Source organism: Anguilla anguilla, chromosome 19 (assembly GCF_013347855.1).
Source record: "Anguilla anguilla isolate fAngAng1 chromosome 19, fAngAng1.pri, whole genome shotgun sequence".
Classification (NCBI taxonomy): Eukaryota; Metazoa; Chordata; class Actinopteri; order Anguilliformes; family Anguillidae; genus Anguilla; species Anguilla anguilla.
In genome coordinates, this window is record NC_049219.1 from 2,129,892 (window position 1) to 2,274,070 (window position 144,179).

At 43.4% G+C, this 144,179-nt stretch overlaps 2 protein-coding genes and 2 long non-coding RNA genes across 5 annotated transcripts in view; 3 read left to right on the forward strand and 1 right to left on the reverse strand.

Moving 5' to 3' along the window:
* Positions 1–21,157, forward strand: part of LOC118218891 — a 217,111-nt gene extending 195,954 nt beyond the window's left edge. The window contains exons 18-19 of the mRNA XM_035401618.1: positions 19,496–19,602; positions 20,905–21,157. Of these exons, the coding sequence (XP_035257509.1) occupies positions 19,496–19,602; positions 20,905–21,142 (345 nt within the window). The 3' untranslated portion in view covers positions 21,143–21,157. The remainder of the gene's footprint in view (positions 1–19,495; positions 19,603–20,904) is intronic.
* A 12,731-nt stretch (positions 21,158–33,888) lies between these two features.
* On the forward strand, positions 33,889–93,536 carry LOC118219203 (NACHT, LRR and PYD domains-containing protein 3-like; the record flags this gene model as incomplete). Its single annotated transcript, XM_035402197.1, has 15 exons — positions 33,889–34,053; positions 39,168–39,309; positions 39,988–40,098; positions 40,791–40,901; positions 41,826–41,936; positions 42,281–42,391; positions 42,627–42,693; positions 61,693–61,756; positions 62,335–63,812; positions 63,852–64,159; positions 68,567–68,740; positions 69,844–70,006; positions 77,888–78,084; positions 87,253–87,426; positions 93,410–93,536. Coding segments are annotated over exons 2-15 (3,255 nt in total), but the record flags the coding sequence as incomplete, so codon positions are not given.
* Positions 93,537–118,115: 24,579 nt separating this feature from the next.
* Positions 118,116–120,653, reverse strand: LOC118218966. Its single transcript, XR_004763610.1, has 3 exons — positions 120,582–120,653; positions 118,587–118,654; positions 118,116–118,229 (listed from the first exon to the last, which is right to left on the reverse strand). It is a non-coding gene; the product is annotated as an uncharacterized LOC118218966 (long non-coding RNA).
* LOC118218955 lies at positions 120,643–126,695 on the forward strand. 2 transcript variants are annotated; one of them, XR_004763597.1, is made up of 4 exons: positions 120,643–120,782; positions 121,713–121,800; positions 126,395–126,536; positions 126,636–126,695. It is a non-coding gene; the product is annotated as an uncharacterized LOC118218955 (long non-coding RNA). The 2 variants fall into 2 exon arrangements; XR_004763598.1 differs by lacking the exon at positions 121,713–121,800.
* The last annotated feature ends 17,484 nt before the right edge of the window (positions 126,696–144,179 follow it).

Sequence of the window (144,179 nt, forward strand, 5' to 3'; positions counted from 1 at the left end):
ATTTCTCATTTTTTGAGTTGGGTGAACATATGGATGTTAAACAAACAAACTCAATAATATATGCTAAGGCTGCATTCACACCAGATCAGGCAATGCAGGAAAAACGGCAGTCCTCCCATTCATTTGAATCGGGGTGGTGCACTTAGGCTGCGGGGTGGGGACCGCATTGGGTGCCGAAAAAAAACGTAGCGGCCTGGGGGAAGAAGTAGAACCAGAATCAACTTTTGCCATAACGCAACCCGACGTCACGCTGCGGTGGCCAGTCACGCAAGTTGTTTAAATTACCATGTAGCATTCCGCTGTTTACTGAGCAACTGTCAGATGAATTACTGATGGAATTAATTTCCTAAGACTTGATTTTATGATCGTCATCATGATTTGACGGTGCCGGGTAATGGGACAAGTACCAAAACAATAATTACTGGCTAAATATTAATTCTGAACTTCAGAATTAAGCTGTATAAAAAAAGATTCGCTATTTAGCAGTTCTTGCTAGTTTATTGTACCTAGCACTATGGAGTTCATGGACCAAACAATGATACTCTCCTAGGTGTGTCCTCGCTTGGTTTATTTTGTGTACCCAGCTTCGACGTCTGGCTTGCAATCTACGCTGCAAAATAACGATAGCAAGAGGCTTCCTTCGGTTTGTTTCCATTTGTTTGAGTTAGCAGACAGGAAATGGAGGGGGGGAGGTCAAAGTTCACAACATGACATCATGCAAATGGGCCATGTAATGACACACCCACACCTCCGCACAACCCTGCGGGAAGGTGCCGCATTGCCTGATCTGGTGTGAATGCAGCCTAAGTCTGACTGGATGACTAAAACTTTTTTAGGACTGTTTACTGGAGTTTGGCTTGTCTTCACACCCCCACTGCCTGACAATAGCCAGGTGCTGATACGGAATGCGGATGTGCGAATGTGTCGGTCTCTCCTCTGGCAGGCTATTTAGCAACCGAACCTTCAAACACCAAACATTATAAATATAAAGTATATTCACACTGTAGGATACAGTGCTATTGAGGATAAATTGAAAATAAGTTTGCACAAGCCAGTATATTTGAGCAAAAAGGATTTTAATGGCATTGAAACAGCAACAACCACAGACAGCGGGATGAAATTTGCTCCAATGAAATTACAAAGGGCTACAAACAGCAGCTCAAACACACGTCAGAGGAGAGGGCGAGACATTCGCACCTGACCGTCACCAAAACCTGCATTAAAATCATTGCACACTTTGACCTCTGTCAGTAAAAACCGTTTAATAATTAATACCTGTTTTTATTCAGCCTATCATGGTGTCAGGTTTCACGTTCCCCTCGCTTGCTTGTAGCTGGTGTCTCTTGTCTGAGCACGTCTTTGCTGCTCTCTCTCAAAGATGCCTCGAAAGAAATAATTTTTCCCCACATGAAAATGTTAAACAATAATTGTTTATTTGAATAATTCAGTCATTTCAATAATTGTCCATTTCCCTATTTCGTAAACGAGGAACTAGATGCTGACAGGAGAGACACAACTACGAGCAATTTGCCAATGTAAAACAATTAATTTTGCATTAAAAACTAACACAAAACCCAATAGCAAAAGCCTACTATACAGACTAATCTGGTGTGTGCTTATAATAAATGCATGTGATAAATGCTGTTTCTTTTCCATGAATCATTCGAAATAGGATTGCATTGTGCGTATACATTCCTCAAATGATGACTGTAGCAGCAGGGAACAAAAATATAATTACCGTGTTATATTTATGCCTTGCATTTATACCGACTCTCATATACATCCTAAGTGACACTAATGTGTATGATGTTAGACTCTGTTCAAAACCCTGACTATTGTTAAGTTTCACAGTCTGACCACAAAGTTTGTTGAATTACCATCTATATACATACATTTCACTCCAATACACACAAAAATGTTATGGGTAACAAGAATGTTCCTGTTTTCAGCTTGTCTTTAAAATGTATTTTTCGTACCAATTTTCATGCTTCCATCCACCACGTGACATTTTGTTCACTTAATTCTCCCTGCTAAATAGCCATTGTTATTAGTATCTTGTGCTTTCTACATTATGTGCATTATGGGCAGCACTGTTATCCATAGCCACTTCCGAGTACTGTACATTTGCACAGTAGATTCGTATGAGAACCTTTAGATTCATGTGAGCACCAGTAGATTCATATGAGCACCTTTAGATTCATATGAGCAGCAGTAGATTTGTAAGAGAACCTTTAGATTCATATGAGCACCAGGAGATTCGTAAGAGAGCCTTTAGATTCATATGTGCACCAGCAGGTATACATGTGCACCATTAGATTCATATGAGCACCAGTGGATTTGTAAGAGAACCTTTAGATTTGTAAGAGAACCTTTATATTCATATGAGCACCATTAGATTCATATGAGCACCAGTAGATTTATAAGAGAACCTTTAGATTCATATGAGCACCAGTAGATTCGTAAGAGAGCCTTTAGATTCAAATGTGAACCAGCAGATTCAGATGTGCACCAGCAGGTATATGTGAGCACCAATAGATTCATGTAAGAAACCCCTCAGATACTCCAAACGGCATGTGGAGGTCACCAACTGTAAGAAACCCGTCCGCAAACCAAACAGTGGAAGTATCTGAGTGGTGAAGGAACGTGTGTAGTCTTGCTGGAATGGGATTAATTTCATGTAATCTTGATTATCTGACTCCAAAATAGTGTTTTCACCTTTCCTCTGGTGCTAACAGTAATGCATGGCCAGAGGAAACTGCTTTCCACCAGTAGTGTGGCTCTATACTGATCGCTGTCTAAAACTTGGTAGAGGCAGACATGTCTCTGGCTTGTGTAGCCTGCATAAATACAATTGAGTATGAACTGTTACAACACTAGTGTATAGGCCAGTAACTACGAGGTGCTGATATCCTCAGTTCTATGTGTATGTTAGGACCTTAAACTGCTAGGTGTACAGTGGTAAGAGTCAACGAAGAATGGCAGGTTAAAATGAATGCAGTTTATTGTTCTGTGTGTCCAGTAATAATAACGATATACAATGGTGCAAAATGTGAGTGGTGAAATAGCTATACACATTTGCATATGCGCAGGAGACGAGTTTTGACGAGTCTCCCTGAACCATTGCACCTTTCCCCATATATACAAAAAGATACAAAACACCAAGTCATGAAATAAAAACACAATCCGCACCAAACAGTACAGATCAATGATCCTGCTTGTGCTATCTCTGTAAGCTTATCACACCGGGTTAACCTTGGTATCTGGCTGGCCACTGACCCATTTGTATCAAGATCTTTAGTCAGCACCCCACCACCAAAGACACCAACTTGTTTCCCATGTTATCAGGTTTCTACTGTAACGATACAAAACTTGATCACATTATATTATGGAGAACCTAAGGTTCACATAATGCTGATCCAGTAGGGTATTTTGCTACTGAGCACTGTATCTATCTAATTTGCTGACTCCCTTCTTTTGGAGGTCTGATAAGTAGCTCACTTCTGTGAACTGCCCTATTGCCATATGAGCACCAGCAGGTTCATTAGCATTGTGCAATTACTGTAGCCGAACATGCAGAGGCTCATGGGTTAGCCTGTTTGTGTGAATGATCACATTGTAAAGCTTGGCTGTGCTGGTGCGTGCTCAGAGTGCCGTGTTAAGTTCCCTGTGTGAATGCCCAGATCCTGACGTGCCCAGGAACTTCAGGGTGACCGCTTGGGACAGCAGCAGCGTGACCGTGGGATGGGACTGCCCCCCGAGCGACCCCGCCTCGGGCCTCACCGCCTTCCTGCTCACGGTCTTCCACGTGGACGGCTCTGGCCACGTCCTGGAGGAGAGGAGCTTCAGACACACGCTGGGCAGCCCGGTGTTCACCGTGGGCAGCTTGCCTCCCTGTAGCAGGGTGCAGCTGGGGCTTCAGGTGGTGTGCCAGTCTATGGGCCAGTCCCGCCTCAGCAGGATGGTCCTCAGCGATGGAAACTCTGGTATAGCTACAGAGCGCCTGTGTCTGGCACCCACTGCATATGACCAAAAGTATCTGGACACCCCTTGTTCTGGGACTGTTCTTCATGGTTTGGGCTAGGCCCAGTGACGGCAAATCTTAATGCTACAGCATACAATCACATTCTGGATGATTCTATGCTTTCCCAACGGTTTGAGAATGGTGTGGATGAACTTGACTGGCCTGCACATAAACCTGACTGCAAGTCCATCCAACACCTTTGGGATTGGAAAGCCAACTGTGAGCCAGACCTAATGGCCCAATCAGTGCAAATCCCTGCAGCAGTGCTCCGATATCTTGAATAGGGCCTTCCCAGAAGAGTGGAAGTTGTTATAGCAACAAAGGGTGGGCCAACTCCATATTAACATAAATTATTTTGGATAAAATGTTGAATGTCAGGTGTCCACATACTTTTGGCCATGTATTGGTTGTGTGGTGTACAGTACAGTTCAGGCCAAAAGTATTAGGCCATCTGCGGGTTTAAAAAATAATAATTTTTAGAAAAAAACTTTAGGTACGGCGGAATTCAGTTAATTTATGGACATTTATTGAATAACAAACCAAAGTATAGACATTTTCAATTTCTACCTACAATAACACAACAATGAGTTTTACTTAAAACAACTTAAAACACAACTTTTCTCAAAATAACCTCCTTTGGCTTTAATTACAGTTAAAGAAATTATTGGAGGTCTATCTAATCTTTTTGGAGGCAGAGGAGTAAAATTGTTAAATTGACTGAAATCTCATTGATGCGTTTTTTTTAAACCACAGGTAGCCTAATACCATTTAGCTTGTAGTGTAAGTGAATTTGGCACTAAAGTTATAAGAAATATGGCAAAGGAGGAGCAAGTTAGGCTTAGATTTGCAGAGCCAAGTAAATGTGCTGTATATACTGTATGTATATATGTATGTGTGTATATATATATATATATATATATATATATATATATATATATATATGCCTTTTACCAAACTTTCTTGGTCCAGTATTGATGGTGCTTGGCCCACTGGAGTCTTTTCTTGTTAATAGTGTGCAGCAAGGGCTTTTTTGCAGATACACAACATTTTAGGCCAGCAGATCATAGCCACTGTTTCACTGGAAAAACTGGTGTCTCTGTTGTTGCATTGAGCTTTTCCTGTAGTTGTGGTGCAGTTTTACTTTGCTATTAACTTTGACAGTTTATTTTGCTATTTCTTGGTCTTCTGGTAAAATAGCTGCCCATCAGCTGGACCCTGCCGTGCATGTACTGAACACTGCACCTGGAAATCTTAAGCTTCTTTGCAATTTCTTACTGGGAATAACCTTTTTTGCCACTATGTTTACTTGGCCTGCACATCTAAGCCTAACTCCTCCTCCTTTGCCTGCCAGTGAGATGAGCAGGAAACCACGTCAGGGCAGCATTCTCAATGCCCACCCAGTCTGTAAGGCGGTCAATTAAACCATAACAACCATATCAAAGACAGCACTGAGATCTATAAAACCAGTACTGAGCAAGCACCGTTATCTGCGTTTTAATGGAAATTGTTAGTTACTTTGTGAAGAGCCGTTTTGGTATTATGCATTGCGTGAAAGTCAGCTTGGAATTTTGTAAATAGATTATTAGTAATTATAAAAGTCAATAACTGCTTTGACAACACCTTTTCAAATACCTTCTAAAGAAATGGAAACTTTTAGATTGGCCTGTAATTGTTTAGGACAGTGGAATCTAGATTAGGTTTCTTCAAAAGAGGCTGAACAATGGACCTCTGATATTAACCGAATTCGGAACTCTGATATTAACAGTCTTATTGACAAAGAAAGGCAAAATTTTCACACAACAGATGACTTCAGATTGCATTTTGATTACGGATTGACAATGCTATCGATGGTATTGAAAAGGACTCTTGGGTTGTGGCTATTTTCAGATATCAGATTGGAGAATTACTTTGGTCTCGCATCTTACCTGTAGTATTAAAATTTTAGCATAAGATCCTTCTAAAGACTGTCATGAACTTGACGCTCAGCCTTTCTACAATCCCTTTTTAAGGGGTGTATATAATTATTGATCCAGGAGGTATTCCTAGAGTAAGATTTAGGGCTATTTTCTGGAATCAGTGTTGCATGGGCGCAGTCAACGATGTGACATGGTGTACTGGGTGCGGCTTGTGACTGTTGGTATTTTTGGGACCAGAGACGAGCAGTGCACAGTGTAAAGTGCATAACACACCTGCCAACACAGCGGGTTATATTGAATATACTATCAGTGGGTGTGGTGCAGCTACATTATTGGCCAGTTTTAATTTCCTATTAAACCTGTAGCTGGCTAACTTAAATGATCTGTGGTACAACTGATAAATTATGACAACAGTATCTTGATGTTTTATTAAACAAAATTAAACCGAAGAAGATCATACAATACCAGTGATCCTCGTTCACTAAAGTAAAATCTCTCTGTGAAGCAAGCCTATCTCCACACGGCAAGGCTGCCACATATGCCTATAGAATATATACATTACATTACATTACATTACATTACAGGCATTTGGCAGACGCTCTTATCCAGAGCGACGTACAACAAAGTGTATAACCATAACCAGGAACAAGTATGACGAAACCCCTAGAGAGAAGTACCGGTCCAAGTACAGGGAACAACCGCATAGTTCAACTTGGACCCTGGTGGTTAAACTGATTAACACTAACAACGAGAACGGCAACAACGCAATCTATGGAAAAATAAAAATAAATAAAAATACAAGTAGTCGTTAAGACTGGCGCATCAACTAAGTCACCTATTAAACAGCTGCCTAGTTACACCCCTAAGTTTAGTCATTTACAGGGGGGGAAGGGAGGGATGGGGAGAGGTGCAGCCTGAAGAGGTGGGTCTTCAGTCGTCGTTTGAAATTGTTCACAGTCTCAGCTGTTCTGACCTCCACAGGGAGGTCATTCCACCATCGTGGGGCCAGAACAGACAGGAGACGTGTTCTGGAAGTGCAGGTGCGAAGAGGGGGAGGTGCTAGGCGTCCTGAGGTAGCAGAACGGAGGGATCTGGCTGGCATGTAGGGTTTGAAAATCTTGTGAAGGTATGCTGGGGCTGATCCCTTGACTGCCTGGTATGCTAGAACCAATGTTTTGAATTTGATGCGAGCTATAACAGGCAGCCAGTGGAGGGTAGTGAGCAGGGGAGTTACGTGGGAGTGTCTGGGGAGGTTGAAGACCAGACGAGCCGCAGCATTCTGGATGAGCTGCAGGGGTCTGGTGGCAGATGCCGGTAGTCCAGCCAGAAGAGAGTTGCAGTAGTCCAGGCGGGATAGAACCATTGCTTGGACCAGGAGCTGGGTTGAGTAGGTGGTGAGAAAGGGGCGGATTCTGCGGATGTTATATAGGAAAAATCTGCATGCCCGGGTTACTGCTGCAATGTTGTTGGAGAGGGACAGCCTGTTGTCCATCATCACTCCGAGATTCTTGGCGCAGGGTGATGAGGTCACTACGGTGTCCCCTAAGGAAATGGAAAAGTCGAGGAGGGGAGAGGATAGAGCAGGAATAAAGATTAGCTCCGTCTTTCCCGGGTTGAGCTTCAGGTGGTGATTGTCCATCCAGCTCTGTATGTCCCTCAGGCAAGCGGAGATGCGGGCAGGGACCTGTGTGTCCGATGGGGAGAAGGAGAGAAAGAGTTGCGTGTCGTCGGCATAGGAATGATAGGACAGGCCATGGGCAGATATTACAGGGCCAAGGGATCTGGTGTACATTATATATCTACCTATAGAATGCTTAAATGTCTGGTCCAGAGACTGGGTAACCCGGCATGGGAAGATGCAGATACCACAGCACATTCGGCACTTACTGAGTAAATAATGCCGGAGCGAACAGATTAAAGAAAAAGACGCCTTTACACTACAATCCCGCAGTTAGTCTTAATACACTTTAAAAACTGCAGTTAGATGTATGGTGCAGTCCTACATTGATGCATTCTTTTATCTAGCCGCAAGGCAGAGGCTAGTGGAAAAAACCTCTATGGTTTTCCTGTCAACTTAATGTACTTGTAGGTTTCTTGGATTTTTCACTAGATGTTGCATTACATTACATTACAGGCGTTTAGCAGACGCTCTTATCCAGAGCAACTTACACAACTTTTTACATAGCATTTTACATTGTATCCATTTATACAGCTGGATATATATACTGAAGCAATGCAGGTTAAGTACCTTGCTCAAGGGTATAACGGCAGTGTCCTTACCCGGGAATCGAACCGGCGACCTTTCGGTTACAAGCCCAATTCCTTACCCACTGTGCCACACTCCGTCCTATCTATCAGTGCTGGCTCCTTACCAAGCTCCTGCCAAAGGAAATCACGTGATTTTGTTAAGTGTGTCCCTGGCTCATGACCTGGCACATGATGGAATGTGCTGGATTAAGAGTTTGTGTGTCAATCTCTCCTCTAATTTTTAACAGTGAATCGACTTCATCACTTCCAACACATCTAACAGGGGAATGCTAATATTGCCTTAGATATTACTGTTTGAAAGCTTTGCCTGATGAAAGAGTTTTGTTTATTTTTTTGTCCCCTAGCAAACTCTGAAATCATAAACCTACACCAGTCCTCCTTTGGTTCCCACAACTATACGGTGAGCTGGTCTGTGCAGAACATCTCCTCCATCTCCAGCTTTAAGGTGTACCACCAGGGGGAGCTCCAGAGCTCCACGCTGCTCACCTGGCACACGGTGACAAGCCTGCTTCCCTGCCACCAGTACAGCTGCAGGGTGGAAGCCCTGTGTGGGGACAGCACGGTCATGAGCGTTAGCACCATCCAGACAAAAACAGGTGGGCCAATAGCGTTGGGGGGCGGGGCTGTATGTATTGGGGAGGGGCCTGGCTGTGTGGGGAAGGGGCCTGTCTGTTTGGGGGAGAAGCCTGGCTGTGTGGGAGAGAGGCCTAGCTGTGTTGGGGAGGGGCCTGGCTGTGTGGGGGAGGGGACTGATTGTTTGGGGGAGAGGCCTTGCTGTTTTGGGGAGAGGTTGGGCTGTGTGGGGGAGAGGCCTGGCTGTGTGGGGGAGGGACCTGACCGTGAGGGGGAGAGGTCTGTTAAAAAATGGGCTACAGTCAACTATGAAAAGGATGATAATCTAAATCCAGTGATTTGATGGGTGATAATTATGGTCCAGCTGACTTCCTCTGCTTTACCAGTTCAGAGGTGCAAATGACAGATAGTGGTGTGACAGATAACCAGACCACATCAGTAGGTTGAATGGGTGGAAAACCTACACTTGTGGGTGAATGAACTTCCGTGGTGGACTTAATTATCTATTGATCAAACACTTGTCGACTCTTATTGGAGAGATATGTCAAATTGTCAGTCTCACAGAAGAACAGAAGAATTGTCTATTTCAAACTCATTAATGCTTGTCTCAAATATTTTTGGAATTTGGCGCAATGTATGTTTAAATAATGTAAAATGTTTATTGCTCATGAACTGTTCTAGATGAAAACTGAACATTTTGTTGAACTTGCTCTTTTTCTCCATTTCTCCAAATTTTATTGTTGGTAAACTGCAGGTTGGAAAAATATTTTGGTCTTTCCACGTGCCCTTTGTCTTCGGTGACGCACCGTCATATTCCACCCCACACCGTTCTGCGCCCTTTAGCAACCAACTCCAAGCTTGCGTTAGGCCAGGATAAGCCCAAAGTCATTTAGGAAGGAGCTCTGGTGAAGTGTTGGGGAGGCCCTGATGAATGTTTGCTGGTTTGCTCTGCCCACAGGCCCTGGTGAAGTGTTGGATCTCCGATTTAGACAGAAGGACTCGATAGCCCTGTGGAGCGGCAGGTCTGGGGTGGGCGTGGCCTTCTTGTACCGCCTCTCTGAGAGGGGCGGCCCAAGCGTCCGGAAGGGGAGGCTGGCAGGCCCCCCCCGCCTCTGCCGGGCCTGAGGCCTGGCTCCCCGTATGACCTGGAGGTGGTGCCAGAGTGCGAGGGTGGCGAGCGTGGAGCTCCAGCTGTGCTCTACTTCATCCCAGAGGAAGTCCCTGGCAGTGCCCCCAACGATGCCCCTGGAGACATCGTGCTACCCAGAGTTGTTGACTCTGCAGACCAAACAACAGATCGCCTCGGTCAGTGTTAAAGCAGGCTGGTTCTGACTCGGTCAGTGTTAATGCAGGCTGGTACTGACTCGGTCAGTGTTAAAGCAGGCTGGTACTGACAGACCTCCTCAGTCAGTGTTAAAGCAGGCTGGTACTGACAGACCTCCTCAGTCAGTGTTAAAGCAGGCTGCTACTGACAGAACGCCTCTTTGTTTTGAAGTTGGCCTGAATTATCTTATTAAAGGCTTACGTATGTGGTTGCATGCACAGGTGCAAAGATTTGACATTTATTCATAACCACGGACTCTGGTCAGGCCCACGGTAGGTCTGTGTCCTGAAGGCTGGTAACATGGGCTGGTTGCAGAAAGCTTTCATTCAGACACATTTTTACATCAGTGTTTGTGCCCCTAACCCCCCAACTGTAGGACTGCAGGTTCACCTCCCCAGCCATGAAATGTTCCTTGTTGTGCCATGGACAATGCCGCCATCGCTGGAGGATCCGAGGGCAGAAGCTCGAGTCCTGCTGGAGGGCCTTATTAAAAGCAAGGTGGGTCCTGTTCCCGGGTCCTAGCAGTCATTGCCGCTTATCCCACCGTTCTGTTTATAGCGTTTCGTAGTACATGTTTTCACAGCATTATTTTAGTTGAACTTTTATCACCTTCAATAAAATTGAAAACAGTCACTTTGATAATCACTGCTGGTGTTTTTACAAAGCTCACATTAAGATTTGATCAGGCTAAAGTTTGCCTAAAATCCTGAAATGGACGGGCCCTTGTGCACCCCTGCTGTGGTTTGTACGAGCGAGACTGTCCTCCTCTCACTTCTTCACTTGGGACAGGCCTCTGTTAGTCACCTGGGCACCTGCAGTCAGCCTGTGCCAACTGTGCACGATGGACCAGCTTTACAATTTTCTTTTTGGTTTCCATTTCCTTTTTACCAGCTGCAGAACTTACTGAGTAAGTTCTGGCCAAAAGCAGAGGTGCAGCTGATCTCGTTTGAAGACAGCGAGAGGAAAACAAAAACCAAGATCACTTTTGAAAGCTTTGATGTTTCCAGCCAGGATGGGGTAGTGATCCTCTGCCCTGAGGAGCAGCTGCAGCATATTATCTCTCTCGGCCACACCCACATCACCGTCACAGACGACAGCATCTACTGGGACGGTAGGTGTGAGACATGCTGGGGGATTTGTGTGTGATGGGTAGCTGACAGAGGAATATTGGCTGTTCTGTTCCCAGTGAAATAAAACCCTTGAGACTGTGCGTGTGTGTGTGTGCGTGTGGACTGGTGGACTTGGTCCACAGGGGTGGTGTGATGTGCCTAGTGCAGCCCCCCTGAGCTAGCGTAGCTGCATGCTTGTCTGCTTGCTTGCTTCTCGCTCCCAGGCACTGCCGCTGACTAACTCAACTGAGTTTTGGAAAAGCAGAGTGCGTAAGTCTCTCCTTGTCAGTACATAGCCGCTCCATCACCCAGACCTCTACTGTCCCTTCTCGTTGGTAACAGTGTGCTTTGCAGCCTCGGGCCAAACAGCAGGGGGTCTCGGAGTTGCAGTGGACCACAGAGGTAAGCAGCACAGTCCCACGTCCTGACTGCCACCATCCACTGCCCCAATGCCCAGTGGGTGCACTTGCACGTGCTATGGCTACGGGAGTAAACCCCTAATGATAAATCTGTGGAGAAAACCTGCATTAGGCAGTCACCAACAGACCGGTGTTCTGGTAGTCTTCTGCAACTCCCCTCTACAGAAGGTCGTCATGAGCTCTTCATGCCACTGGAAAACATAGGGTGGATCCAAGACAGTGAGGGTAGAGACTGCGCACAACTACCTTCACTCTAATCTATTAATTGCGCAAGCCTGCTCCAAATACCCTACCCCATTCCCACCCCCTAAGTCCTGCGGCGATGGGGAAGGGCGGTGGATACAGGTCAGGATGTGACTGGGAGTATCTAGTCTAACCCTGCGCGCAGGCGGCGTGGGAAAGATGGTCGCCGAGGCTCGGGATGGAACAGCGTGCCTCTCCGGCAGCTCCTCATGTGACTGAGCAGCCCCGCCCTGCTCACCCTGAGAGGGAAGGGCTTAGAAAATGTGGCCTATAAAAGGCCTGTTCCTCTTCAACCCGGGCAGCCTACCGCAGCTGCCGGGTCATCCCTCATCCGGTCGAAAATTAACAAAAATAAAAACACCACATAAAAATCACAATTGCGACCTGGAATGACCGAACTCTTCTGGATGTACATGATGATTCCTGTCTTTCCCCGAAGAAGAACAGCGCTGGTTGCGCACGAGCTGAAGAGGTACAACATCGACATTGTGGCCCTCAGCGAAACCCGCTTCCATGGCGAGGACTCTATAACAGAGATGGGAGAAGGCTGCACTATCTTCTGGAAGGGGTTTCCGGAAGGTTCTCGTCGCCTCCATAGTGTAGGTTTTGCTGTGAGGACAAGCCTACTTCAGAAGATCCCAGAATCCCCAGTTGGAATCAGTGAAAGACTGATGACCTGGCGGATTCCCCTCACAGACAATCGTTATGCCACCCTCATCATATGCCCCAACACTGGTTGCTGACCCTGAGTGCAAGGAACTCTTCTATGCCTCCCTGCACTCCGCCATAAATAAAACAGCATCCACTGACAAGCTCATTCTCCTAGGCGATTTTAACGCAAGAGTGGGCTCTGACAGTGGATTATGGAAGGATGTGCTCGGACAGCACGGTGTTGGCAAGCTTAATGACAACGGTCTTCGCCTCCTTACTCTCTGCTCTGAGCATCAACTGGTCATTACAAACACCTTGTTCCAACTCAAGAACAAATTCAAGACCTCCTGGCAACACCCCCGCTCTAAACACTGGCATTTCCTGGACTACACCATTGTCCGCCAAGCTGACAGGAAGGAGGTGTGAGTCACCAGGGCCATGCGTGGAGCCAACTGTTGGACAGACCATCGCTTGATCAGAGCCAAACTCAACCTGGAAATCCGCCCTCAACCGAGGAAAACACCCCCATGCAGGAAGCTCAACTGTGATGCACTGAAGTTCATGCACTCAATCAACCAGCTCAGGGAACAGATTGCAAACCAACTGTCTCCGATCCCCGAAACACCAGCAGATCCCAACATCAGCTCTACCTGGAGCACCCTACGTACTACTCTCTGACCTCCCCTGCCTGCCCCCTGTCAACCATTTGGACTCCCAGCCCCCCCCCCCCCCCCCAGTTTCTCAGAGGTACACAAAGCCACTATGGGCCTCAAGAACCACAAGAGCCCGGACCTTGACGGAATCCCGGCAGAAATACTAAAACATGGGGGATACCTCCTTACCCGCAGAATACACCAACTGATCACTGCCATCTGGTCATCTGAAGTCATCCTGCAAGATTGGAAGGATGCTAACATCATCACAATCTTTAAGCGCAAGGGTGACAAAGCAGACTGTGGTAACAGCAGAGGTATCTCCCTCCTATCAGTGGCCGGGAAGGTGCTAGCACGGATCATGCTACTCTGCCTAGCAACCCATGTAACTGAAGACATCTGCCCGAATCCCAGTGTGGCTTTAGGCATGATTGAAGCACTGCGGACATGATCTTTGTTGCTAGTCAGGTACAGGAAAAAAGCAGAGAACACTGCAAAGACTTGTAACTAGCGTTTATTGATCTGTCCAAGGCCTTCAACACTGTAAACCGGGAATTGCTGTGGGAAGTACTCGGGAAGCTGGGGGTTCCACCAAAGTTCAGAAACATTGTACGGCAGCTCCATGACAGGATGCAAGCCTGTGTGAGCATCGGTGGTCAACAATCCCCAATCCCCTGTGGATGTGGGGGTAAAGCAAGGGTGTGTTCTAGCCCCAACTATTTTCAACATGTTCCTTTCCACCATCACCCTGCTGTCTCACAAATCCCTGGATCCCACAGATGGGGTACAGATACAGTACAGACTAGATGGAAATCTTTTTAATATCCGGTGACTTCAAGCCTTCACCAAAACCACCACCCAACACATAATGGAGCTACAGTACGATGATGACTGTGCTCTCCTCGCCCACTCACCAGAATCCCTACAGCGTGCATTAAATGTGGTTGCTTCCATATACAGCGCCATTAGTCTCCAGATCAACATCAGGAAAACGCAGATAGTCGTGCAAGAGTCCATCCCCCAACCACATGCACCTACCTTCACCCTTGATAGTCATCCTCTTGCCATCGTCCCACATTTCACCTACCTCGGTAGTATTCTGTCCCCCTCCTGCAACATTGACGACAACGACACCCAGGTTCATATTAGTCTGGCCTCTGCTGCCTTCGGCAGGCTCAAGTCCAAGGTCTTCCAGAACAGGAACCTAACCATCTCCACTAAAGTAGCTGTGTACAAGGCAGTTTGCCTCTCCACACTGCTTTATGCTTTGGAAACCTGGACCCCCTGCCAGAGGCACATACGAACTCTAGAGGCCTTCCACATCCGCTGCCTCCAAAGGATCCTGGGTGTGTCCTGGGAAGACAGGGTGCCCTATGTGGCAATCCACGACCAGACTCATACACCCAGCATTGCCATGTTCTTTGCGCAAAGACATCTGCTTTCGGTCGGGCATGTGATCCGCATGCCTGCCCACCGGCTACCTAGACAGATCCTCTATGGCCAGCTCTTGGATGGTCATAGGTCTGCTGGGGGCCAAAAAACCCGTTACAAGGATCACCTAAAAACCCTCCTGAAGAAGTGCAACATCAAACCACCAGTACTAGAGTCCCTGGCTGCTGATCGCCACACCTGGAGCTCCACCTGCCACCAGGGAATCACTCTCCTTCAGGAGCAGGCTACAGAGAGGAGAATGCAGCGGCGTGCACAGAGGCACCAACGTGCTGCAGGGCCCCCCCTTTCCTGTGCCGTATACCCCTGCCCCTCATGTGGCACGACTTGCGGATCACGCATTGGCCTGCACAGCTACATGGCTATGCACAGGCGTAATACACCCCAATAAACCCCCAACAAATGAATTTGGAGCAACGTCACCATTGTCATCGATGGACTACCATAAGTGCGTGTGTGCATGTGTGTTCGCGCATGCACGTGTGTGCACATGTTCGTGCATGCATGCTTGTGCGCATTCATGCATACATGCATTTGTGTGTGTGTTTGTGGATGTGTGTGTGTAAGTGTTGGTGGCAGTGCAGTATAACATTTTGCTCCAAGGCTGTTGGTTCAAGGTTGTAGAGTGTCTGTGAAATGCCTTAAATGTAAATGAGAGACAGATGGACAGATAGACAGACAGCTCATGCGATGCAACATTGTTTTAGGGCGGGCACGGTGGCATAGTGGTTAGCACTGTCGCCTCACAGCAAGTGGTTAGCGCTGTCGCCTCACACCAAGGAAGGTCGTGGGTTTGAATCTGGGGTCTTTCTGTGCGGAGTTTGCATGTTCTCCCCATGTTCGCGTGGGTTTACTCCGGGTGCTCCATGTTTCCTCCCACACTCAAAGACATGCATGTTAGGTGCGCTCCTGCAGGTGCCCTTGACCAAGGCCTCAGAACTGGAGTTGGTCCCCAGGCGCAGCACAGAGAGGCAGCTGCCCACTGATCCCAAGTAACTAAGGATGGGTCAAATGCAGAGGAAAAATTACCCCATGGGGTTCAATAAAGTATATCATCTTCTATATAATGGTGACGAACTCCTAAACACTGCTGCCATATAACAATCCAGTCATGCTGAGGAGGCTCAACTGGTTTCTCCTGAGGAGGGAGTCATTGCCACATTGAGGGGAATGCAGGGTATCCCAGGCTCAGTAAAAACTGTGGGAGACGAGGTCTTATCTCACCTCATGACAGTGAGTCTGGTGTCCAGAGGCTATAGCAACGCCCAGCATTCACATACTGTGTTCTCTGTGTGACTGAGTGGAGCAGCAGTAGGGGTGGATGGTATGACGATATTAGATTGTGAACGACTAAAATGTCTCCATGATCTGCCTTTCCAGAGAGATCAGGAGTATCAAGCTACACTGGAACTGCACATTCTATCAGTTGCTCTGCCCTTAGGTTTTGTTTCCTTGAAGGGCAATATTTTCTTAAATAGCGATATTAGTTTGATTGCACTGTTCATTAACTTGCAAAATAGTCTTAAAAACCAGCATGAAAAAGAATCGTGATCATATCATGATCGTGATCATTCCTGAAAAGAATTGTGATATGATATTTTTGCCATATCGCCCACCCCTAAGCAGCAGTGTACTTGTGTTCTCTGTGTGACTGAGTGGAGCAGCAGTATACTGTGTACTTGTGTTCTCTGTGTGACTGAGTGGAGCAGCAGCATACTGTGTACTTGTGTTCTCTGTGTGACTGACAGTATACTGTGTAACCCACAGACCCAGATGAGTGTGACTCCCCCGCCCTGAACAAGTGCAGCTCCAACTCCGTCTGCATCAACACCCTGGACTCCTTCACCTGCGTGTGTGAGCCGGGGTACTACAGCCTGAGCCCCATCCTCTGCCCTGCCTGCCACGGTATACACGCACACACACACAAACACACACACTCACACACACGCACATGAACTCACACACATACACACACACCATTATACTCTCATACAGAGTATAATGGTGTGTGTGTGAGACTAATGCTGCTCTTACACACACACACACACGCACGCACACACACACATAGCCTAGCATTTCATGCACTTTTGTAAGTAATGAACCAAAGGCTAATCAAAACTATGCCTACATAATGCGACTAAAGAACTTCATGTCTTAACAGAGAAGGGGATGTTCACGCTATGCCTGAAGGACCATGTATCTGGGGGCATCTCCAAGCCTTTCCTCATCCACTACTTTGGCGGGAATATGACTGTTGTCCTCAATGATGGTCGCTGCTCCATCAACGAGACAGACAAGTTTTATTATTACAGGATAACTGGCGCCCCCTCCCAGTGTGGAGGCCAAACGCTTGTGAGTACCGGCACCAGATCCAGGTCATGTACACAGCTGGTGCATTCTGGGAATGCACACCATCACAGAACTGATTCACTAAACCTGGCATAGCAAGCTGCAAATGCTACTGCTTCTTCCTCCCTTCAGACAATGCTAACACCCTTTACTCTAGCAGACCTCTCCATTCAGCACCCCTCACTACCTCTACCTGTCCCATCTCTCCATTCATCACCCCTCACTACCTCTACCTGTCCCATCTCTCCATTCAGCCCCCCTCACTACCTCTACCTGTCCCATCTCTCATTCAGCACCCCTCATTACCTCTACCTGTCCCATCTCTCCATTCAGCACCCCTCACTAACTCTACCTGTCCCATCTCTCCATTCAGCACCCCTCACTACCTCTACCTGTCCCATCTCTCATTTAGCACCCCTCACTACCTCTACCTGTCCCATCTCTCCATTCAGCACCCCTCACTACCTCTACCTGTCCCATCTCTCCATTTAGCACCCCTCACTACCTCTACCTGTCCCATCTCTCCATTCAGCACCCCTCATTACCTCTACCTGTCCCATCTCTCCATTCAGCACCCCTCACTAACTCTACCTGTCCCATCTCTCCATTTAGCACCCCCCACTACCTCTACCTGTCCCATCTCTCCATTCAGCACCCCTCACTACCTCTACCTGTCCCATCTCTCATTCAGCACCCCTCACTACCTCTACCTGTCCCATCTCTCCATTCAGCACCCCTCACTACCTCTACCTGTCTCATCTCTCCATTCAGCACCCCTCACTACCTCTACCTGTCCCATCTCTCATTTAGCACCCCTCACTACCTCTACCTGTCCCATCCCTCCATTCAGCACCCCTCACTACCTCTACCTGTCCCATCTCTCCATTTAGCACCCCTCACTACCTCTACCTGTCCCATCTCTCCATTTAGCACCCCTCACTAGCTCTACCTGTCCCATCTCTCATTTAACACCCCCTCACTACCTTTGCCTGTCCCAAGGTCCTCACTGAGTACCCTTCCAGCTTAGCAGTGTGTAACACATCACACTGGGTATTATGAGTGTGTAATGCCTTGTGCGTGTAACACATCACACTGGGTATTATGAGTGTGTAATGCCTTGTGTGTAACACATCACACTGGGTATTATGATTGTGTAATGCCTTGTGCGTGTAACACATCACACTGGGTATTATGAGTGTGTAATGCCTTGGGTGTGTAACATCACACTGGGTATTATGAGTGTGTAATGCCTTGGGTGGGTAACACATCACACTGGGTATTATGAGTGTGTAATGCTTTGTGTGTGTAACACATCACACTGGGTATTATGAGTGTGTAATGCCTTGTGTGTGTAACACATCACACTGGGTATTATGAGTGTGTAATGCCTTGGGTGTGTAACACGCTTTCTGCTCATTTAGATTAACAGGACGCATGTGGAGTTGAGGAACGCGCTGACTGTGACGCTCAGCAGCAGGAGATCCATCACACGGAGGGACCTGAAGGTGCTGTGGACCTGTGCCTACCCGCTGCTCCAGAGTAAGAGTAAGAGGGACCCAGCCTCCTCATCCTCAGGCTGGGCTTTGAGTAAGAGGGACCCAGCCGCCTCATCCTCAGGCTGGGCTTTGAGTAAGAGGGACCCAGCCGCCTCATCCTCAGGCTGGGCTTTGAGTAAGAGGGACCCAGTCGCCTCATCCTCAGGCTGGGCTTTGAGTAAGAGGGACCCAGCCGCCTCATTCTCAGGCTGGGCTTTGAGTAAGAGGGACCCAGCCGCCTCCTCCTCAGGCTGGGCTTTGAGTAAGAGGGCTGATAACGATGGGTGTGTTTGAGACAGGTCAGCCAGCAGCCTGGCCTGAGAGCTTCCTGCGTTCACTGCCAGGGATGTGACAGGCCTCATCTGAGCCCCAATCTGTCAGGACACACCCCTTTACTGACCCTGCATGTGTTTACATTACACAATATTAATAAAACCTTGGGTATGCACTTATTGTTGCTTTGGATAAAAGCGTCTGCCAAATAAATGTGATGTCATGTAATGTTACTATCATTGATAAACAGTCAATACATGAATGGATAGACCTCAATTTAAAAAGACCATATAATACATGTTCACACTAAAACCATTATCATTGCATAAGCCAACCATTTTGAGTGTTCAATATGTGGTGACCAAATAACAGGTATTTTTCAGTCATTCTTCTCAGTTCAATATTTATTTTTATTATCTAGATATTTATATTGCTCACAGTTTTTCTGATGCACGCAATTCAGTCCTTTCACTTTATCTAGTTTTCTCAGTGAGTTCTCATAGGCTCTTTTTTGAAGAATGGGAACAAACCCACCTCACACTAGTTCCTCCACTTCTACTTTCTGCGTGCTGCATAATTTATATATTAAATCTTCCGTTAGCACAAGGTTTATAGATCTTGAATGTTAGAGAATGTGGAGAATATTTCAGCAATCATCCTACACGTTTGTTCGCATGCTGGTTAAACATTCCCCCTGTATGTATCTGTACAGAACTGCTCTCCCAGGCAAAACCAGAAGGTGAGAAGATCTACCGGACAAACTCACAGCTATTCTTTCAGCAGGACCCATCTCTGCAGCAAAGAGGAAACTGACAAACTGTGAGTGGAATGCTATTGACAAATGGAGTATACTGCTGTGTGTGTGTGTGAGAGAGAGAGAGTGTGAGTGTAGTGTGTGTGTGTGTGACAGTGAGTGTGTGTGTGAGAGAGAGAGAGAGAGAGAGAGAGTGTGTGTGTGTGTGTGTTTATGAGAATGTATGTGTGTGTGAGTGTGTGAGAGAGAGTGTGTTTGTGAGTGTGTGTGTGTGAGTGAGTGTTTGTGTGTGTGTGTGTGTGTGTGTGCGTCAGTGTGTGAGTTAATGCATGATTGTGTGAGTTAATGCGTGACTGAGCGTGTGTGTGTGAGTTTCTGAGTGACTGTGAGCGTGTCTGTGTGCGTGAGTGTGTGAGTTAATGCATAATTGTGTGAGTTAATGAGTGACTGTGAGTGTGTGTGTGAGTGAGTGACTGACTGTGAGTGCATACGTGTGCATATTGTAGTTTATTATTATTGTTTCCACTACAAAAGCAGAAGTAGTGGTTCTAGTAAAAGGAGTAATATTTAAAATTCACAATTTGGTTACTTGGAATATGTTTTCAAATAGCATCACGTGGCTAGTTACAGCTATGGTTAAATCAGATGTGACTGATGGGCTGCATGCCTCAACTTGCATACAAAAAGAGAAGGGTTTGTTCTGTTTATTTAAAATAGAATAAGTAGTTAAGGGCTAGTTTGAATAGGTGGGCTTTCAGATATTTGCATTAAACAGCCAAATAATGAATGACTGAATGAATCATTGCATTTATATAGCACTTTTCCACATGGGCGCAGTCAGGGATTTTCAGCCCCATGAAAATAAATCATTTTGGGCGGGGTGGGGGGGGGGTCTGGTAGATTCTAGGTTGTGATTGATTGTTGTTTAGACTGTTCTAGACTGAATTAGAATGTGTGTTGTGATTGATTGTTGTTTAGACTGTTCTAGACTGAATTAGAATGTGTCGTGTGACTGATTGTTGTTTAGACTGTTCTAGACTGAATTAGAATGTGTGTTGTGATTGATTGTTGTTTAGACTGTTCTAGACTGAATTAGAATGTGTCGTGTGACTGATTGTTGTTTAGACTGTTCTAGACTGAATTAGAATGTGGTTTGTGATAGATTGTTCTTAAGGTTCTGCCAGACTGAATTAGAATATATTGTGTGCTTGTAGTAGAATGAACTAGAATGTGTTGTGTGATTGTAGTAGAATGAATTAGAATGTGTTGTGTGATTGTAGTAGAATGAATTATAATGTGCTGTGTGATTGTAGTAGAATGGATTAGAATGTGCTGTGTTGATTGGTTGCTTTTCTCACTCCTTGCAGGGCCTGGAGCCCAGATCATGCTATCAGTGGCCGGGGGATTGATTGGCCTCTTTTTTCTGACAGCACTGGGTGTGCGTGCAGCACACACTATAACACAGCACAACCCCAGACATCAATAAAATGTGTATACCTGCACTGTTTAGTCCGTCCTCTCTGTGCTACTGTACAAACAGTACTGTGTTCATATCCTCTCTGTGTAACTGTGTACAGAGAGCACTGTGTTCTTATTCCCTTGTAACTGTGTACAAACAGGCACTGTTTCAAATATTGCAATCTAGAGTTAAGGAGGGCATCTGATTTTGGTGTCCTCCCCTCTGACTGACTCTCTGGTTGTGTTCCAACCTTTATGCTCTGTAACTTTGGCAGTGCGCCACCATGACATAGCTGTTCAATGCGTGAAATTTTTTGGTGAAATTTGTCCGTGGTTTTGCAGAAGATATTGTAGCCAATTAAGTGAACGTGCAGATGGTACATCATAATGCAGTGTATACGTTCGGTGAACGCTGGGTAGATGTGGTTGTTGATAAGTAATAGACTAATATTTGTGAGCAAAATAGCACAGTTCAGAAACTTGCTTCCGGTGGGACTTGAACCAGAGACCCTGTGATCCATAGACCATGACATTGACCACTCAGCCTTTAAGGGACGAGCTGTTGAGATTGGAAATGTTTTAGAGTAAAAAGATGTGTCTATTTTGCGTGTGTATTTGAGATTTTGATTGGATCGTGTAGGTGAAGGATTAGCTGGTGTTGGTAAAATGTCCAATGGGGAGACATTTTGTGGGCTAGGTCGGCAGGGAGGAGGAGGAGGAGGAGAAAACACAAATCCCCTTAGTTTGGGGCTTTATTGTGTGGACATTTGAAGTTGTTTATGAATTCTGTCTGTTGAAATGGGGTCAGAATGTACAGAAATGAATGGGTGATGGGCTGAGTGTCTATGGCTGTTGTGGTTATTTTTGTGGGGAACCCTGAAAAGTGCCAAACTCTCAGTGGTGTATAGGTATGGGGCATGCTGCCCCGCCAAGGTGTAACTTGGCGGGACGGCACACCTGCCATCCCAATGAAGAAAGAAAAATAAAAATGTAGCTAGTTATAGGTTATTTCTAGGACATTTTATTTTCTTACAGTGTGAGCAAGGTTATTTGATTAGCTATAAATGACAGAAAATGGTTCAATCCAGATAGCCAGTTACAAAGGATCATTCAGATAAATTAAAGGCATAAAAACTGCTGCATTAATATATTAAACTCACATAAAACAAGCTATTTATAATGCCAAAGAAAATACACTTAAAGGTTAAAAATATATTTACCTTGTTGCTCCTGGTGTAAATTAAGAACAGTTCCTCAGATTAGATCGTCTACCGTAATTTAAACCGGTGAACGTTAGTTGGCTACCTTGTTTGAAGCTGATTTAACTAAGGTAACACTGTAAAAATTATTACTTTACATTTGGTAACGTTACCATACTTATCCATAGCTTGTCGTAACTTTTTCCCAGTTATGATTCAGTTAAATTAGCGGTTATCTTTACCTACCGACGCAGGAAAATAAAACAGCGATTTACCTCATTCAATATTTGCGCCTCTCAGCCCGAGAGACTCGAGCAAGCGATTGGTCTTGGTAGACATACGCGCTCTGATTGGCTATCCCCTTCAATTCATTGGTAGATTCTTGGTAGCGAATGGGGATTTGATTGGATCTCTCTACCAACAATTACAGAGACTCACGGCTTCCTCGGGGTGCCTTTAGAACTGACCTATTTTTGGCCGGACTGCAACAGCGGGGCCAGCCCTACAAACACAAATGTCTGTGACTGACTGACTGACTGATTGATAAAGTTACATCGCCCATGTCTGTGACGTCGGCCGATTCGGTCCACTAGGTTTTGACCTGGTCTTGTTATACGGTCTATCGGTGGCACCCATTTGAGTTATGTGTACTCTAATTGAGCTCATTTTTTCTGGAAAATATACACTCAATTCAACTTTTTTCTGAAGTTATAATTACTACTACTACTAATAATAATAATAGTAGTAGTAATCTTAAAAATAATTTGTTTTTAATGACATTTAACGTGATATACATTTGATGGTGGGCCTACCATAATGTGAAGGCATTCAAAACCTGACATCCTTTTATAAAACCAATTAAAGAAATCACCACTAGATGGAGCCACATGCTCAATAGTCACTGAAGTCAGCATTCAGATTATGGCTAATGTTTCTCAGTTGACAGTTGCTTTTGCAATCAAATGTCTTCATCTGCATATGAATTGGTTCAAGTAGCTTAATAGCAATCTTATCTTACTGTAAAATATTGTCTCACAGTTATGTCAAGTTATATATTTCTACTTTCAAAAATGAAACTGGAACTCACTCCGATATAAGAGAGCCATCAGGCACCAGCCATGCCTAATACCAGCTGATCTGGCTGCTCCAGCTGTCTGTGTCACACTGGGCTGCCTGTGTAGCATCCCTGCATATTGTATACTCCTGTGCTATTACTACTGTGATATTTGCAATGTTTCTAACTTTCTATTGTCTGCATCTGTGATGCCCTTTAACATAACACAGTGCTGCAATCCACATTTCTCTACAGGGACAATAAAGTCAAGTCAAGTTCAGTAGAGATGGCTTATAGGAAATCCACTGTATTTTCCATGTGCAAGTAATTTCTGTTAAAGGTCACAAGTATTTATCTATAACCTTATATATGTATAGGAAAAACTAGTTTTAAGTGCATCAAGTTAAGGCCATTTTAGAAAGTGCCATGCGATTTCTGAAAACATTTTAAGAACATTATACATACTCTCCACACTGGAAAACATCTTGTGCATGTAGAGGCATTGTTATGGGCTCTGTTGTGGAGTTTCATGATTTTCCTCCAGGATCAGCGCGTCTCACTCTGCAAGTCTGCTAGATGACTTGCTATATGTGAGAAGGAATCTGAATAAGATCATCTAGAAATTGTGTATATGAAAATAAGCTCCATATTATAATTGTGGGTGTTACAATGGTCATGTGCGGTCACTCTGCACAACAGAACTGAACAATGCCTTTAGCATCAGGTTTCTGGGGAGGTTTCTGCCTGCTCGTAGGATAAAAAGTCAGATTATTAAAATATGAATAAAATCCAACCGGTCTATGAATGAAGACCACACAGCACCGAGTGCCCCCGAAAGTACAGGAACCATAGATAAACCCTTCAGACGTGGCCTTAAAACCATTTGAGCATAGATTTTGTACATGAGATGTGATGCACAAGTCAGCATGTGCCTGTTTACTCTGTACATTCAGATCAACCAGCCTGAGTCCATGTTCAGAGCAGGAACACTGTAATGTGCGTGTGCTTACAAACCGATATGAATCATCACTCCTAAGAGACAAGCAGGATGGCCGTCACGGTTCACAGTCTTTTTGTTTCTATTTTTTCCTTTTTGGGCTGCCAGTTGGCAGCACTTCTCAGTTTTTGTATTTCTGTTCATTCCCTCATTGGTTTCCCATGTTAATTGTGTTATTGTTTTCCATTAATTGTCTCGTTATTTAATCATTGTCCCCACCTGCCTCTCGTTATCCCTTCCCTCTCGTTTGATTATGTATTGAGTTCACCTGTGTCTTTTCTATTTACGTTATTTGTCCTCTTGACTCAGGAGCTGGTTCCTTGTGTTCGTTTCTGAATGCATGTATTCTGCCCGCTTCGGTCCTGCTTGTGCGTTGTGTGTTTCTGACTTTGTTTCTGCCTGTGTTTCTGTTTGTGTTTCTGCCTGCATTCCTGCTTGTGCGTATTTTGTCCTGCCTGTGTTCTGCCCTGCCTGTGTTCTGTTTTTTTTTTTTTTTTTTGGTTCTTAAGAATCTTTTTGTGTTTATGGTTTTGCCCCCAAGGCCTTTTGTTTGTTCCCTGTTTGTTATTTAGTAAAGTCTTCATTTGAATTTCCCTTTTGGAGTCTCCCGTGTTTTTTTTACTCTGCGCCTGGGTCCAACCCCGCGAATCCCTGACAATGGCTGTAGGATGGTGTTAACTATGCTCCTGTTGTCTGTCATCCACGTTAGCCAGGGGGAATCCCCTGGAAACTGCCAACAACTCCGAGAAACCTCCTTGAAACCGATGTCAGATCAGAGAGTCGCAGGCAAGCAAATTCATTACAAACTGCAAATTTATTCAATCAATTACTCATTCAATTATCTGGTCGGGACCACAAGCCGGACATGTACAAATCATTTAAGAAACGGAACCTTATTTGTTCGCGGTGTCTGTGTGTGCACTGAGTCGAGGAAGGATTACTACTCTACAGGATTCCAAAGAAAAACTGCCACGTTATGGGGTAATAATGGGGGGAAACAATATTTACGACAACGTTATCACTGTCTTTGTTGTCTCCAATCATGAAATTCAACCACCTAAGCTACTGCTGTAAACAACCCAAACTCCAACTAACAGTTCTACTGCTGTACTTCCTCCGTCACCAGCCAGCCCGTCTGCCTAAGCGAACGCTTTTTAAAACACCCAGGCTCACTGTCAAGGTAATCAGCACATCGTTAAACAATTAAACATTTAAAGAGCGGTGCTGATTAGCAACCTCAGCTGTGGCGCAGAGTCCGAGAGCCGCCCCGCCCACTCTCTCTCTGCAGCCAACGCACAAACCACGCCCCCCCCCACCACATACCCCCACCGCCCGACTTAGGCCGGGGAGCCATCCGGCCGATGACCGACCCCCCCCCCCCCTCCTTTCGGGGCGAGAAAAGAAGTCCGCCACCACCATCTGCGCTCCCGGCCTATGAACCACCTTGAAATTAAAGGGCTGCAGAGCCAGATACCAACGGGTGATTCGCTCGTTGGCATCCTTCATGCGGTGGAGCCACTGGAGGGGAGCGTGGTCCGAACAGAGGGTGAATGGGTGACCGACCGCCCACCGGATGGCGAGGCACTCCTTTTCAATTGTGCTGTACCTCGCCTCCCGCTGTGATAATTTCCGGCTGATGTACAGCACCGGGCGATCGACTCCATCCACCTGCTGGGTCAAAACGGCCCCCAGCCCTCTGTCCGAGGCATCGGTCTGCAGGGTAAAGAGAGAAATTAGGGGTGTATGGAGTTCTGCTCGCAGGTCCATAACGTATTGTACCTCACTTTTACTGGGGCTTGGACCGTCCTCCCAGCTTTCTTTAACTAGGTCCAATATTCCCCGAGGCTTTCTACCGAATAATAACTCAAAGGGAGAAAATCCCGTGGAGGCCTGGGGAACCTCCCGCACTGCAAATAATAGAGGGACTACCCATATATCCCAATTTCGGCTATCGTCGTGAACGAACTTCCGAATCATGGACTTCAAAGTTCTATTAAACCGTTCAACGAGCCCGTCCGTTTGGGGATGGTACACGCTGGTTCTGATAGGCCGGACGCCCAATAAGCCGTACAGCTCGTTTAGTGTGCGTGACATAAACGAAGTGCCCCGGTCAGTTAGAATCTCTTTCGGGATTCCGACGCGGGAGATAATCTGAAACAGAGCCTGTGCAACACGTTTAGCTGAAATATTGCGCAACGGCATTGCTTCGGGATACCGGGTCGCATAATCCACTAAGACCAATACGAAACGGTATCCCTGGGTGCTCCGTTCAAATGGGCCGATGAGGTCCATAGCGACTCTATCAAACGGGACCTCTATTAAGGGTAGGGGGCGCAACGGCGCTTTTGGGGTGGCTGGGGCGTTCACTAATTGACATTCAGGACAGGACGCACACCACCGGCGTACGTCCGCCCAAATGCCCGGCCAATAAAACCGAGCCATTATACAGTGTAGTGTCTTATCATACCCTAAGTGTCCCGCCATGGGGTTGTAATAAGCCGCCTGGAAAACCATTTCCCGGCAGCTTTTTGGTACCAACAATTGGGTCGTTTCTTCACCGGTCTGAGCGTCACGACACACTCGATACAACCTGTCCCTAATGATAGAAAAATAAGGGTGAGAGAGTACTGCGTCGGGGCGCACCTGCTGACCATCAATGCGCATCACTTGGTCATAGGCAAAGCGTAAGGTGTCGTCCCGAGACTGCTCGAGTGGGAAATCCTCCATGGGGTGGAACACCGGGACCCGGGGAGTCTCAACCTGAGACTCACCTGGGTCTGCCCCCCCCCTCGGCCGTGTCGGACAGACGTCACACGTCCCTATCAGTCGTGGTCACACCCCAAACAGGTTCCCAGAAATCTTTCGAAACCCCGCCCAATCAGTGCCCAAAATTAGGGGGTGCGAGAGCCGGGAGCTAACCGCAGCCTTCAGAATATGCGTTTTTCCCTGGTAACGAATTTCCACGGGTACTACAGGATACTCGTGCACATCCCCATGCACACACCGAACGGAAACCCAGGACGCCTTTACCAATGCCTCGGATCGAACCAGGCTTTGTTGTATCATGGACTGCATAGCCCCCGAGTCCAACAGCGCCCGGTGTTCACTCCCTTGCACCCTTACCGGGATGCAGTACGCTCCCTCTGGATCGGGAGCGGAAGTGGGCGGTCCGACCACCCGGACCAGCTGCCCCACTTCCATGATCAGACAGTCGCGGTGCAGATGACCCGGCTGCCCGCACCGCCAACACCCCGGTCCGAGCGCCTGAGGAGCCCTCAGTGAGGCGGAGCCCCCCGCCACTGAGCCTGGGTCTGTAGAGGGAAAATGAGGTTGAGGGAGGGGAGAGGTCGAGGCACGGGGAAGAGGAGAAGGGCCAGCACGAAGAGGGGGTCTCCTCCGGGGAGCCGGTTCCGGCCGCTCTTGCTGCTGGGAGCCAGGGTAAAGCGCCAGGTGGTCCTCCGCCAGCGTGACTGCCCCGTCTAAATTGGTTGGTCGATGGCACCGAACCCAGTTGGCCGTCCCTTCCGGCAGCCCCTCCACGAACCGCTCCAGGACGACCTGCTCGACGACCCCCCCGTGGACCGGATTTCCGGCTGTAGCCAACGCCGGGCCATGTCGGTCAGGCGTTGCGCGTAGGCGAAGGGCCGGTCTCCCGCCCTCAAGTTTGCCTCCCGGAACCGGCGCCTCTGATCCTCCGGGCTGCAGCCCAGCCGGTCCAGAACCGCCCTCTTGACGGAGTTGTAATCGGCCCGGGCGCCGGGAGGCAGCCCATGCGCCGCCTGTTGAGCATCGCCAGTTAAGAGGGGCAGGAGACGTACCACCCACTCCACCAAGGGCCACTGGCACGCCTCCGCTGCCACCTCAAAACTTTCTGTGAACGCCTGGACATCATCCTCGGCGGTCATTTTTGTGGAGCTGGATCCGGAGTTGGGGACGGGACTGGTGGTCCCGGGAGCTGGCTTCGCCGGCGGCGGCCAGCTGTCACAGCGCCTGCGTCTGGAGGGAGGCTTGTGCACACAGCGCCTCCATCTGCTCAGCGTGCACCGCTGCCTGCCTTTCCTGCATCTGAGCCATCCCCTCTAGCATCCGCGCCAGCGCTACGAGAGGCTGTGCTACCTCTCCCCGGTTCAGGTTAGGATCCATCCCGGACTCTACTTCGCGTGGCTGGTGGGCTGAACCGTTTCTGCTTTCTTCTCTCGATACCAGACTCTCCTCCCCGTACGGGCCACCACTGTGGCAAGGTGAGTGCCACCGCTCGCGTATAGAGAGAGAGAGAGAGAGACGAGTTCGAAGTAATCACTTCTTTTTTATTTGTAGCCGAACACACGGCTTTTCGTTCACCCAGTTACATGGGGTTTTTACAATACAATCGCCGTACTGCCGTACTTCCTCCGTCACCAGCCTCGGCGAACGCCTTTTAAAACACCCAGGCTCACTGTCAAGGTAATCAGCACATCGTTAAACAATTAAACATTTAAAGAGCGGTGCTGATTAGCAACCTCTAACAGCTGTGGCGCAGAGTCCGAGAGCCGCCCCGCCCACTCTCTCTCTGCAGCCAACGCACAAACCACGCCCCCCCACCACATCTATATATACAGTTTAACTTGTAGGCTACAGTTGAGGCCAAAAGTTTACATGCACCTCGGCTAAAGACATTCAAACTCAATTTTTCACAACTCCACACATTTCATGTTACCATGCATTTCCTGTGTTAAGTCAATTAGGGTATCTGCTTTATTTCCATAAGAGGTCATTTCAAAATAATCGCTAAGAGACATTTATTTCAGCTTGTATGTACTATATCAAATTTTCAGTGGGTCAAAAGTTTACATGCACTTTGTTAGTATTTGGTGGCACTGCCTTTTAATTGCTTAACTTGAATCAAACACTTGGGGTAAGCTTCCACAGGCTTCTCACAATACTTTGCCAGAATTTTTGCTCATTCCCCCTGCCAGAACTGGTGTAACTCAGTCAGGTTTGTGGGCCTCCTTGCTCGGACACGCTTTTTCAGTGCAGTCCACAAATTTTCTATGGGATTCAGGTCAGGGCTTTGTGATGGCCACTCCAATACTTTCACTTTGTTGTCTTTAAGCCATTTTGTTACAACCTTGGAGGTATGCTTAGGATCATTGTCCTGCTGGAAGACCAAGTTCTGACCAAGTTTTAACTTTCTAGCTGATGTCTTGAGGTCTTGCTTCAGTATTTCTAGTTCATTCTGGATTTTTTATGCCGGCCTTGGAGTAGGGGCTTCTTCCTTGTACAGCAGCCTTTCAGGCCATGGCAATGTAGGATTCTCTTAATGGTGGATATAGATACTTTGGTACCTGATGCTTCCAACTTCTTCACCAGTTCCTTTGTTGTTGTCTTGGGGTTCAGTTGAACCTTTCTGACCAAAGTTTGTTTAGCCCTGGGAGTTAATTTATGCCTCCTTCCTGAACTCTGCAGTGTCTGTGTGGGCCCAAGATTTTTATATTTGTATACAATTGTTTGTACAGATGTTCGTGTTACCTTCAGTTGTTTGGAAATTGCTCCTGAGGAGGAACCAGACTTGTAGAGGTCCACAATTTTTTGGCAGAGTTGCTTGGATTTCCCCATCGTATCATGGGCAAAAAGGCAGTGGCTCTAAAAGTAGGCCCTTAAATACAGCCACATGTGCCAATTAACTCCCAGTTAACTCCTAATTATGACAAAAGTTACGGTAAAAAGTAATTGCATCAATTTCTGGAATCTTCCAGACTGTTTAAAAACACACTAAACTAGGTGTATGTAAACTGGAATTTTGAAATTTGACCCACTGGAATTCTGATATAGTGAATTAAAGCTGAAATAAATATGTCTCTAATCGATTGTTTTAAAATTACCTCTGATGTGAACAAAGCAGATGCCTTAATTGACTTGCCAAACTAAATGTATGGCAACACGAAATGTGCAGAGTTATGAAAGACTGAGTTTGAATATCTTTAGCCTAGGTGTATGTAAGCTTTTGGCCTCAACTGTATGTATGTGTACACATGTCTCTCTCCAGATTTCATTATGGTACATACATTTATATGCATTATTATTATTATTATTATTATTATTATTATCAGTTACTCATAGAAAACACAGTACATAATGAAATATCTCAACAAGAACACCTTTTCAATGTACAAAAATGCCAAGATACTCACCCATACAAAGCACTGTCTATAAGCCTATAATTAAAACTTGCAAAATCTAGGCCTTTAAAAGTATTGACATCAATACTTTTGATATAAAAAAGGGGTGGGGCGGTGAATAAATAAATACATATAATAATGGAAAATATTTTGGCCTATTACAACATTTTTTAATCTTACAAAACTATCCAGACATGTTTGCCCAATTAATGTACTGTATGGCTGTGGGTTGCATAAAGTTTAGACAATAGTACCATTTATTTAACAATGTAAAAATCATATTTGTGAATCATAATAACAATAATAATAATATTTTTATTCCAAACAGCATCCAAAGCACTGGATTCAGACAATTGTTCAAACATAGTGTCGCCATTTTCACAATTTCAGGTGTAACAACTGCATAGCTCAATTTCCGTGATTGGCGTTTCACTTTCATGTAACACATAAACTTTGAATGACAACGTTCTCAAAATAGAATGAGACCATCTAACGGCTCATGATATTAACTCTCCATCAACACCAAACATGACTTTACTGCATATTAGATTGGCTATATAGTTTAGACAAAGACCGTGAAACAAAGTCCTGGTCCCAAAAACATTTAAATGTGCCAGGAATCTGCTAAGATAACAAGAACCTGCTGGAAAGAGACCTCGCCAATTTAAGGTGGAGCGGAATTTTCGAGTCGGGAGCTGCGAATCGGGAGCCAACTTCAGCGTCGTAATCACTGACGATCAATTGCCATTTTCAAATAAATTGTGTAAATTAACAGATTACACAAATACCACAACTTTTGTTTTCGCGCATAATTTATGCACCGACATAGCCTACTATTCACCTCCAGGACCGACAACAAAAACAGATATGCCGTCTCAGAAACGTCAAAACCATCTTGATACATCTACGCCTTTGGATCATGCTTTTGATTGGATAATATACGTGACTCACCGAATCATTGACCAATAGAAACATGCTTTTGATCCGTCCATTTTGCTTTTGACACGTCCCGTCTCCAGATACTCCCGACTCGAGAAAGAGACTGTGGGTCAGATCTCATATTTCAGGCCTGAAATGCAAATAAAATAAAATAAAATGTCTTGTGGCGCATTTTGAATAAAATGAAGTGGAACTGGTAAGAGCAGGTATCCTGGAAAGTCAGCTCTCGTTAGTTTTTTTATATTTTATTTAAATACTTCACAAACAAACACATATGATGAGTATAGAAGGGGCAAATAACCTTAAAAATTGTCAACAACAAAAATAAGAGAGAGAAAAGAAACAGTTGATTCGGGAAGGGACAAGAAAATGTACAGACAAAATACCAAAAATTACACATAAACTGTATATATAATATATATATATAAACAAAAGCACGTGCTTGTTATTTCTTATTATTTTGTAATACGAAATAATAAAAATTACTTACCTCACACATTAGCATGTTACATAGGGCCATCATTCAGGATGTTAATGGGTCAGTGACTGGCAGGGAGACTGGTGGAGCGTTAAATAATTAATTAATTTAATTTGCTTTCTGTAGTAGGCTATTTGTCTTGAGATGGTTTGTTATAATCAAAAAGGCTTATTTCTGTGTTCAGCCTACAGATATTGGAGAACTCTAAGTCCCAACATCAATATAATTCACAAGTTGTTGAATAGGCCTGATATATGTACAGTAAGCACCATAATTCATTGGACAGTGACACATTTTTTTATTTTGGTTTGAAAGGATACAATGACAATGAGGTTGAAGTGCAGACTGTCAGCTTTAATTAGAGGCTATTTTCATACATATCGGATGAACCGTTTAGAAATTATAGAACCTTTTGCACATAGTCCCCCCCATTTTCAGGCATCAAAAAATATTGGACAGTTTAGCATAATGTAGAATAAAGTAATCATTTTTAATATTTGGTCGCATATCCTTTGCATGCATGACTGCTTGAAGTCTGCGATGCACAGACATCACCAGACGATGGGTATCTTCCCTGGTGATGCTCTGCCAGGCCCGTACTGCAGCCATCTTCAGTTCCTGTTTGTTTCGGGGACTTTTTGCCTTCAGTCTCCTCTTCAGCATGTAAAATGCATGTTCAGTTGGATTCAGATCCGGTGATTGACTCGGCCAGTCAAGGATTTTCCACTTTTTGGCCATCAAAAACCCCTTCGTTGCTCTAGCAGTATGTTTCGGTCATTGTCTTGCCGCAAGGTGAAGTGCCGTCCAATGAGTTTGGAGGCATTTGGTTTGATCTGAGCAGGCAAAATATTTCTGTAGACTTCATAATTCATTGTTCTACTTCTGTCTGCAGTCACATCATCGATGAAGACAAGTGAGCCTGTTCCACTGGCAGCCATACAGGCCCAAGCCATAACACCCCCTCCACCATGTTTCACAGATGAGGTGGTATGCTTTGGATCATGGGCATTTCCTTTTTGTCTCCACACTTTCCTCTTTCCATCACTCTGGTACATGTTAATCTTTGTCTCATCTGTCCACAAGACTTTGTTCCAGAACTCTTGGGGCTTTTTTAGGTGCTTTTTAGCAAACTGTAATCTCGCCTTTCTGTTCTTCAGGCTTATCAGTGGTTTGCATCTAGTAGTGTACCCTCTGTAGTCCTGCTGGTGTAGTCTTCTACGTATGGTAGACTTTGACATATCTACACCTGCATCAAGGAGAGTGTTTTTGATCTGTTGGGCTGTTGTCAGGCGGGTTTTCTTCACCATAGAGAGTATTCTCCGGTCATCCACTACAATGGTCTTCCTCAGTCTACCGGGTCTTTTGACATAATTGAATTCACCAGTTGTTTTTTTTCTTGTTAATGATGAACCAAACTGTTGACTTGGGCATGCCCAGGGTTTTTGCAATGTTCCTGATTGATTGATTTTCATTTCTGAGCCTTATGACGGCCAGCTTATTTTGCATCGACACTGCTGTCTTCCTCATGTTGTCACACCCCAACAACAATCTCCAAAGGCAATTGCAAAGTCTAGAATCAAGACTAGGCATCAACAGCTCTCTTCTGCATTCACTAACGACACAAATTAATACACCTGCCTAACGAAACACATCTGTGAAGCCAATTCAACAAATACTTGTAGTACCTTAAAATGGGGGGACCATGTACACAAGGTTCTGTCATTTCTAAACGGTTCATCCGATATGCCCTCAAATTAAAGCTGACACACTGCACTTCAACCGCATTGTCATTGTATCCTTTCAAACTCAAAGTGCTAGAGTACAGAACCAAAATAACAAAAAATGTGTCACTGTCCAATGAATTATGGTGCTCACTGTATGTGCTAAAATTTGGCAAAGATCTACATGGATGAAATATTTGTTTGTTCTGCATAACTTTGCATAATTAAATACCGTGACTGATGCAGCTAATACATTATACCTGCAGATTCCCATTCCTCACCGCAGGCCTTTATCTTCAGCTTCTCTTACCTCAGTTCCACTCCACAACAGATGACTCCACCCAATCGAACATTCAGTTGAGCAGGTAAACAGGTAAGTAAGGAAATATCCAAAACAGAAACGGAAGCTTAACGGCCATTTTAAAAACGGAGGAGAAAGGAATCCTAGGAAAGAAGGAATAAAATGAAATGTAAAAAACGGAGTAAACAGTCTGTTGTGGAGTGGAACTGAGGTAAGAGAAGCTGAAGGTAAAGGGCTGCGGGGAGGAATGGGAATCTGCAGGTATAATCGCATTAACCCGCGTAATTCAGAAAAACGGATAACTGGCAATAAAATAGCGAGTTTAATGCGTAGCCTAACAAGCTAAGAGCTCATACGGAATCCAAACATACCCTTTAGACCAGAAAGTAATTTAAAAATAACCTTTAAAAGAAAGTTAGCCTAGTGAGACGGACGTCACAGGACTTGTCGCTTGTTGTTGACATTTTTACACTTACTGCACTATAAACCCTGATTTTGTTTTAAATTAAACAATTAAGGGGTTGTTACTTTTTTCATGTTTTAGAGGGAATCATTCCCATTAGCCTACTAAAATTAAGTGGTTTGCAATATTGAGGAAAAATATACAGTGGAGTGATTATGTTAGGCAGAGATTACTCTAGGCCTATATGATATCATTTTACTCATAGTCGGACACTCTCCAGAACCCGGACACGCTTCTTTGCGGCGTTGGTCCCGTCCTTTTTATTGAAAATTTCGAAAAGATGTGGGGGTTGGAAGTAGCCTAGGTGTCCGGTATTTATGGTAATTAAACTACCTTTGTGTGAAATTCCATGTCCATCCAAACATATATGAACATATTACGACGACTTTAATAAACATTACCCTGTTCGAGTGAATAAAATGGGGCAATTCGGCATTGGATGACGATCTCGCTACAGTTTACTGTCTACTCTCGCAGGCTTTGACTGGGTGTGTCCGTCTATCTTTGACTAGGCTAACCGACGGAGGTCTTCTAGTTTTCCCACTAGGAAAAAAATAAGGTTAGCTGACCTTACAATTCCTATACGTATGTGTTTGTGACAAGTTGTCTGTTGTTGTCTGTTGTCAGTTGCTGTGTTTCAAGCTGCTTGTATATCGGGTGAACGGACAAGGAAGATAGCAGGCACCTATTACGCGAAAAAGCGTCCACCCACAGGTAAGCGGACGAAAAGGCTGCGTCCGAATCAAGTGGCCAAAACCGGACTTCGTTTTTGAAGCTCATTTCCTTGGTCTTGTTGTTCCTGGTTGCTCACTAGCGCCACTACGGTTGGCTGCAGTATAGGTGTTTTCATATCCGGTTTCCATGTAAGTCTACGGTACAAATGCGGTCAAAATACAAAGTCAATAATTTTTTCTCATGAGAACAAATAGTCACAATATATGTATTTTATTCGTCTTATGACTGTCCATGGGTCGATTTAATGATTTACTGTGTCATTTGGGCACTGTTATAATATTTGTTGTGGACCAATGAGGTACAGTTTGCATCACTTCCTGATTACTGCGTAGGACTAAGCTACAGTAGGGGCTACAGTCTGTGGTCACTGGGGTGGGAGGTCGTGTAGGTCAAGATTTGGCTGATGTCGGTAAAATGTCCAATGGGGAGACATGTTGTTAGTGGGATAGGCGGCAGGAAAAATAAGAATGAGAAGAAGAAGAAGAAGAAAGAGAAGAAGAAGGAGAACACACAAAATCCCCTTAGTTTGGGGCTTTATTGTGTGGACATGTGAAGTTTTTTATGAAATCTGTCTGTTGAAATGGGGTCAGAATGTACAGAATTTAATGTTTTTAAGGGCTGAGTGTCTGTGGCTGTTGTGGTTATTTCTGTGGGGAACCCTGAAAAGTGGCAAACTCTCGGTGCTGTATAGGTATGGGGCATGCCCCCGCCAAGGCGTAACTTGGCGGGATGGCATACCTGCCATCCCAATGTTCCGAAGATTGATGGACTACTAAAAGCCCATCTTAGATACTTCGCCCCTTGCGTTCTTACAGTGTTGTTTCATGCAGGCTATATAAACGTGGACAACCCGGTGAAAAATATTACTTCATTACCAGGGTTGGAATTGAATTAAAAAAGGAATGTAGGCTACCAGTCACAAAAGTGAAACGAAATGGTTGTTACATTGAGAATGGTTGCTCACGCTCATCCTCCTGTCCACTCATATTTATCGACATGAATCCCAATGAGTATGATTGTATGAAAATAATTCATTAAATTTAATGCAAGATAGGCATACCATGTTAGGCCTACAAATTTACTACTGTACATATCATCATTCATAAGTTTCAAACATGTGGAATTAAAAACATAATCTAGCTAAAAATGTTTCATTTCCCTTTTTCTTGAAAGATAGACTTCTGTGTTATGGTTAATATGCTGATTGTGATCTGATTATAAGCCTATGCATATAATAGCTTAAGAACCACCACACAACTCAGTCATGTTGATCGTTTGTTTTCGTGAACTGCCGAATTGTGCTTCTCTTTAAATGTTGCTGCCGTAAGGAATTGTGGGACGGCATTATCTCCTTTCCTTTCGTAAAGGATGGTCCAGTGTGCCCTATGCTAAAGGAGATAAGATAGAAAGCATTGAAGCACCTTTTCTTAGCATTTAGAGAATTCGAACAGCTCTTATCATGGCTGCCACTTAGATACTTCCGGGTTGTTTCACTCAGTTAGGAAGCTTCCTAAGCAAAAAAGACTATTTGGACGAAACCCATGTCTTTTTTGCTTAGGAAGGTTCCTAACTGAGTTCCTAACTCCTTCACATGTTTCCTTAACCTCATGACATTTTCCATCAAGGTAAAGGAAAAGTGGTTAGGAAAAGACAGGACGTCATTTTTTTGACTATGCGGACGCAGCCATAGACTTTTTTGCTTAGGAAGGTTCCTAACTGAGTGAAATGACCCGGAAGTATCTAAGTGGCAGCCATGATAAGAGCTGTTCAAATTATCTAAAATGGCTTGCCATATTTTGGCTAGTAATATCTTAGATTCAGTTATGCAAAAAGATCATTTAGATATTGTCAGGATTCTGCCTTTTTCTGTTTCTGTTTTTTCCTTTTCTGGGCCACCAGATGGCGGTACTTCAGTTTGTATTTCAGTTTGCTCCCTCTTTAGTTACCCCTGTGTTAATTGTATTATTGTTTTCAATTATTCTATCATTGTTTTTTTTGTGTCTCATTATCCCTCCCTGCTCTGGTTTGATTTTGCTTTGAGTTCACCGGTGTCTTGTTATCTTTGTGGCTATTTAAGTTCTCTGTTTTCCTGACTTGGGTGCTGGTTCTTTGTGTTTCTGCCTGAGAGTATCTGCCGCATTGTCTGGCCTTGTTTTTCTTACCTGTTTTCTGTTACCTGTATGAGAGTAAAATCTTTGATTGGATTTGCCTTTTTGGAGTTCCTGGTGTTTTCCCCACTCTCCGTTTGGGTCCTGGTCCCCCGTTACCTGACATATCTTAAATCGCGAGGAATTAAAAATCTTTAACTGAAATTATGACTAAGTCAGAACTAATGTGGAGATATCTCTAATTTGAGTTATGACTAGACATAATTGAAATGGTGATACAGTATCTGGAATTCACGTTTTGGATAGTCAAAACTGAATTGTAGATATCTTAATTGGAGGTCCCATACAACTGAATGGCGAAAGTAACTTCAATCTTACTAGCAAAATGTAATTCGAGATTAAGTTTTTTGATGAGTGAAAATTCAGTTAGAGATCTTAAATGAGCTCTTTGACTAGTCATAAATCAGTTACAGATACCTGTAATGTGAATCTGGTCAGGCTATTAAATGTTTGCGACACAGCTCCTTAATTAGCACTAACCAGGCACAGAAAACAAACTAAGATTGGGGGAACTGGCGCCCTCTAGTGTGACGGTTGGATTCAGGTAGAGTTGTTGTTTCCCAAAAATATATTAAAATAATTGGCACCCCTAAAGATTCTTCTGAATAAAATAAAATCAAATGAAATCTACATCAATATTAAGAGAAACTCTTGTGGCCTTCTATGGCTTCCTGTTTCACTGGAGGATTAAACTGAGAACCTGCTTGTGAAACCCATTTTTCATCTTTGCCGCAGAGAAAGACAAAGAATTGACAAACGAAATGAAAATGGTTGCTGACCTTTGAAAATCAGGCAATGGATCAAAAAATAAACTGAAGATGCTAGTTACTACTGTGAGGGCAATAATGAAGAAGTTTAAAACTGCTGGAGCGCAGCATGGTGGTGTGTATGGAGGTTGCATATTCTCATCCCATGTCTGCATGGGTTTCCTCCCACAGTCCAAAGACATGCAGGTTAAGGTAATTGGAGGCACTAAATTGCTTGAATGTATGAGTGTGTAAGTGCATGGTGTGTGTGCCCTGTGATGGACTGGTGACCTGTTCCGGGTTTTTTCCTGCCTCTTGCCCAATGCATGCTGGGAGAGGCTCCAACCCCCCTCACAACCATGTCCAGGAATATGATGTAGGATGGATTTAGGGATGCATATACTGAAAAGAAAAATACGGTGGTGGATCTTTAATGTTATGGGGCTACTTTGCTCACACTGGTCCTGGGGCCCTTGTTAAGGAAAGCAGCATCGTGAACTCTACCCAAGTACCAGGACAATTTAGCCCTAAACCTGACTACCTCTGCCAGCAGACTGAAACTAGTGGATCTTTCAGCAAGACAATGACCCCAAATTCACGTTAAAATCCACAAATAAAAAGGTTAATGATGCAGAAGCATCATTGTGCAATGGCTACAACAGTCTAAAGACTGCTGAAACTCCCTGAAAACCTGTAAATCAATTGAACAGCACGGCCCATAAGCATGAATCAACAAAGGCATCAGGATCTGGAAAGATTGTGGGTGGAGAAAGAGTCTAAGATCCCTCCCAATGTGTTCTCTGGTCTTATAAGATGTTCTGTAAAAAGACTCAGTGCCATTATCCCTGTGAGGGGAGGGTGCACACAGTACCAAATACAGGGGTGCCAATAAGTGTGATGCACAATTTTGTAAAATTGTTGTATCATCTGAGAAATGTGTCATTTTGGTAGTTTCCATTATATCATTAAATATATTCCATATGTTGGACAATGAAAATATATCTCAGCACTGGTAATCTTTATGATCAATGGTCTTAGTAATTGTTATCATGGGTGCAGAATATTTTGGAGGGAATTGTATTACTGTACAAGTATATGGCTCAGTCAAATTCCAGATTTGTCCCTGTCTGTTCTATGAGATTTGATGTATGTGTGTGTCTGTGTGTATTATTATGTATGTGCGTTATCATGTTCTTCTTGTGTATATTTACAGGTCTGCCGATTTGGGTCAGAACCCACTTGTGAATCTGATCTGGTGTGTTCAGGTGTCCTGAGACAGGGGGCGCTGTTTCAAAAATGAGTTCCTCAGAGGAGACCGAGACTAACGATGGAACCCACTGCCCTGCGAGGAAGAGGTAAAAATGCATGAATCAGAGAGTCAATGTGCTGTGAGTTAGAGCTGTAGTTAGACTGTGAGTTTAACTGGAAGCTCTGTCTCCATGTGCTGTGAGTTAGAGCTGCAGTAATAGGATGAGTTTAACTGGAAGCTCTGTCTCCATGTGCTGTGAGTTAGAGCTGCAGTTAGACTGTGAGTTTAACTGGAAGCTCTGTCTCCATGTGCTGTGAGTTAGAGCTGCAGTAATAGGATGAGTTTAACTGGAAGCTCTGTCTCCATGTGCTGTGAGTTAGAGCTGCAGTTAGACTGTGAGTTTAACTGGAAGCTCTGTCTCCATGTGCTGTGAGTTAGAGCTGCAGTAATAGGATGAGTTTAACTGGAAGCTCTGTCTCCATGTGCTGTGAGTTAGAGCTGCAGTAAGAGGATGAGTTTAACTGGAAGCTCTGTTTCCATGTGCTGTGAGTTAGAGCTGCAGTAAGAGGATGAGCTTTACTGGAAGCTCTGTCTCCATGTGCTGTGAGTTAGAGCTGCAGTAAGAGGATGAGTTTAACTGGAAGCTCTGTCTCCTTGTGCTGTTAGTTAGAGCTGCAGTAAGAGGATGAGTTTAACTGGATGCTCTGTCTCCATGTGCTGTGAGTTAGAGCTGCAGTAAGAAGATGAGTTTAACTGGAAGCTCTGTTTCCATGTTTGTTCACAGGGTTCGGGTAGAGAGGACAGGGTCACCTGTACCCAGCTGTCTGTCTGTGAAGAGTGATCATTCAATGGATCGTCCAATCCACTTCAGAGGACAGTTCACAGGTGATCGAAGGTAATGAAACAAGTTCATATTGACACTACGGTTGAATTGAACTTAAATTTAATTGCCAACTTTCAGGTGTAGTGGGGTGCATGATAGGACATTCAGGTCAAGATGGGTGTATTAGATCATTTTAAAGTGTCACAACGTATTTTATATCACATTTGGATGTGCTGTGAGTTAGATCTGCTGTAAGAGGATGAGTTTAACAGGAAGATCGGTCTCCTTGTGCTGTGAGTTAGAGCTGCAGTAAGAGGATGAGTTTAACTGGATGCTCTGTCTCCATTTGCTGTGAATTAGACCTGCAGTAAGAGGATGAGTTTCACTGGAAGCTCTGTCTCCATGTGCTGTGAGTTAGAGCTGCAGTAAGAGGGTGAATTTAACTGGAAGCTCTGTCTCCATGTGCTGTGAGTTAGAGCTGCAGTAAGAGGATGAGTTTAACTGGAAGCTCTGTTTCCATGTGCTGTGAGTTAGAGCTGCAGTAAGAGGATGAGTTTTACTGGAAGCTCTGTCTCCATGTGCTGTGAGTTAGAGCTGCAGTAAGAGGATGAGTTTAACTGGAAGCTCTGTCTCCTTGTGCTGTTAGTTAGAGCTGCAGTAAGAGGATGAGTTTAACTGGATGCTCTGTCTCCATGTGCTGTGAGTTAGAGCTGCAGTAAGAAGATGAGTTTAACTGGAAGCTCTGTTTCCATGTTTGTTCACAGGGTTCGGGTAGAGAGGACAGGGTCACCTGTACCCAGCTGTCTGTCTGTGAAGAGTGATCATTCAATGGATCGTCCAATCCACTTCAGAGGACAGTTCACAGGTGATCGAAGGTAATGAAACAAGTTCATATTGACACTACGGTTGAATTGAACTTAAATTTAATTGCCAACTTTCAGGTGTAGTGGGGTGCATGATAGGACATTCAGGTCAAGATGGGTGTATTAAATCATTTTAAAGTGTCACAACGTATTTTATATCACATTCGGATGTGCTGTGAGTTAGATCTGCTGTAAGAGGATGAGTTTAACAGGAAGATCGGTCTCCTTGTGCTGTGAGTTAGAGCTGCAGTAAGAAGATGAGTTTAACTGGAAGCTCTGTCTCCATGTGCTGTGAGTTAGAGCTGCAGTAAGAGGATGAGTTTAACTGGATGCTCTGTCTCCATTTGCTGTGAATTAGACCTGCAGTAAGAGGATGAGTTTAACTGGAAGCTCTGTCTCCATGTGCTGTGAGTTAGAGCTGCAGTAAAAGGGTGAATTTAACTGGAAGCTCTGTCTCCATGTGCTGTGAGTTAGAGCTGCAGTAAGAGGATGAGTTTAACTGGAATCTCTGTCTCCATGTGCTGTGAGTTAGAGCTGCAGTAAGAGGAAGAGTTTAACTGGAAGCTCTGTCTCCATGTGCTGTGAGTTAGAGCTGCAGTAAGAGGATGAGTTTAACTGGAAGCTCTGTCTCCATGTGCTGTGAGTTAGAGCTGCAGTAAGAGGATGAGTTTAACTGGAAGCTCTGTCTCCATGTGCTGTGAGTTAGAGCTGCAGTCAGAAGATGAGTTTAACTGGAAGCTCTGTCTCCATGTGCTGTGAATTAGAGCTGCAGTAAGAGGATGAGTTTAACTAGAAGCTCTGTCTCCATGTGCTGTGAGTTAGAGCTGCAGTAAGAAGATGAGTTTAACTGGAAGCTCTGTCTCCATGTGCTGTGAGTTAGAGCTGCAGTAAGAAGATGAGTTTAACTGGAAGCTCTGTTTCCATGTTTGTTCACAGGGTTCGGGTAGAGAGGACAGGGTCACCTGTACCCAGCTGTCTGTCTGTGAAGAGTGATCATTCAATGGATCGTCCAATCCACTTCAGAGGACAGTTCACAGGTGATCGAAGGTAATGAAACAAGTTCATATTGACACTACGGTTGAATTGAACTTAAATTTAATTGCCAACTTTCAGGTGTAGTGGGGTGCATGATAGGACATTCAGGTCAAGATGGGTGTATTAAATCATTTTAAAGTGTCATGACATATTTTATATCACATTCGGATGTGCTGTGAGTTAGAGCTGCAGGAAGAGGATAAGTTTAACTGGAAGCTCTGTCTCCATGTGCTGTGAGTTAGAGCTGCAGGAAGAGGATGAGTTTAACTGGAATCTCTGTCTCCATGTGCTGTGAGTTAGAGCTGCAGTAAGAGGGTGAGTTTAACTGGAAGCTCTGTTTCCATGTTTGTTCGCAGGGCTCAGGTAGAGAGGACCGGGTCACCTGTACCCAGCTGTCTGTCTATGAAGAGCGATCATTCAATGGATCGTCCAATCTACCTCAGAGGAGAGTTCACAGGTGATCAAAGGTAATGAAACAAGTTCATATTGACACTACAGTTGAATAAAACTTAAATTTAATTGCCAACTTTCAGGTGTAGTGGGGTGCATGATAGGACATTCAGGTCAACATGGGTGTATTAAATCATTTTAAAGTGTCATGACGTGTTTTATATCACATTCGGTTGTGCTGTGAGTTAGAACTGCAGTAAGAGGGTGAGTTTAACTGGAAGCTTTGTCTCACCTTTGATGATTTGTTCACAGGATCCACTGCTCACAGGTGTCCAACCATATTGTAGAGAGGAGTTCAGAGAAACTGTTCTCACAACAGGTATTTTTTCTATTTTTTTTATTTTAATATTCGCTTGTGTGATTGTCTTGTAGTGTACATTGCATTTCCTTTGAATATGATCGCATGACAAAAAATGAATTAGTACCCTTTTATTGACAAGATTGAATATGTAATCAGGTTTTATCATTTTGTATGCTACCTGGTCCTCCTGGGCTCACAGAAAGACCCAAATTCTTTTTTAGGACCCAAACACAATGTCATAGTAAGACTCCAAACAGATTGTTTGAAGAACGCAGTTTATAGTCAGACTTTTCCAAATGTATTGCACTGAGAGACTGATTTATTCTAAAGGAACTCTTGATTTATCACAAGTAGTGTCTCTACAAAACCACACAACAAAATATCCAGTGTTAATTCAACTCTCAAAGTGTTTATTCAACTTTTAACAGATAATGTTTCATCCCACTCTGCAATGTGGGACCAAATGTTATCTGTCAAGAGTTGAATTAACACTGGACATTATACTGTGCATTCGATCAATCAATCAATCAATCGTCCTTCTTTTTTATATATATATATATCAGTGGTGGCTGGTGACTCAAAAAATTGGGGAGGACAGGAAGATCACCAACCCACGGCGTCATGTTAATTTACACTAGTCTACTTATCTCTACTTTCTTATGTTCCAGTTATGTTATGTTATTATGTTCAAATGTAACAATAATCCAACTAGCAACCTAATGCAAACTTACTATACAACTAAGGTAAGTAATGCATCCAAAGTTTATCCCCATCTTCCATAAGGAACAAATATCATATTATCATTCATACAACAGCTTGGCTGAATACTCGATTGTGATTGGTCCAAGGGTGGGCATTATATCTCAGTAAAGGGACACCTCGGCCTTTTAACAGTTCTAAAAGCAATTGTGGGAGGGAGAAAGCGGGCCCCGGCCTGGGCCAGAAACGCCGAGGTCGCTCTCCTCCACACTGTTGAATGCTTCTTCAAAAGATGCACACTTCTCAGAGTCTGATGCAACTGGGTTTATTGTTAGTAAATCAAAGATTACATAAAATAACCCGGGCTGATCTGCGCAGTTCAGTACAATTATCAATCACTCATAAGTAAAGACAATACATCAGATCATTCTCCAAGCATTCCCAAAACACACACCATGTGCGCGCACACACACCCACTCCGACTCCCCTCGGGCCAACTGCCTCTTATATCCATTTTCTAACTCCTCCTGTTGTGTAGCTTAAATCTAGTACTTCCCATTTAATTTTGTTAATTACGTAATGTTATTGACATCATTATTTTTATCTGACACCCAATTCTCAGACACCATTGTTTATCAGCCCCTCCCTAGTGCTCGTCTCCCGCCTGTCTCACCCTCCCCCTTCTATCATAAGTCACATATTCTGATAACACATTTTCCAAAAAAGGCAGAAGCTTCCGTTAGTTTCACAAAGGCGCCTTTATACAGCTTAGTCAGCAGGGCAGAAATTATGTGTGTATTACGTGTTTGTTCTTATTGTATCTATTTAGTATGAAGCGTTCCCCTGCTGCCGGTTCCCCATACAATAGGCTTGTGTTTTTTGAGTACATTTGTATTTATTTCCCACATTTTGGTTGCCTAGGTCGACTTTGGTCCACCTGTATCTTTCTTCCTTTGCTAGCCGGATGATACGTTAGGGGGGAGACAGCTGGTGCTCATTGATACACTCCTTTCCCATATACACTGGGCCTGTGCTCTCTAACTACATATCTTTCCTCATACAATGGGCTTGTGTTTTTTAGTACATCTAAATTTATTTCCCACATTCCCCCCTTTGGAACTTCTAAGTTCCATATCTATTGTGATTACTTGTAAAATAAGCAGTGCAGACAACTTGGTGCAGGAACATAACTAAATGCGGACTAAATTGACCAATACATAGCTTTAACATCAATGCAGAGACTGCGGAGCACCATATGTGCCGCCCCCTACATGACAGCCCGTGAGAGTAGCCCTTGTGGCACACTCCATGTTTGGTCTGATCACATTCATCTATCACCCTCCTGCATCAGGATTCTTGCGTTTTCCAGCATTTTACTTAATATGACTCTGGTACATGTGTTAGTGTTTATACTTGGTAGCTTTCCCTAAGATCTGTTGTCAGACTCCGTCCGGCCTGACAGCAAAACACTGTCTCAGGCCTTAGCGATCATCAAAAGATGACTGTCACCTGGAGGGAGACCTAACAGCAGAGCAAGACATTGGTGGTAAACATCCCCTCCCCAATTGGCTGGGAGTGGGTAAAAGCCACTCAATGCCTCTGTCCCTTACCGTTCTTGTCATTTCACTTTCCCTTCTTTCTGGAACTGTTAGTGATGGTTATATATTTATATAAATGCATATGTTCAATAACCATACAATTAGCATGTGTATTCTTTGTCTACTGGAGTGTATTCAGTCCTCACTGCTTTGTTGAGAAATAAACAATTCAACAGACTCCTTATACGGCCTTTCTGTTGCTTCATGTATACCACCAGTAAACCGATTTACCCAGCTGTCGTCCTGTCAGACACACCCCTGCATCCACCGTCAGACTCCCATAGCAATGCTGCGTGCTTTTTGGGTAAGCCCCCTTCACCGCCCTTAAGGTGTTCTTGGACGTGTATTGTGTGGCCCCCGCCCACACGGATACCGCTGCTGATGCTGGTGGATAGAAGTCTTTCTGTGCCGCCTGGGGTGCCTAGACAACATCAGTGGGGCAAAGCGTGGTTAGTGTTTTCACAACAAAATTCAGTGAGCCCTGATCCTCCCCTCTAACACATATTTTACATACATACTGCGTGCTCAAGCCTGAATATACTTGTAATAAGATCAGCCACGGGTTACATGTGCTTATAATTACACAATTATATAAAATGGTCACATAGATCTTTTTATCATGATTCTGGTCGGTTTTCTTCTTGATCAGTCAGTTCATATGTGCTCAGTTATGTTGATATCTTGATTGCAGTTCCCCGTTTGTTTCCCTTTTTCTGCGGCCTGGTCATCTACTTCGTCCAGTTTAGCTCTTTGCGAGCTGTAGTCTGGCACTTTGTATACTGAGGAGAGGTTACTAGCACATCACTCAGATACTTTTGCTATTGGTGTGTTCTTGTGTCATCTTGTGAAGTGTTTGGTCAAAGCATGTTTCTTCAACCCAGGTGCTTTACATACCGTAGAGGGTCATCACTGTGGAGAGGTTGCTAGCACATTCGATGCACAGTGACTGGAGTTTCTTTTATTCTTCATCGGGCAGGCCATCCCCCTCGTCCCCGGGACCTATGCCCCAGATCTCTCTGGCATAGGCGTCCCAGAACTGGGGATCCCTGACCACGCGAGCGGCTTGTGGGTGGTGGTCCCAACACTCCCATCCGGCACCTGCTCTCACTCCCCATTCGCACAGTGGGTTTCCAAACGGACAGTCCAAGGGTCCACCTCTGGCGTTCACCGGGTTTCCTTGTTGATCGCAATACTCGTTCGGTCCTGTTTGAAAGACAATTACAACAAAACATCCCCCTTCCCCTGTACCATATTGAATCTCATGCAGTGGTTCTTCCCCCCTCGGTGACAGTTCCTCCTCCACCATAGGTCCTTCTTCAGCTACCAGTTCAGGGAGGAGGGCTTCCGAGTCTGGTTCAGTAACCAGTGGGAATTGTCCAGTCACTGCAGCTATCATTCTCTTGACCATAGACTGTATCAGAGGAATCACACAGCATGTAGCAAACAACAACATCAACAGTACTGTCCCCATGACCACCCCTATCTTTACCAAAGCCGTTTTCCATGATGGCATGTTAAGCCAGTCCCACCATGACCCTTCTCTGGATTCCCCCCTTGTGTTTTTTACATGTTCATTTCTTAAATTTTCCAATGCCTCTAATGCAGTTGTTATATTACCCCCTTTTCCTGTGTGCATTGGAATGACTGTACAGCATTCGTCCCCAATACTCTCACACACCCCCTGCTCCTCAGCTAACATTGTATCAAGTATTAGCCTATTTTGTACTGTCATGAGTGAGGTGGCGTGCAGCTGTTCTGATATCCCTTGCAGAGCTGCTACAGTGTGATTAATGAATCTCTGCTGGTTGTACCATAAATAGTTGATCCATTCAACGTTTCTTTTTATCTGTACCCAGGGTAAAAACGCTATAAGATTATCAGAGGAGTCTAATCCTAGTATTCTATGGCTCCTTGGCATATTTACAGGTATTCCGGCCCAATTCACGCTCACCTCACTGTCTTCAACCCACTCTTTCACTCCTCTTTTCATTCTCCTTGTTGGATCTCGTGGCTTCATTACGGTCAATCGCCCCGTCAAACCTACCGGAGCGCATATACCCTTCCAACCTTGTTTCAAAGTGGCTCTAAGCTTTGTACCATTACCGCAGTACCAATATACGTCTGCTAATGGGCGAGTTCCCCCTGTAAAGTCTGGCACAGTGATTACAGCCTGCAGTATCGCTCCTGTGGCATCCACCTGCCGGGATACGTATCCATAGCTGTCAACTACCTCTCGGCATTTGATTGGTGCCACATCCGATGTTGTGCAGCCCCGATTAGATTTCCAGTCCCACTTACCACAGTTGACTTGTGGGTCTGCTGCATATCTGTACCGGAGAGTAGGTCCGCTGGGTCCCATTTGTGGGATAAGGTTCTGAGCTACACAAATTGGGAACTCAATCCCCTCGTTTACTATAGCTGGTGGTACCATTTCTGCCATTGTCTCGTCTACAGGGATAAGAATGTCTCGACATTTGCTTATGTTCATCCACCGCGTTCCACTCGCGGTACGCACATAGCCATCAGTCATTGTGTCGCTGTTCAGTATTGGCACCGCTGGTTTGCGTTTCCCATCTATTTCAAGCGGCTCGGGTTTTAGGTGCTTTGGTCCTTTTGCCATGTAGTACAGCAGACATTCCAAGTGGTATATTTGAGTTTCTGTTCCTTTGCATTCCCTTTGTGTAAATGGTAGTGGTTTCACGTGGGGTGTTCTTTTTGTACCGCGGTTGTAGCATGTGATGCATGTTTCCTCAGTTACTTCCCTTGCAGAATATTCCATCCATTGGTAAAACATGTTGGACTGTCTTAATGGTGTGTGGTGTGTTTCCATCATTAATGGTAGGTCTGCCTGTATGTCATTTAGCCCTTTTCCCTTTGCGGTTTTACTGATGTCTTGTTTGATGGATGTAGCGGCTATTACCGGGCATATTAACAACAGCCACAGGGGCCTTATTACTACTGCTCTCCACGCCCTCTTCCCTTGCTTTTGCCTTTCTCTACGCTTCACCACCCCCTGAGGGTTCCCTGCTCTCTGAAGGTGCACCTTCCTCATCCTGCCTTTCCTCAGAGGGTCCTTGTCCTGCTTCCCCATCTACTTCCTCCTCTATTCCCCGTAAGTCCCCCCTTACCTCGTCTAATGTGCGCTCTGGCCCTTGTGCCCTACAGCAATGGTTAAGGTGGAACCACACAGTTTTACCTTCAACCTTAAGTGCAGTAGGAGTTGCCAAGACAACTTTGAATGGTCCTTCACGCCTAGGTTCACTCCACTTTCTTTTGAATGTTTTGATATACACCCAGTCTCCTGGGCGTATCTTTCTCAGATCCTTGGCGATGTCGCTCGTTCTTTCTTCGGTGGCACCTTTTACCTGTTGGAAAATGGTCTTGTGTATTACAGTTAGATGCTGTACATAGCTTGACAATTCTTTCTCAAGCTGTTCCAGTGCCGGCCCATTGTATGGGCCACGAAGGTACGGCACTGGCATGGGTCTTCCTGTTAGCATTTCATGCGGGGTTAGATGCGTGCTTCTGTTAGTCTGCATTCTCATGCTCATTAGTGCCAGTGGTAGTGCGTCCACCCAGTTGATTGTGCTATCTGCACATATCTTGGCGATTTTTGCTTTTAGGCTGCCGTTTGCTCTTTCCACCATTCCTTGCGACTGCGGGTGATATACACACCCAAATCTTTGTCTGACTCCCAACATTTTCATTATGACTTTTATCATTTCAGCTACAAAATGTGGTCCATTGTCTGAGCTAATCTTATCTGGGATCCCAAATCTAGGAAACACTTCCTTGCACAGAAATTTTGCTACTGATTTAGCATCTGGGCTACTTGTGGGTGCTGCTTCTACCCATCTACTGAATCTATCCACCACCACTAGCAAGTACCTTTTATTTTGGACCCGTTCAATCATGTCCACGTAATCTATCATTAAGTGTCTGAATGGTCCATCAGGTGGTGGGATATGCCCTATTGGCACTGAAAATGCTTTCCTGTTATTGTATGTCGCGCAAACTTCGCAATCATTGAGTGCCTGGTCTACCATTGTTGCCAAATAAGGTGACCACCAGGCATTCTGAATACGTTTGACCACTTCCCCCCTTGCGCAATGGTCTTGACCATGCGCATCTTTGATCAATGTTCGGACCACGGATATAGGAGCTACAAAATGTCCTGCTGGCCCTCGCCACAGCCCTCTGTGTGGGCCGTCCTTTGTTTTCACTGCCCCCCTTTTTACCCATGTAGTTATTTCATATACACTCGCTTTGTCTTGCGCCTCAATGAGGGAGAGCACGTTCCCTGTAGGGGCCGGGTCTTCTGCTATCAGTGCTCCCATGGGGGTAGGCCCCACTGCTGCACGGCGTGCTACCTCGTCTGCCAGATTGTTTCCCTGTGCTATTAGAGTGTTTGTTTTCTGATGCGCTGGGCATTTTATGATGGCTAACGCTGCAGGAAGCTTCATGGCTTCCAGCAGATTGGAGATTGCTTCTCCGTGCCCCCATAGATCAATAACTGTGTACCATCGTGTGTCGGGTGGTATGTTGGACAACAGCGTGTGTGGGTCTGGAACTACAGGTACTTCCGCGTCCACTATGGCATTAATGGCCTTTAAATCATGTTTACATATTTGTGACCTTCTCAGACACCTGTAGCAAGCTTCTTATCTCCCTTTTGTACCCAAAAATTGTTGCAGTTGAAACTTGGCGGGACGCCCAGAACTTTATATATCTGACTCCCTTAGCTCATCCACATATCTTCCTCCTCGAAGATTTCTCATTCCCAGTATCTTTCAATTTTGCACAATTAACTCCTCTGAAGTGCGCTCAACTTTTACGGATGTTTATACTTAATTTAGTCATTTCACCTGACCACGTGGACTACAGAAGATTTTTTTTTTTTTTTTTTTTTTCTGACAAAATATCAAGGATTGCGTGAGGCACGACAAGGTCCACATCTAGTGTTCCTATCAGTGGCAGCGCTTGCCTTACAGCATCCGTAGCCCCGTCTACTACCTGTAAGCATCCAGCCTGGATGAAAAATAGGCAACCAGCCGCTGCCGGTCCCCGTGCTTCTGTGTGAGCACCACAGACATATGCCCCCCCCAAACCATGAGTGAACAAAGTGAACGGCCACACAGTTTTTGCTTCAAAGTGGCGAATGCCACCTCACCGTTCGACATCCACTCAATTGCATCATGGGGCCCTCCTGCCCCTTGCAATAAATCATTCAGTGGTTATACAATTTTAAAGTAATTTGAAATATGCAACCAACAAAAGTTAAATAATCTCATAATTCTATGTACCCCCAAATGGTGTTTGGGCGATTGCACATGCTTATTGCCTCAGTGTAGTCAGCAGCCAGTTTTTTATTCCCCTGTGAAATTAAATATCCCAAATATACAACTTCCTCTGTGCAATTTGTGCTTTGTGAGGATTACACTTTACCCCTCTGTGGCCAAATGCTGCAGGAGTATCCCCAGGTCCTGCATGTGAGTCTCCTTGTCAGGAGATGAGATAAGCAAATCATCAACATATTGGATCCCCTCAGATTCTAGCCCTGGGCATCGAGCCAACACATCAGCCACTGCTCGATTAAACAACATGTGTAAGTTATGGAATCCTTGTCTTAGTTCTGTATTATTTTCACCCACAGTGAAGGTAAACCAAAACTGGCTGTTCAGGTGCACTGGAACAGAGAAAAAAAAAAAATTGGACACATCCAAAACCAAACAATTCAGCACTGCCTTCTCCTGACACTGCTGCATGACCTGCTGTATTGCAGCCTCATAGCTCATCACAATATGCATTACAGCATATTTCTCTTTTAACATACTGTGCAATGTTTAAACTGCATTAGTGTGGGCACAACATGAACTAATCTGTAGATTGGTTGATCACTGCACAGTCACCCTACACTACTCTCTACATGTATAATTTGAGATTCAGTTTCAATCAGGCTAAAACAGTTTACAGACGCAGGCGCGCGTGTTCGAACACTTCTAGCATCAGCCACACCCATACAGTCCACACCACTCATATTTACACAATGCTGTTCTCTAAGACACTGACACTCGTCCCACAATGTACAAAAGTTATTTTGTTTCCATAAAATGCAAATATATTAAGATGCTGATTAATTTTTGACAGCAGTTCATAAACATAATCTATTTTAGAATCTCAATTATTGTAGACATATTTTCTTCATTTAAAGAGAAACATATGATGGCGCCTTATTTTTATTCGGGAACCACTGCTTACACCACTGTAAACAGAACTATTTAATGTTGTTCATCTAATTTCAACAGTTATTACTCTTTCTTAACTGTCCCTGTAATTTATATTTAGCTTTTCTATTGTATCTAAGGTGTTTATTTTCTATCTGTGCGCCCCACAAATGCTTTGCAATACCAAAACGCCTCTCTTTAGTAATAAAATTACTCGCTATTTACTGGCTAAAATATTCTTATTTTTGGTTCTCATAAATGTCTGGTTTCAACTGTTCCAGCAGGCTATATGAATCGAATTGGGCGCTGTCTGGCGCAACGGCCAAATCCTTTACACATAATACACTGATCATTTTGTATTTTCAACTGTGTTGTTGCGTTTGCGGCGGCAACTCTGTGTCAACATACGCGGCTGCTACTTCTACCCCGTCAGCCTTTTTCTCTACGACTAACTTTAGGTGTTTTCTTACACCTAACATTACACGTTGCCTTTTATCCAACTCTCGCTGCTGGTCATGCATTATTTTCTCTAAACTTGCCATTTACCTCTTCAAACATGTTGCTCGCACCCACATCTCATCTCCATTTTTAACTTCCTCATTTACACTCTGTTGTAGCCTTTCGGCATCACGTTGCCACGCATCTCTCCTGGTGTCACTCAGCTTTGCTTCCTCATAGAATTATTTTGCTCGACCGAAAAGTAGCCTGACATTCCAGTCCTAATGATAAAACCACAAGCTTTGAATACCCGCGGCTTTTGCTTTTCAGTCACTCTTCTCACGGGGAAGGCCCTGTCCTTTTCAGTTAAACATTCACTGACACTATTAGCTATGAACTCCTTCACTTCTTTCAATTCTTTCAGTTACTATGATTATAGTTCTATAATATAAAACAATACTTATCACACAATTAAAATATTTATGTCTCTAAAATATAAAACAATATTTATTCTGGGCCCACAAGACTAAAAACGTCACACTTTGTGTGTCCTAAACCCATGTGTTTCTATGTCCCCATATGACAGTTATTGATGCAAATTACAACAACCTTTTGAGTTGATTTTCTTCACAATGTATGCTGTGTCCACTAACACAATCCTGTGTAAGTTTGCACTGCGTATTGCGTTCCACTGTTCTTTGTCTACAGTAAACACACAAAGTCTGTTCAATCTACGCGTCTCATATGCCCACTTTTCAGTTAAAATCCCCTCATTGCTGCAGTCAGAATCATCACTAAAATTTAAACACACAAAATGTTTTTCGAAAATTGCTCTGTTTGCTCTTTCGGATAATGAGTGAATCAGCATGATCAACACTTCAGCTAGTAATCTTAGATAGGATCAATTCTGATCCTTTGTGGCCACAACACTTTATTTAAATTTTTCAGGATTACTATATATATATATATATTGCGCCTCTTACACACTGTCAGACCAGTCTTGACTGTATCGGGGTTGATCGTACGCTTCAAAAATTTTGTAGCCTAGATAACAAAGCAATCATAAAGATTTCATACATTTCCCGCCGCTTTTTCAAAACATGAATATGTGTATATATATGAATTATATATATATATATATATATATATATGTGTGTGTGTGTGTGTGATTATAAAAGCAAAGCAATTGGCAGAACAATGGCGAGAGTGATAAGGCCCAGCAGGCACAGGCCGATCTCAAGGCCGCACCCCAATTTCCACAAAGGATTGTGCATTTTTGTTATGCTAGCGTGGTTAAATAATATTATTTATGTTCTAGCACATATACTCATATACGTGAAGCCTTCAGTAATATGGCCTACTTCCCCTTGTAAGGAACAGCCGTTGTGTTCCTGAACTTTAAACCTTCACACCAATACCTTTATTACACATTCCTTTTTTTCCAGTGCTGTTGAACTGGTGGGGCCCCTGTTCATATTAACACCCTGTGCAAATTAAATTGTTAGGTCACCTTTGCGCACAAGACAATACACAAGACAACACGTAAGACTGACAAAGCGCTTAAGACTCACAAAACTCACTTCTCATTCACACCAGCGCCGGCGCATTCACACATTTCTGGCCAGGGTCACCGTCCCGTAGGCTTTTCAGTGACCTACTTTAATTGCTGGTCCTCAGCAATTTTTTTTTTTTTTTTTTTTGCTCTAACACCTGCTAGTAACAGTAATTGCTGGTCCTCAGCAATTTTTCTGCTCTAACACCTGCCAGCAACAGTTTCCCCTTTCAATTGCTGGTCCTCAGCAACTTTTCTGCTCTAACACCTGCTAGTAACAGTAATTGCTGGTCCTCAGCAATTTTTCTGCTCTAACACCTGCCAGTAACAGTTTCCCCTTTCAATTGCTGGTCCTCAGCAACTTTTCTGCTCTAACACCTGCTAGTAACAGCAATTGCTGGTCCTCAGCAATTTTTCTGCTCTAACACCTGCCAGTAACAGTTTCCTCTTTCAATTGCTGGTCCTCAGCAACTTTTCTGCTCTAACACCTGCTAGTAACAGTAATTGCTGGTCCTCAGCAATTTTTCTGCTCTAACACCTGCCAGTAACAGTTTCCTCTTTCAATTGCTGGTCCTCAGCAACTTTTCTGCTCTAACACCTGCCAGTAACAGTAATTGCTGGTCCTCAGCAATTTTTCTGCTCTAACACCTGCCAGTAACAGTTTCCCCTTTCAACTGCTGGTCCTCAGCAACTTTTCTGCTCTAACACCTGCTAGTAACAGTAATTGCTGGTCCTCAGCAATTTTTCTGCTCTAACACCTGCCAGTAACAGTTTCCCCTTTCAATTGCTGGTCCTCAGCAACTTTTCTGCTCTAACACCTGCTAGTAACAGCAATTGCTGGTCCTCAGCAATTTTTCTGCTCTAACACCTGCCAGTAACAGTTTCCCCTTTCAATTGCTGGTCCTCAGCAACTTTTCTGCTCTAACACCTGCTAGTAACAGTGATTGCTGGTCCTCAGCAATTTTTCTGCTCTAACACCTGCCAGTAACAGTTTCCCCTTTCAATTGCTGGTCCTCAGCAACTTTTCTGCTCTAACACCTGCTAGTAACAGTAATTGCTGGTCCTCAGCAATTTTTCTGCTCCAACACCTGCCAGTAACAGTTTCCTCTTTCAATTGCTGGTCCTCAGCAACTTTCTGCTCTAACACCTGCTAGTAACAGTAATTGCTGGTCCTCAGCAATTTTTCTGCTCTAACACCTGCTAGTAACAGTTTCCTACTTTCAATTGCTGGTCCTCAGCAACTTTTCTGCTCTAACACCTGCTAGTAACAGTTTCCTACTTCTCAGCAACCCCTTCTAAGTTATGATCCGTCGGGCCCCCAGCTAAGCCGCGACACGCCCCAGGCCAGCGAACCAGACCAGACACATGAGCACCCGCAGGCCCAACGCAGCCCCGAACAGACAGCCGAGTGAACGAACACCAGGCGCGCAGACAAGCCACCGGCTGGGCGAAAACACACCGGACCAGCAGGGGCCCCGGCTGCAGTTAATGCAACAGCCGCCGATTGGGCGAAAACACACTGGGCCGGCAAATGGGCGACGACTGGAGCTGAATAGGCTTCAGACAGTCACACAACCCACCGTTTAGTCGGTCCAGCGGCTATATCGCACAACACGGCAGACTGCGCCACAGACAGCCGAACATCCCACTGCCTTAAGGCACGGTGGCTATATCGCCCAAGACAACTGACTGAATGCGCCCCCTTTGTGAACGGACAAACCGCCGAATGAGCGAGGGCCCCGCAGGTCCACGAGCACACACACGAACGGCCCAGGCGCCAACCCAGAACGGCCCCCGCAAATCTGGGCTCCCCTTGTGTGCTATCAGCTTCACCTGTTCTTAACCTTCCCCTGCCACACTTCTTTAATACTGACAGAACACACAACACTTTCTGAGCTGCTTTAACGTCAGATGTGTCAAACCTCCCAAAAACACAGCACAGACAATGAGCCAACACACTATCAGGATCTTTAACACACACTCCGGCATATCACACATTTACACTTCACTCTTTTCATTCATGCACATAACAGTTATTTCAAACACGCAGCATTAATCACAAACCCGTACCATTCGTCACATAACATTTAACACACATAACATTTATCACAAACATATATCTTTTCATTCATGCACATAACAGTTATTTCAAACACGCAGCACTTATCACAAACCCGTACCATTCGTCACATAACATTTAACACACATAACATTTATCACAAACATATATCTTTTCATTCATGCACATAACAGTTATTTCAAACACGCAGCACTTATCACAAACCCGTACCATTCATCACATAACATTTAACACACATATAATATTTATCACAAACATATAATCACATCAGACTCTTTTTCTCTTACCATAGCTTTTTACTGTAGTTTTTAGATTCTTTGGAGGAGAGGCCTCGCATTTGCTTAGGCCTGGGCAGAAGCACACTGCTCTTAGATTCAACCAGTACATGCAGATTTTATAAACAGGCTCTGCTTACCTTATTGTTTTGTGGCCACTGTTGAACCCAAGAGTCAGCGGTTCTGTCCAGGCGTTCAGCTTCCTCGAGCCTCTCCTGGCTGGCTCGCCAATTCAATGTGGGAGGGAGAAAGCGGGCCCCGGCCTGGGCCAGAAACGCCGAGGTCGCTCTCCTCCACACTGTTGAATGCTTCTTCAAAAGATGCACACTTCTCAGAGTCTGATGCAACTGGGTTTATTGTTAGTAAATCAAAGATTACATAAAATAACCCGGGCTGATCTGCGCAGTTCAGTACAATTATCAATCACTCATAAGTAAAGACAATACATCAGATCATTCTCCAAGCATTCCCAAAACACACACCATGTGCGCGCACACACACCCACTCTGACTCCCCTCGGGCCAACTGCCTCTTATATCCATTTTCTAACTCCTCCTGTTGTGTAGCTTAAATCTAGTACTTCCCATTTAATTTTGTTAATTACGTAATGTTATTGACATCATTATTTTTATCTGACACCCAATTCTCAGACACCATTGTTTATCAGCCCCTCCCTAGTGCTCGTCTCCCGCCTGTCTCACCCTCCCCCTTCTATCATAAGTCACATATTCTGATAACACATTTTCCAAAAAAGGCAGAAGCTTCCGTTAGTTTCACAAAGGCGCCTTTATACAGCTTAGTCAGCAGGGCAGAAATTATGTGTGTATTACGTGTTTGTTCTTATTGTATCTATTTAGTATGAAGCGTTCCCCTGCTGCCGGTTCCCCATACAATAGGCTTGTGTTTTTTGAGTACATTTGTATTTATTTCCCACATTTTGGTTGCCTAGGTCGACCTTGGTCCACCTGTATCTTTCTTCCTTTGCTAGCCGGATGATACGTTAGGGGGGAGACAGCTGGTGCTCATTGATACACTCCTTTCCCATATACACTGGGCCTGTGCTCTCTAACTACATATCTTTCCTCATACAATGGGCTTGTGTTTTTTAGTACATCTAAATTTATTTCCCACACAATGTGCTACAAAATCCAGCATTCTAAAGCAGTTTAAACAGCAACATTATTCTTCCGCTTTTGAATTGTTACATCCCCTCCTCTTTTCAATGTCCAATTTCACAATTGAAGGCAACCTTGAATCACATTTCTAGTTACTGTCGCTAGCTTTATTTACGGTTGCCAGTCATCGCGCAAATCAGAATCGTCCCTTATTTAGACAGTAGAATAGACGTTCCGCATTTAACTCATGGCTACGGGACGCATTTTCATCCATATGTATGTTTGTGAACGATTGCGTTTACAGTAACCGCTGTTTTGAATACAATTCAATAGTTAGCTAGCTAGCTAGCCGGGATAACAAGCATGCCGTGAGACCATTCTGACCTAAAACCAAGAAATTTAATATTGGCTCGGTGACAAGTGACGGCGAACTTGTCATAAAGTTAGCTGGCATTGAAAACCCGTTTCAGAGGGTCTTAGAAAAACGACCACACCATTTAAAAAGTAAGACAGTGCTAGGGAGATGAATTTGATTGACTTACGGTTTCATGCAGTTTTATTAAATAATGTAATGACAAAAATGACCAAAATTGGTGCTATACTGTATGGTATAAAACGAGAAGGAACTAGGCTATTTTTTCTTGATAGAATCATTGTTTTCATAGAATTAACGACCAGAGGTTTTTGCTTAACAACGGTGCAAATGGAACTACCGACCAGAGTTTTGCTTGACAACGGTAAAATAATATGCCCAAACGCCCGCGGAAGAATATTTCACTTTCAGCTGATTAAATCAATAAAAAATCAATAAATATAAAAGTAACCATGTATAGTCATTGTTGGTAACCCGTTGTGTAAGTGGAATAAACCCACCCGGGCTGTCCCGGTATTGGAAAATAATGTAGCCTACTTCGAGGCTGGTTAAACGACCTACATTATTTCCAATAACGGGACTGCCCGTCGTGGTTTATTCCTCATATTACAACACAAAGGATGAGTATAAAAAAGGGGCCAGGTGAACGAGAGGGAAAGACACATCTAATCACTGCGGGCTCTGGATGGGAATGAACCTCGTGGTGTCACTAGAATTAGCATTTTTGATCATGGTGAACGTGCTTCGCCCTTATTTTTTAATGGTACGCAATGGCTGACAGAGCCAGAGAACTTGTCCAAACACTTTTAGACAGTGAGACATTTATTGAAACACTTGCAAACGCATGTGGTAGACCTGACACTACAAAAAAACTTTCATATTTTTCAATTGGCGTCTATTGGATTACATGGAAAGTTTGAAGCGGGATTATTAAAAAATGCTACAGTAAAATTTCACAGAAATGGGGTAGGATGTAGACCAGGACCCCTTCAGCGAGGAACAAGTGCGCAAATTTTCTGAACTTTTAATTTTGGAGAGATATTTCAATACAAAAATGCACTTTTTTAAATTGACCTCTATTGGATTACATGGAAAGTTTGAAGTAGGATTATTAAAAAATGCTACAGTAAAATTTCACAGACATGGGGTAGAATGTAGACCAGGACCCCTTCTGCCAGGAACAAGTGTCAGAATTTTGTGAACTTTTACAATTGGGGAGAAATTCTTATCCAAACTTTCATATTGTTCAATTTGTGTCTATTGGATTACATGAAAAGTTTGAGGTGGGATTATTAAAAAATGCAATAGTAAAATTTCACAGAAATTGGGTAGGATGTAGACCACTTCAGGAGCCCTTCTGTCGTAATTAAATGTCACATTTTCAGACTTTTAAATTTTGATGAGAAATGACAATCTAATATGTCAAATTTTCAATAGGATTTAATTCATATATTTGTTTATATAGAGAGTTTGGAGTTTTATTTGAATATGGTGCAGTGATTTTTCATCCACAACATTTCAGATGTGCATTATTTCCTGTTCTCTCATACACACCTGATGCAATGGTGAGAATATTAGATTTTGAGGAGAAAACAATATGCGTGACACTGATCTGTCCATAGTAGTCTTAAAAGACATGTGAAGTGAACGTAACATAATTAAAAATAGTTTTTTAAAAAATTCTCATTACCACCTTTGTTCAGTTTCTCTCTTGATCCGTATGTCTCTTTTAGAAGCAAATTATAACCTTTGCAAATACGTGAGGATGACCCAGAGACTGTAAAAAATAGGGATGACACGAAACCCTCCAATCATATACCGCAACCGATTTAAGGTGGACCGGAAATTTCGAATCGGAAGCCAACTTCAGCGTCGTTCATCCTCAGTGGTTTGGTGGCGTGTTTGGGCATGGCTGACTCGTGGTGGAGCATTTGTATTGTCAGGTCTACCACATGCGTTTGCAAGTGTTTCAAAAAATGTGTCACTGTCTAAAAGTGTTTGGACAAGTTCTCTGGCTCTGTCAGCCATTGCGTACCATTAAAAAATAAGGGCGAAGCACGTTCACCACAAAGCATACAGTAGCTGAAATTAAAAGCGAAGTTCATTCAGAAACAGCACGGCTCACATTAATTAACCCGGGCAAACCCCAGGAAGACCCATAAGAAGCGGACCAAATATGTGCCTGTATTAAAATCGGAGAGCTAGCGACATTTCACTGTCTCACTTATTATATTCACATCATAATTCTTGCAGAATATAATAATATAATTTTCAGTCTCAATCCAATTAAAAATTAATTTAGATTGCACTGATTATGTCTTAATAAAGACCCAATGGGATGCCCAAATATATGCCTGTTCCAAATGATATATATATATATATATCAGAAATGAAGATGATATATATCGGTTTTGATGTATATATATTAAGAAATTATGTATATATATCACAGTTCAATGTATATATATCAAAATGATGTATATATATATCAGACTTCATTAAATATTTCCTGTTTGGCCCCTCATAATATATATATATATATATATATATTAATTAATAAAATGATTTAAGAAGATTAAAATGATTACAAAAGAATATGGATGCCCTAACTAAAAGCAATGCTAAAAAGGTACGTCTTGAGATTCTTTTTGAAAGTGTCCACAGATGCAGAACCCCGCAGTCCCTCTGGCAATCTGTTCCAAAGGCTAGGGCCGCAGAAACTGAATGCCCCCTCACTTCTCTTGGCCCCAATCCTTCGAACAGTCAGAAGGCCTTAGGGATCTACCGGGCACATACCTGAAAAGCATATCTGCTAAGTTTAAAAACCAATAAGAGAATTTTAAAGTCTATTATAAAAGATACAGGGAGCCAGTGTAGGGGTTGTAGTACAGGGGTGATATGATCCCGGTTCTTTAATCTGGTTAAAACTCTGGCAGCAGCATTTTGTATCAGTTGAAGTCTGTTTATTTGATGTTTTGGAAGACCAGTTAACAGAGCATTACAGTAGTCTAGTCGGCTAAAGACAAAGCTATGTATCAACCTCTCTGCGTTTTGCTGCCTTAAGAAAGGTCTCACCGTAGCTATATTTCTGAGATGGAAAAAGGCAGACTTTGTGACCATGCTGATATGAGAATTAAAATTTAGATTAGAGTCTATAATAACACCCAGATTCCTTACCTCTGTTTTTGTCTGTGAAGCCAAAGTTCCCAGCCTTGAATGAACTAAATTTATTTTTGATTTGGGACCGACTAGTAGAACTTCAGTCTTATTCTCATTTAAATTTAGGAAATTACTGTTCATCCAATCATTAATGTCAGTGAGGCAGTTTGGGTCGCTTGGTTCACAGACAAGTAGAGCTGAGTGTCGTCAGCACAGGAATGAAAATTCACCCCGTGCCTGTGAATATTATCTCCGAGAGGCAGCATATACAGAGAGAACAGGAGGGGTCCCAAGATGCTGCCTTGTGGGATGCCACAGTCCATACTAACATGCTCAGAGAAGTGGTCTTCAACTTTACAGTGAACTGTCTCCCGGTAATATATGTATAAAACCAATTTAAAACATTGCCTGAGAGACCAACCCAATTTTCAAGCCTATCAATTAAAATACCATGGTCTGTTGTGTCGAATCAGGGATAAAAGGTGCACTTCAAACATGAGGCTTTGGATCTTGTGTTTTCTGGACCATGTTTTATGTTTAAAAGTATCTGTCCCCGTTCTGGCCTTCCTACAAGAGAAAACATGAGACATATTGCAAGGATCTGATTGTTTCAATGGCTCTGATACAGCACACCTCTTCATGTGTTTATTTCACACAGTGATACAGCACAGCTCTTTATGTGTTTATTTCACAGTGATACAGCACACCTCTTCATGTGTTTATTTCACACTGATACAACACACCTCTTCATGTGTTTATTTCACACAGTGATACAGCACACCTCTTCATGTGTTTATTTCACACTGATACAACACACCTCTTCATGTGTTTATTTCACACAGTGATACAGCACACCTCTTCATGTGTTTATTTCACACTGAGACAGCTCACCTCTTCATGTGTTTATTTCACACTGATACAGCACACCTCTTCATGTGTTTATTTCACACTGAGACAGCACACCTCTTCATGTGTTTATTTCACACTGATACAGCATACCTCTTCATGTGTTTATTTCACACTGATACAGCACACCTCTTCATGTGTTTATTTCTCTCTGATACAGCACAGCTCTTTATGTGTTTATTTCACAGTGATACAGCACACCTCTTCATGTGTTTATTTCACACAGTGATACAGCACACCTCTTCATGTGTTTATTTCACACAGTGATACAGCACACCTCTTCATGTGTTTATTTCACACTGATACAACACACCTCTTCATGTGTTTATTTCACACAGTGATACAGCACACCTCTTCATGTGTTTATTTCACACTGAGACAGCTCACCTCTTCATGTGTTTATTTCACACTGATACAGCACACCTCTTCATGTGTTTATTTCACACTGAGACAGCACATCTCTTCATGTGTTTATTTCACACTGATACAGCACACCTCTTCATGTGTTTATTTCACACTGAGACAGCACACCTCTTCATGTGTTTATTTCACACTGATACAGCATACCTCTTCATGTGTTTATTTCACACTAATACAGCTAACCAGCAGCCCTGTGAAGCAGAAGGATCTCACTGACTCACTGGAGAGAGATGAGCAGCACAGTAAGAGTTTTCACTCATTGCTACTGTGTGTCCATTTGAATGCTGAAATGAGCTTAGCAATCAAATATAACAGAGTACATTGTTTTGTAATGTTTTGTTGATTTATAGCAACTACGCTTTCATAATAGTGTTTTACATCTTGCATATCTTGCAACAGTCTTGCATATAGAAAACATCACACACTACATGTGCACAAAGGTGTTCAAATTAAAATATAGCATCCATCAGTGATTATGGGGCAAGCAAATGCACATGAGATTTAATGTCCCTGAAAGAGATTCAAATCTGGTCTGTTTTTCATCCAGGATTAATGAGCACTGAGCATAAAAATTATAAGATGATTAAATTACTACATGACCCATGAAGACCATATTTACCACATCATACTATGAAAAATTAAGATATTGAATGTGATAAAGGAATTGAATCCTTTTTCATTGTTTGGTATGTTTTCATTTTGTGTGTAGAACACACTGTGAGAAGTGTGTAACACCTTAAGAGGTGAAAACTTTCTGCATAAGTATTTTTTGTTTATTTCTGTTATTTTAAACATTGGTTCTCATATTTCCTCTCCTCAGATAAATCCATAGATAGAGCCCAGCAGGCACTGAAAACTGCTCTGAAGAAGAAGTTTGAATGCATATTTGAAGGTTTAGCAAAGCAGGGCAACCCAGCCCTCCTCAATGAGATCTATACAGAGCTCTACATCACAGAGGGGGGAAGTGGGGGGATCAATGATGAACACGAGGTCAGACAGATTGAGACAGCATCCAAGAGAAAAACCACACAGGAGACTGCAATTCCCTGCAATGACATCTTTAAGCCTTTACCTGGACAAGAGAGACCCATCAGAACTGTGCTTACAAAGGGTATCGCTGGCATTGGGAAAACCGTCTCTGTGCAAAAGTTCATTCTGGACTGGGCAGAAGGAAAAGCCAATCAGGACATTGATTTCATCTTCACTCTTCCTTTCCGAGATCTGAATCTGAAAAAGGAGAGAAATTTTAGTCTCATGAAACTTCTGCAGCACTACTTTCCGCAACTGAAAGAGATCAAAAGTTTTAAAGATGAAGTCAAAGTTGTGTTCATCTTTGATGGTCTGGATGAGTGTCGACTTCCTCTAGATTTCCAAAGCAATAAGATCTGCTGTAATATAACAGAGTCATCATCAGTGGATGTGCTGCTGACCAACCTCATTCTGGGGAATCTGCTTCCCTCTGCTCTCCTCTGGATCACCTCCCGACCAGCAGCAGCCAATCAGGTCCCTCCTAAGTGCGTCCACCAGGTGACAGAGGTACGAGGGTTCAATGACCCAGAGAAGGAGGAATACTTTAGGAAGAGAATCAGAGATGAGAAAAAGGCCAGCAGAATTATCTCACACGTAAAGTCATCCAGGAGTCTGCACATCATGTGTCACATACCAGTCTTCTGCTGGATTTCTACCACTGTACTGGAGACACTGTTTGGTAAAGTAGGCAATAGAAAAATGCCCAAAACTTTGACTGAAATGTACACACACTTTCTGCTCATTCAGACTAATGTGAAGAATGAAAAGTATCATGGCACCGATGTGACAAACCCAGAAATCTCAGAGTCAGATACAGAAATCCTCCTTAAACTGGGGCAGCTGGCTTTTCTACAGCTGGAAAGGGGCAATCTGATATTCTATGAAGAGGACCTGAGAGAGAGTGGCATTGGTGTCAGTGAAGCTTCAGTGTACTCTGGGGTGTGCACAGAAATCTTTAAAGAGGAGTGTGGGTTGGATCAGGAGAAGGTCTACTGCTTTGTGCATCTGAGCATTCAGGAGTATCTGGCTGCCTTGTTTGTGTTTCATTCATGTGTAAATGCGAACAGAAATGTACTCAGAGCAGTAGAGTCAACACCTTGGAGATACAGTGTGCAGCTGTCTGAGTTACACAGAAATGCAGTGGATCAGGCCTTAGCGAGTAAGAATGGACACCTGGACCTTTTCCTCAGATTCCTTCTAGGCCTCTCTCTGGACTCCATTCAGACTCTCTTAGGAACACTTCTGATGCAGACAGGAAGCAGATCATCTGTACCAGATCCACAGACACAGACAGGAAGGAGATCAGAGAGAATTGAGGAAACAGTATTGTACATAAAGGAGAGGATCAAAAAAGAATCTTCAGCAGAAAGGATCATAAATCTGTTCCACTGTCTCAATGAACTGAATGACAACTCTCTAGTGGAGGAAATCAAGAAGTTCCAGAGATCAGGAAAACTCTCTAATGAAAAGCTGGAACCACACCAATGTTCAGCCCTGGCCTTTGTGTTACTGATGTCAGAGGAGATCCTAGATGAATTTGACTTGAAGACCTACAACACATCAGCAGCAGGTTATCAGAGACTGCTACCAGTACTCAGGAACTGCAGGAAGGCCATGTGAGTATTATGTAATTATTAAAGTAGATAATGACAGCATGTTTTTATAAACACTTCATAGTTAAAGTGAAAATAGAATACAAAAAACATTGTCAGGGGGTTCAAATGGTAGATTAGTAAGCAGAGCAGAAGAAATAGAGGTGCCCACGTGCGATAAGGAAAACCCCGGCAGAATAAGGCTATGGCAGCATAGCTAAGGGAAACAGAGGCAGGGGCCAACGTAGCCATGAGGGTAGGCTTGAGACAGTCATCACCAGACCATGACCAGTTCAGCTTAACACAGCACTACCAATGATGATCCAGTGACAGCACTAACCGCTCACTCCACCAGAGACTCTATAGCTATGCCTGCCACCCACTCCAGCCCCTCAAATATAAGAGAGACTAAAAATATGCGTTGTTGCCGTTCTCGTTGTTAGTGTTAATCAGTTTAACCATCAGGGTCCAAGTTGAACTATGCGGTTGTTCCCTGTACTTGGACCGGTACTTCTCTCTAGGGGTTTCGTCATACTTGTTCCTGGTTATGGTTATACACTTTGTTGTACGTCGCTCTGGATAAGAGCGTCTGCCAAATGCCTGTAATGTAATGTAATGTAATATATGTTTTGAGCCTAGCTTTAAATAAGGTGATAGTGTCTGCGCCCCGAACATGGGCAGGCAACTTGTTCTACAGGAGGGGAGCATGATAGGAGAAGGCTCTACCACCTATGGTACTTTTAGATATTCTAGGAATAACAAGGAGGCCTGCACCTTGCGAACAGGGCGTTTGTGAGGGAATATAAGGAAGAAGTAAATCATTTAAGTACAAAGGGGCAAGCCCACGTAAGGCTTTAAAGGTAAGAAGTTGTATCTTATAGTCTATTCGGAATTTAACTGGCAACCAGTGAAGCGATGCTAACACTGGGCTGATGTGCTCGAATCTCCTTGTTCTAGTGAGAATACGAGCTGCTGCATTTTGAATTAGCTGGAGCCCTTCAGAGAGGAATTTGCACATCCAGACAAAAGAGCATTGCAGTAATCTAATCTGGAAGTAGCAAAAGCATGAACTAGCTTTTCTGCATCATGTAAGGACAGTATTTTCCGAATTTTTGAGATGTTTCTCAAGTGATAAAAAGCAACCCTGAACCAAGAGGGTGCCTGTCCCAGGGGGCCTACAAGAATTTCAAGTCTATCCAGAAGGATGAGGTGATCAACTGTGTCAAATACCACACTTAAGTCTAAAAGCACAGGTACAGAGATGCAGCCATGGTCGGAAGCGAGGAGTAGGTCATTGAGTACTTTGACCAGGGCTGTTTCAGTGCTGTGAGAGGGTCTAAAACCAGACTGGAAAAACTTCCAATATATGATTGGAGTGCAAAAATGAACCAAGTTGTTTTGAAATGGCCTTTTCTAGTATTTTAGAAAGAAAGGGAGGTTTGAGATAAGCCTGTAGTTAGACAGGTCATTCACATCCAAGTTTGGCTTCTTAAGAAGGGGTTTGATGGCTGCAAGTTTAAGAGTCTGTGGTATGTGTCCAGATGCTAAAGACACATTGACAATATGTAACATTGGTGTTCCAATCACTGGTAATAGCTCCTTGAAAAGCTTCGTAGGGATAGGGTCTAGAAGACAAGTAGAAGATTTTGAGGAATTAACTATGGCATTAAACTCCATGAGATCTATTGGAGCAAAAGAGTTCAGATAGGCCGCCCGTCTTTCTGAAGATTCTTCTGAAGATTCTGCATCCATGCGTTGAGCGGATGGAAGGGCAGACCTTATATGAGGGGTGGTAGGAGAACTTTGAATCTTGACCCTGATTTTTATAATTTTGTCATCAAAGAAATTCATGAAGTCATTGCTACTAAATGATATTGAGGCACATGGATCAAATTGATTCTTGGTCAGCCTGGCAACGGTGTTAAACAGGTGCTTAGGATTGTTTCTATTTTCATCTATTAAAGTAGGGAAGTATGAGGAATGTGCTGTGGAGAGGGCATGTGTATAAGTTAGTAGACTGTCTTTCCAGTCTTGGAGGAATACCTGCAATTTAGTAGAACGCCATTTGCGCTCAAGTTGGCGTGAAGCTTGTTGGAGAGCACAAGTATGGTCATTGTACCAGGGTGCTAATTTCTTATAGCGGACTTTCCTCTTCTTAAGAGGTGCGATAGTATCCAGGGTTCTGGAAAGTATGTAATTTATGTTGTCTGTCAACTGATCAATTGAGCTAATGCTTGCATTTTTGTATGTGTTTGGGTGGGAGCCAAGAAAATCCCCACAGTGCACAAATGAGCCTGGGAGCTCATTAATAAAAGCATTTGCAGTCCTGGAGGAAAGCTTACAGCTAAGGTAGAATGAAGGATCTGGTGACACATGACAGACTTGTGAAAGTTGGAAAGTAATTAAATAATGGTCTGAGAGCTCAGGGTTTTTAGGCATAACTGCTATATTTGCTATTTCTGTATCATAAGACCAGATCAAGAGTATGGTTATGAGAATTTGTGGACTGGTGTATATGTTGATTCAAGCCAATAGATTCAGTGATAGACAAGAGTACTGATCTGAGAGGATCGCCTTCACTATCCATGTGAATATTGAAGTCCCCTACAATTACTACTTTATCTGAATTAACAACCAGGCTGGAAAGGAAATCAGCAAACTCAAGAAAAAAGTCTCTGTATGGCCCTGGTGGCCTGTATACAATTGCAAGGATACTGACAGCTTTTTTGTCTGGATGTGCAAAACTGAGAACAAGCACTTAAAAAAAAGTTACATTTGAAGCCAGATTTCAAAGTAGCAAAAAGATTAGAATGATATACAGGAGCAACACCACCGCCACGACCCGTCAGACGGGGAATGTGAGTATAGCTGCCGCCAGGAGGGGTGGATTCATTTAAGGCAATATACAGTTTTAAGCCAAGTTTCAGTTACACATAAGATTTCAACTTGGTGATCAGTAATTAATTCATTTACAAGAGTTGCCTTAGGGGCTAGTGATCTGATATTAATTAATCCAATTTTTAGCTGAGTTTGGTCAGCCGCATTATTAGTAGAATAACAAGGTCTGATTTTTTGCAGATTAGCCATGCAGACACCCCTATGGTCTTTATTGAACTAACATTTGTCCTTAACTTTGACTTGGACCAGTAAACACAAGTGTTACACTTATTCTTATCTAACTCAGTTTGGTGAAGTAGTTCGAACTATGTTTGTGTAGAAAAAAGAATCCCTCCTTTTAAATGTCAGTCAGTTAAGGACGAATGTTGATTGAATCAAATCCATGTTTTTCAAAAGGGGGGAAGAATCCCCCTTTTATCCCTAGTCCATGCATAGATAATTTGTGAGTGGGAGATGACCAGAGAGAGCCTGCTCAGTCTGTACCCCTCTTACATTGTTCATGAAGATGAGATATTTTTTTAACATTATGATTAATGTAATGCTGGGTTTGGTTTGGGAGAGGCAAGTGTGGTTATGAATGAAATGTTTGTGTTACTGTATTGTGAGATTAGGTCAGGCAGTAAATGCACCATGTTAGAAGGCCAGTAGTGCCACCCTGGTCTCTGCTTTATTCTGGTGTATGCTGACCCAGAATCCAATAGTGCCTGTAGACAGAGTGAAAATAGGAAGGTAGAGGAATTGTAGGATATAATGGGTGTCAGGGTGAGGTCTTCTCAGGGGACTGTTAAAGTGCCTGTTTTTGAGGTAATTCTGTGGCTTATCTCAGGCTAAAGTCTGGCCTGTACAAGGTTCTGAAGTTTCCTAAACTCTGGAAAAAGTTAAATGGTGTCTCCTTGGACAGCACCATCAAATGTATCACTATTCCAACAAAAGGAACTCAAAGGGATCATTAACAGTTCCTACATAGCTTTGGTTTCACTACCTGGTTATATGTAACACCAGCAGAACAGACAGACTGCACTACATGGTTATATATAACCTCAGCAAAACAGACAGACTGCACTACAGTACCTGGTTATGTGTGAACAGATCACTTTTTTGCATTCTTGTTTCTAAAGTGAATCTGGCTTTTGTATTGTGCTGGCTGTGTGTTGGCTTGCAATGCTGTGGGTAGTTAGTCACAGTTACCAGAAAAAGTAAAGAAGCAGAGCCTAACTCACTATCCACCCTGAAAGATGTGTGTTATTTCTTGCATCTTTACTTTTGGTTGTATCTGTGCCAAATGTCAGAAGAAAGGGGGCCATTTGGGTAAGAATTTCATCTGTAGAACTGTCAGAGTTTTGTCCAACAGGACGTCTGATTCTCAGGCCTAAAGTGCTGCAGTTGGAGTCATTTTCCTCAGAGCATCAGTAACTTAAATCCTCATTATAACTCTTCATCACTCAATGTGATTACTGTTACATTGCACATATCAGATTTTACAGTATATTGCGCTATTTAAAAATACAATAATATATAAACTCTTCTTTGCAGACTGAACAGCTGTGACCTCACAGAGAAGTCCTGTGAAATTGTGGCCTCTGCTCTCCAGTCATCAAACTCACCCCTGAGAGATCTGGACCTCAGCTACAATAACCTGGGAGATTCAGGAGTGAAGCTGCTCTGTCCTGCTCTGATGAGTCCAGACTGTAAACTGCAGAGACTGGGGTGAGTAGTGCTGTGTACTTCAACAGCAGTTGCCTTTACTTATCTTGCTAGGCAGAGGGTAGAGGGTGCACAGGGTCATTATATAGCGGAACACAAGGAGACTCCTCACTGCTATATAGAGCACAGGGTCATTATATAGCAGGAACACAAGGAGACTCCTCACTGTCCTATATAGAGCAAAGGGTCATTATATAGCAGGAACACAATGAGACTCCTCATTGCTATATAGAACACAGGCTTATTATATAGCAGGAACACAAGGAGACTCCTCACTGCTATATTGAGCACAGGGTTATTATATGTACCTTTTGCCGCTCCAACCGAAACTGGCACCAACCCACCATACTGTCCATAGCCCAGCTCCCAAACACCATCTAAAAGCACCCTCCCCTTGGCCTGGAAGCTAGGCCTCTTATAGGGCCCATGGTTAGGTAATGGGCCACAGGTGATGTGATTGCAATGAACCACAGCTGCAACTATACCCGTCTGTAGGGCCGATGCTGCCCCCTGGTGGACTGCACCCCAATTCCCTTCCTGGCATCACATGTTAAACAGGCAAGAGCTTTGAGGATATGTTGTGGGGCACTCAGAACAACTCCAGTTATTGCATTACTAATGAGATGGGAGAAACACCACTGAGGCATAGATGGATAAAACTTGCTTCGCATAAGTGTATTAAGTTTACATGATCTAGTGTAGATCACCCTGCTAAGCATCCTATTGACTTCACATGGGAAGTGGACGTGCAAGGGCAGAAAGAGGAGAAAAGCGCTTTTTAATTGGGCAAGTATGCAATGGAGAAAGCTACAATTAGAGGGGAAAAGACATGGCTTCTTCAACCTGCTGGTCTGACATCTCCCCTTGGTTTCTTCTGGATCCTGTAATAGACCTAGCTGTGTTAGGAAAGAACAGAACTGACACAAAGGGTCTCTTACAGTAAGTTCAGCTGACGCACAGCTGCAGCAAATGTGGGGTGGATATCTGCAGATCCTCAATATCACTTTTCATCACTCAACACGATTTTCTGTTACATTTCACATATCAGATTTTACAGGATATTGCGCTATTTAAACATACAATAATAAATCAACTCTCTTTTGCAGACTGAACAGCTGTGACCTCACAGAGAAGTCCTGTGAAATTGTGGCCTCTGCTCTCCAGTCATCAAACTCACCCCTGAGAGATCTGGACCTCAGCAACAATAACCTGGGAGATTCAGGAGTGAAGCTGCTCTGTGCTGCACTGATGAGTCCAGACTGTAAACTACAGACACTGGGGTGAGTAGTGCTGTGTACTGTTTGACCTTAACTAAATAGAATTAGTGATTATGGCTCTGCAGTGAAATATAGGGTTGCCAGGTTTGTGGTTCTTGACCATAACGTAAGGTTTCAGTGGAGTTTGTAGTATCAGGTCACAGGTGATGACTGAATGTTTCACATCTATCATAACATAACAAAAATAACATAACTGTGGCAAACACGCCTGCCACAGGCCACCGAAGTGGCTTGCTTTGGGGCCCTCCAGCACAGAGACACAGGGAGATGATGTTCCAACAGTCCAGATTTATTTCACGAGGGTTTGGCAAGATGTTATAGCCAAAGTGAGCAGATGTAACCCAGTCATGACCGAAGCTCCCCGTGTGAGTGGGGATGGCAGATTTAACCTGTGCGCAGTGATTACCTCACTACGCACAGGTGCAGCCACTCCTGTTCCTGGGCCCAATTAGCCTGGCCAATTATCTAATTGTTAACCAATTATCCAATTGGCCAGGTCTAATTAGCTTGACCCAGGGCAGGTGTGGCTGCTTAAATCAGCCATCCCCACACCACATACCCCCAACGCCAAACTGAGGCCAGGGAGAATCCCTAACCCCCCCCCCCCCCCCCCCCCCCCCGCACACCCAACAAAGCAAGACAAAAAAAAAAAAAAAAAAACCACTCCACTAAAGAGTCAGGGTGGGTGGCCCCGGAACAGTCCAGTACATACTGTGACCCTCCCCCGGACGACAAGGCAGCCCTTCTTCCTCCTCCCTCCCGGAGCACAGGAAGTCCTGGGCTGCTCTGCTGGCTGGTGGGGGCGTCACCGGCTTGGGCTGTTCCAGGGGCTGTGGTGGGGTGGCTGGGCTGGTGGGCTGGCCTTCTTGTGGCGCTGAGGACCAGGAACCCTCGTGGCTGTGGTGGCCGCCAGTCGGCTCTGCTGGCGGGCGGCTGCAGGCTTATCCCCTCATGGGCTCCGGGCAAACCAACCAGGCCAAACAAAGAACTAAAAACAACCAAACGGACGAGAAAAGAAGCAAAACGGCGCGGCCACCACTCGTGCGCCGCCCGTAGCTGACCCGCCTTCCCGGCCAAGTCCAGCTCACGGCGCGACCACCTCTCGTGCACCGCCCGTAGCTGACCTGCCTTCCCGGCCAGGTGCAGCTCCTCAGCGTCCCAGCTGAGGATCGCTTCCTTCCCCTCCCTGGTCATCTTCCGCTCCCTGTTTTTGGCCCGGAGGATCCACCCGAAGCCCTGTCGGGAACACCTCAGCTGCCCCTTCTCCAGTGTGCTTCCTGGCTGGCCCTCCTGTGCCTCTTTGCTGTGCCGGAGCAGCCCCACGTTGGGCGCCACTGTGGCAAACACGCCTGCCACAGGCCACCGAAGTGGCTTTCTTTGGGGCCCTCCAGCACAGAGACACAGGGAGATGATGTTCCAACAGTCCAGATTTATTTCACGAGGGTTTGGCAAGATGTTATAGCCAAAGTGAGCAGATGTAACCCAGTCATGACCGAAGCTCCCCGTGTGAGTGGGGATGGCAGATTTAACCTGTGCGCAGTGATTACCTCGCTACGCACAGGTGCAGCCACTCCTGTTCCTGGGCCCAATTAGCCTGGCCAATTATCTAATTCTTAACCAATTATCCAATTGGCCAGGTCTAATTAGCTTGACCCAGGGCAGGTGTGGCTGCTTAAATCAGCCATCCCCAAACCACAATAACATAATGACGAGAATAGGCCATTCAGCCCGACATGCTCGCCATTTTCCTACCTACCACTAGTGCTAGGTTTACCTACAAACTAGATAGTATCCAGCATCGTATCAAGCCCGGTCTTGACAACCCCCAGAGTTTCTGCCTCTACTACATGACATGCGCCAAGCTATTCTACACAGTGACTACTCTCTGTGTGAAAAAATACTTCCTAACGTCGGTGTAGAATTTACCTTTTGCTAATTTCATTTTATGCCCCCTCGTCATACTAACAGAGCTGAACCTGAAGAATCTCTTGTAGTTCACTCTGTTGATCCCCTTTATGAATTTAAAAGACACAATCAAATAACCCTGAGTCTACTTTTACTAAGCTTGAAGAAGTTAAGCATCTAAAGTCTTTCCTCAAAACATTTATCTTTCATACCAGGAAGCAGTTTCCCTTCTTTCAGCCTTTTCCAAATCCTCTATATCTTTCTTGTAGTACAGTCCCCAGAACTGCACACAATTCACTAAGTGTGGTCTGACAAAGGTATTATATAAAATAAGTATAACTTCCTTGGATTTACAGGGCTCCAGACTAACTTTTTACATCGGATGCACTGGTGCGCCTAACTTTTTCATTTAGGTGCACTAGCACATAATTTATTTAGACCCAAAAAATTTTACCGCGCCTTTTGGCGCCGTAATAATACATTTTAAGTGTTACCTTTTTTGTCAGTTCCCATACACATTGGTAATTTCTTAACACATTATGGAAATGATTGTAAACAGGAATAAAGGTGCAGATAAATGTTTTTTCTTTATTTAAATCACAGCACAAACAAGAAATGGCAATAACCTCAATTGTTTAAAAAATAAACTTAAAAAGTGCCCATGTTTAAAGTGCTTGACAAACTCAAATAAATAAATCAAACTCAAATAACTCAAATAAAAGTGTGCGCTGCTTCCGGAGGAGTACAGGGCGCGGTTTCACACATACACACTAGTGATGCGCGGATGGGCTCTGACGTCATCCGAATCCGCATGTACGCATAAATCATCCACCCGCCACCCACCCAAACAAATTATTTTCTCCGATTTAGAGACCCGCACCCGATCACACATTACCGCTATTTCTCATTATTTCGCAGCTGTTGCATATGACATACCCTGCACTTGACTCGTCATTCACTAAATCGCTTCCACACGGAACTTTTCTGCCCTTCCTTTTTTTAATTCTCCTTTTTTATTTTTCTCTCAGATCTTTTCTGCCTCCATTGCTGCTTAAGACAAATGGACGCCGCAATTGGCGCAACGAGAGTCTAGTCTGCTAATTCGCGCCTGACGAAAAATCTTAAAATATGTTCACATTTTAGAGAATGTAATTAATATTTTCCTCATTAATGATGTTATTTCACCCACCCACAACCCATCCGCTATTAATCAGAATGTTAATTTTTATGACTCGGCCCACCCGATCCGCAGATTAACCGTGGTGCCCGCGGATATAACTGCGATCCGCACATCACTAATACACACATGCCTTATTTTTTTCCCCACCCGCATTCAGCGAAGAAGAATATCAGGGTCAGAGCCAATCAGAGGCAGAGTAGGGGCGGGTCTTCGCAGAATGCTGGTGGGAACAAAAAATAACGCTACACACACAGAGAGACAGACCTGCTAAATATCAGGTGCACTGGTGCGACCAATGAAAATGTTTAGTCGCACTTGACAGAATTTTGGTCGCATGTGCACCCAAAATGGTCGCACTCTGGAGCCTTGATTTATACTCACTACTATCCCAGCATCCTGTTGGCTTTTTTACTGTAACAGCACAGTGCCTAGAACCTGAAAGGATTTGATCAACTATTACTCCCAAAATTGAGCACATTCCAATGTTGTTCCTCCCATAAAGTAATCTAGCCTTGTGTTATTATTTCCCACATGTAGAACTTTACATTTAGCTTTATTGAGTTTCATTTGCCTGGTTTCTGCCCACCTCTGGATTCACTTCTGTCATATATTGCAGTCCTCATCCATCCCCATTATTCACTACCTGCTATGAACTATAATGAAATCCATACATATACCCCACTCTCTTTCATACGCTGACCTTGTGATGAAGATGAGTTGTACTCCTTCACATTACACACCTGTGTGTGCTACAGGGTTGTGGCGTTTCTGAAGATATTGAGCATAAAATGAGATATTATCAGGGCCGCGTTTACCCATCTTGAGGCCCTGGGCTACGCAGCTCAGAGGCCCCCCCGCCGCGGCGACGCACGCACGCACGCAAAGATACGCAACACAAGACAACATAATAAGCCAGTGCAAAGAGGTCATGGGAAAATACACACCAACGCCATACAAAAGAACGCCAATTATAGTCATACTGCAAACACACAACGGCAGGATAATCAAAATTTGAGCAGTTTTATCACACGGCAAACAGTCCACAAAAGAAAAACAACATTCTAATTCTATTTGTATGAGAAATACATATGGGCATCACTGAATAGAATATCGTAGTCATTTTTGTTTATAAACTACACGATAATATTCAAGACTTAAACTAGCATATTAAAAAAAAAAATCTGACTCACCAGTGATGTCATTAAAAGGCCTTTTCCCTACTTTTCTTTGATGCAAAATCCTTAATTAAATCCTTAATATCCAGCTGGCACAGCAGATCATGCTCAATAGACAGAATGGTCAACCCGTTCAGTCTATTTTCCTCAATGGATGCCCTCAGTCCGTTCTTAAGAATGCCCAACTTGGAAAATGATCTTTCTTCGGTGGCATTTGAAATAGGAAGAGTGAGATAAATTCGGAGTGCAATGTCCACGTTTGGGAAAGCACTTTGGAGTTGTTTCTCTCTCAGTAAGACCATCATGTTTCTTGGTGACAGACCGTCAGTTGTTGTGTCGCAGAATTTAATGAACTGAACAAGCTCATCCTCGAAAACATCCTGTAAATCGGTGCTATATTTTTTCTGAAGATTGCAGCTTGCTTCGCGTATTTCAGACACAGACAGGCTCTTGAGATGGGTTAAAAAGCCGAAATAGTCGCAAGTCTCTGTGTAGGACTTAGGCTATGTCTTGCTTGCAAAGCACTTGTTAGCTTGTCAATTATGACTAAAAATACCTCGACACGAAACTTCTCAGCTCCAATTAGAATGCGGTCAGGTGCACTGGAATCATCTGCTCTCCGTTTTCTCTTCACCTGCCGAGTTACCACAGACCTGTATTCCTGTGTTCCTCCCATTTCCTTGGCCTGCGTCTCCAGGTCTCCAAACTGGTCGCATAAACCTGCCACGAAATCTGACAGTGATCGCAGCATATCCACAGCCGTAACGAGATCCACATCTACCTTCTGGAGGATAGTACTCGTTGTCTGAATTCTTTGTAATACTTTGTTCCACAATATACACAAGAAAGCTGTCTCTAATCGGTTCATTTTGTTAGCCAGAGAGCGCGCCTCGTCACGCGTGAGAGCATTCTGAGAATCATCATCTGATATGTTTATTAGCGAATTCAATATATTTTTATAGTTTACACAGAGAGCTTTGGTGGCCTGGGCGTGATGGGCTCATCTCGTGTCCGACAGTCCCTTTAAAGTCTCTATGCGTTTGTTAACATTGGGCTCAAGTCCATCCATCATAACCTTCCATCGGCGGGGTGATCCCGAGAAAAGATTGAAGAGTGAACAGATCTGAAAAATGTGGTTGTTTCAGAGCAGCAATCTTCACTGTTCACTCTGACTAAATTGAGTGAGTGGGCTGCACAACGTATCCACTCAGCCAAAGGATTTACTTATAGAATACGGGCTCTCAGTCCTTTGTGCACACCTGACGTGTTGGATGCATTATCAAAACATTGTCCCCTACAATTATTTATATCAATATTCATGTCATTTAGCACGTCTGTAACGGACTGAAAAAGAGACTCACCGGTATGACTGTATATGGGCAGGAATTTTAAAAAACGCTCAAAGACTTTACCTTCCTGAGAGACATATCTTATCACAAGTGTTAGCTGATCAATATGGGTTAAATCTGGGGTTGAATCAACAACAAGAGAGAAGTACTTCGCTTTTATTCCTTTGCTCACCCAATAGCTACGCCAGTTTTCGGTAACGGGTCCCCAACAAGCTACATCAGTGGATGTGGCTCCACATGTTGCATCTTTCCTCCCGACCGTGGCGCCTGCACCTGCTAGCGGAGTAGTTTCGTCAGCAGCACTGACAGTGCTGATGTTATCAGTGTCTCCGGAGCTGGGTTCCAGAGAAGGCGTACTCGATGCTAACAGGGTTGATGTCTTGGCTGTGCCATCTCTGCCTGGTGACGGCGGTATAGTTTCCGGAGAAGGCGGCCGGGTTGACTGAGTTGGTGTGGCGGGACTTGGGTTAGCATCTGCATCATCGTTAGCGTCAGGGCATGTGTCAGGGAAGGGATCGTTGTTGATGTCGGAGCCTGCATCAGTTGCTGTTAAGTAATCATCCGTCGATGTTTTGAAGAAAGAAGTAAGCTTCTGTATTTTACTGAGAACTTCTTCGTTTCTTGCTTTTTGTTGTTGTTTTCTTGCTCTTTTTATGCCCCACTCTCAAATTTCCTGCTTGACGACATGTTTGTTTTAGACGGAATTTTGATGATGACAAGAATTCTCGCGACAACATATTTTGTATGTTTACGTTGGTTAGATTATATGGTTAGATTAACAGCAGTATATCGCGAGACGTGCAGCAATTCTGCGGGTACGTATGAATGTCAAAACAAATTTAAAAAAACATTCCCCTCACTGCTGAGGCCCCCTAGTGGCGGAGGCTCGGGACTGCAGCCCATGTAGCCCATTGGGTATGTAGCGGCCTTGGATATTATTACTGTTGGTAAAATCAAATATTGGTCAATGTGGTATGTGTGTACATCTTAGGGAAGAGTGTCAATCTGATCAACATGCAAGCTGCTGTTTAGATGCAATGTTCCATCACTTAGTTTCATCACTTTTCTGTGGTTCCAAACCAAAGATAAAGTCTGGATTTTAGAACATTTAAAATTACATTACATTACATTAGAGGCATTTAGCAGACGCTCTTATCCAGAGCGACTTACACAACTTTTTACATAGCATTTTACATTGTATCCATTTATACAGCTGGATATATACTGAAGCAATGCAGGTTAAGTACCTTGCTCAAGGGTACAACGGCAGTGTCCTTACCCGGGAATCGAACCTGCGGCCTTTCGGTTACAAGCCCAGTTCCTTACCCACTGTGCTACACCCCGTCCTGCAACTGCAGTTGGCTTTACTTATCTTTCTGGGCAGACGGTAGAGGTTGCGCAGGGTCATTATATAGCAGAAACACAAAGAGACTCCTCACTGCTATATAGAGCACAGGGTCATTATATAGCAGGAACACATGGAGACTCCTCACTGCTATATAGAGCACAAGGTTATTATATGCACCTTCTTCTGCTCCAAACAAAACTGGCACCAACCCACCATACTGTCCATAGCCCAGCTCCTAAACACAATCTAAAAGTACCCTCCCCTTGGCCTGGAAGCTAGGCCTCTTATAGAGCCCATGGTTAGGTAATGGGCCACAGCTGATGTGATTGCAATGAACCACAGCTGCAGCTATACCCATCTGTAGGGCCAATGCTGCCCCCTGGTGGACAGGACCCCAATTCCCTTCCTGGCATCATATGTTAAACAGGGAAGAGCTTTGAGGATATGCTGTAGGGCACTCAGAACAACTCCAGTTATTGCATTACTAATGAGATGGGAGAAACACCACTGAGGCATAGATGGATAAAACTTGCTTCGCATCACCCTACTATGCATCCTATTGAGGACTCATGGGAAGTGGACGTGCAAGGGCAGAAAGAGGAGAAAAGCGCTTTTTAATTGGGCAAGTATGCAATGGAGAAAGCTACAATTAGAGGGGAAAAGACATGGCTTCTTCAACCTGCTGGTCTGACATCTCCCCTTGGTTTCTTCTGGATCCTGTAATAGACCTAGCTGTGTTAGGAAAGAACAGAACTGACAGAGGGCCTCTTACAATAGATTCAGCTGACGCACAGCTGCAGCAAATGTGGGGTGGATATCTGCAGATCCTCAGTATCGCTCTTCATCACTCAGCACGATTACTGTTACATGGCACATATCAGATTTTACAGGATATTGTGCTATTTAAACATACAATAATATATCAACTCTCTTTTGCAGACTATACAGCTGTGGCCTCACAGAGAAGTCCTGTGAAATTGTGGCCTCTGCTCTCCAGTCATCAAACTCACCCCTGAGAGATCTGGACCTCAGCTACAATAGCCTGGGAGATTCAGGAGTGAAGTTGCTCTGTGCTGGACTGATGAGCCCAAACTGTAAACTACAGACCCTGGGGTGAGTAGTGCTGTGTACTGTGTGACCGTAACTAAATAGAATTAGTGATTATGGCTCTGTGCAGTGAAATATAAAAAGTGCTTTCTCTCTGTTTACTCCTGTGTCCACCAGCATTCTTTCTTTGTTTACATTGTTCTCATCCCTCTCTTCTAACTGCTCTAGCACAACAAATCAAGCAGGATAAACCCTCATGAGTCTTAGGGTTGCCAGGTTTGTGGTTCTTGACTAGAATGTTTTCAGTGGAGTCTGTAGTATCAGGTCACAGGTGATGACTGAATGCTGGATGCATGATTGACATTGTAAAATATTGACCACTTCAGGACAGTAATATGTTTCATGTCTATCATAACATAACAAAAATAACATAACATAACATAATGACGAGAATAGGCCATTCAGCCCAACATGCTCACCGTTTTACTACCTACCACTAGTGCTAGCATTACCTACAAACTAGACAGTAACCAGCACCATATCAAGCCTGGTCTTGACAACCCCCAGAGTTTCTGCCTCTACTACATGACATGCGCAAGCTATTCTACACAGTGACTACTCTCCGTGTGAAAAAATACTTCCTAACGTCGGTGCGGAATTTACCTTTTGCTAATTTCCTTTTATGCCCCCTCGTCATACTAACAGAGCTGAACCTGAAGAATCTCTTGTAGTTCACTTTGTTGATCCTCTTTTACTCGAGTATATTTGCGAAGAAAATGTTTTACTTTTACTCCGTTATGTTCGGCTACATTCCTCTCGTTACTTTTATTTTTTACCAATTTTTTTTATTCAACCCACGTTCTGTTTGTTTCTTTCTCTCAGAGAGACTTCAGTCAAAGAGGCTGACTGATCTTTGCTTTGGCGCTGTCATAGCGCCACATGACTCCGTTTCACCAATCAAACGTAGCCAGTCACAGCACAAAGAAGGATGAGTGGGCGAGAACAATGGCTGAAACAATGGCGGGTGATTCGTAGGAGGCAGAACACCCCTGGCCGCACGTTCAAACTATGTTTTACTTACAGACTACCAAAAACAGTAGTTACATTATGCGCTGCCTTCTTTGTCTGCCTAGAAATGTGGACATTTCAGCCTACAAGAACTCAACTTCGAACTTGAGAAAACATGTGGCGGTAAGCTGTAGGTTAGTTTTGGCTGTGGATAGCTAACTATTTGACTGAGTGGTCATTTTTTTGTCTTGGACAATCCAAAATATAAGCGTATTCGTGACGCCTGGGTATCTTACAAAATAGCTGCGCGTAATACCACACCTGTTGTTTACGTCGTTGTCGCCCTTTTTAGTACAGTCTGGCTTGATTGACAATTCATTTATTCAGTATTGGAGAGTATAAGCTTTCTAACGATGTAGCCTATAACATGTCTAATTTTGCTTTTTTGACCTTTTTTTTAAGGTCTATATATATATTTCCCGGCACAGAAAAAAATCGCGAAAGTACTGAAAAAATTACCTCCGGAGGATAAGGACGTTTTTTTCTACATAACTAGGTACAGGTTGTTACTTATATTTTATATAGACTACAGTTGAAAATCTGATGTTTTTCTGTCTACCGAACGAACCCGGTCGATAGATACTCACACTAAAGTAGTAGTAGGCTACTGAAATATTATGATCTAGATTAACCAGTAGGCTAATATCAGCAACTTTTTTCGAGCTAGCCACTTCAATTGAATTCTCCTTTTTGCTGTCAGAAGAGCAGTGGAAGGCAACGATAGCTTGGAAAATATGAATTGCAGTTTGGATAGCTTTCAGTGTACTGTCAACCCCATAACAAAGTTGCCATTTCATTGTAAACAGTCGTGTCTGTTTTGTTTTTTTTTCATTATTTTCGCGCTGTGTAGCCTACTCAGGCGAGATTTATGGAGCCAGTCATGTTTGTGGTGGCTACTCCATAGGCAAGGGGTGTATTTCAAATTAAGTGAAAAGATGGGCAGTGGCGAGAATAAAACGGCCGTTTATAATTCAAAACGGGACCCGACGATTAGCACCGATGTATTCAATATAGCTCGTTACACTCGTTAAAAGTACATATCTTTAAAGGAGTAACATGGTGGTTGAACGTGACACTTCCTAGTTGTCTTTAGGCAACAACAAAACAAATGTGCATCATTTTTTTATTCTTCAGTCATTTCAATGTACTTTAAAACGTATTTTTCTAAGCCTAAATTTCCCACTATAAAAATTCACCCGAACCGTCTGGACGTGGTAATGAGAACTGTCAGTTAGCTATGATTGACAGACCGAGCCCCGTTACCATAGCTACCCTCATGATACGCGCTCTTTTTGAGACACTTATCACAAGCTAGCTAGCTTAGTAGTATATGAAGTATCGATAGATAGCTAAGGTAAGGACGTTGACTTATATCCAATTATAATTTTTGCTATCTAGCTAGCCAAGTTAAGATAAACGCACACCTATAACGTCCTCATAAAAGCAAACTAGCTAGCTAACGTTATCGATAACATTGCCTTATGAAAGCAAACTACCTAGCTAGCTAACGTTAGCTAGCTAGCTAAATGAATATAACCAGAAATAATCTAATAGTCCTTAAAATGCACTCTAATTTAAGTGAACCTAACGTTAGTCAAATATTTGCATTGTCTTGCCTGTAAGCCAGCGGCGCAAACTATGGGTCTCGAGTATGGAACTCTATGGGTTTACGGGGCGTGGAAAGGGGAGTGGTTACTGTGTTCGTGACGCACCAAGTTGACAACTTTCTCAACCGGTTGAAAATAGGACGCATCTTTCTCCAAAAATACAGAACGGACATATTTAATACTTTACTCATTGTGTTTCTTCAATGCCTCTTGTGCAAATAGCACATAAAACCGAGAAAGTGTGAAATTCACCATGGTACTCCTTTAAACTAAAAAAAACAACTGATATTTACATATTGCGTTATTCATTAACACTGTACCACTTTATTTATATACCAACTCCTGTGTACCATTTTCCTATGACATGATTTCAGTTTCCAATCCGAGAGAGTAGCCTACACTAGACTGTCATCCGCCATTACCGTTGTTTTTGACCGTTTTCGCGAAAGGAATTATGGTATTTTTCCCAGTCGGAGCATGCACGGATGCACACTTCAAATTTTGATCAAATGGAGTGCGCATCCGGGTACTTTATCCGTGCTCCGCACTACCGAACTTCGGTTTGGACTTGCACTCCAAGATGGAGGCATGCTCGCTATGCGCACTCGGAGCATGGAAGTGTGCGGTTTGGGACACAGCCAAAGTTTGTTTACGCTAAACCGGAAGTTGTGCACATATTCCGCGCAAGGCATCATGGGACTTTGGAATATTGTGGATAAGTGCATCATAAGGTACAATAATGGTGCGACAAAGCATTATGTTTTCCACATATTTCCACATTTCTGTTTGAATTTGAGCAGGCTCCTCTTTGTTGTGATGATGAGTCTATTTTAATGGATAAATCCCCTGTAGCCTCATTGATATTTTTTCTGTCAACGGAGGGTTCACCCCAACAAACTCATGAGGTATACAGACTTAATAGAGTACAACAGGAAGCGAAAATCCTCCTCTTCTGACGAACCTCCTGTGTATTGTTTTATTTAAAGGGATATGATTTAGGCCATATTTGAATTTGCACATGGCTATTTTATATTTTGTTTATTTCTATTGGACAAGCATTTACAATTTTATATTTTGGACATTTGGATTTTTACGTTCATCTTGCTCTGCTTATTTCAACATTAAATCAGATTATATGAAGTAACTCAGTACTTGTAGTCTTTTCACAAGATACTTTCTTACTCTTACTCAAGTAATTATTTGGATGACTACTTTTACTTCTACTTGAGTCATTATTATTTTAAAGTAACAATACTTTTACTTGAGTACAGTTTTTGGCTACTCTACCCACCTCTGTATCCCAGCATCCTGTTGGCTTTTTTCCTGCAACAGCACAGTGCCTAGAACCTGAAAGGTTTTGATCAACTATTACTCCCAAAATTGAGCACATTCCAAAGTCGTTCTTCCCAAAGTTGGGGCGACATGGCTCAGGAGGTAAGAGAGATTGTCTGGCGTGTCGAAGTATCCTTGAGCAAGACACCTAACCCCTAACTGCTCTGGCGAATGAGAGGCATCAATTGTAAAGTGCTTTGGATAAAAGCGCTATATAAATGCAGTCCATTTACCATGGTAAATGAACTGCATTTATATAGCGCTTTTTTTAAGGACACTTCGACATGCCCTGGGGGGGTTTGAACCGGCAACCCTCCGACTGCCAGACAATCGGTCTTACCTCCTGAGCTATGTCGCCCCCAGACCATAAAGTAATCTAGCCTGATGTTTTTATTTCCCACATGTAGAACTTTACATTGAGCTGTATTGAGTTTCATTTGCCAGGTTTCCACCGACGTCTGGATTCACTTCTGTCATATATTGCAGTCTTCATCCATCCCCATTATTCACTACCTGCTCTGCACTCTAATGAAAGCCATACTTACACTAGAGCTACCGCGGTTACTGCATTACCGCGGAAACGCAATAACGTGTTGACGACAGGGAAACTTAATGCTACAGGCCATAGGTGGCTTCCTGGCCTAGCCACATACGATTTTGAAGTAAAATATCGCCCTGGGAAGGTCAATGTTGAGGCTGATTTGCTTTCCTGAAACTGGACACTGAGACGTGGAGGAGTCTAGTGACAGTGATGTGCACTTGGCAGACAAACTAGGTGTTCCAGCAGAAGGTGTTCCTGAGCTGTATGCTTTTGCAACTCATCTCAATTCGGGTCAGCTAGAACAGTTCACCTGAGAAGACTTGCGAAAAGTGCAGCTAGAGGACAATGTTCTCAGAGTAGTTAGAGAGGCTTTGAACACAGGTCAGTGGCCGGCAAACTAGAGCTGCCGCGGTTACTGCATTACCGTGGTAACGCAATCACGTCACGTCCACCGCAGAGTCAAGCTGATCACCGCTTCACCGCTGGGTCTCGTTTTTTTCCCGTTTATTTTAGGCCAATTGTTTATGTTCCAATTTTACTTGTAAAAGTTGTGATCTGAAATAAATGCAATGCAATTTTTAAAATAATTATAATTATAATTGTGTAGCCTATTTTCTTCACTCCATGTGTTCGAAAGTTTCCACTCACAGATGCGCAGTTAACATTCTGATCGGAAAAAGTGTCACCCAGAACGTGCTTTGCAACTGTTGGCTACGGAAAGTTTTCGCTTCAAATTAGGCTAAAAACATGGATCTTGTAGCGAAACCCAACGTTACTTCTCCTGTTTGGGAAAATTTTGGCTTTGAGCCCGATGAAGATGGAAAGCCAAAGAATTTGGATGAGGCAGTGTGCCGCATTTGCAGCAGGAAAATCAACGTCATGCGAGGAAACAGGACAAGTCTAGCATTGCATCTTAGGACCACTCATCGTCCATTATACAATGCAATGAAAGGCACCCCATCTACCTCGGGAGGTACCGGCTCGGCACTACGTCAGTTAGGAGTCTCAGAGGCATTTGCCAGAGTGACTAAATACAACCGGGACAGCAACAAGTGGCGAGCACTTACAACAACTGTAACAAAGTATTTGGTTGTGGAGATGGTGCCCTTCTGGACTGTAGGAAAGCCATCATTCTGAGCTATGCTTCAGTCCCTCGACAAGCAGTATGAACTGCCGGGCAGAACCTATTTTTCGGAAACAGCCATTCCAGAAATGTACTTGAAAGTAAAAAATGAAATCGTAGCTGGAGGTTTAAATTATTATTTTTGGCGGTTACCGCAACGATTTGAATGGCTTTGCTAATTTTTGCAGTAAGGAAATAAATCAATACCGCGGCAGCTCTAACTTATACCCCACTCTTTCTCGTGCTGACCTTGTGATGAAGATAAGTTGTAATCCTTCATCATTACACACCTGTGTGTGCTACATGGTTGTGGCGTTTCTGAAGATATTGAGTATAAAATCAGATATTATTACTGTTGGTAAAATCAACTATTGGGCGATAGGGCACGTGTATACATCTTCGGGAAGAGGGTCAATCTGATCAACATGCAAACTGCTGTTTAGGTGCAATGTTACATCACTTAGTTTTGTCACTCTTCTGTGGTTCCAATCCAAAGCTAAAGTCTGGATTTTAGAACATTTAAATTCTACAGCAGTTGGCTTTACTTATCTTGCTAGGCAGAGAGTAGAGGTTGCACAGGGTCATTATATAGCAGAAACACAAGGAGTCTCCTCACTGCTGTATAGAGCACAGGATTATTATATAGCAGGAACACAAGGAGACTCCTCACTGCTGTATAGAGCACAGGATTATTATATAGCAGGAACACAAGGAGACTCATCACTGCTATATAGAGCACAGGGTCATTATTACTGTCCATAGCCACACTCCCAAACACCATCTAAAAGCACCCTCCCCTAGGTCTGGAAGCTAGGCCTCTTATAGAGCCATGGTTAGGTAATGGGCCACAGCTGCAGCAATACCTCTGTGTCGGGCCGATGCTGCCCCCTGGTGGACAGCACCCCAATTCCTTTCCTGGCATCACATGTTAAACAGGCAAAAGCTTTGAGGATATGCTGTGGGGCACTCAGAACAACACCAATTAATGCATTACTAATGAGATGGGAGAAACACCATTGAGGCATAGATGGATAAAACTTGCTTCGAGTAAGTGTATTAAGTTTAAATGATCTAGTTTAGATCACCCTGCTAAGCATCCTGTTGAGAACTCATGGACATGCAAGGGATTCATTGTTAATTAATTATGCTGCAACATGATGAACAGACAAACCAACTAATAAATAACTCTCCAGTGCTTCCTCAGGCAGTATGTGAGAAGGGCATCCAATTGATCTGGCGTAATCTGAATTATGGAGTGAAACATTCAGGCGAAGAGCCACTTCCTCCAAATGGCTGAACACTACAGGGTCAATCTCTGTGATGCAGCTACCTGGAACAAACTGTCAAAGCATCCACACAAAAGAGCACATAATGATGACTAGCATTTTCAGCTAGGTCAGCCAGGCTCAAGCCTCTGGCTATCTCTTGCCTGTATAGGAAACAACAGTTTTCCTATTTGGCTCAATTTTGAAGATGTAACTAGAACTAGATTAATCATTTTTAATACAAACCATTCACACCTACATCCTGATTATGATTTCATACCATAATGGATTTTCTGGGACATGCCATTCAACAACTGACATGGCGAGCTAACCTAAGTTTTAATACCTTTAAAGGTTCACACAAAGTGAGGTAACTCAATACAGTTTGATGTTTTAGGATACAAACACTGTTTCTAATCTATCTACTGATTACATTTAAATGTTTTTCATAGCCTATTGCCAACTGGTGAAAACTTATCACGATACTGTACATTTGTAGTGTAGTCAGGTTATCCACTAGGTGGAGCCCTAGGCATTTCGAAACTAGATATACCAACCAATGTAAGACATCGGTGAGGTAGTGAGGTAGCTTGTTCAGGAGATTGAGTGCAGCCGTACTGTATGTATGCCACAGTTCTTTAAGCTCCAAAGTAAAGTTTATCATAAACTCTTCTATGTGGTCCTGTTCTATTCCCTTCTGAAGTTATCCCAGCATTATTCTGCAGTTCCCGTTGAATGTCTTCCCTTTTTGATCCTGTTATATTCCCTTGCTCTGTGAGTCTGCGTGCATGTCTTAATCCTGCAGATGGAGCTGATTGCTCTATCAAAAATATGCAATCTGTTAGTCACGAAAAGACTGTTTACGATTACATACATTTGGATCCTTTGATATGCACACACATTACAGCACCCAAAAAATACTTATGGTAAAACAATGTGCTTACATATCACCAAAACAAACTTTTATTTGGCAATATCTCCCAAAATGTTTATCAAAATCCCTCACCTTTCGTTGGAGAGAAAGCAAGGGTCATTCTGAGTGTTTATCCTGAAATACGTCACTCAAGCTGCACCACCTAACCAACAAAATAAAATCTGTGTTACGTTTTGCCCTGCTCTGCCCTACTAACGTAAATGTGGTAAAAAGAAACCGGTGTTGAAGCAAGGCATGTACAGTGAATCTATGTACTCTGGTATCGATCAATCAATGGAAATATTGTGACACTATGACATATTTTCATTGACAGCCCCCTCATTAACATATGGATGAACAAATACAGAAATAAATACAGAAATATATATATATACAAACATAAATTAATCAAAACATAAATAAGGAAATAAATATATACAGAAATAAATGAATCAAGCAATAAATAAATATTGAAATGAACATCCACAGAAATGAATGAATCAAGAAATAAAAATGGAAATAAATGCAAATACCCATTTGTCAGATTTTGTCTATTATTTTATTTCTGTGTACATTCATTTATTTTTACATTTTCTTGCTTTTGTATTTATTTATTTATGTATTTATACATTAATTCATTTATTGCGTCATTTATTTATTTATTATTTTCACATTTTTGGTCCTCCATATTACCTGTAGTACCAGTCAATGGCAATAATCAGTTGTGGTGTTTCTCTGCAGCCAGTAGATGGCGCTGCAGTGTATTTCATTTGCCGCCTTGGATACATTATTAGATGAAGATTGAATGTTTTTAAAATATAAAGATGTTTGTAGACTGAAGGTGAGGTAAAGTACACCATAGTGATCATACTAGTGCTGTTTCTTGTGTTTGCATATGAAATATGTTTGCAATCATGTTGTGTCCCATGTGATATCACCGCAACATGGAACAGTTTTGTTAATGAAATCCTTGCAGGAAGCCCCCAACCTTGAGTTGAATTGGCTCCTTATTTTTAGTTATTTTTTGTTAATTGAGCCAAGTGATAACCTTTTTTTTGTGGATTTGTCAGAATACTTTATGAATGTAATTAATATAAACTCTTCCTGTTTTTGTGTGTACTGTGTACATCCCAGGAATGCACATATTGTACAAATAGGAAATTCCACATTTATCTGCTGCCAAGGTGCACAGTGTGACAATTCAGCAGTGAATTTCAATTGTGTGTGTGTGGTTGTATGTGTGTGTGTCTGTGTGTGTGTGTGTGTGTGTGCATGTGTGTTCTGTGGGTGTGTGTGTGTGTGTGTGTGTGTGTGTGTGTGTGTGTGTGTGTCTGTGTGTGTGTGTGTGTGCGCATGTGTGTTGTGTGTGTGTGGTCTCTCCACAGGCTGGGTTGGTGTAATCTCACAGAGGGCTGCTGTGATGTTCTGGCCTCAGTCCTGCGCTCTCCTCACTCAGAGCTGAGAGATCTGGAGCTCAGAGACAATGAGCTGCAGGATTCAGGAGTGAGAGCGCTCTCTGTTGGACTGGAGGACCCACACTGTAAAGTGCAGAGACTGGGGTGAGTACAAACACAAACTCCTTCAATCAAAAAGGGTTCCAATGTGACACAACACAGCACTAATGCTAATAATGACTAAATATATCACTGATATTACTAATGTTTTTAATGTTAAAATAGACAAGAGAGTTATTTTTCTTCACAGAAATAAAGCACCATTTTCCTGTTCTTCCTCTTGGTAGAAACACATTTTAAATCTGACATCAGTTGGAAAAAACATATTTTTGAGAAGCGTCAAATTGTTTCTATTCATACATTCTTCAAAATGATGAAAATTAATTGAATCTGTTCAAATTTAGTTTAACTGGTCATTTTCTTAAATAGTCATGATTAATTCCAGAGCCCTGTTATTTTATATTGAGCTGTAGCAGGGGTTTGACACACACAGCCCTGTTAGTTTATATTAATGTGCTGTAAAATAGCACACTGCTGTGCGTTTGACACACACAGCCTTGTTAGTTTGTATTAATGTGTGTAAGGTGTGTAACACTGCTATGTGTTTAACACACACAGCCCTGTTAGTTTATATTAGTGCGTGTAAGGTGTGTAACACACTGCTATGTGTTTGACTCACACAGCCCTGTTAGTTTATATTAATGTGTGTGTAGCAAGTCGAGTGCTACCGCTCGTTTGAGAGAGGAGACAGACACGTTAATTCTTTCCGGACGCGACTGCGTCTTGTTTTTATTTTCGGCCGCCACGCGGCTTTCTGGTTACAATACACAATAACCAAGGGTTTGTTTCTCAATTCGCTGCTGACAGCCCGTCAGCTCTCCTTCCTTCTCCCGTTCACCCGCTTCTCTCTCTGTCGAGCAGGTTTTAAACGTCCAGGCTCACTGTCGAGGTAATCAGCACATTGTCAATCAATCACACAATTAACCCTCCGTGCTGATTAATAAACCCCAACAGCCGTGGCGCAGAGTTCCGAGAGCCGCCCCGCCCCCTCTCTCTCTGCAGCCAACGCAAAACCACGCCCACCCTACCACATACCCCCACCGCCCGACTTAGGCCGGGGAGCCATCCGGCCGATGACCGACCCCCCCCCCACCCCCTTCGGGGCGAGAGAGGAAGTCCGCCACCACCATCTGCGCCCCCGGCCTATGAACCACCTTAAAATTAAAGGGCTGTAGAGCCAGATACCACCGGGTGATTCGCGGGTTGGTATCCTTCATGCGGTGGAGCCATTGGAGGGGAGCGTGGTCCGAACAGAGGGTGAATGGGCGACCCAGCAGGTAGTAGCGCAGGGACCCGACCGCCCACCGGATGGCGAGGCACTCCTTTTCTACCGTGCTGTACCTCGCCTCCCGCTGGGATAGTTTGCGGCTGAGGTACAGCACCGGGCGGTCGACTCCCTCCACCTGCTGGGTCAAAACAGCCCCCAGCCCTCTGTCCGATGCGTCGGTCTGCAGGATAAAAGGAAGAGAGAAATTAGGGGTGAACAAGAGCGGCTCCCCGCAGAGGGCTTCCTTTACCCTCTCAAACGCTCGCTGGCACGGCTCCGTCCACTGGACCGGATCTGAGGCACCTTTGCGAGTTAAATCAGTCAAGGGGCTGGTCAGCTGTGAAAACGCCGGAATAAACCGCCTATAGTAGCCGGCCAACCCCAAGAACCTCCTTACCTCTTTTTTCGTCTTGGGTCGTGGACAGGTCGCAATTGCCGCGGTTTTATCCACCAGAGGTCGCACCTGTCCACTTCCCAAGTGGTACCCCAAATACCGTACCTCCGCTCGGCCAATCGCACACTTCTTTGGGTTAGCCGTGAGCCCTGCCTGCCTTAATGACTCGAGCACTGCCCCCACATGCTGCAAATGCTGCTCCCAGCTGTTGCTATGGATGATGACATCATCCAGATAGGCAGCAGCATAACCAGCATGCGGACGCAATACCCGATCCATTAGGCGCTGGAAGGTGGCAGGGGCCCCGAATAACCCAAACGGAAGTGTCCTGAATTGGTACAAACCATCCGGAGCGGAGAAAGCCGTTTTTTCCTTAGATTTTTGCAGCCGACGCTCAAACCACGCCCACTCCACCACAATGATGAACAGACAAACCAACTAATAAATAACTCTCCAGTGCTTCCTCAGGCAGTATGTGAGCAGGGCATCCAATTGATCTGGCGTAATCTGAATTATGGAGTGAAACATTCAGGCGAAGAGCCACTTCCTCCAAATGGCTGAACACTACAGGGTCAATCTCTGTGATGCAGCTACCTGGAACAAACTGTCAAGGCATCCACACAAAAGAGCACATAATTATGACTAGCATTTTCAGCTAGGTCAGCCAGGCTCAAGCCTCTGGCTATCTCTTGCCTGTATAGGAAACAACAGTTTTCCTATTTGGCTCAATTCTGAAAATATAACTAGAACTAGATTAATCATTTTTAATACAAACCATTCACACCTACATCCTAATTATGATTTAATACCATAATGGAATTTCTGGGACGTGCCATTCAGAAACTGACATGGCGAGCTAACCAGGTTTTAATACCTTTAAAGGTTCACACAAAGTAAGGTAACTCAATACAGTTTGATGTTTTAGGATACAAACACTGTTTCTAATCTATCTATTGATTACATTTAAATGTTTTTCATAGCCTATTGCCAACTGGTGCAAACGTATCTCGATACTGTACATTTGTAGTGTAGTCAGGTTATCCACTAGGTGGAGCCCTAGGCTTTTCGAAACAGGATATACCAACCAATGTAAGACGTCAGTGAGGTAGTGAGGTAGCTTGTTCAGGAGATTGAGTGCAGCCGTGCTGTATGTATGCCACAGTTCTTTAAGCTCCAAAGTAAAGATTATCATAAACTCTTCTATGTGGTCCTGTTCTTTTCTCAAGTTATCCCAGCATTATTCTGCAGTTCCCGTTGAATGTCTTCCCTTTTCAGTCCTGTTATGTTCCCTTGCTCTGTGAGTCTGCGTGCATGTCTTAATCCTGCAGGTGGAGCTGATTGCTCTATCAAAAATATGCAATCTGTTAGTCACGAAAAGACTGTTTACGATTACATACATTTGGATCTTTGATATGCATGCACATTACAGCACCCAAAAAATACTTATGGTAAAACAATGTGCTTACATATCACCAAAACAAACTTTTATTTGGCAATATCTCCAAAAATGTTTATCAAAATCCCTTACCTTTCGTTGGAGAGAAAGCAAGGGTCATTCTGAGTGTTTATCCTGAAATATGTCACTCAAGATGCACTACCTAACCAAAAAAATAAAATCTGTGTTACGTTCTGCTCTGCCCTACTAACGTAAATGTGTTAAAAAAGCAACCGGTGTTGAAGCAAGGCATGTACAGTGAATCTACGAACTCTGGTATCGATCAACCAATTGAAATATTGTGACACTATGACATATTTTCATTGACAGCCCCCTCATTAAAATATGGATGAAAAAATACAGATATAAATGCAGAAATATATATATATACAGGCATAAATTAATCAAAACATAAATAAGGATATAAGTATATACAGAAATAAATGAATCAAGCAATAAATAAATATGGAAATGAACATCCACAGAAATGAAAGAATCAAGAAATAAATATGGAAATAAATGCAAATACCCATTTGTCAGATTTTGTCTTAATTTATTTGTACATTCATTAATTTTTACATTTTCTTGCTTTTGTATTTATTTATTTATTTATTTATTTATAAATTAATTCATTTATTGAGTCATTTATTTATTTATTATTTTTACATTTTTGGTCCTCCATATACCTGTAGTACCAGTCAATGGCAATAATCAGTTGTGGTGTTTCTCTACAGCCAGCAGATGGCGCTGCAGTGTATTTCATTTGCCGCCTTGGTTACATTATTAGATGAAGATTGAATGTTTTTAAAATATAAAGATGTTTGTAGACTGAAGGTGAGGTAAAGTACACCATAGTGATCATACTAGTGCAGTTTCTTGTGTTAGCAAATGAAATATGTTTGCAATCATGTTGTTTGCCATGTGATATCATCGCAACATGGAACAGTTTTGAAATCCTTGCAGGAAGCCCCCAACCTTGAGTTGAATTGGCTCCTTATTTTTAGTTATTTTTTGTTAATTGAGCCAAGTGATAACCTTTTTTTTGTGGATTAGTCAGAATACTTTATGAACATAATTAATATAAACTCTTCCTGTTTTTGCGTGTACTGTGTACATCCCAGGAATGCACGTACTTTACAAATAGGAAATTCCACATTTATCTGCTGCCAAGGTGCACAGTGTGACAATTAGCAGTGAATTTCAATTGTGTGTGTTTGTGTGTGTGTGTCTGTGTGGTGTGTGTTTGTGTGTGCACATGTGTGTGTGTACACGTCCATGTTTGTGTGTGTGTGTGTGTGGTCTCTCCACAGGCTGGGTTGGTGTAATCTCACAGAGGGCTGCTGTGATGTTCTGGCCTCAGTCCTGCGTTCTCCTCACTCAGAGCTGAGAGATCTGGAGCTCAGAGACAATGAGCTGCAGGATTCAGGAGGGAGAGCGCTCTCTGCTGGACTGGAGGACCCACACTGTAAAGTGCAGAGACTGGGGTGAGTACAAACACAAACCCCTTCCATTCCAATGTGACACAACACAGCACTAATGTTAACAATGACTAAATATAGCACTGATATTACTAATGTTTTTAATGTTAAAATAGACAAGAGTTATTTTTCTTCACAGAAATAAAGCAGCATTTTCCTGTTCTTCCTCTTGGTAGAAACACATTTTAAATCTGACATCAGTTGGAATAAACATATTTTTGAGAAGCGTCAAATTGTTTCTATTCATACATTCTTCAAAATTATGAAAATTAATTGAATCTGTTCAAATTTAGTTTAACTGGTCATTTTCTTAAATAGGCATGATTAATTCCAGAGCCCTGTTATTTTATATTGAGCTGTAGATGGGGTTTGACACACACAGCCCTGTTAGTTTATATTGATGTGTGTAAGGTGTATAACACACTGCTATGTGTTTAACACACACAGCCCTGTTAGTTTATATTAATGCGTGTAAGGTGTGTAACACACTGATATGTGTTTTGAGACACACAGCCCTGTTAGTTTATTTTAATGTGTGTAAGGTGTGTAACACACTGCTAGCCCTGTTAGTTTATATTCATGTGTGTAAGGTGTGTAACACACTGCTATGTGTTTGACACACACAGCCATGTTAGTTTATATTAATGTGCTGTAAGGTGTGTAACACACTCCTATGTGTTTGACACACACAGCCCTGTTTGTTTATATTAATGTGTGCAAGGTGTGTAACACACTGCTATGTGTTTAACACACACAGCCCTGTTAGTTTATATTAATGTGTGTAAGGTGTGTAACACACTCCTATGTGTTTGCCACACACAGCCCTGTTAGTTTATATTAATGCGTGTAAGGTGTGTAACACACTGATATGTGTTTTGAGACACACAGCCCTGTTAGTTTATTTTAATGTGTGTAAGGTGTGTAACACACTGCTATGTGTTTGACACATACAGCCCTGTTAGTTTATATGAATGTGTGTAACACACTGCTATGTGTTTGACACACACAGCCCTGTTAGTTTATATTAATGTGTGTAAGGTGTGTAACACACTGCTATGTGTTTGACACACACAGCCCTGTTAGTTTATATTAATGCGTGTAAGGTGTGTAACAAACTGATATGTGTTTTGAGACACACAGCCCTGTTAGTTTATTTTAATGTGTGTAAGGTGTGTAACACACTGCTATGTGTTTGACACACACAGCCCTGTTAGTTTATATTAATGCGTGTAAGGTGTGTAACACACTGATATGTGTTTTGACACACACAGCCCTGTTAGTTTATATTAATGTGTGTAAGGTGTGTAACACACTGCTATGTGTTTAACACACACAGCCCTGTTAGTTTATATTAATGCATGTAAGGTGTGTAACACACTGCTATGTGTTTGACACACACAGCCCTGTTAGTTTATATTAATGCATGTAAGGTGTGTGTGTCCTTTTCTCTGCAGGCTGTCAGGCTGTAGAGTCACACAGAGAGGCTGTGATTCTCTGGCTTCAGCTCTGTGTTCAAACCCCTCACACCTGAGAGAGCTGGACCTGAGATACAATCACCCAGGAGACTCAGGAGTGAGAGTGTTGTCTGCTGCTAAACTGGACACACTCACACTGCTGTAAGTACAGAGAGTTTCCACAGTGCACCTCACACACACACACACACACACACACACCTGAGAGAGCTGGACCTGAGACACAATCACCCAGGAGACTCAGGAGTGAGAGTGTTGTCTGCTGCTAAACTGGACACACTCACACTGCTGTAAGTACAGAGAGTTTCCATAGTGCACCTCACACACACAAAAGGAGTTGGGGGGGGGGGGGTGGGGGCATGGAGGGCACTGTACAAACCAGCGTTACCCAAGAGAGTTGGGGATCTCCTGTGGAGGGTGCTGCACGGGATCACTGCAGTAAATAAGATGTGGTTGTTGTAGTTAGGGGTTTGATCAGGGACACAGTGATGGTGGAGTTTCAGTAGTACAAAGCAATGGAGAACCTGAGTGTGTTTCAGAGTGTGTGTTATAAGGGTGTTTTATGTTCAGTGGAGGGAGGGGAGCTATTTTTGCACATGGAACAGGGTGAGTGAATGGAATAAGTTTCCTTTCTGACAGATTTGTGTTTTTTTCATATGATCGTGGTTTTGTGTTTGATTGTGCCTTTGTTTTTATATATGTGATGTCATTGGTGTGTTAAGAGTGGAAATAAAGGATGGTTAAAATTCAGAATTCTGTTCTGCTGTTCTTACAGTGTGGACCATGGAGGAGAGAACAGGACCAAACCAGGACCCAGGAAATGTGAGTCTGTATCGACAGAACACTTTGCATAGATACACACTCTGCTGTGTGTGTGTGTGTGTGTGTGTGTGTGTGTGTGTGAGAAAGAGAGACTTCTCTCTTACACACATAAACACACAAACAGAAACACACATGTACACAAACACACACACAGAGGTACTATGACAGTCCTTTCTCTCTCACACACATAATAAGGTGAATATTAATAGTGATAATTAATCTCATTAATGTCTCTGGTGTGCAGACGGCTGTCAGCTCACACTGGATCCAAACACAGTGAACAGAGAGCTGTCTCTGTCTGAGGGGAACAGGAGGGTGACACACACACCGGGGAGAGAGGAGCCATATCCTGATCATCCAGAGAGATTTGAGCACTGGGAGCAGGTTGTGTGCAGAGAGAGTGTGTGTGAGCGCTGTTACTGGGAGGCTGAGTTCAGTGTGTCTGAGAGGGGGGGAGAGGTTTATATAGCAGTGACAGATAAAGGAATCAGCAGGAAAGGAGTGGGTTATGACTGTGAGTTTGGATGGAATAAAAACTCCTGGAGTCTGCGGTGCTTTAAGCACGGTGACTCTGATAAACTCAGTTACTCTGTCTGGCACAATGATAACCAAACAGACATACCTGCCCCCCCCCCCTACCGCAGAGCAGGAGTGTGTGATGATGATGATGATGATGGTAAAGGAGTGTGTGTGTACAGAGTAGGAGTTTGTGTGGACCGTCCGGCCGGGACTCTGTCCTTCTACAGCGTCTCTGACTCTGACACACTGACCCTCCTGCACAGATTCCACACACACTTCACTCAACCCACACCCCTCTGTGCTGGATTTGGAGTGTGGAACTCCTCCTCAGTGTCCCTCTGCCAACTGGAGTAGAGACACACACACATGCACGTGCGCGCACACACAAATATGTGCACACAGACGCATACACGTGTGTAAGGTACACACACACGTGCGCATACACACACTCACGTGCGCATACACACTCGCACACATGCACGCACACACAAATACATACACTCATGTACACACACACACACACACACCACATTCATATACCCACTCACACACACACACCACACACACTCATATACACATACACACACACACTCAGATACACATAGACACATACACCCACATACACACATCCACACACACATACTCTCACACACACCCTTGCTTTCTCACACTCATGCAAACGCACTCACAAATACACACACTGATGTACACTCACACACCTATGCACGCACACACTCGTGCACACACACTCACACTCTTACACACACACACACACCCTCTCACACCCAATCACTCACACACCCAATCACACACATGCACACACACACCTACACACATGAACACACACAATCTCTCGCACACACGAACAAACACATTCACCAGTGCACTCTCACGCGCACACACACATGCATACATACGTACACACGCTCATAACCGTATGCACACACATACTTTCTCTCTCTTTCATACTCTCACACACACACACATTCACATCCACACACATTCACACAAACGCACGCACACACACACAAACTCATGCACTCACACACACACACGCATGCCTGCAGAGACACAAACATGTGTCAACACACACACTCCTCAGTGTCCCTCTGCTAACTGGAGTAGACACACACACATGCGCGTGCACACACACATGCATATACACACACGTGAGCATACACACTCCAACGCATGCACACACACACACACAGACATATATACACACACTCTCATGTACAGATACACACACTCAATCACACACTCACACATATATATATATACACACTCGTATGCACCTAGACTCACACACATGCACTCACACATCTACACACACTCTCGCACAACCAGTCACACACACACCCTCTCTCTCTCACATACACTCCATCACACACACACATACTCTCACACACACCCTTTCTCTGTCAGTCATGCACACGCACTCACAAATACATGCACTCATGTTTACTCATGCATATGCACTCACAGACCTATGCACGCACACTCTCTCACACCCAGTCACTCACACACACCTACACACGGACACACACAATCTCACGCACACACACACACACACGCATGCACACATACACACATACACGCGCTCATACACACACACCTTTTCTCTCACTCACACACTCACATACAGTATACAGACACACACATTCGCAAACGCACACACACACACACACACACATTTATGCAATCACGCACAAACACAAACGTGTAAACACTCACACACACTCATTCCCATACGCACGCACACACATGTATAAACACACACATTCTCTTCCCATACGCACACACACACACACACACATCGACACACTTGCAACCTTCCTTGACCAATGCCTTACCAGTGCAATTTCAGCTGTGCCCAATATTATATATATATATATAACCTCACTACAGCCTAACTCCTGTACATAAGAGTATTATCTTTTAGCAGTTCAGGTTAAGCACTTGCTGTCTAAATGTGATTTTTTTTACATTTTAATACATTTATATTGCAAATGTTCAAGGTGTGTTAATGTACTTTTGATTATTAAAACATTAATATAACATTGAGACATAATAATGCCAAAAGATGGCAGGGTAAAATGGTTTTGAAATAATAATTCTATCTCCTGTATCTGCATCGTTTTTAAAAGAATTCAGTGGCAAACTCCTCCACTTAAATGTGCATTTTACTAGTTTTTACAGTTGCTTTCATTCATTTTCACAAGAGTTCCAATGTGCAAATTTCTGTTGGCAAATGCAGCATATAGGGAGAATGCAGAATGATCACTGCAGTGTACTTATTTCCTTTCATTACTGTAAACAATGATGGATTGAGTTTCCTTATTAATTCTTTTAGAATTGTTTTTTTTTTAAGTTTTTTTGCTTCAATTTTCTGTATTTTCAGACAATAATATGCAATAATTAAACCTGAATTATTAAAATATCAAATGTTTTGCTGTTGTGATTTATTATTGTGTGATGTATTGAACTCCTGTGACACAGTAGTACTTATTTCATATTCTGTATGGGATTATGTTTGGGCTCAATATGAGTAGATCAGCATGGGGCTAAAATCTGCAGTTAAAGCAATGACATTCATCTACAGTAGTGGAAATAAAATTTATTATAAGAGAAATTGTATAGTGTCTGATGAATGCTTGCTTCTGTTTGTGTAGTGTAACCACAACTCAATACATTTTGAAAAGGCACTGCTTGTCTATTGAGCTGGTATGTTTGTTACCTCTCAAAGAAATGGTTTTCCTGAAGGTTTGAACCTGAATCTGCTGCACATCAGTTGAATGGATTAGACCACTAAGCCTAAATCAGGGCAGAAGTGTGGTTTGCATGACATCCAGTCTCTGAGATGTTCCTTTGACCCGACATTTTTTCTCATTTTTTCAGATTCATTTCTGATATCTGCAGTCACGCATTACATATGCATTACAGTATGTTATGATTGCTTTGGCTAAGTGTGGAAAACTCAATTTGCCAAACTGACTGGCAAAATTCTTACCCTAAGACACTAATTGCAGTACCTACCCACAAAGTGCACAACTCTAAATCACACTCAGTTTTCACAATACAGTGGTCTCCTATTAGTACAATATTCCAGTGCTTATTGCTAGACATGCAGACTGTGAAATGAAGTCAAGATGTTTGCAATTCTGTCTCATCACTTCCAGCAACATTGCCCAGGTGAGTCGCATTGCAGCACGATTGGTAATCCCAACATAACAGGCTGTTTTATAGCACAACATTCAGTAGTGTCTGACAACATGGTGCAGCCCAATGCAGTTGGTACTGATGGATGGGTCGTGGCTGAGGCTGTGGCTGAGGTTGTGGCCAAGCAGGTAGGAGAAATATTGTTGTATCGAATGAATTTAGAGCCACAGTGATTGACCATGTCATAAATCCAAGCATAACAATGGGAGAAGCTCGAAGGATTGTAAGGCCAAACTTTAAAATGTCAACAGTGGCATCTAATAAGAGCTTTTGGACTGAACATTGATAAGTCAATAATTTACTGCAAGGTGTGATACTGTAATTACATTACAAGATTGTTGTGTTGGTGCCATTTCATATTATTTCTGTTCCGTGACGAGCCTGTAAGCCATGCTAATCATTTTTATTAGAGACCGCGCAACTCTGTTTTTCCAAAATGCTGGCTTATTGCACATGGGGGAAAATTGCGTTTGTGTTAGGTATTCCTGTGGCAATGACTGTTCTGTCTGTTCTCATAATGTGATTATTTTTCTTCTATCAGATAAGGCCTGCTGGTGCAAGTTTGTAATGTTGCATTTGTATGTGTTATTTTTACTGTTTACGTGTCAAATGTCTAGAGTGTAAATGTTTCTGTTTAAATGATTGGTTGAATAACACATATCACCGCTGTTTTCACCGACCATGTTAAACGTACTCACTCACCTCCAAGGGCATGCTGATGTTAAACCCATATTCCAATCTGTTGGAAATGACAAAATCTGTTCAAACATCAGACATATTTTTAACTCTAGATATTGTTTATGCCCTGCACCTGAACAAATTGGATGTGCCCATTCTACTGTACCATCTCCTTTGTAAGCTAAGAAGTTCATTTCAGCTGACTACATCAGAATCTATACTACTGGAGTTTTATCAGAGCTGAAAATGTACAACACTGTTAATCAGAAATGATATCTGGGTGGGTAAATTGCTGGATATGCTGTAGAACATACTTTGTCATTGATTTATAAATATACCGGTATATCCTGGGCTTTCACTGATGGTTTAATTGTGGTACATATAGCAGTGCCCTGATATGCATTCTATGTTTGCAGTTTGCTTCTACCTGACTGCTCCCCTCAGCTGGGAAACAGAGGGGCACAACCCCCCCAGCAGGGAAACAGAGGGGCACAACCCCCCAGCAGGGAAACAGAGGGGCACACCCCCCCCAGCAGGGAAACAGAGGGGCACAACCCCCCAGCAGGGAAACAGAGGGACACAACCCCCCCCAGAAGGGAAACAGAGAGGCACAAAAGACTCTGGGTCATCCCACCATGGATGACGCAGGAGAGGTAGCAGGTTTTAGCAGTTTGCTAAGGTGGTCTGGGAGGATGGACAGCGTGGGAAAGTGTGGAGGACCAATCGCTCATTAGGTCAGACTGGTGGAAGATACCACAAGCCAGGCTTAGCTTCCTGATCAGGGCCAATTATGACACCCTGCCTTCTCCTCAGAACCTGCACTAATGGTTTGGTGTGGATGAGACCGTCCGCTCTGTGCTGCACCCAAACGAGGCCTCCGGCAGGTTCTGTCAGACTGTGAGACGGCTCCAGCACAGGGACACTGAGCAGGTCTGTCAGGCTGTCAGACGGCTCTAGCACAGGGACACAGAGGAGGCCTCCAGCACAGGGACACAGAGCAGGCCTCCAGCACAGGGACACAGAACAGTGCTCCTTATATGGAGATGTGGTCCTCTCGGGCGAAGGTGGTGCTCCTTATATGGAGACGTGGTCTACTCGGGCGAAGGTGGTGTTCCTTATGGAGCTCACCCTCCCATGGGAGGAGGGGGCAGAAGCAGCCTATGAGCGGAAACGCCTGAAGTACTCCGACCTGGCAGCGGAGTGTGAGAGTGTAAGGAGTGTAAGGAGGCCGGTTAGAGAGCGACAGTATATCCAGTGGAGGTGGGACGCTGGGGGTTCACCCGCCTGTCAGTGCTCTACCTTCTGGAGAACACGGGCATGGCAGGGGCAAGGCTGAGGAGGGCAGCTAGAGGGCTGGCCGAGGAAGCAGAGAAGGGGGGCTGGCTCAGAGAGGGGGGGAGAGTCAGCAAACACCCACTGCACCCAAAACAACAGCAGAGGGTGGCAGCTGGCCTTCTGGATCAGTTTGAGCCTCTTTGTGTCCCTGGAGTAGAGGCTCACAGCCCAGCACACACAGGTGTAGAACAGGACACCGGCCACATTGATCTGGTAGAACATGGCCAGCATCCTGCTACACACTGAAGGAGCGTAGCCTCCCCAGAAAGAAAAGCCTTCAGTCTAGTAGGGCCTCCAAAGACACAGACCACAGTATCAAACCATCTATCTATATGATCATGTGAACATGGTGTATATGTGTTTGTGTGTGTGTTTGTGTGCGTGTGTGTGCATGTTATGCATGTGCGTGCGTCTGTGTGTATTGATGCGCTGTGTACGTGCTCTGTGTGTACAATAAAAATGAGCATCTTCAGTGCATCAACCAGTGCAGTGTTTCTTTGAAATTGCACCCCCATCCTCATGCTAAATGGAATTTAATAAAACCATTATGTGTCGTGGCAGGAGCTTGAAATAGTTGAAAATATCAGAGTGTTTACTTTTGCTATCAGACCTGTTGGCTGTACTGGAATACTGGAAACACAAAGTGGATGCTTTACGCCATCCGGTGGTCTTGTGACGCTACTACAAGGGACTGAACTCCAGAGGGTGAGACTCAAGGCTGAAGTTGGGAGTTTCTAAATCGTTGACTGCTTACTCCAGTTCCCTCGGTCTAATATAACATTTTTTGTAAAGATCTGAAACTAGGCCCTAATATAGGAAATCAGAATGGGGGAAAATATTTTTCAGGGCACTGTACATGAGGTAGACAGGTTTCCTTTAACAGGCTTTAATATAAGGGGCACCAGGGAGACACACACTACACAGCCTGCAATTCTCAGAGGAATTCTCAGAAGTTTGCTAATGCCACACACCAGTATGGAGTATATTATCTTAACAGGAGCGAGCTCGTCTGAGTAACTTTTTCCCTGTTGTAATTACATCAAACACCCATGTGATAGAGCCACAGCCATGACATGACCTTATGTTCAGTCTTAAGGCTTTCCTTTTAAAAAAAAAAAATCAGCTTTGGTATGATAACAAGCCTACACATTAATGGATTATTTTACTCTGCTTGGATGAGAAAAATAAACATTTACCACATTTCAGCTTGTGCGCATGTATATTTTGTAATGGAATAGAACACAAAAGCTGTTTTTCATGCCGGAGGAAGACCTTTCATAAGCAGCTCTGACATGCATTACATTACAGGCATTTGGCAGACGCTCTTATCCAGAGCGACGTACAACAACGTGTATAACCATAACCAGGAACAAGTATGACGAAACCCCTAGAGAGAAGTACCGGTCCAAGTGCAGGGAACAACCGCATAGTTCAACTTGGACCCTGAAGGTTAAACTGATTAACACTAAACAACGGGAACGGCAACAACGCAGTCTATGGAAAAAATACAAGCAGTAGTTAAGACAGTTAATGCACCTAATTCACCTACGAAACAGCTGCCTAGTTACAACCCTCAGCTTAGTCATTTACAGGGGGGTAGGGAGGGATGGGGAGAGGTGCAGCCTGAAGAGGTGAGTCATATGAGCGCCCAAGGGGGATCGCTAGAGAGCGATGAAGCGCAGATCCCTGTCTGACTGAACCCTCCCGTACCCTGGGCAACACAGGCACCAATCGTGCGTCGCCCTGTGGAGCTACCGGCCACAGTCGGCACTGGCACAGTCCGGATTCAACCCGGGGCCGTGAGGCTCATCCATGCACCTCAGCGTGGGGCCTTAACTAAATGAGCCATCCAGCAGCCCCAAGCCTAATTTCAATAAAATGACACCTTACCAGCATCTTATGTTTCTGTTGTCGCTTCACTTTTCAGTTGACTATCTGCTTTTCTCCTGCACAATCTTTGTTTCGGTTTTGTAGTATGGGCGTGGTTTTCTCTTTCTCTCTCTCTCCCCTCAGCTGATCACTCTCACCTGTTCTGGCCACATTCTCATGCACTGGCTAATCACTCATTCCATTCACCTGTTCCCTGTTTGCATGTTCACGCTCCGTTCAATTATCTCTCATTTCACTCACCTGGTTCTTTTGGTATATATTCTCTGTTTCCCTGTTCTTCGGTGCCAGATTGTGCCTCCCGTTTACAATGTCTTTCCAGCGTTTACCTCTCATTAGTCTGACTCGTGTTTTGATCTTGCCTGTTTACCCGACCACTGATTTTTTGCCTGCCGACTTTGTTTTGCTGATTCCTGTTCTGACCTCCGCCTGTTTAACGACTTCGATTTTTGCCCCGGTGGATTTTTCTGGTTTTTGATCTTTGCACGAACTGACTACGAGACTGCCTGCTGTATTGTGTGCCTTTGAATTAAACATCTCCTTCGGGAGTTTCGACACTCAGTTGTACAAGTCTGCATTTGGGTCCACCACACCCCAACCCGTGACAGAACAATCTGGCCAGTATGGACCCAGCGGACCCAGAGCACCTGCGCAACGCCCTCGCCAGCCAAGGCGCACTCGTGGGACGGCACGAGCAAGCCCTCCGTGAGATCCGGTATTCGCTGACAGCACTCGCTGGTCAGATGCAGCAGCTGACCTCCCGGCTCCCGGCTCCCGCTCCCGAAGCCCCGACGGCTCCTCCCGACCCGGTCCAGCTCTACACCCACGCAGCCCTCCTGCCCAGGGAGCCGCACATTCCTGCTCCGGAGCGCTACGCTGGAGACTTGGGGAAGTGCAAGGCGTTTCTAATGCAGCGTTCGCTCGACCTTCAACCAGCAACCCACCACTTACAACAACGATGGGAAAAAGATTTCTTGCATCGTGGGGCTGCTGAAAGGATCTGCATTAGACTGGGCCACAGCAGTTTGGGAGAGCCCAACCTCCTACAAACTTCACCTGCTCCAGTTTCGTTGCAGAAATGCGAGAAGTCTTTGATCGCCCCGTTTGCGGGAGAGACTATAATCGACGCCTGCTGTCGATGCGCCAGGGCACGCGCAGCGCGGCGGCATTTTCAGCTGAGTTCCGGACTATTGCTGCGGAATCAGGATGGAACGACACTGCACTCCAGGGGGTCTTCAGAGACGGATTGTCCGAGGCTTTGAAGGATGAACTGGCTGCAAGAGACGATCCCGACAACCTCGATGCCCTGATCGCGCTGCTGGCCATCAAGCTGGACAACCGCCTCCGTGAGCGCCGCAGAGAGACGGCCAGACGCCAACCCTCAGCGAGCCCTTCAGCGGCCAGACGGCCAGACGCCAACCCTCAGCGAGCCCTTCAGCGGCCAGACGGCCAGACGCCAACCCTCAGCGAGCCCTTCAGCAAGATTCAGTTCCAGTCCCGGTCCCGGCATCAGTGTACCCCCGAGTTCGACTGCACCCCGCACACCCAGCGAAGAGCCAGTGCAGCTCGGAAGAGCCCGCCTCACACAAACGGAGCGTATGCGGCGAATCAGGACGGGACTTCGCATTTACTGTGGCACAGCCGGTCACGTATTATCCTCCTGTCCTATTCGGCTAAAAGATATTAGAGTGGGGACCCTGGTGAGCCGTACCACTTCCCCTTCTACCGCCCAGTCTGGCCTACTGCTCGATGCCACACTGGTTCAGGACCAACAACCCCTCAGGTTACAGGCGTTGGTCGACTCTGGCGCCGGCAAGAATTTCTTGGACGCCGAACTGGTCGCTCATTTTTGGCCTGCCGACTTTGTTTTGCTGATTCCTGTTGCCTTCTGATTCTGTACTTTCGCCCCGGTGGATTTTTCTGGTTTTTGATCTTTGTACAAACTGACTGAGACTGCCTGCTGCATCGTGTACCTTTTTAAGGTACGCAATTGTCCAAGTCTGCATTTGGGTCCACCACACTGCAACCCGTGACACATCTATAAGAAATGCTAACTACCATACAATATGCCAAATAATCTCTGAATTGATAGGAACCACTCAAAGCAGGTACATGAGGCAGACAGGAAATCATCAGGTCAGACAACATGTTCCCACTGTAACAGAATTTTGTACAATATGCACCAGGGAAATACCCACTACACAGCATGCAGTGGCATTCTCCAAAGACTCACTAAGTTATCTCAGTCTTGATAGTAGTTTATAAGCATCACACCTCATATGGTCACATCTCACAAGCATGAAGGCTCTGTCTGTGGTCACACACGCATGTTACATCAGTAATTAGGCATCTCAGCACACAACACAACAGCACAGTATAGTGCCTGGGACGGGGGCGGTATATCACCATGGTGGGTGCCAGAGCGTTTCGGGTCCTCTCAGGAGTGCACTCGGGACAGCCCTGAGCTGCATTCCATCCTCCCCGTAGCTCTCCATCGCTCCTCTCCCTCATCGCCACAGTAACTGAGAATGTGGAGACTGGGACAAGACTGCAGGCCTAGGCAGAAGTGGCCAGGAGTGCATACAGAAATACAGAAACATACACTTCCCTTCACTACCTTAAGCCTCCAAGCAGCTGTACACTGCAGAACACAGTCTGAAGTGCATTAACCACTGCAGGTTTGCCACTGAATCTACAGGAACTGAGGCAGAGCAGTGAAAGAATGGGCAGTGATTCACTGTGCGCTCATATAGACATGAAAACTGTTTCTCTGATCGATCAAACATTGTCTGAATTATTTGTAAAACATTTTAGTTTACAGCCATATCCGCTGCAATTACTAAGGCATAAGTACACTTATGTAGTCGTGGAAAGGACTGAGTTTTGGTCTGATGGGCACTTCCTCACTTGAACCAGAATCCACCGTTTGGGCTGTTCACAAAGGCCGATAACAGAATAAGCACAGCAAGTACACAGAGCTGTAACGTTCTGAGAGTTCTGAGAGCTAGCCTTGAAATAACTTGTCACTAGATGGGTTACAGTAGCTTTCTCTGGTCAGCGCGTCACAGGCATCAGCATGAAGGTTGGCTTTTTGTGTATTACTGTTGCTCTAAGAGTATCATCAAATTGTCATTGTTGTAGACATCATAAATGGTTGCATGCTTTCAGCAAGAACAGGGACACTGATGTTTCTTATTTTTAAGGGACCTTCTATGTTGTGTAAAATTATAGATTCAGTGTTGGCTTTTTTTTTTTTTTTTTTACCTAAACAATATTTATAAGGAAAATATAACAAAAGTAAATGAGGAAGCATCCATCGAAAGGCAAATCAACACTCAAGAGAAGTAAAAATCATCTCTTTAAAAAATGAAAAAAAAAAAAACAAGCAAACAATAATAATAATGACAGCATTGCTACTTTAAAAAAAAAAAAAGCTTTTGAGAAGGATCCTTGAAAAGGATTGAGAGCAAGAAAAAAAGACCATTTAAAGAAAAGTAGACAAATCGGATGGAATTGAGAGGTAAAGTTGTATGGAGGGATTGTGGACTGTGTGGTGTATGCGGATTTGTGTGTATAAGTAAGACTGTTCACTGTCATATTTATTTTTGCAATTTCTGTTAAGACAGGCTCTATGTATGTGCATACATACTCACAAAGAAAGACAGTTATGCACAGTTATCTGATCAATGCAAAATATTCATATTTACAGTATCTGTTCAATGCACAATATTCATATTTAGTTTCTCAGTTCAATTAATAATATTCATATTTACAGTATCTGTTCAATGCACAATATTTAGTTTATCAATTCAACGAATAATATTCACATTTACAGATACCTTGTCACGTTAGTCCTGTAGTTTTATTTTTACTTTTGGAAGCCAAAATAAACATATTGACGCTGAATGCACCTTAACTAACATAACAACATAGATATGGTTGAGGGTTCGGTGAAAAAGAAATCAAAAACGTATTATTTCCACCCGGAATGGGAGCATGAATTTCTTTTCACGTCAGCGAATGAGAAGACTATATGTCTCATATGCCCACAGGCGGTAGCCTTGCCAAAACGTGGCAAAAAAAAAAATTAGTATCACAGGTATTTTCAATCTTATAATCACTCATGCAGCCAGTTTAAAATTAGAAAATTACTCACTCTGCTGTTTGTGCCACTGTGTGCATCACATTGAACATGGAAAACAGAAGGAAAAGTAGAAAGTGGTCTGAAGAGATTAGAAAAAAGGTAATAGCCAAGCATGGTCAACATAAAGGTTACAAGACCATCTCCAAAGAGCTTGATGTTCCTGTGACCACTGTTACCAATATTATTATTATTATATAAGTTTAAGGCCCATGGAACTGTATCCATCTGTGGACGTGGTCGCAAGAGGAAAATTGACCAGAAGGATTGCTCGAACGGTCGAGAAAGAACCAAGGAAAACTTCAATACAGATCCAAGCTGATCTTCAAGTTCAAGGTACAATAGTTTCGCACCATCTGTCACTGTCTGAATGAAAATAGTCTCCATGGTAGAAGACCCAGGAAGACCCCACTTCTAAGAGGGAGCACAAAAAAGCCAGACTGGACTTTGCCAAAATGCATGTTGACAAGCCACAGTCCTTCTGTCCCGGCTTGGGAAGGACTACTCTAGCTCCCCACATCACACAGCCGTTTTTTACACTCAGCTCATCTTTACGAGCAGTGCATGGTGCAAACTCAGTCCCCTCTTGCTCTGGCAGCCAACCTCTCTGCACCATTTCTCTCACTCTTGAGAGCGCTCTCACTTGTTCTGCTGTCACCGGTGTGATGTCTGATGTGTCCAACATGAGCGCTCTCTCCTCTGGCTCTTTGGGACCTGGGTTCTCCGGCAAGGGTAGGCGACTCAGGGCGTCAGCGTTGCCGTGGTATTTCCCTGCCTCGTAAACGATGGTGTACTCGTATGCCATCAAAAGCACGGCCCAACGTTGGATTCGGGGAGGGACACGATCTGTGGGATTGCTTTCATCTCATTGAAAAGTGACAAGAGGGGTTTGTGATATGTCACAATTGTAAATGGATGCCCGTATAGGTATTTGTGGAATCTTCGGACTCCGAAGATGACTGCAAGCCCCTCCTTGTCTCGTTGAGAGTAGTTCCTCTCTGCTGAGGTGAGTGTGCGGGACATGAATCCTATAGGTCTCTCTGTTCCATTAGACATCTCATCCTGTCTACGACCTTATGGTAATGATTTCATAGCCTGTATTTAAGAGCAAGACACATTGAAACTAACAAACAAGTTTGTTTCTGTGGAGGGGTGGTGTGGTTAGGGCGCCATCTGCAGGCGGAGAGGGAGCGGTTTAGCTGGCACTGCAACCCCAGGTGTGTACAATTAGCAATGAATTGTCACTGCACACACCTGGGGTTGCAGTGGCAACTAAACCGCTCCCTCTTCAACTGCAGAGGGCGCCCTAAGCACACCACCCCTCCACAGTTTCATTTCTTGTTTTCATAGTTGAGAATCACATGCTTACAGAACACAAAATAACAAGCTGAAAGGTTTTCCGGCTTCTTCTCTCAGAATGGTCAGTGCTGAACTAATGCTGACCACGGATGCATTTCAGATTGAGTACGCTGTGTCTGTGTGGGAAATGCACCGCGTGCATTTCAGATTGAGTACGCTGTGCCTGTGTTTGAAATTCACCGTGTGCATTTCAGTTTGAGTACGCTGTGTCTGTGTGGGAAATGCACTGTGTGCATTTCAGATTGAGTATGCTGTGTCTGTGTGGGAAATGCACCGTGTGCATTTCAGTTTGAGTACGCTGTGTCTGTGTTGGAAATGCAGCTCAGTGATTGCGCCCTGTGTGTACAGCAGGCCCCTGTTAAAGGCAGTGTGGAGATGAAGGGGGTGCAGAGGGTGGAGTTGGGGACCCTGCTGCAGGTCACCCAGGCCTTGGAGGCGGTGGTGGGCCCGTGCTTCGGTTCGTCCGGGGGCCAGGTCCTCTTCACCCGCGACTCTGGAGAGGTCCTCATCACCAGGGATGGCCGCAGGATCCTTACCTCCCTTCGGCTTGACCATCCCGTTGCCAGGTAACAGGCCCCCAAACCTGTTCTCGCTCTTACTGAAATACAGCACAGCCAACAACCTGAGGCATCTTCCATTCCTCCAGCTCAGAAAACGGTTTTACACCACTACGTCTTACTGCAGTATGGACAGTTCGATGTTGGGGATGTGACGTTTGCACTATAAATGAGAAACGAAAGTATACAAGTGGAAAAAGCTGTTTGAGTAACAGTGTGTAAATCATACTGCATGCATAACAGTGTGTAAATCATACTGCATGCATAACAGTGTGTGAATCATACTGTGTGAGTAACAGTGTGTGAATCATACTGTGTGAGTAACAGTGTGTAAATCATACTGTGTGAGTAACAGTGTGTAAATCATACTGTGTACATGACAGTGTGTGAATCATACTGTGTAAATCATACTGTGTGAGTAACAGTGTGTAAATCATACTGTGAGCGTAACAGTTTGTAAATCATATGGTGTAAGTAACTGTGTAAATCATACTGTGTGAGTAACTGTGTGTAAATCATACTGTGAGTAGCAGTGCGCAAATCGTATTGTGAGTTACAGTGTGTAATTCATACTGTGTGAGTAACAGTGTGTAATTCATACTGTGTGAGTATCAGTGTGTAAATCATGCTGTAGTAACAGTGTGTTAATCATACTGTGAGTAACACTGTGTAAATCATACTGTGTGACTAACAGTGTGTAAATATTGTGTGATTAGCAATGTGTATGAGTAACTGTGTAAATCATACTGTATGAGTAATAGTGAGTAAAAGACTATGGATAGAGATGTGTGTGCTGATAATGGTGTTGTGTTGTGCCTGTGACAGAGTCCTGGTGGGATGTGTATCAGCACACTGTAAGATCACGGGTGATGGAGCCAAGTCCTTCCTTCTCCTGCTGGGGGCGCTTCTGCGGGGTATCCACGGCGACCATCTCCACGGCATTCAGGCCCGCCACGTGGCTCACATTCTGCTGTCCTTCCAGACGCTCATTTTGGATGGCGTGATCGGGCAGGGCCTCGCCCCTCGCGCCCTGTCCCTTCTCCAGGACCCCGCTCACGGACGCCTACTTCCGGGGAAAGACGGCGAGCTCCCACTGGGGGGTCCTGAGCCAGACGGCCTGCGAGTTCTACCGCAGGTGGCGGTGTGAGCAGGACTGCACCGGCGTGACCCTGATCGCCCGCCACTTCGCCGCGCTCCACACGCCCGTACCAGGCCTGCCCGTGAGCCGGTCCCGGGTCCTCCAGGGCCTGGTGATCCACAGAGACTTTGCGGTGCGTTGCCCTGGCGACGGGCCGCTCCGAGCGCTGGCCACAAGCGTGCCGCTCCAGTCCCCTCTGGCACCCCCTGGCGTCTCTCTGAACCTGGCGAGCGCGGCGCAGGCGCAGAGGTGCTGCGGCGGGGTGGGCGGGAGGGCAGAGCGGGGCGTGGCCTGCCTGCGCAGGCTGAGGGTGGGGCTGCTGCTCTCGGCAGCGAAGCAGTCGGAGCTGGCGCTGGACCTCGCTCGGCGGGCCGGCCTGTCCGTGGTGGAGTTCGTGGACAGTGACGAGCTGGCGCTGTTCTGTCGGCTAGCGGGGGCGGAGCTCTTTGCCGACCCCGGTGACTGGAGCCTGATTGGAGAGGAGCACGTTGCCACGGTGACATTCTGCAAGCCCGTGGTGCTGGGTCCCGACAGGTTGGCCCACGTGGGCTTCCCAGAGGGGCGGGGCTTGGCACCGCACTGCCTGGTTCTGTGCGGGCCCAGTCCCGGCCTGGCGGAGCAGTGCAGCACGGCCTTCTGCGGACTGTTCCGGATGCTTCAGCGCGTGTACGAGCCTGTCCTGTCGCGTCACGCACAGGGTCCTGTCCAATCGCATCACATGCTACGAAATGTCAAGGCATCAGGAGAGCAGCCCAGCGTCCATTTTGGGGAAGGGAAAGAAGGAGCATTGGGGACCCGTACCCGAGAAACAGGCCCCGCCTCTTCAGGTGTCCTAATAGAGGCAGGCAGCGTGCTACCAGCAGGGGGCGCGTTTGAGTTCGTACTGCACCACTGCCTCCTGCAGCAGGCCTCCCAGCGGCACTGCCCCGACCTGCGCGCGGCCTGCCGGCTGGTGGCGGGGGCCGTACTGAGCGTGCCCAGGCGGCTGTACCCCGGCCCACGCTTCCTGGATGCCCAGTCACACTTCCTCAGGGCCTCTGGGGCCGCCCCCCCCAGCTGGAGGGTTCGGGGGCTGGAGTCCCTGGCCTGTAAATACCAGCTCCTCCTCTCCGTCCTGCACACTGCGTCAAGCCTGTTGTCCGTGGACCTCATCCTTCACACCCACATCCGCAGCCAGGCGGAACACAGCCAGGAGGAGGAAGAGGAGGCAGAAGAGTAGAAATGTTCTGTCAATCCTGCTATTCATTATGCACAAATTTGAATGGCTGTATGTATTTATACAAGTTCCAGGTCCTCCCATGTGATAGTATATTCATACCTTAAGTATGTGAAATTGTGGTGGCAGGTATGCCATCCTGCAAAGTTACGTGTTGGTGGGGTGGCATGCCCCATACATATACAGCACCGAGAGTTTGGCACTTTTCAGGGTTTCCTTACAGAAATAACCACAATGACCCCAGACACTCAACCCTTAAAAACATTAATTTCTGTACCTTCTGACCTCACACGTCCACAAAATAAAGCCCCAGACTTAGTGGATTTTGCGTTTTCTTCTTCCTGCCTGATTACATCATCACAGATGCACCAGAATAGGTTGCCTTATTGGACATACATACAGGTGCATACGTTTAAAAGACCAAAAATTTGGACAAGTGACAAACCCAGGTTCAAATCCCCACTCAGACTCAAGCAAATCTCTAACTCATTAAACTGGCTTGCTAGCTAACTAAAAAGCAAACATTTAAGCTATTGCTTTTGCATCGGTTATGTCTTTGCGGGAAACATATTTCTGAAATCCAAATAAAATACACCCACTTTAGACAGTTCCGCTTTCTGCCCTTTCACTGAGTTTAATGTTAGCTACCTTGTTAACGAGACGACAGACCGAGTGTATTATGTTAGTGCAGGTACGGACGCCTCTGAAATTAAGTACAATCTGTGTTGCAATTCGGTATAGAAACTGGCGCAAGATAATGACTTCCTCACACCAGGTATATCGATTTTCTTTAAGTCAGAATGGTTCACATTCACTGTTGCGCCTCTACTGATAACTACTTTTTAACTACTGTAGCTACCCACATTTCTAAATTAATGTTATCTAGCCCTATAGATCCTCTGCCAATATACAAACAATTAGTAGGTCTGTTGTGTACAATAGCCTATTTAAAAACACTTCAGTCTAAAAAATATGACCTACACCATTTGAACTAATGACCTGCTGACAGTTCTTTGCATGTGTGAGTAACTTGGTGGTTGAGTAACTTGCTGGTTGAGGAACTGTGCTTGCATCCTAAAGGTTTCAGGTTCGATTTCCAGGTAGGACACGGCTGTTATACCATAAGCAAAATAATTCACCTGAATTGCTTCAATATGTAGACAGCTGTATAAATTGACACTATGTAAAAATACCAAATATAGTGTGAAATTGCTCTAAATAATGGCGTGTGGTAAAAATGGTTGTAATATCTGGAGTATTTTAAAAGGGTTCTGTAGTTACGATTGTTGTCACTGATTATTTTTCCTCCCTGACAGTGAATTTTCTGCCCCATCCCACATCTTCATAGAAGTGCAAGAGAGAGTGTATGTGTGTGTGGGTTCGTGCGTGTGTGTGTGTGGGCACATCTGTGTGTGTGCGCAGATGCGCACCTGGACTACACCTCTCTGCCCCTGTACCGGACATTTTATGACTACCCGGTACCGACCCTTTATTCCGGGCCATCATCACCGCTGTGCCTCCTATTTATACTATGTATAATCACCACTGAGGCCACTGGTTAGGCAGTATTTATATTACCTAGATTCTTACAGTTCTTATAATTACACTTATACTGCCTTATTTATATTTATTACTGTTTTTATTCTGCTTTTATTCCGTTTTTATGTTTTGAGACTGTGTTGTATTTTGTGTTAGCACCTTGGACCGTGAGGAACGACATTTCGTTCCCGTATACTATGTATGTGGGAATGACAATTAAACTTGAAACTTGTTTGTGCGCATTTCTGTGCATTTTTTTGTGCGCGCACGCATACGCATCTGTGTGTGCGTGTGCATGTATGCGTGTAAATGTGCGTTTGTGCGTATGCGCATCTGTGTGTGCGCGTGTGCATGTATGCGTGTGAGCGTGCGTTTCTGAGGGATTGGTTATGCTGGCTCAGTGAGGGATTGCTAGAATGTAGGCATTTAGCAGAAACTTGTCCAGAGCAACTTCAACACACAACCTACATTTTTTTATATATACTGCCTTCCAGAATTATTTTTACACTTGATAAAAGTGAACAAAGAAGGCTCTATAAATAAGCAAGCAATGAGCTATGTGTATAACATGTTTAAAAAGGGGGGTATTTTCTTCAAAATAATAATAATAATAATAATTATATATATGTATATATAATGTGTTGTGTTGTGTGGTTGTAGTAGAATGGATTAGAATGTGTTGTGTGATTGTAGTAGAATGGATTAGAATGTTGTATGATTGTAGTAGAATGAATTAGAATGTGTTGTGTGGTCGTAGTAGAAGATATTAGAATGTGCTGTGTGAATGTAGTTGAATGGATTAGAATGTGTTGTGTGATTGGAGCAGAATGAATTAGAATGTGTTGTGTGTTTGTAGTAGAATGGATTAGAATGTGTTGTGTGATTGTAGTAGAATGGATTAGAATGTGCTGTGTGATTGTAGTAGAATGGATTAGAATGTGTTGTGTGATTGGTTGCTTTTCTCAGTCCGTGCAGGGCCTGGAGCCCAGATCATGCTATCAGTGGCCGGAGGATTGATTGGCCTCTTTTTTCTGACAGCACTGGGTGTGCGTGCAGCACACGCTATAACACAGCACAACCCCAGACATCAATAAAGTGTGTATACCTGCACTGTTTAGTCCATCCTCTGTGCTACTGTACAAACAGCACCGTGTCCTTATTCTCCCTGTGTAACTGTGTACAGACAGCACTGTGTCTTTATTCTCTCTCTGTAACTGTGTACAAACAGCACTGTGTCCTTATTCTCTCTGTGTAACTGTGCACAGACAGCACTGTGTCCTTATTCACTGTGTAACTCAGGCTTACAATCAGTTGTAGTCTGGAGACAGGGTGCGAGAAGCCTGTAGTCATAGAGCTTTGTAGGTGGCAATCCTTTCCTTACTGTCACCTGTCAATCAGCAGTGACCCGACTTTACATGGGCTGGCTCTTGATAGGCAGGTATGGTTGTCTACCCCTCATGACTGCATGGGCTCTCCATCCCTGTCCTGGTAGATATGCAGCCATATTCTACTCCTGGCGGGGTCCCCCCCCAGTACATACCACTGCCACTTTACTCACTGTCCGTAATATTGCAAATTCCCTAATTGCCGTTTCCACTCTCTTCCCCACGCTGCCGGCGGGGCTCTTGCCCCAACCCTCGAGAGTGCTTCGAGAGTCGTCTGGTCTCCCCCACCTCTGCGGTCCAGCACCTCCTTCGTCATTGCCTCCACCCTGCCCACATCTGCCGCCACCTGCTGTTCCCCATCACCGCCACCCGGCCCCACCCATCACCTGAGCCACATCACATATCATATCTTGTGCATAAACTGGCTGACATGCTGGTCACCAGTCGGCACCCTGAGCCGACCAGAGGAGGATGGGTTTCCCCCTTGAGCCTGGTTCCTTCTAAGGTTTCTCCCCATCTGCCACAGGGAGTTTTTCCTTGCCACTGTTGCCTTAGGCTTGCTCCTGTGGGGGTTTAGGCTACGGGTTTTCTGTAAAGCGTATTGTGACAACTGTTGTAAAATACGCTATACAAATAAAATTTGATTGAATTTGATTGATACTACTACTAATAATAATAGTAATAATCTTAAAAATAATTTGTTTTTAATGACATTTAATGTGATATACATTTGATGGTAGCCCTACCATAATGTGAAGGCATTCAAAACTTGACAACCTTTTATAAAACCTATTAAAGAAACCACCACTAGATGGAGCCACATGCTCAATAGTCACTGCAGTCAGCATTCAGATTCTGGCTAATGTTTCTCAGTTTGACAGTTGCTTTTGCAATAAAATGTCTTCATCTGCATATGAATTGGTTCAAGTAGCTTAATAGCAATCTTATCTTACTGTAAAATATTGTCTCGCAGTTATGTAAAGTTATATATTTCTACTTTCAAAAATAAAACTGGAACTCACTCCGATATCAGAGAGCCATCAGGCACCAGCCACGCCTAATACCAGCTGATCTGGCTGCTCCAGCTGTCTGTGTCACACTGGGCTGCCTGTGCTGCATCCCTGCATATTGCATACTCCTGTGCTACTACTACTGTGACATTTGCAATGTTTCTAACTTTCTATTGTCTGCGTCTGTGATGCCCTTTAACATAACACAGTGCTGCAATCCACATTTCTCTACAGGGACAATAAAGTCAAGTCAAGTTCAGTAGAGATGGCTTATATGAAATCCACTGTATTTTCCATGTGCAAGTAATTTCTGTCACAAAGGTCACATAAGTATTTATCTATAACCTTCATATGTATAGGAAAAACTAGTTTTAAGTGCATCAAGTTAAGGCCATTTTAGAAAGTGCCATGCGATTTCTGAAAACATTTTAAGAACATTATACATACTCTCCACACTGGAAGACATCTTGTGCATGTAGAGGCATTGTTATGGGCTCTGTTGTGGAGTTTCATGATTTTCCTCCATGATCAGCGTGTCTCACTCTGCAATTCTGCTAGATGACTTGCTATATGTGAGAAGGAATCTGAATAAGATCATCTAGAAATTGTGTATATGAAAATAAGCTCCATATTATAATTGTTGGTGTTACATTGGTCATTTGCGGTCACTCTGCACAACAGAACTGAACAATGCCTTTAGCATCAGGTTTCTGGGGAGCTTATGATATGCCTGCTCCTAGGATAAAAAGTCAGATTATTAAAATATGAATAAAATCCAACCGGTTTATGAGTGAAGACCACACAGCACCTAGTGCCCCCGAAAGTACAGGAAGCATAGATAAACCCTTCAGACATGGCCTTAAAACCATTTGAGCATAGATTTTGTACATGAGATGTGATGCACAAGTCAGCATGTGCCTGTTTACTCTGTACATTCAGATCAACCAGCCTGAGTCCATGTTCAGAGCAGGAACGCTGTAATGTGTGTGTGCTTACACGCCAATATAAATCATCACTCCTAAGAGACAAGCAGGATGGCTGTAGGATGGTGTTAACTCTGCTCCTGTTGTCTGTCATCCACGTTAGCCAGGGGGAATCCTCTGGAAACCGCCAACAACTCTGGGAAACCCCCTTGAAACCGATGTCAGATCAGGGAGTCGCAGACAAGCAAATTCATTACAAACTACAAATTTATTCAATCAATTACTCATTCAATTGTCTGGTCGGGACCACAAACCGGACATGTACAAATAATTTAAGAAATGGAACCTTATTTGTTCGCGGCGTCAGTGTGTGCACTGAGTCGAGGAAGGATTACTACTCTACAGGATTCCAAAGAAAAACTGCCACGTTATGGGGTAATAATGGGGGGAAACAATATTTACGACAACGTTATCACTGTCTTTGTCGCCTCCAATCATGAAATTCAACCACCTAAGCTACTGCTGTAAGCAACCCAAACTCCAACTAACAGTTCTAGTTTACAGTTTAACTTGTAGGCTACAGTTGAGGCCAAAAGTTTACATGCACCTCGGCCAAAGGCATTCAAACTCAAGTTTTCACAACTCCACACATTTCATGTTACCATGCATTTCCTGTGTGAAGTCAATTAGGGTATCTACTTTATTTCCATAAGAAGTAATTTCAAAATAATAGCTAAGAGACATTTATTTCAGCTTGTATGTACTATATCAGATTTTCAGTGGGTCAAACGTTTACATACACTTTGTTAGTATTTGGTGGTATTGCCTTTTAATTGCTTAACTTAACCAAACACTTGGGGTAAGCTTCCACAGGCTTCTCACAATACTTTGCCAGAATTTTTGCTCATTCCTCCAGCCAGAACTGGTGTAACTCAGTCAGGTTTGTGGGCCTCCTTGCTCGGACACACTTTTTCAGTGCAGTCCACCAACTTTGGAGGTATGCTTAGTATCATTGTCCTGCTGGAAGACCAAGTTCTGACCAAGTTTTAACTTTCTAGCTGATGTCTTGAGGCCTTGCTTCAGTATTTCTAGTTCATTCTGGATTTTTTATGCCGGCCTTGGAGTAGGGGCTTCTTCCTTGTACAGCAGCCTTTCAGGCCATGGCAATGTAGGATTCTCTTAATGGTGGATGTAGATACTTTGGTACCTGATGCTGCCAACTCCTTCACCAGTTCCTTTGTTGTTGTCTTGGGGTTCAGTTGAACCTTTCTGACCAAAGTTTGTTTAGTCCTGGGAATTTGAACTCTGCAGTGTCTGTGGTCTTTATATTTGTATACAATTGTTTGTACAGATGTTCGTGTTACCTTCAGTTGTTTGGAAATTGCTCCTAAGGAGGAACCAGACTTGTGGAGGTCCACAATTTTCTGGCAGAGTTGCTTGGATTTTCCCATCGTATCATGGGCAAAAAGGCAGTGGCTCTAGAAGTAGGCCCTTAAATACAGCCACATGTGCCAATTAACTCCAAGTTAATTATGACAAAAGTTACAGTAAAAAGTAATTGCATCAATTTCTGGAATCTTCCAGACTGTTTAAAGACACACTAAACTAGGTGTATGTAAACTTTTGACCCACTGGAATTCTGATATAGTGAATTAAAGCTGAAATAAATATGTCTCTAATCGATCGTTTTAAAATTACCTCTGATGTGAACAAAGCAGATGCCTTAATTAACTTGCCAAACTAAATGTATAGCAACATGAAATGTGCAGAGTTATGAAAGACTGAGTCTGAATATCTTTAGCCTAGGTGTATGTAAGCTTTTGGCCTCAACTGTATGTATGTGTATACATGTCTCTCTCCAGATTTCATTATGGTACATACATTTATATGCATTATTATTATTATTATTATTATTATTATTATCAGTTACTCATAGAAAACACAGTACATAATGAAATATCTCAACAAAAACATGTTTTCAATGTACAAAAATGCCAAGATACTCACCCATACAAAGCATTGTCTATAAGCTTATAATTAAAACTTGCAAAATCTAGGCCTTTAAAAGTATTGACATCAATACTTTTGATATAAAAAAGGGGTGGGGCGGTGAATAAATAAATACATATAATAATGGAAAATATTTTGTCCTATTTAAACATTTTTTAATCTTACTATCTAATAAAACTATCCAGACATATGTTTGCCCAATTAATGTACTGTATGTCTGTGGGTTGCATAAAGTTTAGCACAATAGTACCATTTATTTTACAAATGTAAAAATCATATTTGTGAATAATAATAATAATAATAATAATTTTATTCCAAACAGCATCCAAAGCACTGGATTCAGACAATTGTTCAAACATAGTGTCGCCATTTTCACAATTTCAGGTGTAACAACTGCATAGCTCAATTTCCGTGATTGGTGTTTCACTTTCATGTGACACATAAACTTTGAATGACAACGTTCTCAAAATAGAATGAGACCATCTAACAGCTCATGATATTAGCTCTCCATCAACACCAAACATAACTTTACTGCATATTAGATTGGCTATATAGTTTAGACAAAGACCGTGAAACAAAGTCCTGGTCCCAAAAACATTTAAATGTGCCAGGAATCTGCTAAGATAACAAGAACCTGCTGGAAAGAGACCTCGCCAATTTAAGGTGGAGCGGAATTTTCGAGTCGGGAGCTGCGAATCGGGAGCCAACTTCAGCGTCGTAATCACTGACGATCAAATGCCATTTTCAAATAAATTGTGTAAATTAACAGATTACACAAATACCACAACTTTTGTTTTCGCGCATAATTGACGCACCGACATAGCCTACTATTCACGTCCAGGACCGACAACAAAAACAGATATGCCGTCTCAGAAACGTCAAAACCATCTTGATACATCTACCGCCTTTGGATCATGATTTTGATTGGATAATATACGTGACTCACCGAATCATTGACCAATAGAAACATGCTTTTGATCCGTCCATTTTGCTTTTGACACGTCCCGTCTCCGGATACTCCCGACTCGAGAAAGAGACTGTGGGTCAGATCTCACATTTCAGCCCTAAAATGCAAATAAAATAAAATAAAATGTCTTGTGGCGCATTTTGAATAAAATGAAGTGGAACTGGTAAGAGCAGGTATCCTGGAAAGTCAGCTCTCGTTAGTTTTTTTTTAGATTTTATTTAAATACTTCACAAACAAACACATATGATGAGTATAGAAAGGGCAAATAACCTTAAAAATTGTCAACAACAAAAAATAAGAGAGAGAAAAGAAACAGTTGATTCGGGAAGGCACAAGAAAATGTACAGACAAAATACCAAAAATTACACATAAACTGTATATAATATATATAAACAAAAGCACGTGCTTGTTATTTCTTATTATTTTGTAATACGAAATAATAAAAATTACTTACCTCACACATTAGCATGTTACATAGGGCCATCATTCAGGATGTTAATGGGTCAGTGACTGGCAGGGAGACTGGTGGAGCGTTAATTAATTAATTAATTAAGTAATTAATTTAATTTGCTGTCTGTAGTAGGCTATTTGTCTCGAGATGGTTTCTTATAATCAAAAAGGCTTATTTCTGTGTTCAGCCTACAGATATTGGAGAACTCTAAGTCCCAACATCAATATAATTCACAAGTTGTTGAATAGGCCTGATATATGTACAGTAAGCACCATAATTCATTGGACAGTGACACATTTTTTGGTTTGAAAAGATACAATGAGGTTGAAGTGCAGACTGTCAGCTTTAATTAGAGGCTATTTTCATACATATCGGATGAACCGTTTAGAAATTATAGAACCTTTTGCACATAGTCCCCCCCATTTTCAGGCATCAAAAAATACTGGACAGCTTAGCATAATGTAGAATAAAGTAATCATTTTTAATATTTGGTCGCATATCCTTTGCATGCATGACTGCTTGAAGTCTGCGATGCACAGACATCACCAGACGATGGGTATCTTCCCTGGTGATGCTCTGCCAGGCCCGTACTGCAGCCATCTTCAGTTCCTGTTTGTTCCGGGGACTCTTTGCCTTCAGTCTCCTCTTCAGCATGTAAAATGCATGTTCAGTTGGATTCAGATCCGGTGATTGACTCAGCCAGTCAAGGATTTTCCACTTTTAGCAGTATGTTTTGGTCATTGTCTTGCTGCATGATGAAGTGCTGTCCAATGAGTTTTGAGGCATTTGGTTTGATCTGAGCAGATAAAATATTTCTGTAGACTTCATAATTCATTGTTCTACTTCTGTCTGCAGTCACATCATCGATGAAGACAAGTGAGCCCGTTCCACTGGCAGCCATACAGGCCCAAGCCATAACACCCCCTCCACCATGTTTCACAGATGAGGTGGTATGCTTTGGATCATGGGCATTTCCTTTTTTTCTCCACACTTTCCTCTTTCCATCACTCTGGTACATGTTAATCTTTGTCTCATCTGTCCACAAGACTTTGTTCCAGAACTCTTGGGGCTTTTTTAGGTGCTTTTCAGCAAACTGTAATCTCGCCTTTCTGTTCTTCAGGCTTATCAGTGGTTTGCATCTAGTAGTGTACCCTCTGTAGTCCTGCTGGTGTAGTCTTCTACGTATGGTAGACTTTGACATATCTACACCTGCATCAAGGAGAGTGTTTTTGATCTGTTGGGCTGTTGTCAGGGGGGTTTTCTTCACCATAGAGAGTATTCTCCGGTCATCCACTACAATGGTCTTCCTCAGTCTACCGGGTCTTTTGACATAATTGAATTCACCGGTTGTTTTTTTTCTTGTTAATGATGAACCAAACTGTTGACTTGGGCATGCCCAGGGTTTTTGCAATGTTCCTGATTGATTGATTTTCATTTCTGAGCCTTATGACGGCCAGCTTATTTTGCATCGACACTGCTGTCTTCGTTATGTTGTCACACCCCAACAACAATCTCCAAAGGCAATTGCAAAGTCTAGAATCAAGACTAGACATCAACAGCTCTCTTCTGCATTCACTAACGACACAAATTAATACACCTGCCTAACGAAACACATCTGTGAAGCCAATTCAACAAATACTTGTAGTACCTTAAAATGGGGGGACCATGTACAAAAGGTTCTGTCATTTCTAAACGGTTCATCCGATATGGATGAAAATGCCCTCAAATTAAAGCTGACACTCTGCACTTCAACCTCATTGTCATTGTATCCTTTCAAACTCAAAGTGCTAGAGTACAGAACCAAAATAACAAAAGATGTGTCACTGTCCAATGAATTATGGTACTCACTGTATGTGCTCAAATTTGGCAAAGATCTACATGGATGAAATATTTGTTTATTCTGCATAACTTATTAAATACCGTGACTGATGCAGCTAATAAATTATACCTGCAGATTCCCATTCCTCCCCACAGCCCTTTATCTTCAGCTTCTCTTACCTCAGTTCCACTCCACAACAGATGACTCCACCCATCGAACATTCAGTTGAGCAGGTAAACAGGTAAGTAAGGAAATGTCCAAAACAGAAACGGGATCTTAACGGCCATTTAAAAAACGGAGAAGAAAGGAATCCTAGGAAAGAAGGAATAAAATGAAATGTAAAAAACGGAGTAAACAGTCTGTTGTGGAGTGGAACTGAGGTAAGAGAAGCTGAAGGTAAAGGGCTGCGGGGAGGAATGGGAATCTGCAGGTATAATCGCATTAACCCGCGTAATTCAGAAAAACGGATAACTGGCAATAAAATAGCGAGTTTAATGCGTAGCCTAACAAGCTAAGAGCTCATACGGAATCCAAACATACCTTTTAGACCAGAAAGTAATTTAAAAATAACCTTTAAAAGAAAGTTTACTTCAGTTTTTTGATATTCCATGACCACTTCTACTACGTGAGGAGGTAGCCTAGTGAGACGGACGTCACAGGACTTGTCGCTTGTTGTTGACATTTTTACACTTCCTGCACTATAAACCCTGATTTTGTTTTAAATTAAACAATTAAGGGGTTGTTACTTTTTTTCATGTTTTAGAGGGAATCATTCCCATTGGCCTACTAAAATTAAGTGGTTTGCAATATTGATGAAAAATGTACAGTGGAGTGATTATGTTAGGCAGAGATTACTCTAGGCCTATATGATATCATTTTACTCATAGTCGGACACCGTCCAGAACCCGGACACGCTTCTTTGCGTCGTTGGTTCCGTCCTTTTTATTGAAAATTTCGAAAAGACGTGGGGGTTGGAAGTAGCCTAGGTGTCCGGTATTTATGGTAATTAAACTACCGTGTGAAATTCCATGTCCATCCAAACATATGTGAACATATTACGACGACTTTAATAAACATTACCCTGTTCGAGTGAATAAAATGGGGCAATTCGGCATTGGATGACGATCTCGCTACATACAGTTTACTGTCTACTCTCACAGGCTTTGACAGGGTGTGTCCGTCTATCTTTGACTAGGCTAACCGACGGAGGTCTTCTAGTTTTCCCACTTGGAAAAAAATAAGGTTAGCTGACCTTACAATTCCTATACGTATATGTTTGTGACAAGTTGTCTGTTGTTGTCTGTTGTCAGTTGCTGTGTTTCAAGCTGCTTATATATCGGGTGAACGGACAAGGAAGAACGCAGGCACCTATTACGCGAAAAAAGCTTCCACCCACAGGTAAGCGGACGAAAAGGCTGCGTCCGAATTAAGCGGCCAAAACCGGACTTCGTTTTTGAAGCTCATTTCCTGGTCTTGTTGTTCCTGGTTGCTCACTAGCGCCACTACGGTTGGCTCCAGTATAGGTGTTTTCATATCCGGTTTCCATGTAATTCTACGGTACAAATGCGGTCAAAATACAAAGTCAATAATTTTTTCTCATGAGAACAAACAGTCACAATATATGTATTTTATTCGTCTTATGACTGTCCATGGGTCGATTTAATGATTTATTGTGTCATTTGGGCACTGTTATAATATTTGTTGTGGACCAATGAGGTACAGTTTGCGTCACTTCCTGATTACTGCATAGGACTAAGCTACAGTCTGTGGTCACTGGGGTGGGAGGTCGTGTATGTCAAGATTTGGCTGATATCGGTAAAATGTCCAATGGGGAGACATGTTGTTAGTGGGATAGGCGGCAGGAAAAATCAGAATGAGAAGAAGAAGAAGAAGAAGAAAGAGAAGAAGAAGGAGAACACACAAAATCCCCTTAGTTTGGGGCTTTATTGTGTGGACATGTGAAGTTGTTTATGAAATCTGTCCGTTGAAATGGGGTCAGAATGTACAGAAATTAATGTTTTTAAGGGCTGAGTGTCTGTGGCTGTTGTGGTTATTTTATATATTAAATGCCAAACTCTCGGTGCTGTATAGGTATGGGGCATGCCCCCGCCAAGGCGTAACTTGGCGGGATGGCATACCTGCCATCCCAATGTTCCGAAGATGGACTACTAAAAGCGCATCTTAATTACTTCGCCCCGTGCATTCTTACAGTGTTGTTTCATGCAGGCTATATAAACGTGGACAACCCGGTGAAAAATATTACTTCATTACCAGGGTTGGAATTGAAATAAAAAAAGGAATATAGGCTACCAGTCACAAAAGTGAAACGAAATGGTTGTTACATTGAGAATGGTTGCTCACGCTCATCCTCCTGTCCACTCATATTTATCGACATGAATCCCAATTAGTATGATTGTATGAAAATAATTCATTAAATTTAATGCAAGATAGGCATACCATGTTAGGCCTACAAATTTACTACTGTACATATCATCATTCATAAGTTTCAAACATGTGGAATTAAAAACATAATCTAGCTAAAAACATTTCATTTCCCTTTTTCTTGAAAGACAGACTTCTGTGTTATGGTTAATATGCTGATTGTGATCTGATTATAAGCCTATGCATATAATAGCTTAAGAACCACCACACAACTCAGTCATGTTGATCGTTTGTTTTCGTGAACTGCCGAATTGTGCTTCGCTTTAAATGTTGCTGCCGTAAGGAATTGTGGGACGGCATTATCTCCTTTCCTTTCGTAAAGGACGGTCCAGTGTGCCCTATGCTAAAGGAGATAAGATAGGAAGCATTGAAGCACCTTTCCTTAGCATTTAGAGAATTCGAACAGCTCTTATCATGGCTGCCACTTAGATATTTTTGGGTTATTTCACTCAGTTAGGAACCTTCCTAAGCAAAAAAGACTATTTGGGCGTCAAAAGACCCATGTCTTTTTTTGCTTAGGAAGGTTCCTAACTGAGTTCCTAACTCCTTCACATGTTTCCTTAACCTCATGACATTTTCCATCAAGGTCAAGGAAAAGTGGTTAGGAAAAGACATAGGGCGTAATTTTTTTGACTATGCGGACGCAGCCATAGACTTTTTTGCTTAGGAAGGTTCCTAACTGAGTGAAATGACCCGGAAGTGTCTAAGTGGCAGCCATGATAAGAGCTGTTTGAATTATCTAAAATGGCTTGCCATATTTTGGCTAGTAATATCTTAGATTCAGTTATGCAAGAAGATCATTTAGATATTGTCAGGATTCTGCCTTTTTCTGTTTCTGTTTTTTCCTTTTCTGGGCCACCAGATGGTGGTACTTCAGTTTGTATTTCAGTTTGCTCCCTCTTTAGTTACCCCTGTGTTAATTGTATTATTGTTTTCAATTATTCTATCATTGTTTTTTTTTGTGTGTCTCATTACCCCTCCCTGCTCTGGTATGATTGTGCTTTGAGTTCACCTGTGTCTTGTTATCTTTGTGGCTATTTAAGTTCTCTGTTTTCCTGATTTGGGTGCTGGTTCCTTGTGTTTCTGCCTGAGAGTATCTGCTTGTCTGTTTCAGCCCGCATTATCTGGCCTTGTTTTTGTTACCTGCTTTCTGTAACCTGTATGAGAGTAAAATCTTTGATTGGATTTGCCTTTTTGGAGTTCCTGGTGTTTTCCCCACTCTCCGTTTGGGTCCTGGTCCCCCGTTACCTGACATATCTTAAATCGCAAGGAATGAAAGATCTTTAACTGAAATTATGACTAAGTCAGAACTAATATGGAGATATCTCTAATTTGAGTTATGACTAGACATAATTGAAATGGCGATACAGTATCTGGAATTCACATTTTGGATAGTCAAAACTGAATTGTAGATATCTTTTAATTGGAGGTCCCATACAGCTGAATGGGGAAAGTAACTTCAATCTTACTAGCAAAATGTAATTCGAAATTAAGTTTTTTGATGAGTGAAAATGCAGTTAGAGATCTTAAATTAGCTCTTTGACTAATCTTAAATCAGTTACAGATACCTGTAATGTGAATCTGGTCAGGCTATTAAATGTTTGCGCACAACCCCTTAATTAGCACTAAACAGGCACAGAAAACAAAGATTGGGGGAACTAGCGCCCTCTAGTGTGACGGTTGGATTCAGGTAGGGTTGTTTCCCAAAAAGATTTTAAAAAAATAATTGGCACCCCTAAAGATTCTTCTGAATAAAATAAAATCAAACGAAATCTACATCAATATTAAGAGAAACTCTTGTGGCCTTCCACGGCTTCCTGTTTCACTGGAGGATTAAACTGAGAACCTGCTTGTGAAACCCATTTTTCATCTTTGCCGCAGAGAAAGACAAAGAATTGACGAACGAAATGAAAGTGGTTGCTGACCTTTGAAAATCAGGCAATGGATCAAAAAATAAACTGAAGATGCTAGTTACTACTGTGAGGGCAATAATGAAGTTTAAAACTGCTGGAGGGCAGCATGGTGGTGTGTGTGGAGTTTGCATATTCTCATCCTATGTCTGCATGGGTTTCCAAAGACATGCAGGTTAAGCTAATTGGAGACACTAAATAGCTTGAATGTATGAGTGTGTAAGTGCATGGAGTGTGTGCCCTGTGATGGACTGGTGATCTGTTCAGGGTTTTTTCCTGCCTCTTGCCCAATGCATGCTGGGAGAGGCTCCAGCCCCCCTCATAACCATGTCCAGGAATATGATGTAGGATGGATTTACGGAGTGACGGAGTGTGGCACAGTGGGTAAGGTACTGCGCTTGTAACCGAAAGGTCGTAGGTTCGATTCCCGGGTAAGGACACTGCCGTTGTACCCTTGAGCAAGGTACTTAACCTGTATTGCGTCAGTATATATCCAGCTGTATAAATGGATACAATGTAAAGTGCTATGTAAAAAGTTGTGTAAGTTGCTCTGGATAAGAGCGTCTGCTAAATGCCTGTAATGTAATTTAAGGATGCATATACTGAAAAGAAAAATACGGTGGTGGATCTTTAATGTTATGGGGCTACTTTGCTCACGCTGGTCCTGGGGCCAGCAGCATCGTGAACTCTATCCAAGTACCAAGACAATTTAGCCCTAAACCTGACTACCTCTGCCAGCAGACTGAAACTAGTGGATCTTTCAGAAAGACAATGATCCCAAATTCATGTTAAAATCATCAAATAAAAAGGTTAATGATGCAGAAGCATCAATGTGCAATGGCTACAACAGTCTAAAGACTGCTGAAACTCCCTGAAAACCTGTGAATCAATTGAACAGCACAGCCCATAAGCACGGATCAACAAAGACATCAGGATCTGGAAAGATTGTGGGTGGAGGAAGAGTCTAAGATCCCTCCCAATGTGTTCTCTGGTCTTATGAGACGTTATGTAAAAAGACTCAGTGCCATTATCCCTGCGAGGGGAGGGTGCACACAGTACCAAATAACCATGCCAATAATTGTGACGCACAATTTTTGTAAAATTGTTGTATCATCTGAGAAATGTGTCATTTTGGTAGTTTCCATTATATCATCAAATATATTTCATAGGTTGGACAATGAAAATATACCGCAGCACTGGTAATCTTTATATTCAACGGTCTTAGTAATTGCTATCATGGTTGCAGAATATTTTGGAAGGAATTGTATTACTGTACATTACATTACATTACAGGCATTTAGCAGACGCTCTTATCCAGAGCGACTTACACAACTTTTACATAGCATTTTACATTGTATCCATTTATACAGCTGGATATATACTGAAGCAATTACAGTTAAGTACCTTGCTCAAGGGTACAACGGCAGTGTCCTTACCCAGGAATCGAACCTGCGACCTTTCGGTTACAAGCCCAGTTCCTTACCCACTGTGCTACACTCCGTCCTACGTCCTGTACAAGTTTATGGCTCAGTTAATTTCCGGATTTGTCCCTGGCTGTTCTATGCGATTTGATTTATGTGCGTGTCTGTGTGTATTATTATGTCTGTGCATTATCATGTTCTTCTTGTGTGTATTTACAGGTCTGCCAATTTGGGTCAGAACCCACTTGTGAATCTGATCTGGTGTGTTCAGGTGTCCTGAGACAGGGGGCGCTGTTTCTAAAATGAGTTCCTCAGAGGAGACCGAGACTGACGATGGAACCCACGGCCCTGTGAGAAAGAGGTAAAAATGCATGAATCAAAGAGTCAATGTGCTGTGAGTTAGAGCTGCAGTAAGAGGATGAGTTTAACTGGAAGCTCTGTCTCCATGTTTTGTTCACAGGGTCCAGATAGATAGGGCTGGGTCACCTGCACCCAGCTGTCTGTCTATGAAGAGTGATCGTTCAATGCATCATTCAATCGACTTCAGAGGAGAGTTCACAGGTGATCAAAGGTAATGAACCACGTTCGTATTGAATTAGACCTGCAGCAAGTGGATGAGTTTAACTGGAAGCTCTGTCTCCATGTGCTGAGTTAGAGCTGCAGTAAGAGGATCAGTTTAACTGGAAGCTCTGTCTCCATGTGCTGTGCGTTAGACCTGCAGTAAGAGGATGAGTTTAACTGGAAGCTCTGTCTCCATGTACTGTGAGTTAGAGATGCAGTAAGAGGATAAGTTTAACTGGAAGCTCTGTCTCCATGTGCTGTGAGTTAGAGCTGCAGTAAGAGTATGAGTTTAACTGGAAGCTCTGTCTCCATGTGCTGTGCGTTAGACCTGCAGTAAGAGGATGAGTTTAACTGGAAGCTCTGTCTCCATGTGCTGTCAGTTAGAGCTGAAGTAAGAAGATGAGTTTAACTAAGAAGCTCTGTCTCCATGCGCTGTGAGTTAGAGCTGCAGTAAAAGAGTTTAACTAAGTTGTGTCTCATGATTTATTCAAAGGATTTACTGCTCACTGGATTTAAGTCGCTCAGATGAGATGAGTTCAGAGAAACTGTTCTCCACAAAACAGGTATGAGGTATTCTTTTCCTATTTCAATATTTGAAGTTAATATGACATTCAGACGATCAGATTGAATATCTAGTCAGGTTTATTAAAGTTGTAGAGTGCTCTGGCCCTCTTTGGCTCACAGATAGACCGGATTCCTTTTTAGGATCCATCAATGATGGCAGTGGATGACTCCAAACAGAATGTTTTAAAGTTCAAAGTCCTTATTTGTCACATGCATATACATACATATAGTGAAATGCTGGTGCGACAAACTCCTTGTAGGCTGTGCAACATAAAGCTTCAATAATAATTATATACAGAAAAAATAAATAACTAAATAAAAAAATAATACGATTTGAATACAAATAAAAAGAGAGAAGAATATAAAGAGCAGTTATTTAAAAAATACGCGCAATACAAATAAGTAAGAAAAAGTAAGTCATAATATAAGTCCTAAAATAAGTCATAGGAAGCAGTGCAAACTATGATATATCATACAATATGTACAAGAAAGACAAATACAAAGTGAACCATGGGATGGTAAGGTGCTGCAGTGTACATTGAGGTAAAGGTGCTATGTGCTTGAGGTGAAAATACTATTCCAGGACAGTTGTCCTGGCAGTGCAGTTAAAAGCACTGATGGCCTGAGGGAAGAAGCTGGTCCTGTGGCTGCGTAGGCGTTTGCCTGACCGCAGCAGCTCAAACAGTCCGTTGTTGGGATGGAAAGAGTCCTTCCTAATCCTCTTTGCTCTGCTTAAGCACCTCCTGGGGTACAGGTCCTGCAGAGTGGGGAGTGTGGTCCCCATGGTACGCTCAGCTGACCGCACCACCCTCTGCAGGGCTCTCTGGTCCAGATAGGAGCAGTTCCCGTACCAGACGGTGATGTTCCCCAGCAGGATTCTCTCAATTGTTGCAGAGTAGAAGGTTTTCAGGATCTTCTTGGAGACTCTGAACTTCCTCAGCTGTCTGAGGTGATCCAGGCGCTGCCTTGCCTTTCTCACCGCAGTGTCGGTGTGCAGTGTCCATGTCAGGTCCTCTGTGGTGTGGACACTGAGGTACTTGAAATTGCTCACCCTCTCTACCGGTGACCCATTGATCTGTAGAGGGGTGTCGGTCCTCAGCCGTTTCTTCTTACAGAAGTCCACCACCATCTCCTTGGTTTTGCTGACGTTCAGGAAGAGACGATTGTCCTGGCCCCACAGTGACAGGTCGGGCACCTCCTGGAGATAGGCCTTCTCGTCGTCGTTGGTGAGGTGAGAGAGAGTGGCATGCAGAACCTGACAGACCGCATCGTCCGTGGATCTGAAGCTCTCACCATAGGGGGGCGCCTGCCCTTATGGTCTGTAATGTCCCGTAGTTCTTGCCACACGCGTCGGGTGTCTCGCTGCTGGAACTGAGACTCCACTCTGTCCTTGTAGTGATGCTTCGCATCCTTGATTGCTCGCCTCAGCCTGTAGGACACCGCCTTGTACTCTGTCATGTCCCCAGACACCAGTCCCACGTTATAGGCAGTGGTGAGTGCGTTCAGAGCAACGCGGATGGATCTGTCACCCCACGGTTTCTGGTTAGGAAAACACTTAACTTTCACCGTAGGGATAACTTTGTCCACCACCGTTATAATGAAGCCGGTCACCACTTCCGTAAACACGTTGACGTCATCAGAGGTGGACTGGAACCTGTCCCAGTCGACGTCGTCCAGCGCGTCCTGTAGAGTGGCCTCTGATTGGGCGGTCCAGCGCTTGACCTCTCGCGACACCACCTCTTCCCGTACCATCCGTTGTTTGTATTCTGTTATCAGGAAGATGGCGGCATGGTCTGATTTTCCAAATGATGGTAGAGCGGTAGCCTTGTAGCCCTCCTTGAATGGTGAATAGTAGTGATCAAGTATCTTGTCCTTTCGGGTAGGACATTTGACGTGTTTGTAAAAGTTTGGCATAAGGTTTGCCTTGTTGAAGTCCCCTGCCACGATGAGGGCAGCGTCTGGGTGCTTGGTCTGTAGTCCGCTTAGCACGTCATGTAACACCGACAAAGCCTCGTCGTGTCTGCTTGTGGTGGAATGTAAACGGCCCTAGTGATCACTGCGGAATACTCCCGGGGCAGGTAGAATGGACACTCAGCACTCAGTTTGTATAGTTAGCATTAAAAAATGTATTGCATTGAGAAACTTAATACAACTCAACAACTAAATTATTCCAAGGACATTCGTTATTCATCACAAGTAGTGTCCCTAAAAAACATAAATCAGGAGCAAAAGCTGCATGTCGAATATAGGCTTTAGACCTGCTGCTTGTTGTGTTGTAAAGTACCTTTTCCTGTTCTGGCCTTCCTACAAGAGAAACATGAGACATTGCAGGCATTTAGCAGTCATTCTTATTCAGAGCGACTTACACAACTTTTTACACAGCATTTACATTGCTTCCTTTTATACAGCTGGATATGAACTGAAGCAATGCAGGTTAAGTACCTTGCTCAAGGGTACAACAGCAGTGTCCTACCTGGTGTCAGGGTGTAGTGGGGGGTTAGGACCCAAAAACAGAGTGAGGGGAAAAAAACTGAACTCCAAACGGTAAGAAAGAAAGACTTTACTTAACAAGAAACAGAACAAACAAATCCAGAACAAAAGGGAACAAAAGGCCTCGCAGGGAAACTCGTAAAAAACAAAGTAAATGTTCAAAACTAAGGAAACAAAGAAAATCCAAAAGCACGTAAAAATGGAACGAGGGCAAAAACACTGGAAGCTACTCTCTGGAGGAAACACGCAGGGCAGAAACACGATCAGAGGCACACGCAAACAAACAAACAAACAATGATCCAGCACCTGAGTCAGGGAGAAGGGAACTTAAATAGACAAGACACTGACGAGACACATCAGGGCACAATGCACAATCAGGCCACAGAGAGGGAAGGGAAAACGAGACAACCAAAAAACAATAATTGAACAATTGAAAACAATAATACAATTAAACAGGGTACAAGCAGGACACAAAACAGAAGTGCCGCCATCTGGCGGCCCAACAAGGAAAGACTGAGACGGAAACACAGAACCATGACACCTGGGATTCAAGCTCTGATAAGACCAGCTCCTTACCCATTATACTACACTGCCACCCATAATAACGCAAGGCTTTGTTTCCATGGCTCTGATACGACAACCCATATCATGTGTTTATTTCACTCTGATACAGCACATCTCTTCATGCATTTATTTCACACAGATACAGCATAACTATTCATGTGTTTATTTCACACTGATACAGCACACCTCTTCATGTGTTTATTTCACATTGATACAGCACACCTCTTCATGTGTTTATTTCACATTGATACAGCACACCTCTTCATGTGTTTATTTCACACTGATACAGCACACCTCTTTGTGTGTTTATTTCACACTGAGACAGCACACCCTCTTCATGTGTTTATTTCACACTGAGACAGCATACCCTCTTCATGTATTTATTTCACTCTGATACAGCACACCTCTTCATGTGTTTATTTTACACTCTGATACAGCACACCTCTTCGTGTGTTTATTTTACACTCTGATACAGCACACCTCTAAATGTGTTTATTTCAGTCTCTCCTGCGCACTCTGATGAAGCTGAAGAAGACTGAAAAGTTGAAACTGTTTCAGAGCCATCTGAGTCGGGGTTGCCCAGAATGCTTTAATAGTAGAAGAACAGAAGATCCTTCTGTACTGGATACTTCTATGAAGATGAAGGAATTGTTCAAGAGTGATCAAATTGCTGATTACCCAGAATGCACTGAGAGAGAGCAGGAGGATCCTGAGGCCCTGTACATAGTTGAGAAGATGCTGGAGACCTGTGGCATTGAGGGGTCTCTGAAGATCACACTCCATATTCTGAGGAACATGAAGAAGAAGGATGTCACTGACCCACTGGAGAGAGATGAGCAGCACAGTAAGAATTTTCTCTCATTGCTACTGTGGCCATTAGAATGTTGAAACGAGTTTAGCCAACAAATATAACAGAGTACAAAATAACAGAGTACTGATTTATAGTATTCACACTTTGATAATAGCGTTTTACATCAACAGTCTTGCATATAAAAAACATCACACACAACATGTACAGGAAGGCATTTCAATTCAAATAGCAATCAGCATTAATAATGGGGGCAATCAAATGCACATGAGATTAAATGTTTTCGAAAGACTTTAAAACCAGGAGCCTTGGGATCAAAAGCCAGTTACTAAACCACTGTCCCATCAGATTGACTGCCCTGAGGTTTTATCCTGGATTAAAGAGCACCGATCATAACAATGATAAGATTATTAAATTACTGCATGACCCATGAAGACCATATTTACCATAAAGACACATCATACTATGAACAATTCAGAAATTGAATGTTGAAATGGAAATGAATCCTTTTTATGTTTTCATTGTTGTGTGTACAACAGTTTGTGAGAAGTGTGAAACACTACTAGAGGTATGGGCAACACTTGTGTCAGGGTTCTGTGTCTTCCCCCCTTGTTGTTTCTCTGTTGGGCCGCCAGATGGCGGCACCCCTACTTTTTGTTCTGTTAATTGTTTCATTGTTTCCCATTACCCTATTATTAGTTTCCAATTGTCTCGTGTTTCCCCTCCCTCTCTGTGCTTAATTGTTCATCGTGCCCTCCTGTGTCTCGTCTGCGTCTGTCTATTTAAGTTTCCCTCTTTCCTCACTCAGGCGCTGGATCCTTTTGTTTCTGCTACCTGTTTTTGGTTTGTTTTCTGTTTGCTTCCTGCCTGCCTGCCTGCCTGCCCGCCCGCCCGCCCGCCCGCCCGCCCGCCCGCCCGCCCGCCCGCCCGCTTGTTTGTCGCCTGTTGCCTGTTGTCTGTTCCCCACGAGTTTTGGAAATTTTTGTACTTTTTGTTTTCCCGTGTTTTTGAGGTTTTCTTTGTTTTTCTTCTTTACCGCCCTACGAGGCTTCCTGCTCCCTTTGTTACCCCGTTCTTTATTAAAGTTTTGTTTTCCCCATTTTGGACTGTTGGTTTTTACTCTGCGTTTGGGCCCATTCCCGCACTCGACCTGACAACTTGAAGGTGCAGTTATACCATATATGGGATATCTTCATCATACATAACAAATAAACCTTGCCTGTTAATTTCACAATGTGTCCTCATGATACAGAATTATTTCATATTAACAGAAGAGATGTAACAGGGCTGTCCTTGTTTCGCATGTGTAATCAAAAATATTGTTAACTGTTCCATGTTTCCTACATTGGCGTTAATCAGTAATAACCTCTTGTTACCAAATTAGTTACAATTTAACTACATAGGTATAGATACAACTTCATGTGCAACACTTTCAGAGCTGTGTAAAGTGCATAAGTATTTTTTGTCTATTTCTGTTATTTTAAACATTGGTTCTCATATTTCCTCTCCTCAGATGAATTCAAAGAAAGAGCCCAGCAGGCACTGAAAACTCATCTGAAGAAGAGGTTTGAATGCATATTTGAAGGTTTAGCAAAGCAGGGCCACCAGACCCTCCTCAATGAGATCTATACAGAGCTCTACATCACAGAGGGGGGAGGTAGGGGGGTCAATGATGAACATGAGATGAGACAGATTAAGATAGCATCGAAGAGACAAACCACACATGAGACTGCAATCATCTGCAATGACATCTTTAAGCCTTTACCTGGACAAGAGAAACCCATCAGAACTGTGCTTACAAAGGGCATCGCTGGCATTGGGAAAACAGTCTCTGTGCAGAAGTTCATTCTGGACTGGTCAGATGGAAAAGCCAGTCAGGACATTGATTTCATCTTCACTCTTCCTTTTCGAGATCTGAATCTGAAAAAGGAGAGAGAATTTAGTCTCATGGAACTTCTGCAGCAATACTTTCCACAACTGAAAGAAATCAGAAGTTTTGAAGATGATGAAGTCAAAGTTGTGTTCATCTTTGATGGTCTGGATGAGTGTCGACTTCCTCTAGATTTCCAAAGAAATGAAATCTGCTGTGATATAACAGAGTCATCATCATTGGATGTGCTGCTGACCAACCTCATTAAGGGGAATCTGCTTCCCTCTGCCCTCCTCTGGATCACCTCCCAACCAGCAGCAGCCAATCAGATCCCTCCTGAGTGCGTCCACCAGGTGACAGAGGTACGAGGATTCAATGACCCACAGAAGGAGGAGTACTTCAGGAAGAGAATCAGAGATCGGAACAAGGCCAGCAAAATTATCTCACACATAAAGTCATCCAGGAGTCTCTACATCATGTGTCACATACCAGTCTTCTGCTGGATTTCTGCTACTGTTCTGGAGACAATGTTGGATAAAGTGAGTGGAGACCTGCCCAAAACTCTGACTGAAATGTACACACACTTCCTGCTCATTCAGACTAATGTGAAGAATGAGAAGTATCATGGCACCAATGAGACAACCCCAAAGAACATGTCAGCATCAAATACAGAAATCATCCTGAAACTGGGGCAGCTGGCTTTACTACAGCTGGAAAGGGGCAATCTGATATTCTATGAAGAGGACCAGAGAGAGATGGGCATTGATGTCAGTGAAGCTTCAGTGTACTCTAGGGTGTGCACAGAGATCTTTAAAGAGGAGTGTGGGTTGGGTGAGGAGAAGGTCTACTGCTTTGTGCATCTGAGCATTCAGGAGTATCTGGCTGCCGTGTTTGTGTTTCATTCATGTGTGAATGAGAACAGAAATGTACTCAGAGCAGAAGAATCAAAACCTCGCAGTGACAGAGTGCAGCTGTCTGAGTTGCACAGGACTGCAGTGGATCAGGCCTTAGAGAGTAAGAATGGACACATGGACCTTTTCCTCAGATTCCTTCTAGGCCTCTCTCTGGACTCCATTCAGACTCTATTAGGAGGAATACTGACACAGACAGGAAGCAGATCACCTGTACCAGATCCACAGACACAGACAGGAAGCAGATCAGAGAGCATTGAGAAAACAGTATTGTACATAAAGGAGAGGATCAAAAAAGAATCTTCAGCAGAGAGGACCATAAATCTGTTCCACTGTCTCAATGAACTGAATAACAACTCTCTAGTGGATGAAATCAAGAATTTCCAGAGATCAGGAAAACTCTCTAATGAAAAGCTGGAACCACACCAATGTTCAGCCCTGGCCTTTATGTTACTGATGTCAGAGGAGATCCTAGATGAGTTTGACTTGAAGACCTACAAAACATCAGCAGCAGGTTATCAGAGACTGCTACCAGTAGTCGGGAACTGCAGGAAGGCCATGTGAGTATGGTGTAATAATTAAAGTAGATAATGACAGCATGTTTTTATAAACACTTCATAGTTAAAGTGAAAATAGAATACAATAAAATTGTCAGGCAAGTGAGAATTATGATTTTTTAGTCAAGCTATTTTAACAGATTGTGCCCTCATTTAATGAATACAGAAGTACCATCAAATGTAAAAAAGTGTATCCAACATGTAAAATGTATTTTATTAGATTTAATTTACATATTATCATTAAAGATACCAGTTATTAAATACATCATTAATTCCTTGTTAGGCAAACCAATGTGATGGATCAATAATGGTCCAAACATACACCTCACAGATTTAAATGTAGAGAGGGTATAGTATGTTACAGTATTAATATGAACATATTCCCCATCAAATAAAAAAATACAAGCTACACTTCCTTTACACAAAATTAGACAGACATGGAAAATAAATAATATAATTGTGAAAAAAATGAATGAAAGGGACCGCAGAACCACAGCTTGTCTGCCCACTGTGACCCAGGATGGTAAAATAAGCAGCTAAAGAATCAAGACCAGAGATCCAAGACTGTGATCATAAAAGACCGAGGCAGAGCTGAGAAGCAAGGCAAATGGCACAAGATCACAGGCTCAATTTTGCTTTACAGGCCAACACTTTATTTCAATTTTTTTATTTGTATAGCACTTTTAACAAAGGAGCTTTGTCACAAAGCAGCTTTACAGAGAACTGGCCCGCAAAGAGTAAGCCTAGGGCAACAGTGGCAAGGAAAAACTCCCTGACTGATAACAGGAAGAAACCTTGAGCAGAACTGGACTCAGAGGGGGAACCCATCTGCCGCGGGCAGGCACCGGTTTGTTATGGAAAATCAACAGTGGCAGGAGGCGGGGGTGTCCAGCTAGTCTAGCTGGTCTAGGGCTGGAGCTCTGGGATGGGGGTGTGCTCAGCAAACTTGGGCTAAAGCTCCAGGCAGGTGCCCAGAGTCGAGGAAGAAAAAAAAAACAAATGGTAGATTAGCAAGCAGAGCAGAAGAAGGCTCTACCACCTATGGTACTTTTAGATATTCTAGGGATAACAAGGATGCCTGCACCCTGCAAACAGAGCATTCGTGAGGGAATATAAGGAAGAAGCAAATCATTTAAGTACAAAGGGGCAAGCCCATGTAAGGCTTTAAAGGTAAGAAGTAGTATCTTATAGTCTATTCGGAATTGAACTGGCAACCAGTGAAGCGATGGTAACACTGGGCTGATGTGCTTGAATCTCCTTGTTCTAGGGAGAATACGAGCTGCTGCCTTTTGAATTAGCTGGAGCCCTTTCAGAGATGAATTTGCACAGACAAAAGAGCATTGCAGTAATCTAATCTTGAAGTAACAAAAGCATGAACTAGCTTTTCTGCATCATGTAAGGACAGTATTTTCTGAATTTTTGAGATGTTTCTCAAGTGATAATAAGCAACCAAGTGCTTGTCCAAGAGAGTGCTTGTCCAAGGAGGCCTACAAGATTTTCAAGTCTATCCAGAAGGATGAGGTGATCAACTGTGTCAAATACCACACTTAAGTCTAAAAGCACAGGTACAGAGATGCAGCCATGATCGGAAGCGAGGAGTAGATCATTGAGTACTTTGACCAGGGCTGTTTCAGTGCTGTGAGAGGGTCTAAAACCATATTGAAAAACTTCCAATATATGATTGTAGTGCAAAAATGAACCAAGTTGTTTTGAAATTACCTTTTCTAGTATTTTAGAAAGAAAGGGAGGTTCGAGATAAGCCTGTAGTTAGACAGGTCATTCACATCCAAGTTTGGCTTCTTAAGAAGGGGTTTGATGACTGCAAGTTTAAGAGTCTGTGGTATGTGTCCAGATGCTAAAGACACATTGACAATATGTAACATTGGTGTTCCAATCACTGGTAATAGCTAATTGAAAAGCTTTGTAGGGATAGGGTCTAAAAGACAAGTAGAAGATTTTGAGGAATTAACTATGGCATTAAACTCCATGAGATCTATTGGAGCAAAAGAGTTCAGATAGGCCGCCTGTCTTTCTGAAGATTCTTCTGACGATTCTGCATCCATGCATTGAGCGGATGGAAGGGCAGACCCTATATGAGGGGTGGTAGGAGAACTTTGAATCTTGCCCCTGATTTTTATAATTTTGTCATCAAAGAAATTCATGAAGTCATTGCTACTAAATGATATTGAGGCACATGGATCAACTTGATTCTTGGTCAGCCTGGCAACAGTGTTAAACAGGTGCCTAGGATTGTTTCTATTTTCATCTATTAAAGTAGAAAAGTATGAGGAACATGCTGTGGAGAGGGCATGTTTATAAGTTAGTAGACTCTCTTTCCAGTCCTGGAGGAATACCTGCAATTTAGTAGAACGCCATTTGCGCTCAAGTTGGCATGAAGCTTGTTTGAGAGCACGAGTATGGTCATTGTACCAGGGTGCTAATTTCTTATAGCGGACTTTCCTCTTCTGAAGAGGTGCGATAGTATCCAGGGTTCTGGAAAGTACATAATTTATGTTGTCTGTCAGCTGATCAATTGAGCTAATGCTTGCATTTTTGTATGTGTTTGGGTGGGAGCCAAGAAAATCCCCACAGTGCACAAATGAGCCTGGGAGCTCATTAATAAAAGCATTTGCAGTCCTGGAGGAAAGCTTACAGTTAAGGTAGAATGAAGGATCTGGTGACACATGAGAGACTTGTGAAAGTTGGAAAGTAATTCAATAATGGTCTGATAGCACAGGGTTTTTAGGCATAACTGCTATATTTGCTATTTCTGTTTCATAAGTTAAGACCAGATCAAGAGTATGGTTATGAGAATGCGTGGACTGATGTATATGTTGATCGAAGCCAATAGATTCAGTGATAGACAAGAGTGCTGATCTGAGAGGATCACCTTCACTGTCCATGTGAATATTGAAGTCCCCTACAATTACTACTTTATCTGAATTAACATCCAGGCTGGAAAGGAAATCAGCAAACTCAAGTAAAAAGCCACTGTATGGCCCTGGTGGCCTGTATACAATTGCAAGGATAAAACTGACAGCTTTTTTGTCTGGATGTGCAAAACTGAGAACAAGCATTTCATAAAAGTTACATTTGAAGCCGGATTTGAAAACAGCAAAAAGATTAGAATTATATACAGCAGCAACACCACCGCCACGACCCGTCAGACGGGGAACGTGAGTATAGCTGTAGCCAGGAGGGGTGGATTCATTTAAGGTAATATACAGTTTTAAGCCAAGTTTCAGTTACACATAAGATTTCAACTTGGTGATCAGTAATTAATTCATTTACAAGAGTTGCCTTAGGGGCTAGTGATATTAATTAATCCAATTTTTAGCTGAGTTTGGTCAGCTGCATTATTAGTAGAATAACAAGGTCTGATTTTTTGCAGATTAGCCATACAAACACCCCTATGGTCTTTATTGAACTAACATTTGTCCTTAACTTTGACTTAGACAAGTAAACACAAGTGTTACACTTATTCTTATCTAACTCAGTTTGGTGAAGTAGTTCGAACTGTGTTTATGTAGAAAAAAGAATCCCTCCTTTTAAATGTCATTCAGTTAAGGATGAATGTTGATTGAATCAAATCCATGTTTTTCAAAAGGGGGGAAGAACCCTCCTTTCATCCCTAGTCCATGCATAGATAATTTGTGAGTGGGAGATGACCAGAAAGAGCCTGCTCAGTCTGTACCCCTCTTATATTGTTCATGAAGATAAGATATTTTTTCAACATTGTGATTAATGTAATGCTGGGTTTGGTTTGGGAGAGGCAAGCATGGTTATGAATGAAATGTTTGTGTTACTGTATTGTGCGATTAGGTCAGGCAGTAAATGCACCATGTTACAAGGCCAGTAGTGCCACCCTGGTCTCTGCTTTATTCTGGTGTAGTTTGACCCAGAATCCAATAGTGCCTGTAGACAGAGTGAAAACAGGAAGGTAGAGGAATTGTAGGATATAAAGGGTGTCAGGGTGAGGTCTTCTCAGGGGACTGTTAAAGTGCCTGTTTTTGAGGTAATTCTGTGGCTTATCTCAGGCTAAAGTCTGGCCTGTACAAGGTTCTGAAGTTTCCTAAAGCCTGGAAAAAGTTAAATGGTGTCTCCTTGGACAGCACCATCAAATGTATCACTATTCCAACAAAAGGAACTCAAAGGAATCATTAGCAGTTCCTGCATAGCTTTGGTTTCACTACCTGGTTATATGTAACACCAGCAGAACAGACAGACTGCACTACATGATTATATATAACTTCAGCAAAACAGACAGACTGCACTACAGTACCTGGTTACATGTGAACAGATCACTTTTTTGCATTCCTGTTTCTAAAGTGATTCTGGCTTCTGCTGTGTATTGGCTTGCTATGCTGTGGGAAGTTTCTCACAGTTACCAGCAAAAGTAAAGAAGCAGAGCCTAACTCACTATCCTCTCTGAGAGATTTTGTTTCTGACTTATTTCTTGCATCTTTACTTTTGGTTGTATCTGTGCCAAATGCAGAAGAAAGGGGGCGATTTGGGTAAGAATTTCATCTGTAGAACTGTCAGAGTTCTGTCCAACAGGACGTCTAATTCTCAGGCCTAAAGTGCTGCAGTTGGAGATTGTAGCAAAGTCATTTTCCTCAGTGCATCAGTAACTTTATATCCTCATTATAACTCTTCATCACTCAATGTGATTACTGTTTTACAGTATATTGCACTGTGTAAAAATACAATAATATATAAACTCTTCTTTGCAGACTGAACAGTTGTTACCTCACAGAGAAGTCCTGTGAAATTGTGGCCTCTGCTCTTCAGTTATCAAACTCACCCCTGAGAGATCTGGACCTCAGCTACAATAACCTGGGAGATTCAGGAATGAAGCTGCTCTGTGCTGGACTGATGAGTCCAAACTGTAAACTACAGACACTGGGGTGAGTAGTGCTGTGTACTGTGTGACCTTAATTAAATAGAATTAGTGATTATGGATCTGTGCAGTGAAATATAGGGTTGAACAGAGAGCTGAACCTGAAGAATCCCTTGATGAGTCCAGACTGTAAACTACAGACTCTTCATCACTCAACATGATTACTGTAACATTGCACATATCACATTTTAAAGGATATTGCGCTATTTAAAAATACAATAATATATCAACTCTCTTTTGCAGACTGAACAGCTGTGAACTCACAGAGATGTCCTGTGAAATTGTGGCCTCAGCTCTCCAGTCATCAAACTCACCCCTGAGAGATCTGGACCTCAGCTACAATAGCCTGGGAGATTCAGGAGTGAAGCTGCTCTGTGCTGGACTGATGAGTCCAAACTGTAAACTACAGAGACTGGACCTCAGCTACAATAACCTGGGAGATTCAGGAGTGAAGCTGCTCTGTGCTGCACTGATGAGTCCAAACTGTAAACTACAGAGACTGGACCTCAGCCACAATAACCTGGGAGATTCAGGAGTGGAGCTGCTCCTTGGTGCACTGATGAGTCCCGCCTGTGAACTACAGACACTGGGGTGAGTAGTGCTGTGTACTACGGTCAGAGGTGGGTAGAGTAGCCAAAAACTGTACTCCAGTAAAAGTATTGTTACTTTAAAATAATAGTAGAAGTAGAAGTAAAAGTAGTCATCCAAATAATTACTTGAGTAACAGTAAGAAAGTATCTTGTGAAAAGACTACTCAAGTACTGAGTTACTTCATATAATCTGATTTAATGTTGAAATAAGCAGAGCAAGATGAACGTAAAAATGTCCAAAATATAAAATTGTAAATGCTTGTCCAATAGAAATAAAGAAAATATAAAATAGCCATGTGCAAATTCAAATATGGCCTAAATCATATCCCTTTAAATAAAACAATACACAGGAGGTCTGTCAGAAGAGGAGGATTTTCGCTTTCTGTTGTACTCTATTAAGTCTGTATACCTCATCAGTTTGTTGGGGTGAACCCTCCGTTGACAGAAAAAATATCAATGAGGCTACAGGGGATTTATCCATTAAAATAGACTCATCATCACAACAAAGAGGAGCCTGCTCAAATTCAAACAGAAACTTTATATGTGGAAAACATAATGCTTTGTCGCACCATTATTGTACCTTATGGTGCACTTATCCACAATATCCCAAAGTCCCATGATGCCTTGCGCGGAATATGTGCAGAACTTCCGGTTTAGCGTAAACAAACTTTATGTATGCTATGCAATGTTCCAGCGCTCACGTCATGACTGTTGCATGCTTCACAAAAACTATTACACTACTAACTAATGCTTACATTACAGTGTGAAATATCCACATTAATACCAGTAACCTATTTAAACACACTCAATTTCAAAAATAACGTATATAACCGAAGTATTTTGAACAATTATAACCTACTTACATAGCAATGATGAAATCTTATCTGTGTTCAGTAGATGGAGACAGAGACAGGAAATCAACAATATAGTTCAATCCGCTTCTGTTTTGCTCCAGAAAACGATGTCAGCTAGGTCTATCAGCGAACACGCGGCTTAGCTATGCCCAGAAGTCCTCAATAATAATAGTATTTCCCAAGAAATTACGAATAATAGTTGAACACCTTTCGTGAGTGAATACGATGATAAGAAAAAATTAGGTTACGCGGACCTAGAAAACGCTATTCCAAAAGCAAAATTAGACATGTTATACATCGTTAGAAAGCTTATACTCTCACCTACTGAATAAATGAATTGTCAATCAAGCCAGACTGTACTAAAAAGGGCGACAACGCCGTAAACAAGGCGTGTGGTATTAGGCACAGCTATTTTGGATAGTACACAAATGTGCGTATATTTCACAAACGGATTGTCCAAGACAATAAATGACCACTCAGTCAAATAGTTAGCTATGCACAGCCAAAACTAACCTACAATTTACCGCCACATATTTTCTCAAGTTCGAAGTTGAGTTCTTGTAGGTTGAAATGTCCACATTTCTAGGTAGACAAAGAAGGCAGCGCATAATGTACTAACTACTGTTTTTGGTAGTCTGTAAGTAAAACATAGTTTGAACTTGAGCGAGGGGTGTTCTGCCTCCTACGAATCACCCGCCGTTGTTTCAGCCATTGTTGTCGCCCACTCATCCTTCTGTGTGCTGTGACTGGCTACGTTTGATTGGTGAAACGGAGTCATTTGGGGCTGTGACAGAGCCAAAGCAAAGACCAGTCAGCCTCTTTGGCTGAAGTCTCTCTGAGAGAATGAAACAAACAGAATGTGCATTGAATAAAAAATGGGTAAAAAATAAAAGTAGAGCGGAATGTAGCACTCAGTATCACTCTTCATCACTCAACATGATTACTGTAACATTGCACATATCACATTTTACAGGATTTTGCGCTATTTAAAAATACAATAATATCTCAACTCTCTTTTGCAGACTGAACAGTTGTGAACTCACAGAGATGTCCTGTGAAATTGTGGCCTCAGCTCTCCAGTCATCAAACTCACCCCTGAGAGATCTGGACCTCAGCTGCAATAACCTGGGAGATTCAGGAGTGAAGCTGATCTGTGCTGGACTGATGAGTCCAAACTGTAAACTACAGACACTGGGGTGAGTTGTGCTGTGTACTGTGTGACTTGAATTAAATAGAATTAGTGATTATGGATCTGTGCATTGAAATATAGGGTTGAACAGAGAGCTGAACCTGAAGAATCTCTTGTAGTTCACTTTGTTGATCCCCTTTATGAATTTAAAAGACTCAATGAAATAACCATGAGTCTACGTTTACTAAGCTTGAAAAAGTTAAACATCTGAAGTCTTTCCTCAAAACTTTTATCTTTCATACCAGGAACCAGTTTGTTTTCCCTTCTTTCAACCTTTTCCAGATCTTCTATATCTTTCTTGTAGTACAGTCCCCAGAACTGCACACAATTCACTAAAGCCGCGTTTCCACCGCAGGAACCTTACCCCGGAACTAGGAACCTTTTGAGGAACTCAGTGCGTTTCCACCACAGGAACTAGGGTCTAAATTAATCCAGGGACTTTATTTTACCCCCAAAAAAGTCCCTGCTCGGGGGTAGTACTTTCGAAAAGTACCGGAACCTTTGGGGTGGGGCGCAAGCGCTGAAAATTTCTGATTGGTCGACTACTTGCAGTGTTTTATTTCAACCACCATTTTAAAAAATCTGCAGCCGCAAACCGATTTATTTTCATAATAACTTGAAATAAAACCTGTATGTTTTGCGGGGCAGTAGCCTACTTTTGGTTATAGCAAGGAAAATAGAAGGAAAGCAAACGGTGGCTGTACCACTGCTAATTTAAATTTTCACGCAAGTCCGAGTTTTTGTTCTATTCTTGTCATTTTGCGATTAGCCTATATGGAATTGACGATGAGAAAGTAATCAATTCAACAGCAAATTGTTTACAACGTGTGCATGTTTTCTGCTGTTGTTGCCAGTTATTTGTGGAATGTGAATGCATTCTGTCACCTCGGATGTCAAGACATGAAAGTGAATGTTCGCATAAAAACATAATGAATGTGTTTGAGAGGATATATAAAACAGTTACAATCTGACTATTGGCCTGTTATATCCTATTTGTTGCATAGCAACGGTCCAAGTTCAACTACCAACGACAGTTTTGCTTGACAACGGTAAAATATGCCCAAACGGCCGCAGAAGAATATTTCAATTTCAGGTGATTCAATCGATAAAAATCAATAAATACAAAAGTAACTATATATAATCATTGTTGGTAACCCGTTGTATATAAGTGGAATAAACCTTTCCGGGCTGTCCCGGTTATTAGAAAATAATGTAGGCTACTTCGGTGGTAGTATGGGGTTACAGAAGAAATCATAGGACAGATAGACCGACGACAACATCGCTTTTTCATACGTCAGTGGACTAATTTGCCTAATCTTTGCGGGACTTTAGACCGCGGTGGAAACGCAGACAACAATGGGCTGAAGGAACGTTTTAGTTCCTTGAAAAGTAGTTCCTGGGACTAAAAGTTCCGGGTACTTTTGGTGGAAACGCGGCTTTAGAGACCCGCACCCGATCACACATTACCGCTATTTCTCATTATTTCACAGCTGTTGCATATGACGTACCCTGCACTTGACTTGACAAATGGACGCTGCAGTTGGCGCAACGAGAGTCTAGTCTGCTAATTCGCGCCTGACGAAAAATGAAGCTTTAAATATGTTCACATTTTAGAGAATGTAATTAATATTTTCCTCATTAATGATGTATTATTTCATCCACCCGCAACCCATCCGCTATTAATCAGAATGTTATTTTTTATGACTCGGCCCACCCGATCCGCAGATTAACCGTGGTGCCCGTGGATATAACTGCGATCCGCACATCACTAATACACACATGCCTTATTTTTTTTCCCACCCGCATTCAGCGAAGAAGAATATCAGGGTCAGAGCCAATCAGCCAATGTGGGTGGGGAAAAAAAAATAACACTACACACACACAGACAGACCTGCTAAATGTCAGGCGCACCGGTGCGACCAATGAAAATGTTTAGTCGCACTTGACAGATTTTTGGTCCCAAGTGCAACCAAAATGGCCGCATTCTAGAGCCTTGATATATACTCACTACTATCCCAGCATCCTGTTGGCTTTTTTACTGCAACAGCACAGTGCCTAGAACCTGAAAGCTTTTGATCAACTATTACTCCCACAATTGAGCACATTCCAATGTTGTTCCTCCCATAAAGTAATCTAGCCTGATGTT